At 39.1% G+C, this 144,179-nt stretch overlaps 1 protein-coding gene and 1 long non-coding RNA gene across 5 annotated transcripts; one reads left to right on the top strand and one right to left on the bottom strand.

Moving 5' to 3' along the window:
• The first annotated feature begins 31,769 nt into the window (after positions 1-31,769).
• LOC118496596 lies at positions 31,770-94,368 on the top strand. The gene is made up of 4 exons (XR_004899190.1): positions 31,770-31,944; positions 93,411-93,568; positions 93,767-93,843; positions 94,002-94,368. It is a non-coding gene; the product is annotated as an uncharacterized LOC118496596 (long non-coding RNA).
• On the bottom strand, positions 76,476-137,233 carry gabrg2 (gamma-aminobutyric acid type A receptor subunit gamma2). Of its 4 annotated transcripts, none has more exons than XM_031303568.2 (10): positions 136,718-137,231; positions 125,583-125,722; positions 117,651-117,718; positions 114,304-114,524; positions 112,417-112,499; positions 110,348-110,485; positions 88,796-88,948; positions 85,995-86,200; positions 84,319-84,342; positions 76,476-81,184 (listed from the first exon to the last, which is right to left on the bottom strand). In XM_031303568.2, exons 1-10 carry the CDS (start codon positions 136,831-136,833, stop codon positions 80,903-80,905), a joined length of 1,431 nt encoding a protein of 476 aa, XP_031159428.1. In that variant the 5' UTR covers positions 136,834-137,231; the 3' UTR covers positions 76,476-80,902. The 4 variants fall into 4 exon arrangements, with proteins under 4 accessions (XP_031159428.1, XP_031159429.1, XP_031159430.1 ...); XM_031303569.2 differs by having other exon boundaries at positions 76,476-81,181; XM_031303570.2 differs by lacking the exon at positions 84,319-84,342 and having other exon boundaries at positions 136,718-137,233.
• Positions 137,234-144,179: the final 6,946 nt, after the last annotated feature.

Below are 144,179 nucleotides of genomic sequence, written 5' to 3'. Positions count from 1 at the left end.
TTGTTACAGTCTGAATAGGGATTTGTGCAAACCTCTCGTCACACTATTGCACAACAACAGTAAATGTTCTCTGCCCTTTGCTAATGATGTGTGGAGCTATTTCTGAACTAATTAAGAGCTATAGTTTGTTGTCTGAACTTAGCAAAAGTTACTGGAGCTGATTAGATTATTTGTGAAGTTGTGAAGGATATTAGATAAACTATTTACACCGGGAGGGAGGTTGTTGGATTTCAGATGTATTTAAAAGCATCCTAGGTACGCTTCTTCTTTCTTTACTTCATCTGGCCTTTCTTTGGAGTTTCTCTCCCCTCACTTCTTCTCCTGGCCATTGCCTAAATCCTGGCACCTACTTAGCCAGCCATGTCTAGCTCTCCCACTTCCTCTCTTGAGTCGGGGTTGCCTGTGGTTTTATTACTCTGGCAGCTTCAGTATAATATCGACCTTCCTCCACCTCCAAGTAAGCCTCTGCTAATAGAGAGACAGAGCAGTGGAATGACCAGGACCAGGTGGACTGACCTCGGTCTCGGTGTAACAGCAGGGGGCACTCTTCAGCCTTCACTGCCATTTGTTGCTGTCGTTGCCAGCTTGTGTGTTAATAGAGTGGGCAGAAGGAGAACAACAATGCTGCAGTTTTGTAACGCTGTGTGTGTGTGTGTGTGTGTGTGTGTGTGTGTGTGTGTGTGTGTGTGCTCATGCATGGCAAGTCTCTGTCCTTTGCTCTACATGATAAAAGGGCAAAAGCTTAGTGGGGGAAAGCAGAAGATGATGTTGATCTCATTAATATTTATAGCCGTGTGTGTGTGTGTGTGTGTGTGTGTGTGTGCGTGTGCGCATGACTAGGTGTGTATGTCTTCTGTGTGTTCTTCAGCACATGTGTCTCTGGTTCTGTGATGAAATCTAAGGTCATGTTAGAAACTGCAGTGAAGTCAAGTGTGTGTAAATTGAATAAGGAAATATTCGCTTAAAGGCCATATTACACATTGGGGGGTGTAAATGCACAGTATCTGTGTGAATAGTTTAAGGCATATCTCACACATCTAATTAAGAGAAGGACTGGGCTTTTAAGTGTATGTTTTAAGCATGTGTGTGAAGACAAAAATTAAACCAGAACAGAATAGTTTAAATCTCAAACCAGCAGCATATAGTAGTAGTTTAATGCAGTCTGTTTTTGTGTTACCTAAGCCTCTTACGTAATTATAAATAGAAGAGCAGCCACCTGCTAAAAGGGGAAAACAATGTCATTGTGAGATCTAAGTGGGATTTAGGAATGAGATCTGCATTTTGAATACACACTAAACAAATTTGTTCAGTAATCTTTTTTACCTCCTTCCTATTCTTGTATTAACTGACTTGAACAGATCCATCTACGTAGGCTCCCTCTTCAACTCAAATAAATAAATACAGTACCTTCATATTTGGTATTCTTATGTTCTGAAGTGTTTGACAGATTACACTAAACCATCAGACAGTTGAGATCACATTTCTTGTTGAAGTGATTTTCTAGAGGAAGACCATATCCCTTCTCACTGGATTGAAATTTTATACACATCACACTGACTGGGTGGATTTATCTCACGGTGATTGTATATTATGCGGTTGCTTTATTCTGGGAATGAATTAGGTGGCACATTAGGACTGAATTTAAAAAAGCCTAAACTCTAGGCCAATGGACAAGATGGTAATCAAAGTAAGTTGTGTCGTGCCTAACAAGCTACTATTTTGCCGTACTTCCTCGTAACACATCCTGCTGCTGCAGGAATAGCAACGCGGATTTCTCTCTGCACTTCTCTCTGATGCTCTGAAAATGGACGTTACAGGAAACAGAAACATCGCTGCACATGACGCTAGTTAACACTATACTCGACAGCAGCTAACGTTAGCCTACCGCTAGCTAGTAGCTGGATTAAACACGGTTGAAAAATGCTGACAGCTAACGCTAAACGGTGTAAAGTGTGTCTGTATTTCACTGTAGAGGATTCCGACACCGGGATGTAACAATCTGCAGCTGCTGTTGTCGGAAAAACACAGACGATGGGTTCAATGAAACTGGTAATTTACAGCCTTGTGGTGCATTCAAAGTTGTTGTTAAATTCAAATGTTTGACTAGATGAAATATATAATAAACAAGATTGATTGAGGAGAACATTTTTTAACTCCTGTATACACCTTTTCCTGTTGCAAACATTTTCTGTGAGGTGAAAAGTTCCTGATGATGAGAAAAAATAGACGAACAAATTCAAAATGTCATGATGGGATTCTGTACCTTGACATTAAAGACCTGCTTCCCCTCTGCTTTCTCCGGCATGAAACTAGATACGAAATAAAGTGAAACTCAATAGCGTGCCTTCCAGCTATGGCACAAAAAAATAATAATATCACAAAGGCACTCCTCTTTTTCTTTTTCCTTATCAAGATACCGCCTTATCACAGTACTTTAGACTTTTGTGATTACACTTTCATTTTCGTGTCCGCCTCTTTTGTTGCTTAGGCTGCATCTCTTCACTCCATTAATTTAGGAAACAAATTAGACTAATCGTTATCAGGTTCATCACTTTTTATGACCTCATCATTATAATGGAAGAGGCTCTAATTGTGGCGGGATCAAGGTGTTTCCTTTCTATTACAGTTTAATGGCTGTTATATATAGCTGGATTTCTGATGGGTGCCAAATACATGCTGTATAAGTCAGTGCTGACGCACAAAAAAGTTACATGAACCCTCAGTGCTTATTATGCATTATATTGCTTTTGCAAATACTCAAATCTATGGTCACATGTTATGGTGATGTCAGTGAGAAAAGGGCAAATACTAGCTATATCAGAAAACTCCAGTCCCGATTGTTAGACATTCATGCACAGTAGGATTTGTGTGACTGTGTGCATGTTTATGGCTGTATGGTATGAACACATACTGTACATACTGGTGTGGTCGAGCGTCAGTTTAGTCGGGCAACTTGATGCTTCAGTGACCCATGTGCACCTTTCTACTTGAGCTGCAACATGGTTTCTCACAAAGTGACTCCATGCCACTTCCGTGCGAGTGCTTTAAAGAGGAGCTTAGCACGAGGGAATCGGTCATCCTGTGACAGATCCGCCTTTCTTTAGTTGTTTGCATAATTTCCTGCACTGAAAATTTTAGAATACGCCACTTGCAGTATGCTGATTTCACAAAAAACTAAATGTCTTATTTTTTTCCTTTAAAAAAATCTTATTTATGACTCTTCACAGTAACATTAAATGCCCCGTTTTTACAGCACATAAGGGTCAAATGAAACCCTGCTATTGGAGCCACACAAGTGGGACTGAAAAGTAGAGACTTGTTCAGCCAGTGCAATGCTGGGGAATTTATATATTTATGTAAGAAAAATGGATACAAATACTCACTCCTTATAGTCATCTGTCAGCTCACCGAATGGATGCTATATTGTTTTCTGATGGATATTTGCTATTTAGCTGTTGTGACAAAAAATAGTATTAGATGCTTTTTCAAGCCACATCTTTCATCTGCTTTTAGCTCAGGTACTTTTTTTTTTTTTCCATTTTGGCCATCAAAGGTCTTTTTTTCTTCTTCCGTTTTTGTTTTGCTATTAAAGCTATCTGGATGATATAAACTATTAAGCAGTTTCTTCTTAAAATTAAACATAACCAATATGCATTTGAAAATGACTGTTAACATACAAAACGAGGCACAGAATTGTATTGATCATAGTTAGTCCGCTCAATACTGTTGGCTGAGCATATGAGCCAGTAACGAATATCCCCACCATTGGTGACAGGGAGGCCGTTAAGTTAGACACACAATTCTATACTGGAAAGGTCATCGACTCAATAATTAGAAATAACAGTGGGACCATGAACAAGCCTGACCTGACAAAGTATCCTGTAGCAAAACATCCTTAATCAGTGTCTTTCTTAGATTGTATAATAAATGGGTGAATTCGTAAGTTCAGTAAATGTTGTGTACTAGTTAAAAACTTTCTTTTCTTCTGTATTCATTTTTTCTACCCCTTCGGTCCCTCTTTAAAGTTTTGTTTAACTAGTGAACAGCCCAGTGTAACCACAGTCCTGCCGGCCACTGAGCAGCTCTACTGAAATTAGTAGGGTGAAGTGCTTTGTGCAAGGTCACCTTGACAACAATGGTTGAGTGAAGTAGTTAGTTATTCACTTTCCAGACATAACTTTCCCCACCCGGTCCAAGGATGTGAACATAATGTTAAAACTTTTGTCTCTCTAAACTCTATAATACCATCAGTCTTATTTGTGCACTCATCTTTCATAATCATAGAATGTATCACATTAAAAACTGCCATAAATAACATGAATAGAAGTTCTGTGAACCGCTCTGCTCACTCCAATAATACAATCTAAGTGCAGTTTAATTCCCATTTGTGTGTATAGAGATGTCTAAGGCATTGGCAATTGATTGGTCACAGAGAAATGACTTGCTGGTCACTGAGCCATGTTTTGTTAAAATGCATTTCAACCAGAGTTCTCACCTACCTTCAGCAACCTTTACTAGCCCCGAGGTAGCTGTCATCCTCTACCCATCTTTGCACCTGAACTACTCAGCAGACAGTGTGGTTAAATGCCAGGCACTGCTGTGGGCCATTGTATGTGTACATGTGTGCGTGTGCACATTCAGGGCCCCTGTGCTCGGCAGGTAGGGAAGGAAAATGCATTATTGATAGTGTTTGAGGTATGCAAAGCAAAGCAAGGAACCTCTTTGATCTCTCAGAGACGCTGTGTCGCCTGCAATCTCCCTCAGATTCAGGTGTGTGCACACATCACTGGGAGGCAAGAGCCACAAATTTCTCCTTGATCACTTCTCCCTTTTATCTTTTTTTTTTTGTTTCTTCCTCTTCTTTTTCTATTTAGGAGATACTGCCCAAGGAACAATTGTTTTGGCATTTGTTTTGCTCTGTCGTTGAGAAATAGAGAGAAGGAGGTTGAGAAGAGAAGAAAAAAGCCATTATGATTCCTCCTGTAATTGCGGAATGATTGAAAATTGAACTGGGGAATTTGCTGCCAATTAACTGTATATTCATAAGGTACTCTTATCATCCAAATAGAATTTACATGCAGACCGATGCAGCATGTGTCGGAACAGGGGGCATAATTGCAAAGCACGGCCAAGTGAGTTATGCAAATGGTGCTCATTTCCCCACAAATTTGAAGTGACTTAGCCGTTACCCATATTCATACAATGCCTTAATAACTTAAACATAAGGTAACCTAACGGTAATTGCTGTGTTGGATTAAAGTTTCTAGTGTTTAGGTGAAAAAAATGAAATGTCCCTGAAAGCAAAAGAAGAAAAGGAAGTGAAAATAATGAACAAAAAACACTCAAAACTACTGGATTGGATTTTTCTAAACCTATTTTGAAGGACTAATGTTGTTGTTGGTTTTCCAGAGAGTAGGTTCAACACAGCACACATGGTATTTCAGAGACTTAACACCACATGAACCTTATGGAGGATAATTGCAGTTACAGACACATACATGTCTCTAAAGTGAGATTAGGAAGATAGATATCATGAGCAACACCTGCGGCCCATTGTGGCCGCTGTGTATGTGCAAGTGCAGATGCACATCTGTGTGTTTTACCCACAGGTATGCGGCAGTGAAGAGATCAAGCTTATTCTTTGTGACAGTCACTTTTAAGTCCTTTTTGTAACTGGGTGGTTCAATTTACCACCGTCGCCTCCCTCCACCCCACTTCAATCGCATGTACTGACACACACACACACACACACACACACACACACACACACACACACACACACACACAAACACGCACACACTTCTCTGATAGGCTGTTGGACAAACCATTGACCTTCACTTTGCAATCTCTGAGGTCGATCAGTAGGCCATTCTTCGATGTAATGTTTACATCTCTCTAGGCTATTTGGCCACAATGGGGAGATTGCCTTTGGTCAAAAACCTGTGTCCACAATGGTCATTTTCCTCAGCTTGGCCCAAGGCGGGAGGCCATCAAAGCAGCACAGCACCACTTTTTCTACTTATTGAAAGGAGTGAGACATTAGGGTAGAGGGAACACATCAAAATCAGATTCTTTCTGGTAAACTTAGTTTTGCTCTTGGTTTTCACGGCTCCTACACAGCATGCTCAACATGACATCTTCTGAGTGTCGGATTGTGAACTCATCCTTGGGAAAGCTGTGACTAGAGAACAATACATGACATTATCATGAACATTATCATTAAAGCGTGGGTTCCCTATAGGGATTTGGTGCATTGTGCATATGTTTACATATCAATGAGGAAATATCCATGTTAAAACAGCCATAATAAAATGAAGTTAATTCAACTAAATCCCAAATGCTATTTCAAGTGGTTTATTTGGAATAAAAATATGTATTAATGAGTGTTTTAATTAGCCTAATTCATAATGATTAACATTACCATTGTACATGTTTAGTAATAGCACTGTCTCTCAGCATGGGCGTACTTTTTTGTATATAATTCTCTAGAATATTATTATTATATTAATATATTTGATATCTCACGAGATGTCTAAGACTAATGTCTTACACTGGAGGTTTTCAAATGCTATTAGAAATGTCGGCTCCAGCTGAGAACTAGTGAGTAACTGAGCACTGACAATAGAGTTTAATTTAGTGTTTTACAGTTTTGTGAATTGTTATTTCTCAACTGGGGTGAGAGGGGTCAACTTTTAACTGTGTTTTATCATTAGAGTAAGGGGAATGTGATCAGACAACTGGCTATTGGCTGCCTTTAAAACATTATAAGGGAATTAAAGAATGCTTTGAACAAAGTGTTTAGGAGCAGAAATGAAAGGGAACAGGATCAGAGTATGCTTGAATAAAGGATTCACTAATCATTTAAATCTGTAATACTTAGATGATTAGAAGCTTAGAAAATTATACATGGGCTCTTAGTTCCATTCAGAGAACAGTCTTCATTACAACCTGGTTTATATCTGCTTGATGACTGTGAATATTTTCAAATTAATACATTTAAAATAATGTGTTAATGATTAGGTGCGAATCCTTCTGAAATCTGTGGCCTAATCAATGCAAACCCAAAATATTGTGTAACAGACCGCTAATGCCGTTGTTTGAGGCTACAATGTATCTCTGTAAGTGTGAACAAATTTGTCCACACTCACAGTATGGGAACAGATGTAATGTAGCTAAACAATGGATCTGCCTGAATGTATAGTTGTAGTGTTTCCTACGGAATTAGATTCTGTTTGTGGCAGTAGCTGCTGGACAGACAGATTAAATAATATCATATATAAGATGTATTCTACTAGCTAGGATTCTTACATGTTAGCTAATACCTTACTTTAATAAACACTTTCACAAAAGGCAACTTTCCACTATAAAACTACAAAAAACGTGCATTAGGAGGAGCATTACAATTAGTTTCAAGTCACATACTCAACAACGGTGTAGCAACACCGACACACAGACCTTGTCTTATAAACAGTCTCCCTCTGTTGCTGTTGTAGTTGACCGGGAACCCACAGGCGGGTCTTCCAGTTCTGGCATTTCATTTGTGCTCACCATAGTGTGACTAGCACATTGATCCACTTGTCGTGCTAACCTCAGTACATGTTGCTAACAGTGTATGGCTAATTTAAGTATCCTGGCAGAACTCACATTTGTGAACTTTGGTTTCACATTACGCGCATCAATCTACGTACGTGCAAAATAAAAAAATGCTATAATGGGCCGCCAATCTTGGCGGCCGTTAATATACCCGGGCACTCCATCCGTGTAAAGTCTGTGTGTAGGAAACACTGATCTGCTGTCTGTAAATGCATGTGTGGTATTATATATTTATTATAAATTAGGATTTAAGCTGCTGTTGTCACTAATAAGTGCAACATTAGATGTTGTATAACCAAAAAGTACAAGACAAGCAACAGCCTCAGGTAAACAAACAACTGTGGCCTTAAAGGACTCATGGATGCAAAATCAAAAATATATGCATGATGGCATCTGTGTTATACTGTATATGATTAGTGAATGTGTGTTTGAGCGTGACAGATGACAGTCTGCCTGTGGATCCACAGGGACTGGACTGAGAGCAGGTGTACTGCTCCGTCCTGCAGCCGTGCCAGGACACACAGCCACACTGTGCCAGCGATGTCCGCCTTTCAACCTACCTCTCCCACTCCCTCCACCTCACCTTATGTCTCGCTCTTTCTCTCCCCATTTGCTTCCAACCTTCATTCCTCCTTACTTCCCAATTTACCTCCCACCTCTCTCTTGTTGTTTTCCTCTTCCACTCCCTTCCTGCTTCCCCTCACCTCTCTTCCCCCTGCTCCCAAATGAACTAAATCTCACGATACCCTTCATATCCTTCCCTATTTGCATTTCCTGCCTGTGCTCAAACCTCACCAAATGTCTTGGGGGCATTCTTTGGGCTCTAACTCCCACCCATATGGAATCCTAGTCTTATAATTATTATTGTTCCATTATTTATCATTAATATCACAGTCTTGATGCTCTAAAAGTCTTTTTATACTTTTCCTCCACCGGTAGGCAGCCAGAGAGCAGGCAGACAGAACTGTGACCCCACTTTGAACCTGGCTCATTTGCTTTATAGTTGATCTACCTGCACACTATCCTTCTGCTAGAATAAGGCATCAGTTAGACTATTAATTTACCATTTACTGTAAACATGATTATGTTATCTATCTATTAAAACAATTGTCAGGATTACAGCCAGTGTAGTGCAGTTGACACAACCATATGTCTGATTGTTTGATTTCCACCTGGCATACATAATACCTTAACCAGATATTATTTGGCTTTTTTAAAACTATACATATGCATTTTGATTTATTTAAACAAGTGTCAGCTGATGCAGTGACCTGGATGCATTAAGCAAATTATGGGTCATCAAGGCATGAGCTTCTATGAAAACACAAATTTTAATAGGGCTCCAAAAGATTATCTTGGTCATGTTTATTCTAATTCCTTTGGCTATTTGCATTTCATTTAGTTAGTTAAGTTATACATATTCATAAAATATATATAAAAACACCATTCCCTAATGTGAGTGGCTTGGCCACACACATTTGTTTTTCCCCTGCCAGATCTGAATTCTTTCCTCTCTTTTTTCCATGTTACACAACAAAAGTGATAATTTTTACCAAGAGTATCAGCATCAATGCATGAGAACACTAAGCCCTCACTGAGACACACCCAACTTTAATGTTTTCTCTCTAACTTCTTCCTGCCATCAAAGCCCCACCCTTTTAATACCACCTTCCTAAGCTCCCTGTTGTCTTCCAAGCTCCCCCACATATATTAAAACCCCCCAACTGTCACAGCCACCTGGTTTATAGCCTCACTCCATCTTCACCACATGCCATCACACTCGCACGCACGCGCACGCACGCGCACGCGCGCGCACACACGCACGCACGCACGCACGCACGCACGCGCACACACACACACACACACACACACACACACACACACACACACACACACCAATTTAGCCTCACAAGCCAGACCCCAGAATCTAATCAAACCTTCCCACCACATTCAACCTCTGCTCTGCTCGTCTGCAACCTGCTTTCACTCCAGCAGCCAATCACACACTACACACACACACACACACACACACACACACACACACATTCACATTCACATTCACATTCAGAGTCTCCACAGATGCATAGCCACTTATCATCACCCATCTCTGCTACCTTCCACCCATCAAGCCTTCACTTGCAGTTCTTCCACCTGTTTTTACTGCATCTTCATGTTATCCTCCATTTTCTTTACTCTTACTCATCCAGTTCCTCTGTTCTCATACTTGGCTGATCCATCTGAATGGTGTGCTACCTATTCACAGTATAGAGTATTGTTTAATTAACACTCTGGCATCGTTCTGTTGTTGTAATGCAAGTTGCACAATTCAACTCTTACTATTGCTCACCCTGGACAATGTTTCCAGGAGTGTGATTCATTCAATTATTTGTGAAATTTCAGACATACATGCATAATTAGCTCTTCATGCAGCATACGTCGCCACTTAGTTCAAGTGAACATCTTTGTTGAATCATATATCATTAGAGTCTTTCTCATTAGATGTATTTTTGTTCACCCAAAGACTGTTACCATCCAACCATCACTAATAAATGCTATAATTGATGTTATTTTAACAGTTTATTGTTGCACAAACTGTATCATAACTATATATTATTTGTTAATGATTGACATAGTATTTGTAAACCTTTAGGAAATCATTTGTAAACCGCCAACCATTATTTGCATGTTTTTTATAAAGTTGCAAATTATTATAATACTTAATGGTGAATAAATGGAAAGCATTTATAAACATTATTTATATAGCTTTTATCAATGCACAAATAATCGTCCCTTTCATAGATCACCAGAAAAGGGGAAAAGTTATGTTACTTGATGCTTTATAAACCACTTATTAGTCATTAACTAATCAATTAAAAGCAACTTTATAATAGCCATCCAATTAATGTTTATAGATGGTTTACAAAACAATTATTAACAACTGACAAAGTATTATGTATTTAAATTGATAAACTAACTGTTTTGTATTATACTAAAGTAATGATAAAATAACATAAATTATAACATTACTTATAATTAGTAAACAAACATAAATCATAATGTCATTGTTTGTTAACAGTGAAATAACAATTTATACCATACCATCTATAGCATTTATCAATGATGGTTATGATAAATTTGACCTGATCTTTTTTTTATTTTTAGCCCAATACTCATGATACTGTCAAAAAAACCTACACAACAGCAAATGTATCCTGCACTCTGAACACACGTTAAACCACTTCACACCACAGTGGCATTGGTTTGAGTGAAAAATAACAACAAAGACTAGTCACTTTTTTTATTTTCCGTCATAAACTTGTTAGTGTTCTTCTGCTAACTGGATGGCTACCTTCACTGCTGTTGTGCTGCACATTTGGAGGGGCCTGGATTTTGAAAAAAAGCAACGCACACTACACAGTGAAACAAGAGGGAGTGAGCCCAACGGGAGGATTAATCAAGTGGCTGACATCTGTGAAGCCTGACTACAGTAGTCGTGGCCACAAGAGGCAGAAATCAAAGCTTACTATCTTTACGCCTGTCCCTGACTCTGCCTCAGTGCAGCCCATGCATGTGTGTAATTGGTCAAATGCAAGAGATTATATGAATTCATAGAAATTGTCCTTTTAATGTTGGTTCGGATGACCTGTTTGTCTCCTTTGAACACGGCCTGTGAAATGTGGCTTGTGCCCAAGGCATTATACAACGTGGGTGTTCATGTGTGCATGCACTGTGTCTCTGAAAAAGTGAGCATGTATAAGTAGTGGTTAAACTGTGCATGTGTCCCTGTCTCTGGCATACAGGTGCTTTTTCGATCTGTGTTTGTGTGTCCATCTTTTCATACTTGCTTGTGCTGTTGTGGTTTCAGAGATGAATAAATGTATGAACACAGTCCTGTGGGCACTGCTTGATTACTTTTGGTTCATTGTGCAGCATAAACAGTTTGACAGCTTCCAACAGATTCCATTTCACTTGGCGTCCTTATCTGATCTTCAATTGAAAGAAAACTTCATTTGTTGTCCACACTTGGTCGACATTTTTACTTGCAAAATAAGACGGCTCCGAGAGCTTGTTCTAATATATATATACCTGTGTGGCTGTGGGTCAAAATCATACTGTATTAATCACCTTCAAGTATATGATTCCCTTCCCTCCCATCTACTGAAAAAAAAGTAAATAATTAACAAATGATTATGATGGCATTATTACTGTATGATACCACTCACATGCCAAATAATGGCATATCTTTGTAGCCTAACTTGTCCTTAAAAAATACAAGTCCTCCAAATCATACAAGGATATAGGTAATTTATTCATACCCTCTAATACGACCCATAGGGGTGTTTCCTAAATTAACGACCCTAGGGGTGGCAGGAAATACGACCCATTTTTCATCCTCATAACTAAACGTAACGATCGCTGCCTAACAATAAAACGTAAATATGAGTCATAATTGATTATTGTGCAAATGACTTATGAAGTCATTTTTCGGGGGACAGTCTTAAGTAATATATGGCATGTTTGACACATGAGGTGAAAATGCCATAGACTGAAAAATAAAGGGAGTAAGAGTTGACTACATTTTTTTTAAATGCAAACAATTTTAAAATAAGTTGGACCATATTAAAAATGAGTTGTTTGAAACAATTTGCAAACTAAATGTGATCCAATAAAATGTATTATTGTATTTGTAATGTGATGACTACTTAATGAGTAACAGTTTTGAGTTTTATAACACACAACACAATGAGTGATAAGCATAGATTTACTGCTGTGTCATAAAAAAACATCTCCCCTAAACATGGACATGAGGATCCACATTTAAACTTCTAATGGACATTAACAGTCTGTTTGTGTTTCAAAACATTGAGCGATTAATTACAGAAGCGGGTCCTTCAGGGTCAAGGTGACTGAATCCCATTTAGAGTGGCATCATCAGCGCAGGGTCCCCAGGTGTTCAGATGATGGGAATGAACGGAGGAGGCAATGTTGAAGGTAATAACATCATCATAACTGATTAAAACATTATAGTGTGTTAGAACTGCAATTGATAGGGGGAACTGATCTGTGTCTATATGTAAACAGATTTTGTTGTTCTTCAGCGCATTATAAACTGGTCAGAATGTAAAAGAGAGCGAGACAGAAAGAGCTGCGTTTATTCCCAGGCTCAGGCAGAATATCAATTGACCTGAAAAGATATTACAATGCAAAGCACCGTACCAGAGTTCCTCCTCAGAGCAGCTCGACACACAATAAGGAAATGAGATAAGTTACTGTAGAGTGAGAGGTAACACCAATATCTTGCTGTGATATTCCTCCCCATTGGTATTTGGATATTAATTACATGATGCTGCTTTAGTTATATCAGCCATAGAAAGCATGCAATGCTATGAACATAAATTACAATGTATTATTAAGAACTGTTAAATCACTTAAGAACAAGTGCTGTTGTTTACCCGTTTACTGCATTGTTTGCAGTGCAGAGAATACAAATCATGGTTTCATGATTTTCTTTTGAGCTCGGACGTTCAAGGTTTACATTGTCATGATACTCAATGGTAAACTAATAACCCTTAATTTCCTTAAAGACTTCCAACCCCAAAATACAATCACTGTGCTTGTATGGATCATGAGGCATTATTTGAAATTAACCACTGTCAGATTTATCTTTCAGTGGTGCTTTAGCAGAAGATCATTCTAGGATTAGACCTTTAGGGGGGCTCAGCCCCTAATGAGAATGTGAAAGGGATACTGTGCCATGCAATAAAAACCCCTGCTAAATCTGTAATTTCATTTGATAATCTCTGAGCTAGCTACTGAACAACAACATCAGCTAACATTTTTTGACACTATTAACACTATGATGGAACTAAACCTGACACTTCATAAGTCACAGTAATAACGACCAATTTGAATGTTCTAACATTCAGCAATTTTACTTTCTTACGTTTTAATTTGGGTTCTAATCTGCGCCATGAAATAACCAACTTCTTCTCTGGTGACTACCAACGTTAAACTTCACAACCGCACTCCTGCTCTCCCTCTGACAGATTAGATAGAGACTCAGCCAAAGGCGAGAGTCTGGCACAACCACCTCCGATTAGCCAAAACTAAGTTTCTGTTAACCCTTTCCTTGTGTGGGTAACAGGTGCATAGCTTTGGTGACGACACAGGATATTAAACATGTTTCAAGCCCTTTGAACCTGTAATTGTTTGTCCTCTGTCACTAACAGACAAGTTAGCAAACTACCTTGAAGTACTAGTTTTTTTTATTATTATAATTTTTAGGGGGGCTGAGATGACATTTAGGGGCTTGAGCCCCCCTAAAAAAGGTCTAAATGGGTTATGGGCAGGTAACACATTAAAGGAAAAACATGCATAAATTACTGGAGAAACATAACAAATGTAGATACCACCATACAGGGCATAATGGGTCACTGAATGGTTTGATGAAAATTATGTGAATCATATTCTGTAGCCCCAAGACAGTCAACCCCCAATTAAAGCGTAACTCTCCCCAAAATGCAACCTAGGGTCTTTTTGTGAGTCAAACTTTCGTTTAAAAGCATATTTAGGACGGAATCGCCACTTTTAAGATTTACCGTATTTTCGTTTTTCGGTCAAATGGCCTTTTGAATGGGAGTGCTAGGGGCACTTTTATGCTAGCCTCAAAATAGCTATTTTTAAAACACTAAGAAGGCTCAACACAACATGAAACTTTGCTCGAAGTATCACCAGGGGCTCTACACCTTAACGAAAGCATTGACAACATTGTCTGTGTACCCAGAGTTTACTAAAAAGAAAGGTTTTGAACAACTCACCGTAGGGCTTGTTGTTTCTGGCTGCTACCACCTCGGCATTCAAAAGGAATCGATATCTGTATATATATATATATGAGGCTCCTTTTTCAACTACAAGGTCAATATTGTTTTTCAATAACGACAAAACAAGAAATAATCTGTGCATTTATATGGAACTAAGCTTTAGGAGCTTTCCATCTTTACTCTCCTCCCTGTTAATGTTGCATTCGGAAATCGATTGGTTTTTTTTGAAACCTTTCTTTTTAGTAAACTCTGGGTAGCTATTTTGAGGCTAGCATAAAAGTGCCCCTAGCACTCCCATTCAAAAGGCCATTAGACCGAAAAACAAAAATACGGCAAATCTTAAAAGTGGCGATTCCGTCCTAAATATGCTTTTAAACGAAAGTTTGACTCGGGTACATTCACAAAAAGACCCTAGGTTGCATTTTGGCGAGAGTTACGCTTTAAACACGTATGAGATAAGTAATAAATAATTTAGTTTATAGATCTCATATGGAAACAGACACCATGAGAAGAACATAAAAGGAAAAATCTGTATTCAGAATCAGTAATTAATCAAAATTAAGTTTAGAAATGTGTCTCTGATGGGAATTTTACAGATCGCTATGTAGACTGCAAATAAAAAAAATTATATGTTTCAGTCCCTTACCTTTTTTCCTTATTTATTGACCTCACGTCTGATTAAAATAAAGTGTACATCTGCTCTGAAGTATGTGTGAAGTGTGCAAAGTCCCCAAACATGGGAATATCTTTTGAAAGAATGGTGTTCATCCCTCCAGTATAGAGTTCAGAGACTTGTGGAATTTATGCAGAGGAGCACTGAATCTGTTCTTGTATCTCTGAGGTGGACTAACGCCTTGCCTTAGTTTTTTCTTTGATTTTTCACCCATGTGGGATGGTATCACTGTCAAGAAGAAGTCCCCTTAAAATAAGATACGACCAGGAGAAAAAAATATTCAAGACAAACATGTTATGTGTCTCTTTTAGTTGTTGAGATACCTATTCCTTTACCAGTTTAACACTTTGGGGTCTTACCAAGCCCCCTGACCTGAAATGAGAGATTTAAATAATGCTCTACTGCTAATTTTAGGATTCACTACCTCTCCCTCATGTGTTCGTCCTGCAGTTATTTTTGTGCTGGTGCTCTTTTGGCGTTTTTATTTTTGTATAATTCTTGCACTCGCTCTTCTCTCCTTCTCTCTCTCCCTTTCCTGCTCTGCTTTAGTCTTAAAAAAGTTTTCTGAGGAGTGAGTGGGTTGCAGGTGTTAATACTAAAGGAGGAAAATACATCTCTGCATTAGTGCTTACCTCAAACTGGGTTTATTAAAACTGTAAAATGAGTAGTGAATAAAACAATAAAGTCATACATTTAATTTAGCAGATGGGAAGATGGAGAGGGATGAGCTGCTGCTTAATTTCCTCACAGAAAATATTTAGTTTGATCATCATATGAGGAGTATCTTATAAAGGATTGGCTCTTGCAATAGCTGAAATTAAAAATCCACTTTTTTCCCCCGCAAATATAATACTGTTATTTCTATTTCATGGTTGTCTTTAATCACTCTGTGGAACGGACCACAATTCACAATGAAAAGTAGCGGTAAGATGCATTTCTAATGAAGATTTTCCACTGATGCGTTAGTTATGTCATGAATTAAAGGCTGGATTTTAACAGCAAAAACTGAAAGCGTGTGAAATTAAAATGTCCAGAGATGAAAATAGGCATGATCACGCACACATGATGATGAGCTGTAATAAACTGGAGACCAGAGAGTCCGGCTTGCCTCATGTTGTCCAGACAGTTTAATTGAGGTTGTATTAGGGACCTCTAGGGAGGAATTTAACTTGTCAGGCTAATCATCATAATGTCGGCCTTGGGTCAAGGCCTATTTGCATCCATTCCATCAAATAGCCAGGGTCACTTTAGTCAGCTGAGGACTCCACTGAAGTCACCAACCAGGCCACAGAGAGATGCAAATGGTTATGTTGATTCACCTTTAATTAACTATAATCTGCTGGGTTGCCATATTGTCCCAACAATATTGCTTTGGGTCTGGGGAGAAATCATTCAAAGGGTCATTGAAAGTGCTATTAAAGTTTTCACACTTTGTTATGCACAATCAGACGTATGAAATCATGTTGAGAAAAGTGCATTGTTTTAATTGAAATTCAACACAAATGTTGTCTTTTCTGTTTTAGTTTCGTTCTGTGGGAAATGGCCAAGTAAATCATCCTTTTGAAGTCTGTGTATATCCTAAGGGTGTGAATAACTTAGTTGTGCTTCTTTGCCTAAAACATGCATATGTGAGGGAAGAGAAGTCAGTGAATCAGCTTGTTTGCATATAATTGTCACACACCAGCATGTATTCATAAATAATCTTGCAAGCATATTAAGTAATTCCATGAGGGTGTAAACTGTACAATATGCATACGTGGTATACTGTTAGACTATTGCCCTACATATGCTTATAGTAAAGCAGGTACTTGCATGCAGTGACACAGTGACTCACTAAAAAACGCCATCGCTTGAATTTTATATCACATCACAATCACTTGTGTTGTTGTCATGTCTCCCTGAATGAAAATAAACCTGCAAGACATTCCCTGTCTGTCACATTTTACTCAGACGTCATGACCCTGACCATGATTAGTACATGTAGTATAAATAGGGATCCTGAATATGTTTATGATGTGAGAATGGCAGCAGGGATTCAGTCAGCAAATCCCATTGACACTGCAGTAGAGAGGGTCGGGAATTATCACCTACTGACACATTTAGATGGAACCAGAAAAGCATGAAATTGAAAATAAACCATTGGATATATATTGACCCATCATGCGGTGGTGCACAAATGTTTCTGTTGAAAACAAAGGCAGATTTCACATTAACTGTATTCAGAATATGTGCATAGGAATGTGTTGGGAATGGCATCAACACAAGTTAACAAACTAGTAAAATATTACAAAATAGTTTTGCTTTCACCCAAAAGAGATTCACCCAAAATGCAAGGTGTTAGCGTCGTCTCATCTTTTAATGCTTCACTAGCTGACAACTACTAAGGTAGAGCATTAGAACTATAGCTGTAACCTCACACTCGCTGTAGTTATTATTTAAAGGGTAACTACACCCTCAAATTCTGCTAGGACCCTCCAAGCATAATTAATAAATGCAGCGCCTGCAGGGTGGTGACCTTGTGGCTATATGTGTGTGTGATGCAAGGGTCAGGGGACATGGGGGAGACTGACAGTGTATCCTTGACAGCAGCGACATAGAGCTGGTAGTCACAGTTGACAGCCATGAGCAGCTATAGTCTGACTCTCTGTGTCTCTGCTGGAAAAAGGTGGTGCTTTGACAGTCACTAGAAGCACGTTTATGGCCCTTTTGAGAGAATCACACTATGGGTACCTGTGTTGTAGCAGAGCTAACTGCTCTTTGAGAGGCTCTCCCTCTGTGTGTGTCTGTGGGGGAGTGTCAGTACATTAGAATAGATTAGATTAGATTTAACTTCATTGTCATGGCACAAAGTAAAGGTACTTAGACAATGAAATGCAGTTTAGCATCTAACCAGAAGTGCAAAAAGCAGTAAAGTGCAGAGCATTGTACAGAATAAAATACTGACTAATTAAAATTTGTGGAATAAACAGGAAGGGTCTAAATATGATAGATATATACAATATGAGCAGTATGAACAGTATTAACAATAAGTATGAATACGTTGACATATATACAGTATGAACATTTTAGGCAGTGCAGGTAGCCTATAGTATAAAATACATAGTGAAGAGTAATTACAAGTAATGCTAGCAGTAGACATTACAGAATAAACAGCTGGGGTTATGATTATGAATACAGTGTATACAATATTGATCTGATATGTACATTGTAGTATACAGTACACAGTATACAATGGTATAAATATGAATACTCTATAGCTTAGTATACATTATGTAAGTAAGTGTATGTGCAGTAGTTTGGCTGTTTGGTGTAGAGGTGGGTGTGTGTACATAGCCATAGCCCTGCTGTGCACGCAGTTAACACAGCTGGGTTAACAATAGTGTTCATCAGCCCTAAATATCTTTTTAAGCTCTGAACATAGCATAGTTATCGGGCCCATGTTATGCGTTAACTGCCACTGTTCATGCATCATGTCATTTGCCCGCCGACGCTGATAAGGCTTGCTAACGACGCTACCAGCAGCTGTGTGTGAAAGGACTGGGGCCACGGTCAGCCACTATTTGGCACAGGGTCAATATATGACATAGACCCCAGTGTCTTGCCTATTACTTCGCAGTTTGGGAGGTACCATAGAATTTGGCTGCACTGACTTTTCAATTTTGTATTGTTGGAAAATTCACCTGTATTGACATCACATCACATCTCGTCAGAAGAAACCGGTGAGTTAAGTCTGTGAACAAAAACATTACGAAAACTTAAATTATTGCTGTTGCCAGAGGGAGAGAATCCGGAAATAAGAAGAGCGAGATAGAGAGACTATCAACCAACTCAGCCAAGGGCATCTTTTTTCAATCTAGATGACTGTCCCTGATCCCTGCAATTATGTGTGCATCCCGACATATCACATAGATCTTAAACTGGAGGCAAATTAAACAGCCTTTTTATTGCTGTCGTGGCCCTCTGTGTCACTGGGCTGGGTTAGAGTTAGTTAGTTAGTTACAGAGGGAAACAGAGATGCAGTATGAGGTCATGACAGATAAACAGCAGTTTAGTTGTGGGGAAGTGAAAGTTCACAAAGCAGGTGCGGGTTGGCTCAAGGAATGATAAACTATCCTTCAATGATACTATCCTTATATCTGCTGAAGCTCCCTTGAGCAAGATATTAAATCTATAAAGGTAGGTAGATAAAGGTAAAATACATGATCAAATAAATTATATTTTAAAATGATTCATTAAATATTGGGTCCATTGTGTTCTATATATATATGTGTTATCACAAAGTACTGCTTGTCTACACAAAAAACACATCAGAAATGTACCATATACTGTAACAAAAGAGATACAAATTGTGAAATGAAGGTGATGGAATACAAAATGTGGTTAAAAACACTGTGACCACGATGTGCAAATTATGCACTTGGTTTAGGTGAATGTCATCTATAGTAAGTTACAAACCTCTCCTGCAGAGACTGTTAAGTGATTTTTTTGTGCTAATGATATGCAAGATGCAAAATAGCAGAGCTACCAAGGACAGAGATAGGACACAATAGCAGCAGTGGAGATAATTGGAATGGATTTCAGCCATTCTTGGTTCATTGTAGAAAAAGCATGCATGCCATGAATCGAGCTTTTCAGTACAGCTATTAAAATGGGGTTATGAGAGGAATATTGTAATTCATCTCTTGTATTACTGAGCGTGAAGGATCAGCTTTACTTTTATTGACCTGACTTCATAATTCATAGTGGCTTTAAACAAGGTTCTACAAGAAATAAGACAGATGATAGTCCAATAACTTGAATTCCATTTGGATTATTTGAATATAATTAGAAGTTTTCCTTTCATCCATACTGGTAGAATTATGTTATTAGTTAGCCAGCAACCGGCAGATAAAGAGAGAGTACTATGTGTAATTCGGTTGTCTGTATCTATACTGTAATTTATACTGCATACGTATTTATATGTGTCAGTAAAATAATAGTATCTTAAAATACCTGACACATCAGAAAAGTGTCCTGGAAAACAATTTATGTTAATTCTGGTTGCATTTTGTTTTTTGAGAAAAGCAACATTTTGTTTTGTAATCCTGAGGCATATTTTTGCCAACAGGAACCAAACTTGCCAAAGGCGCAGCATAATTGATCCATGAGAGCCTGAACCAATGTTCAGGTTGGCAGCACTTTCTCAAAACAGGGGAAAATGTCCTTTTTTTTCGTAAAAAATGTCAGTGGAATAGATATCTGTATTCAAAACATTGCACGACCAGTGGTCTGTTCAGTTGTAAAAGGTCATAGGGACTCTAATTAGGTGCCTGCTGGGAAAATAAGCTGCCCATCATGCCTCGATAGATACCTCCCCATGTCAGAACAGGTCAGCTGTAGCAGGATGGAAATGCTTCACCCCGGAGATGATGGCAACATTTTTAAGAATGGGACTTTTTTTGTTTTGGACCAAATGTGTTTTGTCATTTCAAGTAAATATAACATTTGAAAGCTCCACATCACCCTAAACATTGAGCAGCATTATGAATGATACATTATTCATTACTGCAACTGCAACATTATTCATCAACATTGGATCATATTAATGTTTGTGAGAGTATTTCCCCTAGTGCCCTTCTCCATCCAATCGATAATAAATACCACAATTACATTTTTTTTCCCAATACAAAAGTCACAAGTGGAGCAGACCACCTCCATCATGTTAAATGAGGCTGGTTGAGCTTTTACGGATTTAATTAACAGAAACATTATCCCTCTGTGTCCTTGGTTACTTAACTCTCTTCGCAGTAACTGTTAAATATTATTTAACAATTACTGCGAAGAGAGTTATAAACCTTGATATAGAGGTGCAACGATGAATCGCTTAATCGATTAGTTGTCAACTATTAAATTAATCGGCAACTATTTTGATAATCGATTAATCGTTTGAGTCATTTTTTTATTAAAAAAAATAAGATTTCTCTGATTCCCAGCTTGTTAAATGTGAATATCTTCTAGTTTCTTCTCTCCTTTGTGACAGTAAACTGAATATCTTTGAGTTTTGGACAAAACAAGACATTTGAGGACACCCTCTTATGCTTTGGGAAACACTGATCCACATTTTTCACCATGTTTTGACATTTTTATAGATCAAACTATTGATTAATCGAGAAAATAATCGACAGATTAATCGACTATGAAAATAATCGTTAGTTGCAGCCCTACCTTGATATATGTTGTACTGTGCCTTGAGCTGGCCTTTGTCCTTGCAGTTCATTTCCAAGTACTTTAATAAAGCCTCTTTAAAACACTGGGGACGATAATGCCTTAAATACTTTTTAACATTTGTACTAATTCTAATTTTCAAAACAGTTTGTTGTTTTGAAGCACTTATTACAGTAGACCAATACAAATATGCCAACCTGAAACAATTCTTCATAGTGAAATAAAACATGTAAATGCAAGATCGGGTCCCGCAATCACGCAACAATGGCCCATGCAACATAGAGTATGGTGTCTCTAAAGCTCTTGAGATTAAATGTCGTTTTTTTCCACCCATGGGTTCTTAACTCACTGTTACAGAGCCACATTCCTTTTGACATTTGAAAGAGTACTCATACAATAGCACACAATGGCTGCTGTCGTGTGTAGGAACAGACACTGCACACATGGGATGATGTGAGTATTCTGTGCCTGCGCATGATATTGTAACTGGCAGGGACATGTTGAAACGGAGCGTTGCTGTCAACATACTCGCATGTACATATGCATGCTTACTTATACATGTATACACGTGATTACGAATGTGGTGACAAACGAGAAACTACACAGACTGAATACATGTGAGAGCACATTAGTAGGTCGAAGAGAGGTGGACTAAAGCAGTCGTCGCAGGTTTTTGTGATGAATGTGGTATCCGCTGTGCTATTTGACACGGTTGATGGATTGTGGGCGTCTTGAGCTTTCTGTGTTGTTGACACCGCGCAACAGCACAGTGGATTTGATGTCTGCTGACAGTTTTTCAAACTGCTGTTACAATAAACCTTGGGTGGTGAGAGGGGGAATAAAGGTCTTGAAAGAGTCGAAATATAGGGTCTTGCATTCGGTTGCATTATGCGCACCACTGTCTGTGGGGTATTTGAAGTGTCATTTAAGTATGGAGCACATGCAGATCAAAGCTGTTTTTACAAAATAAAGCTACAACACAGCCAATTTAATGTCATGCTTCACAAAAACTTGTCAGTCCTTGTAATAAAAACATGTGAACCTATTCTGCCCTGCAAGATGAGACCAAACATAATGAACACAATAAAAACACTGCAAGGCAAAAGATTTTCCGGTTCCTATTGCAGCACAGCCATGCGATGCTCTGGTTCCGTAGTTCCTAGAACTTTTTGGTTGGAACAGGGCTACAAGTAAGCAACAGGTGGGGCAGAAAGTTAATAACAGACAAATGAATTATGGGATATTCATATTCAGAAAGAGAGGCCAGCTCAAGCCAAGTCCCCACTACTCAAATGTTTCAATTAGCACATTATTTGCTCTCACTTACCTAATGAAGCAATGATGATGTGTTAGAAAAACTGTGCTCAGGGTTTAGTTGAATTACCCACTTCCTCGTAAAAGGCATTCATTCAGAGTTCAACTTGGGCTGAACACTGACCTCAACCAAATTAATACTGAGCCATAATCTCTTAGGATTATGCTGCCTTTCTCTTTTACTCTGTAGGGATTTCCTCAAGGCAGTGCCATTTCCCTTTTACTCTATAGGCATCAACACCAAAATAGTTTTTATGCCAGAAGTAGAATAAGACTGGTCACTGAGCCATTACTTACTTGGTAGGATTTGATTCTTACTTGGTATCGGATTGATAGGGTTTTAAAGTGATTCTGATAAATTGGTGATATTTTTTATTAGTGAGACACACAGCTCACATGCTCGTATATACATTGAAAGAGTTCCCAGTCCTCATTTTGTGTAAAAAATGATTTTGAATTTGAATTAAGCTAATGTGGGGCTTTAGCAGTTTGAGTTAACCCAAATTAAATATGTATTTCCCATAGTTAGTCTTTTTCGGGCAAACTTCCCTTTGTGGTTCCCCAGACTGTTTCCTTGCTGAGCTTCAGTGGAGAGATATGTTCTGGTAGTCACTTGTAAGTTTGCAGGCAATCACGCTTACTAATGCTCAAACTAAAATATGAAAGTGAACTTTCACCCTGCTTTAGTCGCAAAAATTTGACTATTGAGTGTTTTTGTGGTCTGGGTTTATTTGCCACAGATGGCTAATGCAGCTAACGCAGCAGATTCTCTTGTTTATGTTAAGACCCTCTCATTTTAGCTCCAGTCTCTGTGCATAGTAGGGACAGACATGGTTTGTATCTGTGTTTTGTCAGGATGTTCTCAAAGCACACTGTGCTAAAATACCCACTTGGTTTGGCAAATATTAGTCTACAGTATATCCACGACCTTTCATTTCCGGGATTGTTGCCGGAAGTGCCGCCGGAAATTCCGCCAGATGTCCCCCATATTCGTCCGGATGTCCGTCACTTTCCGCTTTCTTTGTGTTGGCATTCTAAACTCAGGTCGATTTTTGAGGACTATGGTTAACTGTTCCTCAGATCTTTGCAGAGTGAATCCAGACAGCTAGCTAGACTATGTGTCCAATCTGAGTTTTCTGTTGCACAAGTGAAACAACTTTTGAGTGTACACGTTCCACAAAACAAGTTCCTTCCCGAGGCTATTTTGCAGATGCACCATTGCGCTGTCCGGCGCTTAGTGCTTCCCAAGACGATTGTGATTAGTTTAAAGAAATGCCAATAAACCAGAGCATGTTTTCTCCAATCAAGCAATGTTGTGTGGACTAGCCAGACCCTCCTCCACAGCGATGTGGAGGAAGGTCTGGCAATGCAAGACTAGGCAATACAGGCTGCACATATTAGCTTGCTAGCGACGGCTGCGGATTTTGCCCCTCATCTTTTATTGTGTGGTCACGCAAGAAAAGGATCACTTCTTTACAATAGGAAGAATGATCACAGTGACTATTAACTCAATATACCGTGTGGTAGATTTGAATAAATCTGAAGCAGCTCTTTTTCTAAAAGTTGAGTATTATTGCATTTTAACACAATGTCCAACACAATGCCTTGGCAACTAATACTAAGGTAAACAAAACAGATGAGAGAATTTGCGTTCAGTATTCTCTTATGTTAGCTAATATCTCTTAACTGGTGTCATGTGATTCGCAGCAAACTTTGTAACGTTTTACTCATTGATTATTAATGGTGTGATGGCTGCTGGGATAATAATCAAAAGATAAACCAATATATATGCAAATTCCTCACAGCATAAGGATGATGCTTCGAGATGCATTATTAATACCGTGCCATACCCACCAAAGCAAAAGTCAGAATCAAATGATCACAGTAAACTTTAAGAACTTTAACTCCTTAACACTCATCAAAGTAAAAGCCTCATTTGAAGTAGATCAAGGAAAATGTAAATGAGATTTGGACTTGTACAAAGAAAAGTTCTCACACCTTCATAAAAAGTTTAATCATATCAGACAATCTGCTGCAGCCTTCAAGTAAAAGTGTACCTTTAAATGTTAAGATTGTTAAACAATTGGTTTAATGGAAAATCCCACATACATCTGCATTTAAATACATTGAAACAATGCTTTTTGACACTCCTTTCTTTGAGAGGACTCTGTAATAGAAACATATTTAAATGGACACTCTACTGTTTTGATCAAATATTCATTGCAGAGAGAATTGACCAAGCATCCCCACAGAGCCTAGAGAAGGAAAACAAAGACGGGGAGGGCTTTTTTCCGAACTTCACCTTAACTTTGTACAACTGGGTAATAGAAAAAGTCAAGGGAAATGATTGAGGTCAAGCTTGTTTAGACTACACCAGCATGTCTTGGAGTGCAAGCTAAGAGAGATTTTTTTTTTTACGGTTCTATCCTTTTGCTCCCCTCACGGTGGACATTTTGAAACAGTTTGATAGCTGTTTCATGCCTGTCTGAGGCATTGGCATTGCAAAATAATTGATTTCCTCTACGGGCACACTAACCTTCTAGCCCTATATCGCTGTTTTATTCTCACAGCCATGCTGCTCATTTTACAGTTTCCTCCCTCTGTATCTTTTTCCAAGTGCTGCCAACAGTTTATTTATAACCAAACACATACGAGCCCTGTACAGTTAAATAAGAACTATTCCTAAAGGTACATCATATTAGTGTTTAATTTAAATCACAACCTCACTCAAACATGATGGTAATTACACATTTAATCTGTAAAACAGCAATTAAGGATGTATGGCTTGCCATCAGTTATTATAACAGCATGGTGAAAATAGTGAGGTCATAGAGGAAATGGACATTATGACCACTGACTGAAGCCAGTGAGAATCATGGAAGGGTCTGAATGATGGAAGCTCTTCCTGCATAACAAATACTAACAATGATTCTCTACCTTTTTAATGCGATGCCGACAATTCTAATCTAAGGATTGAATATAAGGATTTGGTCACTAGGCTTAATTGGCTCTCACCTCCATATTTATGCTTCTGGTTTTTGCGGATGCGTTTGCTTGACATGAAAGTGTAAGCTTTGGTTTAATGAGAGCAGCATTTTAGGTCTGCAAGCTGCTCGACAAAAGATCAAGTTTGATCATGTCAACCTGACCATGAGCAGGAGAGGGACTCCTACTACTACCCGCTAAGTCAATCTGCAGTTTCACTTAATAAGTGCTTTAGCAAAATGTACAGGATCACAACCTGAATTCACTCCTTTGTAGACCATTTGCCCTGCACACTTGAAACTATAAATAAGTCAAAATCATGCCATGCCCTCATAAACTCGTATAGAATTGCTTCACTATACACTCATGCTTTATCTAGTATTTTAACCAAGAAAGTCTTTGAATCTGAGCATGTGGTTTGGCACTGCACCAAACCCATTGTCAAGCAGAAAAGATCAGAACTTTATGACACCCAATATCGATTTCCTTTATGAACAGTGTTCTACTAATGCATGCAATGCTTTGACATTTGAAAAAGGGACTTTGAAAGTTCTTGGAGAGGTGTTAAATGTGATCGATGTGTCGTTCAGGATATTGCCAACGCTAAGATGAGGGACAGTTTCAAGAGTGATTAGTTTGATGGGCCTCTGCCTGACAACAATGTTTGATGGATTGCCAAGTCTGTATCATTACCAAAACCGCTATCCTTTAATGTTGATTCACAGCGATTACATCAAACTCTCCCACGACCCCTTCACCATATCAAATATGGTTATTACACAACCAAGCTGATTTTGAAGGAGGATATGCAGGGCTGCCTTTAGAGACCAGATGCAGCGTTAGAAGGACAGTCATTCTGTGGGTGCATCCAGTCAACATGTTATCTGTTCTCCACCTCCCAGCCCGATCAAACACAACAGGCACTCCAAAACAAATATCCATCTATCCTGTGGGACAGCAAGCCCTTCTGGGTCATGGCTCGAATGAAAACGACCTTGACACACAGTGGGCCTGCAGAAGCAAACGTTCAACATGAATTATACAAGGGCTAGAGGGATCTAATGAGGCCTTCATAGAGTGTTTGAGTAACGTAATGAACCGTGCATGCAGTGGACAAGTAAGGTATGACTAAATCAATAATATCTTTCATTGGATGGTGTGACAGTATACTTCCTCATCATCAAGGCTCATTTGGCAGACCAAATAGGCCACAGGATTGTATTTAGTTTTTTTTCCTTCATTTTTTTGCTGTTTACCTGTGCTGAGACTGTGTGTGTGGGTTTTAGTGTCTGTACCCTTGCCTCATCTTATGGTGTTGGGAGGCAAGTGGGATGTCCTCAATCCTGGCCACATAATAGACCGACAATCATCCCTCGCTATGAGCCAAGTGTAGCAGAGAGCCCACAGACGTACTATGTACTGTATGTGGCTGCCTGTCATCATCATATGTCTTGAGGGGGTCTGATAAATCAAACATGCTCGCATGATGAATTGGCAAAGGGAAGCCTCACAAAGCACTTAATTATTACTGCTAATTGCTCCATTCATTATCGTCTGATTGGGGAGCCACAAAAGGGTCTTTGCTACATAGAAGCAGTGGTGAAGACTATCACATGAACCAAATCTGTGTCACTCTACTGCTACAGAGACTATTTCTACTAAAAATAAATAAGAATTTATAAGGAAGATAAGACAATTTACAAACTTTCTGTAAGGAGGAGGAATATCATGATGGGTTCAAATGCCACCAATATTACCACCATTATCAGTGTTCTCGTAATGATGTAATAATTGCAAGGCTCTGTAGACAGAGGTTGCCACCAAATGTCATTTTTCATGAACATACCTAACCATGATGAGCAGGCCACAAAGCTTTTTCAAGCACTGGAAAAGAAAAGCTTAAAGTGACTTGCTACTCCATACTTTCCAGACGCCCCGGAAAGATGGAAAGAATATAATGAATTTTAGATCACTAGTGTCAGTTAGTAGTGTGTTCATCAATAGAATAAACCAAATGCAAGTCCATCATCTACAAAACATCTTTCATTCAATGTCTGACATCTAAGCCAGTATTCATCTCCAGTCCTTTTGTCTTTATTTTTTAGTGAGCTGTCACAGGAACAAAGACGTCAGCCCCTTTGTCTATGTTAAAAAAACTCTAATTAAATTACAAAATAAAAAAAAGGTCACAAGGAGGTAAGCTAATTCGTCATCTTCATTACTGGCAGCCTTGATGTCCCTGACATTAATGGTGTACAGTACAAGTAAAGGACTAAGTTTTCAATCACACTAGTTAAGTTGTGAACCAAAAAATTCTTTAAAAAACAAAACAAAGAAAGTAGCTTTTACACTTTCAGAAAGGAAGTTGAGGGTCCTAACTTAAAATATGTTGCGCCTTTGCATGCATTTACAAAGAAAAAAAGAGTATATTTTCTTTCACTTGCTGCAAATAGATTACACACAGAAAGATGGGAGAAGCACAATTATAACTTAAAAGTGCAGGAAATAATCACAATGTTCACAAAGGGAACACTTTGTCTTTACCAGTAATAACTGAAGAGAAAATGTCTGCATATTCTGCTTATTTATCTGTGCAAACTGACAATTTAGCTACTGTATCATAATGCAAAGCAGTCTGCACACTAGTCATTTTGCACCTCATTTACTGTAGCTGTAATACAAACACTGTAATATTTAGTGTTGTGTGCCTCACTTTTCAGAATTGAACGAAATATAAAAAAGTTTCCAATTTATCAGTTTTTTTTACTCAGCTTCATCATATTTGAGACCAGAGATGTTCACCTTAACACCTTTCCATTGTGAAAATTAGAACTTTCCACAAAATCGCTGAAAATAAAAAAGACAATTGTATTTAAAATATTGACCCATTCCACAGTGCTTACTGTATGAGCCCAATTGAGGATAAGCACAATTTTTCACAACATGAATTATTTATCCTGCCCTTTCTGCTGCACTCATCACTTGCAGAGAAGACCAGAGGTTTAGAGGAATATGCATAGATAGGGTTTACAGTAGGGCAGCACATTTATTAACTGCTGTTTAATATTAAGGTTAGTAAATGTGTTGTTGACTTATCTCCGCAGCGCTGCAGAGAAATGTCTGGCCCTTTCACACAACATTCTGCAATAGGAGAAAAATGTGCTCTGGTGTATTGGCATTTTTTTTAAACCAATCACAATCATCTTGGGCGGCTCTAAGCGCTCGATGGAGCAACGGTGCCTAAAAAATAAAGCCTCAGGAAGGAATTTGTTTTTGTGGAACACGTTTAAAAGTTGTTTTAGTCGTGCAAGAGAAAACTCAGATTTGACAGATAGTCTAGCTAGCTGTTTGGATTTACCCTGCAGAGATCTGAGGAGCAGTGCACCGTAGTCCTCATAAATGGACAGGAGTTTAGAATGCCAACACAAAGAAAGTGGAAGGTGAGGGACATCTGGCCGAAAATGAGGGCCATCCGGCGGAACCTCCGGCAGCAACGGAGCAATCCCGGAAATGAAACGTCATTGATATAGAGTAGTACATGATTTGCATTTTGTAAAGTGAAGATTGACAGCATAACTAATAACATAATAGCATATTTTTTATACATACACAAATATATATGGGAATCATACCCTGACAATAAATAGAAAGCATGCAATCTCATATCCTTAGTTTTATCGTATACAGGCATTCACACAGCATAAACCAACATCCCTTAACTTGAGATTTTCTCCATGAGAAGCATCCATTTTCTTGTTCATTAAGTGCTTGCTTTCTCAGTCATTTCTCAACTATAAACAAACTCTTCCCCACAGCAATTCTTAACACACAGAGGGGAAAAGGAGCTCTTCCCTTTTTTTTTTTTTTTTAGCTGACTCCGTTATAACTTCAATTTCAGAATTAACTTTTTATACCAACAATGGAATAACAAACATCTCTGAAGTCATAAGAGGGGCTCTCGTGCATATTTCGGGTGACTGACACACATCATCCTGAAGCGAGTTTAATCCATCTGAAGAGAAGTGAGGATAATCTTTCCAGAGCTTTGGCTTGGAAAAGCTTCCTGCCATGGCCTGTGTACAATCCTTTGTTTCTTTCGTTCTTGCTGCCTCACGTAAACATTGATAGACCGATGGCAGGAAGCTGTCATGCAAGGTGGTGACCTGCTCATCTGGAGCTTGAGGGTTTAGTGTCTTGCTCTCACTCGGGTTTCGTGACAGTTTTTCAATTCAAGCGATTATTAATTTGTGCTTAACCCTTTTTTAGTGGGCCCACTCCTGCAAAGAGTCTCTCTGATTAACTGTACATGCAGATTTATTCACCAGCCACCTGTTTACTTCAGCTCACTGACATTTTTCAGCGGTCGGGTACATTTCACAATTCTCTCTGAATAATTATAAAGAAGGGATATTTATTTACACCTTTGGTAGTTGTGACATTATTGCTACATGGACAATAATATTATTCCTACAACATGTTGAAAAAGTCAGGGGATCATCACAGTCATTAGTTCCGTTCCTTTATTCAATAATAGTGCAGAATCATCATCCTCATTTATATTATTAGCATTCAATGGGCTTATGAGTTTCATAAGCATCTAAAAGTCCAGTGCATGCAGTGCAGGCATATACCTGCTGCCGGTTTTCATGCTCTCATCTCTGTCTTATCTCACTGATTGACATTTGGTTGCGGTAAACATGCAAAAAAGAGGCAGAATGCAATATGCCTGCAAAAGGCAGGGAATAAGGTACCAAAGCTACCAATCATGGATGTAAACAATGCACGATTTCAAATATTTCAAACACCAGCGTTGCAAGTGTTTTAGGCATCACGGACACACTTGTTTTGTTGAGGAACAGTAAATGTAAAGATAACTTTATTTAAACGAAAACTCAATAGGGTCCCATTAAGTGTTCTGAACTTAAAGGACATTTTAGTTGCCTTAGCAAAACCGTTATAATATTTAATTTGGTTACGGATTTATTATAATATTTGTCTGACTGTTAAGTTATACATCTACTTGTAAGTGGGAAAGCTTTTTGTCCATTTATCTCTCCAGCAAACAATGTATGTTTTGCTATTAGATAACTTGTGTAATCATAAATTAGTTCAAATTATAAAAGTGCCCTCCTATTCCATCGAGGCTAAGCTCTCAAATTCAGACCTGTATGTCAAGCAAGCACACAGCTTAAGGCTCTATTTTTAAAACAATACACATACCCTCTCTCTTCAGTGAATCCCCATGTCATCAGAAATCCCTTCCTTTCCTCTATCATCTTCATCTTTTCAAAACACCAAATTAGCTCAAATCATATGCCCAATGCTTGTCTGTCATTGAAAATGTTGTAAAAATGCTGTAAGACATTTAAACAGTAAGACTTACACACCTTACAGACACATACACACATGTCATTTATCTTCCTCTGTTTTGACGATTTGCATTAAAGTAATTGCCTTGATGAAGAATTATTTACAAAACAAAAGTGGTACAAAAATAGATCATGTCTCACTGTATGCTCCAGCGACATGCTTTTTAAAGTGTTTTTAAGCAGATTATCATCTGGAAATGCTTTGTGTCACATACATATATCTACATTCTGGTGAAGAGAGTGGGTTTGGAGACAGAAATTCTATAAACTAATAAAAACATGCTTTTTGTTAAATTGGGCTTTCAATGACTTTAGTGCACTTTACTCAGGAGTTTGGATGGGGGTACGTCCTCCCCTGTGTAACTAATCTTCAATCAGTGTTTATTTGAAAGACAAATGATTTAATCTTCACTAAGAATCTATGCACGCCAGTAAAATTTGTCTTTGGAAGTTTTTGCTTTGACATTGAAGTAACCTTGAACCAGCCAAACACCAGATCCCTGCTAGCTACATTTTCTTTTTCTTATTAATCACTACTCATACATTTCTGTTATTCTCATTTCTAATACTAGTGATGTCTGGGCATGAGTGTAGGAGGGGTGGGGTGGGGGGTGGGTTGGGTTTAGGGGGAGCTTGTATGTGAGTGAATGTGTATGTTGTACTGCAGTGTCTTGTCTTCTGTACTGTCCAGTCCTACCGAGGACCCTCTTGAAAATGAGATGACACATCTCAAGAGGTATGCATGCATCACCTTTAGGACAACAGTTTTTACTCTTCTTCTTGTTCCTTTTTTCCCCCCATATGCAGGTCACCTCAGGCTAATAAGGACAGAATCAAAGTTAAGGAGAGACGGCCGTTACTCTTTCTCTCCAGGTGACACATGAAGCTGTCTCCAACGGACTGTAATAGCTCCCTCACCACCTGGCCAGAACAGTCACCAGCAGGGGGTGGTGTTTATCCTCACAATGTCAAGTGAATCAATCTGGTAAGTCAAAATGAGCAGATGAGGGAAGTGTGATCCTGATTAATCCTCTGTGTCTGTCAGTCTGTCTGTCTGGCTGTCTGTCCATCTGCAATACTGTATCTCTCAATCAATATGTCTAGTTTTTTTTATCACTCTTACAACCTACATTCTTCTGTTTGATTTAATCATTTATCTGATTTATAGCAAGACACATATTTTAGAGTGGTTTAGTTTTTACTGACTTACCATAGTATTCACTCAATTTGAAATACCACTTAGTTAGACTACAGATAATTCCTGCAGTTTTCACAAAATGACGCTTCCTTCTGAGGTCAACACTTCATTATAAAGTCTGTCTGGGTTTGAGGATTTGCAAGGCCAGTAAGCTTGTTACCCCAAATTGTAACTTGTGGGTGATGCTTGGCTGTCCTTCTATTTTGTCAAAAGGCTTATTTTCTCTCTCAGTGATGGTGGCAAGAATCAGATAAGGCTTTGAAGTGGAGGGTGCCACAAAACACACAACTGAGCTGTTAATGAACAGCCTCTGTGAGAAGCGCAATGTTTTTGTTCCATTGGTTGGTTGTTGGGTTATGTGGTGGGTTGGTGACGAGTCAGCAGGGATATGGAAGATGTGAGGGGTTTTGAAGTTGAATCATTTATTCTAGGCTCTGCTCCCAAGGCACTCGGGCAGCAGCATTTATTTAGCTGTTGTTTAGCTGTTGTGTGGCTGTCTGCTCTGTCGTGTATTGTGTTTTTGAGTGGATGCTTTTCCCATATGCAAATGCTTTTAAAGACTGTGTGTGTGTGTGTGTGTGTGTGTGTGGGGGGGGGGGTACTCTGCACTTCAACTTCAACTTCAAAGGCAGGCTTTAAGAAAGCTTCTCTGTGCTGTCTCATGCAACTCTTGTCCCTTTAATGAGGTTTCATCCTTCCCAAGACTGTGGATAACAAGACACAGTTTGTGGAAAGAGGAGATATGTATATATATTCTTGTTTGTAGTGTTTGTATTACAGATCATGCAATTTCATAGTGGGGTAATGTATAAATATCTCTATTACCTCATATATTATAAGCCTCCGTGCTGCAATACTTTGAGAAAATTGAGTTATCCTTAACTTTATAGGCAGTGTGCTTTATCCCTGAGTCAGTGGAGTATTTCTGAATAAATTTAAAAGTGAGAAAAAGGCCATGCAGTTACACAGTCAAGCTTCATTTAGAGTTGAATGCATCCATCTAAAATCACTAGATTAAAAAGTTGTTCATGAGTTTTGTAACTTGCTCCCAATAATTCACTGATATGTCAAGTTCCAACCGTGAGCTAGATTGATTCAGTAGTTATTTTCCAGACTTAAATCTGGTAGCTTGTTGATCACTGAAGCAGCCTTATGTTTTACAAAGTAAACACATAATTTTTATTTACATTTATTTAGGCCTTAGGTAAACACAAGAAGTGTGCAATCATGTGACGTAAATCTTTTTTGTAAACATCATTTTCTTTTTGAAATTTGCATCTGATGAAGTATATCCAAGACTGGGTATCTGTGGCTCACACCTAAACCCGCTTCAATGAAAATCAAGTTTTTTATTCTTGTTAACATGTCCTGTGTATATGACTTGTATATGCTACAAAACATATCATGAGCAAAATGAGCAGTTCACGCCATGGGTGAGCATCTTTGCCTTGAAACTGCACTGTACCAATGACAGTCTCTAAATTCTGGATTCAGGCAGTCATGGTTTCATACATCACATACCTAAGGAATCAATCCCATCAACTTGTGGCTGGGGCATTCCATAGCATACTATGGCAGTGGTGGTGGGTGGGGCCTCAGGAAAAGAGTTGCTGCACTTCCAACCCCTTTTCAGATTTTCTTTTTAACTTTTTTGAGGGAAAACCATGTTAAACAAAATATTAATCATAGCAGATTATTTGTATATACTTTAGAATGTGTCTAGAGGAGGACTTAAAGTAGGTTATTGGGTATCTGTTTGCTGTGAATAAAATCCAGCAAATGGGAAATACCTAATACAATTAAAGATATTGTAGATGGCAGCATATTTTGTTTTGTCTGTTGAAGCTTATCTATTCCACCTCCCCTTTGACCGACTTAGAGAGAGGTCTGTTGAGCTGTGGGGGAATACGTACAGAATCCATAGTAAGTGCTGTCTCCTGGTAAAGTGCTGCTTTTACAGGAACAGCATGTAATAGCATGTTTAAGTATAAATTGCCTAAGTGAGCCTCCATTAGATTCCCATCAAGGGCCTATTTCCATTACTTAGGGTGCATTGATCAGATTCTGGCAAGTGTGTCCGATCAGCATTTCCACTAAGTCAGCTAGGATTGTGTGTGTGTGTGTGTGTGTGTGTGTGTGTGTGTGTGTGTGTGTGTGTGTGTGTGTGTGTCATGCAGAGTGTGTAGGGCTGTTGTGTGACTTTTGTCAGGTTACTGCAGCTTAGATAAACATGTCTGAGTAATTGATTGAAGTTTACTAGTCACATACTTTTGTGCATGTGCTTAACCTAATTTTTTTCACCCACCTTATAAAAGCTATGGCTTTCATTGAATGGGATTTTCAATAAAAGCCATAGCTTTTATAAGGTGGATGTTGGCCTGAAGACAACAGGAGTTTCATTCATATATTCTTAGAAAAATGTGCAGTATTTTACTCATCTTGTCTTCTTTTATCTTTTTATTTTCTGTAATATTTTGGAACACTGTGCTTGATTTTCATTGTTTCAAAGACTTTCCTAAACACAAACAAAACTAATCCGTTCTGTGCACAAAGTTCTCAGGTTAAGCTCAGGTTGGTGCCCATCCGGGTAAGGAATATTTGGCTTCCCCAAGTGAGATAGTTTAAGTATTTTGGGGTCTTGTTCACAAGTGAGGGTATGATGGAGTATGAGATAGATGGATGGAACACTCTCAACAGATGTGTTCAGATGGATAAAATCCTCTGAATAATGATAGATATATAGAAGTATGCATTTCTCATAATTAGTAGAGGCACATTTCCCTGTGCTATGTTGCCCAGTGATCACAGTTTGGAAAAGAGTACCTACCGCTGCTGATTGACATTTGAGGTCAGATTATGCTAGGAAGGACTGGGTGTGCATGTTGTCAAAGATGTGTTTCTTTAATGTAATAGTGGGTGTGATAATATATCATGACAATAAAAAGCATTTGAATTTAAAACAATCTTATGTTATTAAAATACAGAATTTTTAATCTTAGTGTTGCATGTAAGAGCCTCTTACACTTTTTGCATTATAGCATCTGTGCTTTGGCCTAGATCCGTGTGTGCGAGTGTTTGCTTGTGTGTGTTTCTCTTATCCATCATTCTTTGATGGATTACACACAATGAGTAGTAGCAGTCAACTAGGCCATTAGAAAAGCTTTATTAACATTGTAAACAATGATAACAGGCAGTCCTAAGAAAGATTCAGATGACATGCTTTAGCTAGGACTGAGACTCTACTGTCACACAATACTGAAATGTTTTCCAGCTGATAAAGTATAATATGGTATGACGGCTATATCAGTTTTTGAAATGTTGGGGTGTTTTTCACTTTTCTTACAGAGACAGATGAGTGCCACTGCTTTTTATTTACCCAGATGCAGGATTTTTTTTTTAACATTATGCGCAGATAAAAAACATTTTCCTTCTCCAAGTTTTTCAGCCCCCCTAAAATCTGAATTCACATGCTCTTTGTAGTAGTGACCTATTTTTGTCATAGACAGTTAGTTTCACTCATTCACAAATGAGAGCTTCTCCCTTGTCTGGCCACAGTGACTGGCTGCAGTACATTTACTGGAGCTGTGCAGAAGTGCTTGCTCAAGGACATCTCAAGAGAGGAAGAGGATAACATAAAAACAAAACACAACAAAGTAAAAAAACACTGACTTTGTATGCCACCAGTTTATTTCTGCAAGCTTTAGGACCCCATTACTCTTACAGTCAGCAGCCTGTATACCTGAAATTAATACATAATTCGCTATTTATTCCATATAGTGAATAATTATTATTTTCATGATTATTATTATTACTACTACATTGCACCTTATAATTAGGGCTGTCAGTATTAACGCGTTAATTGCGATATGATTAAGGGCCGAGCATAATGCGTTCATTTTTTTTAATTGTATTAATCGCATGCCGCCATTTATTAATTTATTTTCACTTCACTCGGCTTTGCGTCGTGCCTAACAGGCTACTATTTTGCCGTACTTCCTTGTAACACATCCTGCTGCTGCAGGAATAGCAACGCGGATTTCAGTGCCTCATTCTGGTGCCACTGATATGTCTGCACTTCTCTCTGATGCTCTGAAACAGAAACATCGCTGCACGTGACGCTAGTTAACACTATACTCGACACCAGCTAACGTTAGCCAACCGCTAGCTAGTAGCTGGATTAAACACAGTTACAATGCTGACAGCTAACGCTAAACGGTGTAAAGTTTGTCTGTATTTCACTGTAGAGGATTCTGACACCCCGGGATGTAACAATCTGCAGCTGCTGTTGTCGGAAAAACACAGACGGTGCGTTCAATGAAACTGGTAATGTACAGCCTCGTGGTGCATTCAGTTGTTGTTAAATGCCCTTTTCCCATCTGGTGGTTGTTTTTGTCATTCAACAGCTATTTACTAGTGAAATAAGTTATTGTTATAGTGATTACATTATTATTAAACATTTAATTTTGACGATATGGCCTTAGCAATAAACAAGCCATTCTTTAATGTCGCCAACTGTTTAGTACCCTTCTTTTTTTAACTTTCTTAAAAAGTATTGGTTCAGGCACTGTTAAGGCACCGGTACCGTTTTAAAAGTACCACTTTAGCACCGGTATCCAAACCAAACAATACCCAACCCTAATATTGACTCTAGATTCAAATGTGTGACTAGATTAAATATATAATAAACAAATACAAATCTTAAAATCAAGTTCATAAAGTCATTTTCTTTGCATTAGTACTTAAAGTACTTAAAAACAGTTCTGAAATGCAAAATAATAGAATTTTAATCATGTGATAAAACATGTGATTAATCGCGATTAACTATAAAAATTCAGCGATTAATTGCGATTGAGAAAATGTAATTGTTTGACAGCCCTACTTATAATATATCTTTTATCCATACTATACTATGCTATATCATACTATACTATATGTATACAATATGGTATACAATACGTATACAGTACAGTTCTTATTTTTACTTCTATTCTTATTCTAGTTGTGTACAGTATACACCTCTTATTATTAGGGCTGTACCGAAATCATATTTTTTCGATTCAAATTGGTTTTGTCTGTTCAATACAAAGATTGTATTTTTTTAAATATAGACTACTGTATCTGACAATCAGAAAATCCATTGGCATGAGTTCCAGTGATAATTCCAACAGCTCTCCGAATTTACGGACGGTGTGCCAGAGTGTGCTCCTGGGTCTGGAGTGACAATGTACTAACGCAACCTTAGTATGAATACTTTACTATGACGAAAAAATGTCTTACATGGATAATGCTTTCAAAAAGAATACAGGGTTTAGTTTTTCTTCATGTAGTTGTCATCCCTTAAGACATACCATTGTTCAAAACAACAACGTCATATTTGTTGTTGTGCTTGAGGATGAAACATTGTGATGAGATTTAATGTGAGGGGTGCAAGTCTATTGTTTTGAGCTGCCCATTTGCTGCCATGACAGTCAGACACCTGAGGGAAAGTTTGTCCTTCCCAACTACCCCTTGCTCCTCTTCAGCCATGACTCATTCCAGGTGTACTTGTGTGTGTATGTGCACGTGGGAGAGAGAGAGAGAGAGAGAGAGAGAGACACACACACACAGACAGACAGACAGAGAGAGAGAGATATTGGGGGGGGGGGGGGGGTGTCGGCGTTCGTGCATGGGTCCTTATGCAGCTGCTTACGTGTCAGCAGACAGACACCCTCTGACCAGAGCCGAATAAAGTCTCCTCACCTGTTTGTGGCCTTTGAGAAAGACTGTGTGTGTCACCTCCCAGAGGCCAATGCCATGCTGACTTAAAGCCGCTGGAACAATCAGCAGAATCTACACGGCTGGGTCAGATAGAATAGCCTCAGCCCCTCTGAGTCCAGGATCAGGAGCTGTTTTGTCTCTCTATATACGCCAAATGACGTAAGCCCAAAGTGGATGTTTTTAGAGGATAAGTGTAGTGCATGAGCTGAATGAGCTTAGTCCAAGACTTGAACCTTGCTTGTATTACAATGTAAATAGTTTAAAGGGTGTTCATTGATGGAATTTAGGGATTAGGGGCATACCATAATATATAATATAATATAGTCCAAACCACATGTTTTCAATTCAATTTCATCTTTAGTTTGGTAGATGTTTACCTGGTGTGTATTTGACTTACATGAGTTTGTGAGGTCTAGGGTTGGACGATTGTTTCTATTTTTGTGTCGTCCAATCATGGTTACTCTAGATCGGCGGAGTAGTAGGAGGGGGTAGGGGGAGTTACGTAACACACCACGCCAGTGAAATGCCAGCATGTACGTATGGTGTCAGAGAAGAATTTTTAAAGTATGTTTTGGATTTATGGAAGAGTAGGTAATACAGTTACTTGTTACTTGTTACCTGTATTTGATTATTGTGAACTGTTTATGGCTGAATAAACACATGCCTACTGTTGGGTAACATTCTTAGTAGTAGTATGACGGTTTTATCAAAGAGTTTATTTACAGTTTACTGTATTGAGTACAAAGCAAAGTTTTGGTGAGTGGGGAACCGAAGCGGAGAATCGATGGAAAAGAGACCGAAAATTCACTTGTCACTTATACTGATTAATGAGGCTCAGCGGGAGGTTATTTTTTTTCATAACATCTTAGTTCTGATTAGAAGATAATTTAAACCACCTAATGTTGGCGTAGAAAAAAAACCAATAGTCGATCATCCTTTCAATCGTCAAATGATCAGATCATCAATTGGCACATGCCTAGTGAGGTCACAAGCTAAGTAGATTTTATTTGGGGGCCTTGGTGAGGGATTATCTGTCTAAATTAAAACTATTTTATTTTTCATAATTTTTTGCCCGTCAGAACCTTGTGTTGAAGACATCAATATTTTTCCATATAGACAAACTGAATCATTTTTAATGGTCTGTTGGGATCTAATGTTTCTGAAGAAGAACATCTCTTCTCTTGAAATTGAGCCAATATTGTGATCACAACTGAACACTGATATACTTCATTAACTTAGTAGTTCAGCACATCACAGGCATACCTGGAAATGCGTGTGGGCTACCCCCACCGCCATCTCTCACTTGCACACACATGCAGTATACTGTATATGGCGAGTACCATTGGGGTCTCGCTGCCCCTATAGATAGATTACTGTGCGGCCCATATCATTTTTATTCAAGCAGGTGGGAATGGATTTCATAAATATTTTATTATGTTTTCAAAATGCTCGGACAATAAAATTTCCTACAACATTCAGCTCAGAGTATAAGATTGAAAAACAGCAGCCTTATAAAAAGCTTTCCTGACCTTCACAGTAACCTTTCAAAAGCCCAGTTTCCACCCCTATGAACTAATTTCTTTTTCGGAAATCTGCAGTCAAATTTTTGAATAAAGGTCAGATTAAACCAGGAGATACGACAACATTAATCGGATGTCACTTTCATTTTACAGTATTTTAATGTCCTCTGTGGCCACAGTTGACTTTGCCCAACTCGTCTTATTATAATAACATCTCAGTCATGTTATAGGTAGGTATAATCTGTGATGTAAACCCTTCAACAATTCTACTTACTAGCTGTCAATTTACACAGTCTAGATTTCAGGGAAGCAAGCTTTTTTGATTAGTTTGTATCAGGAGATTATCTATATTAAGCTTTTCAAAATGTAATAAGCTGCATTGTATTTAATATTGAAATACATGTTACTCATAAGTAGGCTGGGAGACATGACTTGAAATGTATTTACCTCCATAAAGACAAATGAAAGAATATCATTGAAAAAAAACATTTTTTCTCCTGTGATTCTCCGTTTTCTTCTTAATAATTGTATATACTCAACAATAAACAGAAAATCATTGACTATGACTCTGAGTAAGATTTAATTAACATTAAAAATGCATTTGGCTGCTAAAAATATGAAATGGACAATCATCTATGGGAAGTTTAAGCCTTTGGAGTGATATGTGTGCACTCAGTACATTGTACGACATGGGTGTACTTTGGGTGAACACATTTCTCATGTTTCCTTTAGGGATGCACCGATCCATTCCAACGACTCGTTGATATTGACCTTATTAAGTATATTTGATATCAGCCAGATGTTTGAGAAGGTGGTAGCAGAGCAGCTAGTGGAGCATCTTGACCGCATTGAAGCATTACATCCTTGCCAGTTTGGGTTCAGGAAAAGATACTCCACAGAGTCTGCGTGCTGCTACCTACTAGAAGACATCAAATCCAGTCTTGATGGTGGAGGTGTGGTAGGGGCGATCTTTCTTGATTTGACAAAGGCCTTCGACACAGTTAATCACCAGCTTCTCATCAGCAAGCTATCTGATTTTTCTCTTGACATAAACACAATAGCATGGATTCAATCATACCTTAATGACAGACAACAATGTGTTGCAGTCAACAATATAAAATCACCCTTAAGACCTTGCAGTATGGGGGTGCCACAAGGTTCCATTCTGGGCCCCCTGCTGTTTACACTATACATAAATGACCTGCCAACTGTGTGTAAGAGCAAAATTATTATGTATGCTGATGATACGGTACTATATGCGCATGGTAAAACTGCGGAAGAAGTCGCTCAGAAACTGACCAGAGAGATGAAGAAAGTCTCTTTGTGGCTGAAAAACTCATGCCTCACCTTAAATCTAGATAAGACTGTTTCGATGTTTTTTACAAATCGTTATAAAATACAAAATTGCCCTAAGATCTTAATTGATGGACAAATAATTTCAAATCCAGAACAGGTAAAATATTTAGGTGTCATATTGGAACCAAATTTAGGTTTTAAAAAACACATAAAAAAGTTATCAAATACAATTATATTTAATATGGCACAGTTTAGATACATTCGAAATTCCCTTACAATTGAGGCCTCAAGGGCCTATCTAAATGCAATGATTGTTTCACATTTTCGTTACTGTATGACAAGTTGGTCACAGGCTACTAAAACTGCCCTCAGGCCACTTGAGTCATTATATAAAAGCTCTCTAAAGATTCATGATAAGAAAGGCAGACAATTCCATCACTGTCATATTCTTGTAAAATACAAATTTCTTAGCTTTGAAAATCTGATAATCCACACAAATCTGTGTTTGATGTATAAAATCCTCCATGACACCGCTGCTCCCCCACTAAAAGAATTCATATCTTTGGGCTCTGAAATAACGACTCGAGCAACTAGATCTACAGTACGAGGTGAATGTAGGATCTCTAAATGCAGGACAACATTTGGAATAAATGCTTTTTCTTGTGTGGCAGCTCTCAGTGGAATATGTTGCCTACAGAGCTGATAAGAAGCACAAACTTTTACACGTTTGCAAGACAGGTAAAGATATGGCTTTTGTCAAATCAAATTTGTACCCACATGTGACCGGATATATGTATGTGTGTGTGTGTGTGTGAGTGTGTGTTCTGAGGTCTAAAAGAGTAGATTTGAGTGCATGAAAGGTTTAAATACGACCTTTTTTATATTATTTATTTGGTCAATGTAAATCTCACTATTCATGTATGTATGATGTATTATGTATTTTAGCTACAATCAGCCTGCCCAGGGACTACGGGTGAAAATTAGCTCTTGAGCTAAAACCTGGTACTATGCATCTCTCCTCTTGAGGTTAATGTTTATTGTACGCTGTCCCTGTTTCTCTAAATAAATAAAATAAATAAATGTGACCGATACACATTTTGCACAGTGTTTTGCTCTACTTTGGTAATTTGCCTTCCCTCTATGGCACTGTTTATCTAAACACACTGCCCACACTGCCATGACACAGCTGGATTTAAATCAGCAAAATCTCTCTTTAAGAGAAGTTAAAATATGATAAACCTGTATTAATCCCTGGAGGGAAATTGAGCCTCACATTACCATACACACACAGTGGAAAAGTGATGTTGCCCATCTATATTGTGTTGACTAAAGTCAACGTGTGACCGACGTGGCATCTTTCTGTAACAGCTGCAGTTTCTCTAGTGTCATGGATTTTATTTCTTGGTTACTGTACATGATTGATGATGTATGATAAGGTCTTCAAGCAATGTGCCTTACCACTTTTATTACATCTAATTTGCATCTGATTTGAACCAAAAGAGCTGTAGTAGCAGGAAGTCAACACTGTTTGTATGTCTGGTGTACTGTAGCTTTATCAGTGTCAAAACTCTCAGTCGTGCATGTGCCTGTATGACCATTATGTTGTAAATATTAGTTCCTCTCACATCCTTACTGGTCATGCTCTGTCGATGGATGGTGTTGTTGTGTTGCAGCATGAGATAAGAGGATCAAGAAGATACACCGCTGTCCTGGATGTGTGCTGGTGTGTTAACTCTTTATTTTTATTTTTTAGAGATTTTTGAGAGAGCAAGCTTGCAATCTTTGCCTCTAGGGGCCTTCTCAATATTTCATGACTGTGCAGTGTATCTTTTCACGTTGAAATATGCTTTGAATTAAACATGACTGACTGCATAATCAAAAGCTTTTAATGCAAGTAGAAGGGCAAGCCTCTTTGGGTTCGCCTTTTAATTAAAGAATAAATGGCTACAGATTTTGGTGAATTTAACGAGGCATATTTCAGTTTGATATAACAGGAACAGTTTGTGCACTTCTTAGAACGGAACCCTCTCTGCTCTCGATGCCCCCTCTAACATTTATAGCCATTTCAATCACTTGTGAAGCAGGTCCACTATTTCATAGAGGCATAAAGGACCAATGAAAAAGTTGTTTGTAGAGCATTAAATGCGGAGGCAGCCTCAATGCCTTTATTTTTCTGCAAAAGCTCCATGAAAGAAGGCGGTCATGGTGTTCAGTGCTTTAGAATAGACATTGAAGTATAATGCTAAAATTGTAAAGTAATTAGCTCAATATCAGTGAAGTCTGGCACTTGGGACTTTCAAATTAAATGAGCAGACCTTTTGCTTGTTGTAATCATAGTGGAGGTAGTTAGAAATCAACATACAGTATCGTACATCAACTTTTTAGAATCTAATTACTAAATTTTCAGTAAGGCTAAGCAAGACCAACCATCTGCGTGGATCTTGGTGTTATAGGCCTACAAAAATATTCCTAATAATATTTCTAATTCACTAGATATATACATTCTCAAGGCACTTTGGCAGTGATAAAATAAAAAAGCCCTTATACATAATTACTTTTATGTATACTTTCGGTGAATAGCTTGTTTGAAATGCATCACATGCTTTAAAGTTATAGATGCCACTTTCACAGTAAATTAAAATATATATTCAAAGTCGATCTGCAAAATCTATGTAAAATATAAGGGTCACTCTCCACATTGTGTAAAGAGTTATTTGATTATAAAGATGTCATCTTTAACTCATCTCAAACTAAACTCATGCTTCCATGTCATAAATAAATGATCATATGCAGAACACCAAGAAGCAAAAGCATAGCATAACACAGATCTATTATGAATGGATTTTATAATTCAACATGCCACATATCCACAACAGTATGACGCATCACTTATCACATTTCAGCTGGGATGTCATAATACTCATAATAAATCTATAACATAATAATAGATATGCAAAGTCAAATGTTCATTTTTAGATACAACAGTTTAGAAGATGTTGCCATTTGTATGACATTATGATTTAAGAAAAGATGATTGAAATTGATCCATTAATTCTGACTACACCATTGCCTTCTAGATGCCATAAGTAGACTTCAGTTTGGAATCAGTCTGTTGTACTACGTCTGAAGACACTATGTTCATGTTAATGCTATGGTTAATTAAATTTACTAGAACATATTTCTCTATATTGCTTGATGCTATTCTCTTCTAAAATGTCACTTCACAGATACAGCTATACTGTAGTAGCATAGTGGCCTGACCACTTAAAATTATGTTTTTCTTCTTTATTGCACCCTTTGGTTGAGTGAATGAACTTAACAGAACTACAGGCCCCTTCTACCAAACTATCCTCTCAAACCAAGTGTATTGCCTTTTTAAATGTCCAGGAAACGCCCCATATTTTTCTTACAATATTTCCATGCTACATTAAGTCTTGTTTCATTTAACTGAATGTCTGGTGAGGAGAACAAATCAGATTGTTAGAACTTTTAAATTATGGCGATCACACATGCTCCAATTGGCACCACCCTTTAAACTATAATTACTCCTGAACGTATCATAATTAAGGTGCAGTTGCAAAATCTGTTCTGCTGCATTAAAGCAGAGAGTTTATTAGTGTTACACATCTGCTCTCTTTAGTCAGCATAGTATACTATGGCCATATTCTCAAGGCGTAGAGCTGTTTCTTTGCACAGTCCTCCTACGGTAGAAGTAGCAGCAGCAGCAGCAGCATGACAAAAATAGCCTGAGGCATCAAAGTCAGAGGTGATAGCAGTTCAACCAGTTTCATGGCCTTGCTTAAGCTAATTATTGTTTTATTCATACAAATTATAATGTGATATATTATACTTAAAGCCTATTTGCAGCACAGAAGTAGTGAGCGGCGAACAAAGTTTTAGATTTATCATCTTTTTGAAAGGAAAAAGGAGCTCCTCTCAGATCTATACACTCAGAACATTTGTCATGACGCAAAGGGCTGAAAGGACCAGTTGGTCAGGGTTTTTCACATTTTAATGACCCTCTCTGGGACTTGTTCCCCATCTCTCTCTCTCTCTCTCTCTCTCTCTCTCTCTCTCTCTCTCTCTCTCTGTCTCTCTCTCTGTCTCTCACTCCCTCTGAGAAGAAATTTCAAAAATATGGATAAGGATTGCCCCACGGAGAGTACATGACCTCATTTCCATGTGTCACAGTGATCTAATAGGCTTGGACACTGCGAGCTTGGATCTAAAGGGTTTAAAAATGTTCTTCACTCTGTCAGTTTGGCTGTTATAGGTGGGGATAATGAAGCCCTGGCTACAGAAAGGGTAGAAGCACTTTTAAGTAAAACCACCTCAACTTCCCTCCAAAGAGGTCAGATTAAGTCACAGTTTAGACAAACTGGAAAAATTAAACATAGCAGATGTGTCATGGCAGTCCTTAGTTATAGGTAACTTGCACATAGGAAAACACCATGGATTATTTGTTCAGCTCACTTAATGCTTCTGGGTACTTTATTTGGAAAGAGAAAAAAACACTGTAATTTAATTATTCTAAAGAGCTTTAAATAATTTAACAAATTTGGCAAAACACAAAAGAAAAGAAACAGTAGAGAAAATAAATCCTGACATTGCAGCACTGGGATTTTTTATACAGAACCCGTTCTTACAACCACTGACAGTCGAACTGTAGCCAGGAACTGTATGTAACTAGCAACCATCAGCACTATAAACCAATTAGAAGGTGACAGGAACCTAGCAGACATTAACACAAAGCAATTGAGCATTCTCCTTCACAGCTTTTTACGAGGCCACAAAGGAGATGTCACTTAGTTTCTTTGGTAATTACTAGTCTTTCAATTATCCTTGATGAAGGGAAATTATTTAATTTAATAAATTACTGTAAATTAAGTCATAAATGTATGCAAGCTTGTGAATTTGACATGCCTAATAAGTGGATTCATTTATTCTGCAGCTAATTGTTCAGTACATATCAATGCCGTTGTTTATTTACCTTTTGCTCTTTTTGTGAAACAGTGTTATTTTCAATCATGTACGTAAAAAAGCATAATAAAAACCAACATGTTCAGTATGGTTCTGCAGAATCATTTTACCGTGCTTGGTAATTTAAGTAATTCTGAACCTGATAGATATATTTCGTAATCATCTGAGGTTAAAAGCAGCTGAATATTTACTTCAATTTTGTTTTTTAATAGAAGCTGGTGTCCATCTGCACATTGTCCTAATCCTGCTCTTGAAACTCCACAGTTGTCTGCCCATCATAGTGCCATCACCGTCTACATGTCAACCTACTTTTCTTGAACAAAGCTGACATCTTACAGCAAAAGACTTAGACACTTCTCCCACAGCTGTTTATACTCACACAGAGGGGATGTCATCAGTTGAAAGTTTTCAGTTAGCACCAATCCCATGGGATTCTTTTTCAAAAAACTGATACAATGCAGACTACCCAAACATTTTTCACATCAAGGACCCACAAATAGATCTCTGCCCATGTCTTGTGATAACATCTTATAGCAGTGACCCCTATATGAGAAACCTTTTGTTGTTAGATGTGATTTAATACGTAATTATATGTCTGTCTAGTCCTTAAGAGCAGAGATGATATTGAGACAACTTAAATGTTGAATCAGAATAGCAATTTCAGTTCAGTCTTCCATAGTGCAGTTGAATGGACCTATATCAAATTAAACATTAAAATGTGGCTCTATTAGTGGCCAGATTATTCCATTTAACGTAGAATTAAGAATTGAAAACCACAACATTCAACAAGACAAGGTCTAATCCCAACACTTTTTTGCCCATCAAAGTTTGAGTAAATGTCATATCACTTAATTTACATTGAGTCACAGCTCAGAGCTGAGAAGGATAAATACCTATTCCACCAGTTGTCATACTATGTTTCTCAGTGTCACAGTAAAGTGAATATACAGTATACTCTGTGTTCTGGGGTAAAAGCTGAATTACTTTGATACACAATAACAAACTGATATACAGTATATGTTACTGGGCTAGTCAGAGAATGAAAAAACAAGTTTCACTGGGTATCCATGGGAAACTGGCAGTTTGTTGTAAAAACATGAAGCTAAACCTCTGAATGTATAGATTGTATATCTAATGTTCGCTGATGCACATAATCAATTTTCTTATTAAACCATTGTCCAAATATAGCTGATAAAGAACAGCTGAGGGATAGACGCACAATGGTGGAAGAGGACGTCCTGGGCAGATGTTGCATCAATTATGCACTGAATGACAAGGGGATGCTGGCTGGAGTGTAATTACTCATTAATGGGTATGTCAAAAGTCCACAGTCAAACAACAATACATCTTTGCTTCCTGTTTGCATTTGCAGAGAGGCACACATTCCCTAATCTATTTAATATACTATATATCACAGAGTATATCCCAGAATAGAATTAAATATAATATAAATTAATTAATATAAATAAAATTGTAGTAGGTTGTAAACAAAATGAAACAACCAGCAGATGAAAAACATGCCAACCATAAGCCGAGTTATCTATCCACCCTGTAATCTTTAACCTAGTACACTCTGACAGAGATAAACATGTTTTCTTGGAGCAGACCGCGTGCAGCGTGAGGCCTTCATTAGGCCCTGTGTAGCTGTGTCCATCGAAGCACTGGGATCTTTCTAAGATTGATTGTGGCAGAGCCAGATCAGTTAGGAGACCTCCCCCACATTCTGCTGCTGGTCCAAACCCAATAGCTCTTGCTAGGGAGGAGCTTAGGGACCCCCACTCTACACAGAGGCAATATCATCTGATAAATTGCCTTTCCTGGCACGATTATACACTGGGGTGTTCCCTACGGTCTTTGGGAGCAATGTTTTAGAGTTTCAGCACAGTGGGAAGGTTGTAAAAGAGGGGCAATCTGTAATAAGAATGACAAGCAATGATAGGCTTAAATCATGTGGTGTAGGCATTAAATCAAATGTAGGCAATTTAAAAGTAAATACCACACTACCTGTAGTTTATTATGTGAACATCATACATCTGTATTCAATGAGCTACTGGTTTGTATTTTTTCTTATTTGATATAAAGACTGTTGAAAGCCCAGTAGGGCTCTCACTATTTTCTCAGATGGAGTAGAATACCTAGCAATGTGAACTGGAAGTAAATTCAGCATGTGTGGAGGTGGAAATGTGTTTTCCTAGATACAAATAAAGAAAAGGCAGATTGTTATGGTCTTTCTTGTAACATACCATCTCATGTGGCCATCCAGATAGCATTGCTTCAAAACATTTGACATATTGTGCAACTATCATTCAGTCTGCCATTACTCCCTCTCAGTCACTGTTGCACTTTTCGTTGGCTGGCATAGAGTAAAAGAGAATACCCTTGTTTAATCCCCAACTTCCTGCTCCAATGTTTTTTTGCCGTCAGGGCGCTTCAGAAGGGGCCGCGTTGTATTTCCAAACCTTGCATAACTCAAGCCTGGAGCATGTGAAAGCTAGATGACATTCAGACCCTGGAGTATCTCAAAGGTTTTCCAAAGAGTTGGCCTGTACACTCGTTCACTGAAACAATGCAAAGTGATGTGGCTATGAGGGGAATGTCTGCCAAATCGTTGGGTGCACTTTAATTATGGAGAGGGATTGTGCAACCCGCCTGACTGGCTTGACATTATTCAAAAGTAATTAGTTGCTTGTTATTTTAATTATGGATGAAAGGACACAAGAACAGAATTAAATCTGAAATGGGATTGCTGCATTGCCAGAGAGAGAGAGAGAGAGAGAGAGAGAGAGAGAGAGAGAGAACCGAGAGAGAGGGGGGGATGGATTTTGTACTCACTACAGTATTTTCATATTTTGGTCACAACCTGCACAAAACAAAATGTTTATGATATGAAAGTCCTCTCCCTTGCTATTTTGTTGCTATTTATTATGGAATGACTCAAGTAAAACATGTCTCAATCACGCCAACCTTTTAAATAAATAGCCAGCGTTTGACAGGAGAGGGAACCTGGTACAGCAAGCACAGAAAACCAGGATAAACAATTTACAGGGTTAAAATGACAGTCAATGACCGAAACAACTGTCTCTAGGCTTTATTTTTTTTAAACCTGTGAGCTTGTTTCGGTTGATTTCCTAATTGTGAAAATGTTGTAGCATCACATACAAATGATGCTCTCTTACATGTTACTGGAATCCCACTTTGAAATCTCAATTCAATTTTCAATTCACTTGTATTTATAATATCAAATCATAACAAGAGTTATCTCAAGACACTTTACAGAAGGTCTAGACCACACTCTATAATTTACAAAGACCCAGCAATTCCAGTAATTCCCCCCAAGAGCAAGCAGTTAAGAGAGGCTGTGATTAGGAATACATGAACAGACCGTGATTAGGAATACATAAACACACATAATTGCAGTGCATACAGAACCTACATTTATCTAGAATTGTAAATGTGGTTCAGGAAAGTTTGTCCTAACTGGCAGTAAGCTGTTGAAAAATGTAGGGCACTTCTTACAAACCGGGCACATTTTGTGCCTTATGTTCTTGTATGTGCTTTATTGTTCTGTATTGTATATGCACATCACAATATTAATTAAATAATATAAAGATTTGACTGGAAACAAAAGAATACTGTAAGGGAATCCCATTATGTATTGTAATGTAGTATTCTCTCCTGTTTACCCTGAGGGGACTGCAGTGATACAGGCTTCCTACAGCTTCTTCATCCACTAATCTTTGAAACAGCATCTTGGTTCCACTCTGGAGCTCAAGATATATAGCTTTAATTAATCACCAACATACTCAATGCACACATAACAAGTGCTAAGTACTGGCCAGGTCAACCGTTAAATGCTCCAGAGGGATATATCTGGTGAAATCTGGGAACCACTGAGGTAGTCTTTACACAAGGGAAAGCTGATAGTTAATGTGATAAGTAAGCTTTAGTGATGTGCATTTTAGAAGGCAACAGGAGCGATTAAGGCGTGACAGTTGACCCTCAGTGCAATGCAGCAGAGAGCTCTTTATGACTACAGATCACCTCCTATTGCATTTCCGGTGACCGAGGGCCCCTTCCTTGTCTTCTTTCAGCCCTTCCTTGTCTCGTTTCCATCATCCTTTCCTCTTACCTTTCATTCTCTTTCCATCTATCTAGCCATCTCTCCATAACCACACAATTCTTAGTCACCCTGTGGGAACTTATCAGTCCAAACATTTCTCCTCAAGCTGCTGCCAACGTTTGGCATGGAGGCACATGGAGTCAATCCCCTCAGAAACCTGCAGTGTCAATTCCTGATGCTTTGTCTGAAATAATTAGGACTTCCATTAGCATCGGGGAGCATGGCTCAATTCGTTACCTGCTTAGGCAGGGTTTCCCATAATTGGTGTCTAGAGCTTGAAAGGCTCACCTCCCCTGACACCAGTCTCGGAAAACTAGGTGTCTTAGATGCCATGTTTTCCCAGGCCCTATCAAGCTTACACAGGAGAGCTGCTTCCTTCCCTTGTCTCTTTTTCAGCTAGCATTTAAAAGTTTGATACTACTCCCTCCTCTCCCCTCTCCACCCTGTCGCTCAGTGCCATTTCCAGCAGCAACTCAGAATGAAGGCCTCCTGATCTGTCTTTCAGTATTTCATTCTCCAGACATCGATGTGAAAAAAGAAGGTACGCCAAGTCTCTTTTTGACATGCTGCCAGTGAAGAACTTTTTTAAAACTTTGTAGGTGTTAAAAATAGCAGCAGCGCCTTTCCCCACACATCCCTGTATATAGTATAGTGAGTATCTAACAAACTCATATGTATTTACTTAGTCGTGATAGAATAAACTGATAAACAAAAGGTTTTTCACCTAGTTGAAAATAGAGATGTTTCAGTGCATTGTTGATGAAAGCATTCTAAAATGAGATGAGATGATTGACTTATTGAAATGTGTTTTTTACAGTGCTTGTCTTAATGCACGTCCACGGATCAGCTCCCAGCCTATGGACCTTTGTTGCAAGTCATACCCCTCTCGATGTTTTGTGTATATTTTCACTGTGACCATAAGCAAGTAAAAAGCCTATTTGCATAGCATGGCTTGACGCGGTCATACACATAATATATGTTGGGAAAGCTTTCAATCTGTTAAAACAAGTGACAGTTATCAACATACTGTAATGAGCAACATCATCTCCTTAAACTTCCATAACTGACAAATATATAATTTAACAAAAGACATATATATAAATATTTGCCTCACTCATTCTGATGCAATGTGATGTATCACCCCTGCTCATATTCTCTGAAGCTCAATAATCTTTATATTAGACTTAATACATATGTAATAATTTATTCTGCTGTTAAAAGAGGCCCTCCTTATTTTCACTATAAAATGGAACCCTGAAAGATGCTGGGTTGTATATAACATATAATAACATTGTTATTCACTTTAAACTTGTGTCTCTCACAGTGTTGGCCTTGGCATGGAGGTAGCTGGCTCTTGAACTCAACTCAGTGTCTGCTGCTCAATGTTTCACTGTCACTGTCACACCTCCAACACTAAACGCAGCCAAGTTTAGTATATCAAATTAAATAAAAAAAACAAACTACTACAAAAATCCAAATCCATGTCACTTATAGGTTAATTTAATTAAAAGAGGTTGCTGGTTCATTGCTGACCATCAGTCCCCTTCCTTTGGAATAACAACTCTGTGAAATCAATCAGTTACCTCCTAATTCAGTCCAACACATTTCATTTGCATTTTGTCATGACCTGCTCCCCATCCTAGGTCATGTTTTCAGTTTTCTTTCACATCCACTTACTTTGCTCACTTCCTGTTTTATTTTGAAAGTCACAGTGTGTTTGTGTTGCAGGTAACTTTCCTTCCGGTCTTTGTCTGCCTTCCCGCCTTGTGTGATCACCTTCCCAGCCCTAATGTCTGGGACCTGTGTCTAATTGTCTCCCCTCACACTAACAATATTACATTGCGTTAAACAGAATGTAATACCGCATTAAAAACTGTTGTAAAACACTTAGTTGTAGGATCAATGTATAACACATAAATGACATTAAGAACAGCTTTTAAATCAGTTTCTTGGTGGGTTTCTGAATGCTAATCAGCCCAGACCACTAATCAAACAGCTATCATTCATTAGAAATGAAGGAGTGGGTGATGAATGAAAAGAGAAAACAGCAGGAAATGGAATTGCACTATCGTGGAGCCTATGATATGAACATTACAGCCTCTTATAATGTTCTAGCATGGGAAATTTCAACTTGGGTTGTTTCTATTACATAGAATAGCCGGGCTCCCTCATCTGTTCTCCTTAAATCAGCTACTGTCTATGTTACTGCAGCTGAGGATCAAGATTTTAGAATCGGACTTTCCAGTTAGTCCCTCTTAAATACTATATTGTGACTATGAATATACATCAACGTGTGAACTGATGTTATGTACCAACTATAATTTCACATTCAGTCATATTGAGTGTCATCATGCAATGATTTGTTGAGATTCATTCCCACATTAATTCTATCATGTGGCCATATGTTCCACTGTGATTTCTTGTTTGTGTGTTTGTGTTCATAGGCACTCTTTTGCATAGATCTTAATGTAAGGTTATGCTTTTGCAAGTACTGCATTTCTGTTTATAAACTACTACTTGATACTTGGCTTGACAGTCCAGTAGGGAAATGGGATTGTCTGAGTGGTATCACTTTCTTATTAAAGCATATTTTATTTGCAAGTTCTAACTAATAGCTGTATAAATAGTTACTAAAAAGTATTTAATTGGCCCGTAATTAGCTATTTGTAAGAACAACTTTAGGGTTGCCTGGTGAAAAATCCCTATGCTAATTCACTGAATATCTTCCTCCAGCACAACTAGCTTGGTCTTTCTCTCTAGCTCTTTAAGTCATCAGAAAGACCCTTCAAATGGACACTTTGATTACTTACCTTCTGAAAAAGTGCTGCAGGGCATTCACATAAATAACCATTCATCAATTAACATTAACACCTTCAAAAAACATGTTTTCTCGTGTGTAATGAGCTCTACATTCTCACAGCAGTGTTAACATGACTTCAGACATTTTTCTTGTTTCATTGTTAAAAAAGAAACTGTTGAAAAAGGTCTTTGTATGTAAATGCCACTTGGAATAACAACCTTGCACCTCTCCATCACACCTAGAGTGTCATATGATAGCTCAAGGATATGTTGTTATAGTAAATAATTCATGGTTAACTGTCTGATGGCATTATACTTAAAGCCAGTAGTCTCCATTTTACATCTTTTGTCTGCAATCTCAAACACCTATCTGTACTGTAACTCCAATGCTAACCAGGCAATCAGTGATCGTTAATCATACACAGACAATTAAACTAAGACACAAAGCTTAAATCTCAAAAGTGTTGTTATAAGAATATGGACATTGTATGTCCAAAACATAATATTAGGCTAAACCTTTGCTTTGGCTTATTGTTTTTCTTCTAAATAAGTGATTCATATGATATAAGTTTAACTTGCTCAAAACATGTCTGATTGGCCTTCTTTCCAATGACCTGTGAACTGCATTGTAAAGTTGTGTTTAGCACACAACATATGATTAATAGAGCCACCATTCTATATTTGCACATCTGTGCGTCATTACCAGGTCCTAAATCGTGTTAATTTGGATCATGTAACACTTCTAATTTTAGAGCTAAAATATTGCTGGCCACTGCCAAATGGCCCTAATTCATTTCAGGGCACTTTCAATTCTCACCTCAAAAAAATCTGTCATTTTTGGGACACCAGGGCAATAAAGGGCTGACGACCGTGCATTTGCAATAAGAACGTAAAGTGAATTTCTATTTCACAAGATTTCTGTTACAATAAAAGCAACATGAACCACAAATTAGGGCACAGTCGTTTAGGAGCCTGACACAAGCCAGATGTGTTAAACAGGAAGTCAATGTTACGTTGGTTACCTGATTGAGCCAAAAAACACCTAAAGCAACTGACTTAGTCACCATAATATGTTTAACTATCATACAAATTATGAAAAGTCAATTACTTTTTGCACAATATTTTGAATAACATTAGTAACTTTCAGGTATTTTCTTAATTTACAAATGTGTACTTTAGGTTAGAAGCTGGTGCTTGTGCATTTGTGGAAAAATATATACTAAATGGTAATGAAACCAACCTAACCGTGGCTTTAATGTTCAATGATTAGGGATTTTCATTTTGAAAACAACTAATGGAAATCATTAACACCTCTTAAATGTCTCAAGAAGACACTCCTTGTGTCCTCTGGGAGTTAATAATTGTGCTTCAAAAACAGCAACAAAAAAAAAGATTCCTCCCACAGTTGAAAGGGATGAGTCAGAATGCCAATGCAGTTTTCATTTATATGTACCTTTGTTGCAACCACATACATTGCCCTTCAGTGCATCAGTGTTCTTATTAATAATTCAGTGATGAGGTTCTTATTCGGTGGAAGAAAATCAATGAACACGTGTGTTACATGAAAGAGCATTCAATGACATGGCTTTGGGGAAGAGACTAGAACACAATTGCATGTCACAACTACATGTACATGAACACAACATTAAACATGATTTCTAAATCTGAAATGTGTTTTCTATCATATTAGGACCATCTCTCAAGTATTTATATATTTCAGATTTATCGGGATTGGAGGTTAGATGAATAATGTGTGGCTATGAATATGCAAGATGAAGTAACCGTGAGTGCATATACTGTGAGAAACTATGTTTGTGTGCTAGCTTTCCATCATCAATTTAGCTTTTCTTACCATAAGAGAGTGCTAGAGTTACCCCTCATGGTTATTAATTCTCCCCTGGAGTGTTGTCTGGTCTTGGGGCTTTTGAAAGCCGATGCAGTGGTGGTACATATCCAGCACTTACTAAGTGGAGTTAGAATTTGGTTTCTTGCTCGATGCTTGTTTTTTTTCATCGTTGGGACACTATAGGTGGGCCTGTATTGCTCCAACATGGGTTTCATGAGGCTTTAGATTACCTGTGTAAAGTTGACCTGTTCAGCTGTCAATGATGCTCTTTCAAAAGATTTGTGTAAATGTGGGTGTAGTCTCACAACAAGAGAGCGGATATATAGTGGACAGCTCACTGCCATAGAAAATACAAAAGTGGTTGAAATCAAGCACTTCTCTTATGACCAGGATAGGATAGCTCATGACCACTATGAGGAGGCCTTTTAAAGAGTCTGGTCATGTGCCACATATAACAATCCACTTTGTCAAACATCAGGATATCTAAAAAAAAAAAAAAAGACATTAAGACATTTTAATACTGTCACCTTTTGCAACAGTCTGGCAATATTATCTTATTAATTTAATGCTGACATTACAATGTACCGGTTTGCAATAATAGGGTGCATGCTCTAAATTATGTGCAATTTATTTCCAATGATAAGAGTTACTAATGTAAAACACCACTCAATAAAGAAAAATAAGTAGTCCCTCTTGACCTTACACATACTGATACTTATTCATGTAATTAGGAAATACAGAATCATTTGGAGACGTGGTGATTATGGGGTCTTGATTTTACTGCTGCACAACTGGTCGTGGCATATACTTACCTTTGTAAATTAAGATGTTTGTATATAATGTCTGTCCTTCCTCGCACTGGTAGTGGGACTCAGGCCACAGCTTACTGCACTGTTTGCCACTCCATTGATGTCCTGTTTGCTAACATGCCTGCCTTCTACCAGAGAACAGCCAAATAAGGCCATCTTTCTTAGTCCAAGTGAAAACTTTGAGCCAGGTCAGTGGTAGCAGTGGCTACCAGCCAGCTGCTCACATCAGTGTTAGCAGCATGAGCTCGACTTTGATCTCCGTGAAATGATTGAACTTACAGCTTCCCTGTTCCGGCACAGCGGGCCCCTGCAGCTCCCTCACCCAAACACAGACCCACCGTCACATCTGTAGGGCGGAGCAAAGCTTCTGACAGCTTCTCTGAACAGGCAGTTTCCCTGTGCTAGTTGGCTCTCACTTTAGGCCAAGACAGGTGGTGTTTGAATGGGTGTGTGTGTCTGTATGTTAACGTTTAGGGGCTCTCTCTTCTCTGATGTATGGTCTTTCCACTTTAATATATCTCATTCTGTATAACCTAAGGTCTAATAGCATAGCACTCAAAGTTCAGGTAAAAATTTAGCTCGCTAAATGGAGCAAGCTAGACCACTGACAGGAAGAAGCAAAACTAGTTAACTGCGGTCATTCTTAAGCACATTTTTCAGCCCATCTCTAACATTTGTCCACTATAGTCTGAAATATTAGGAGAAATGTTCAGGAGCATGTGTCAAGTTTTTCCTGTTTATGTGAGAGAGCTATGTAAGTACAGTGTGTGGAATTTCGAGTCAGTATGGTACACAGCAGTTATTTTCAGTGTAAAAGCAGGTTGTTTTAGTAAAAGGTGCTAAAGAATTCAGAAAAATGGTACTTCTAGTGTCTATGGCAGGGCTCCACATTAAGGCAATTTTTTTGTAGAGAGAAATTTACCCCACTGGACAAGTTATTTTACCAATTTTATTTTACCAATTTGAAACGAATACATTTTTTTTCTCCACAATCCGTCGAACCAGCGTCCAACTCAGAATGCTTTGATTGGCCAATCAGGAGTCGGTCCAAGTAATAATCGCCCACAGTTTAAACATACATTTTTACCTGCCTCAGAAGAACAGTGGTGGAGACTGGAGTGGAGAGTAATGTTTCTTCAGGCTCCACAGCCCGGCCAAGTGCCAGGGAAAGCACCAAGAACAATTAACCTTACAACAACAGCACCATGTGAGTTAAAAAGGGAAAGAAAATGTGTGAACAGCTGGAGAAATGAATTCGACTGGGTGCGTTATGAAGAAGGAGTAATGTTCTGCAGCGTCTGCCGGGGGCAACCCACCTTAGCTGACAAGTAAGTGACGTTAGCTAGTAGGGGTGTCACGATTCTCCAAATCCTCGATTCGATTACATTTTCGATTCTCATGTCATGGTTCGATTCGATTCTCATTTTCGACCACACTACATTGTCAAATTTAAAACATTTATTAACAATATAATGTAACAATAACTTACTATGCATATCTTCAGTCAATTGGAAACTTGACAATTTGTCAATAAAGTAAAAAGAAAAAAAAAGTTTGCCGACAATACTGAGGTGTTTCGTGGCAGGTGTTTGGTGTTTTAAGCCCCCAACATTGTCTTCCAGGCAGCGCTGCCTGGAAGGCACTAGGATTAGGCAATGGTTAGGGTTAGGTGCCTTGAAGACGACGGTCGCAGCGCTGCCTTGAAAGCTTGGTTGGGGGCTTAAAACACCATCGAGCCAGCAAAGCAGTCTTAGCAGACAGAGAGAAGAGAGGGCGACTCGGCAGTCCGCTAACTAGTTGCTCTCTCTAATATTATGTAAAGCACTTTGAATTGCCCTGTTGCTGAAATGTGCTATACAAATAAAGCTGCTTTGCCTTGCCTATAACCAATATAAGCTGCTCTGTTTAGGCTACAAAACGTGCATGCATGCTGAAATTCAACCGTGCGGTTTTGTCGGGATTAAGCTATAAACAGAGGAAAACTCCGCTAGCTGCTAGGCTAATGTGCAATGGTAAACACACAGAATATGGTACACGCACATAGCAGAGTTTGCAAACTGTGGCTTTTTTGTCAACGCGAACATTGTCAACATAACTCACTGGAAATCCAAAGTACTTCCACACCGGCGACTTCAGTGAAAGAGGAGGGGGTTCAAGTTCTGTCGAGGAGGTAGACTTGCAGCACTTCAACACGTGCGTTTTTTTCCGCTTGACAAGCTGACCGGACGTGACATGGGGGCGTGGCAACATCGACGATTCAATTTTTTTTATTTGAAATTCGAGATTGTGACTTAATTTCAGTGACACCCTTATTAGCTAGCTAGCGTCGGCAGCTGTATACCTAGCAAGCATTAGCAGCATTTGTATCGGTTATATGTACGTAGTTAAATATCAGCTAATATTCAACTGTAAAGTAGCTACACCTTTTAAAGGATGCCTTGGTAAATCAGCCTCTGCCGGGTAGAAAGTGAAATTGTAGAGAAAAAAAAAGTTAACACCAACAGACTTTGATGCTGGATTGGTGGTGGAGAGGTGGTGGACCTGCAGCCAAAGGCAGCGCCGCCCAGGATTCAACCCCTGGGAATCAAGGCGTCGGTCCGAAGATTCAGAAGATGAAGAGTGTTCCAGTTATGTTGCCAATATGATTTACCCACCTGGACAGACACACAGTCCATACTGAAGCCTGCATCAAGATCAGACAGTTTTATTTTTTACACCAAGTCACCACTACCTCTGGTACACTGCACACTGGCGTGCAAAGTATTACTTTATATTATGGAGTCTGGAGATTCTTTTTTCTTGTTGAAGGGGAAATCTATTCTTGGCACACGTTTATTTCTACTGTTTCAACTGAATTTTATTAATGTTGATAGTGTTTGGATGCTTTCAACGGTTTGTTCGAATTCTGCATTAGCAAAAAAAAAAAAAAAATAAAATTGTAAGGAATAGAAGTGGAGTTAATTCATATTTGAAAGGTGTAAGGCTCAGAATTTAATATAATTTATATTTGAGTTAATTTACTAGAAATGTATTTACAATGTTTAGTCAGTTAGTCATTTACATATTTATGTTACACAATTATTAGTTACATATTTACATGTTTACATATTTAACACAGTCAGGATATTCTGTTGAATCTGCCTCTCTGATTCCCTCACGTTTACCTCAGTCTAAGTTCTCGCTTCTGATTGGTTAGTTCAGTCACGTGGAAGGTCCGAACAAGGAAGTGTTGTTGTTGTGAGTGGTGTTCAGTAAAGTACCGCTTGAGAAAGTCATCCGTCTCCATCCTGCTGTTTGTTCTCATAAAGAGTGATCCACCACCATATACCTAACCTTCACATTACAAAATGATAAATCTTTACCCAGACAAGTGACTTTTGTGCATAGACAAGTAAAACGTAAATGTACTTGTCCAAAGGACAAGTGCCTCAAAAAGTTAATGTCAAGCCCTGTATGGCATTATCTCTGTTCAGTTATGTGTTGCATGGATGTTTTTGTTTGTTGTTCTGAACAATGCTTGGCCTTTTAATGACCCCCAATATGTGAGGTGGGGTTTAACGAGGTTGAAAGGCCATAGATTATACAGTTTTCTCACACGTTGTCATGGGAACAGGAAAATGTAAGGACAACTTCAAGACAACTGTTGACTTGGGCTAATTATCATGTCTCTTCCAAATGCCTTTGCCTCCAGCAATAACATAGGCAGTGATATGATTCACTCCGCTACCTACCAGGAGCTGTAGCAAAGGTGGTTTAAGAGCCAAAGTAGCAGCAGGGATCTAAGAGGTGTATTGGTATTCAGATACGAGCCATCGCCTGCCTTCTGGATATGCTGAATGTTGTTCCCAGAGGGGCGGCTGTGAATGCTGGAGGCAAATGCCCCTTCACATCCCCAACCTTTGCTGCCAGCAAATTCATGAAACCATGATAACAAAGCGTTGGTGGCTTTCTAGGGGATTCGGTGACAAGGGTATATGGGGGGTAGGGACTACAATATTGCTGTTTGTGATTACTTTCATTTTGTAGGAAACCCCAGAGAGTGGGGTGAAATTGAACCTAACAAGAAAAACAGCCTGTGACAAGGAAGTGAATCAGGTTTAAGAGGTTAGTAGCCATATAAGATGCCACGTTTAGCCATGTTTCAGTCTTGTGTTTGTAGGTTTTTTAAATCATACACAGTATTAGAATAATAGAGACAGCCTTGGATACAATAACTTGTGGTTAATGATCTTCATTTTAGTAAAGATGAGAAAGCTGTTAGGCATCTTTTTATAAGTGGATTTTCCTTTTAAAATATTGGTGAGCAAGTACTTGTTTATATTTGAGAGTTTATGTTTCAGACTCAGACACTAAGCTGGCAAGAAGCTAAATACCTACTTCCATGATTCGCAGCAACAACAAAGCAATGTCTAATAAATTACAGGTAGCCGTATTGCTATTCAGTGTAGGGAGAGACAGTGTCCTGGTATAAACAGACTAATGGAGCCACCAGTGGTGATTATTTTTCTTACAGAGGAGGAAAACATCTTTTAGCAGTCTCCTTTTTAATTTCAGTGTTAGTATTTGCATATGTGGAAGCGTTTGTAGAGTTACAGAAGAAACACACAGAGAGGGGTGCTGTGAGGATAAACAGATGCAATAGTGTTTAATCACTGGCTTTAAAAAAAAAAAAAAAAAAAAACATTAATCACACTTCCTCCATCGGTAGAGTCAGCAGAATTGTTCTGTGAGAAATAAAAGTCCAGCCCCTTCATCTTCCCACTTCACTGTCCTACTCCTCAACATCAGAGATGAATCAGGCAAATAGAGAGAAGTAAAGTGGAGCTTTGACAGACATCTGGACAACAAACAGCAATGTAATACACGCTAGCATGGAAAGGCGTTCAAGGTAATTAAATGGCAGCCTCTCTAATTCACATGGTCTTCTTTGCTATGTTGCTTTTGATTTTCACCTTGGCTAACAAACCATATAAGAGGCTTCACTTTATTTCAAGTGACTAAAATATTTTGCTACCTTTTTTATTCTATTACCATACAGTACAGTTTTCTAGCTGTAACTGTACAATTGCAAGAGCCATTTCATTTAGAAGGTGGTACAGCTCATAAAGGTCTGCAAACAGGAAATTAAGACGGTTGCTTCTCCCATGCTGATGTATTCCATATTTAGTGGGAAGGAAAGGGTTATTGTTTGATGGCCCAGTTTTATTTAACGTGTAAATAAAAGCTATTAAGCTCAAAATTATGTAAATGGTAAAAATGTCCCAAAATTCATTGGTAAAACAGAGGCAGTTTGCAGTATTTTCTGGACAGAAGCTGTTTTGGTAGGCCAAATGGTAGCTTTGCAAAGGGGATCAGGCCAGCTTGAGTAAAACATGTTAAAAGGAAAAGTATATCTTTCTTAAGACTCCCCAAGAGAGTTTAAGTAGATGTGACAAAAGAGAATACAATGCAGGGAAGATTAAAATGTGGTTTCTGTCAGCCTGCACCTAAGGGTCCAAAGCACACCATTACCACAAAGTCTCATGGGGGGAAAAGGAAAGGCGAAGAGATAAAAGGGAGAGTAGTGTAACATTTCAATGAGTTTTGCATAATTCCCCTTGCTCTGGGGAAGGCAGTAAGCTTGCAGTAGATATGATAAAGAACCAATGCAATATTACAAATTCTTGATTCCACAGTGATGCCTTACTTATGTCTGAAACGGGGCAGTTTGGCGTCAGGTATAATGTGTGTGATGTTCACTTACAAGCTTACAGTCAAATGATCAAGTCATTACTTAGTGTAGCAGTGTTTATGGCATGGTGCTGTTTTCACATGCAGTCAATACTCTGTATATGTTCTTTGTTTTAGTCTGGCTGCTGTTCAATTTAATTTGTCCTCTCTCTCTGAACGCAGCTCAACCCTAGCCACAGTGAGAAGTTGGACTGCAGATTCACTAAGTTTAATGGGGGGCTAATAGCCAGCCAAAAAAGTGGCTTGATTTGTTGCTACTGTAGGTTTCCTTTTTTTCATTAAATTAAGTTTTTAAAAGGGTCATTAATTTAGTAAATCTATTGACACAATTGCTACTGTAAGTTGGCAAAATGTACCTGCAAACTGCAAAGCATGCACTTTTCAATTGCGCGTGTCAACCAGTCAGTTTGGAAGGGACATTTATTCTGAGGCTGTACCACCTCCAGTGTCGAGCAAAATTATATACGTGAATTTTATCTTTAAATGGTTGTGCCTTTGAGCAAGGGATTTAACCAGACACTGTAGAGGTGCAACAGCAAACACTTGGTGGTTGTACTTCACAGCTCCCAGGAAGGAAATTTGAAATAACAGTACAAATATGAGGCTTTATTGCTATAAACACAAAGCAAACCTTCAGTCCTAAGCCTTCCCCACATGGAAAAGAAAAGCTAAACAACAAATATAATGCAGTATGTTTCTTCCTAACATATGGGGAGTTACTTCCTTTGTTATCACTCTTAATTGCTGCTGCTGCTGGACAGTTTAACATTTGGTTATGTTATTAGCTTGGAGTATCTACTGTTTACAAGTTGTTTTGTGAAGTCAGTGTTTCACGTGAAGTCAGAGAATTGAGTTTGTGAATGTTATATTTGCCATTGCAAAATGATGGATTGCCTGATAAAATATGGTTTGCTAAAATGAAACTCTCCCCTCTACTGTTTGCCCTTGAGTAAAGCACAAAACTCCTAACTGCTCCAGCTGAGCTGTTCATCAATGATAGAACTATCTGGCTTTACTGGCAGCTTCCAGGTGTGGATGTGGACTTAGATGAATGTAAACAGAGTTGGTGGAAGAGCAAGCACGCTCAGTCAACTCTCTATGACTTTCAGCAGAATTATGTTATCCTCTCTTATATAATGTTGCCTGTTTTATTCATTTCAGTTGATTTAAGCAATGCAAATATGAGCTGAAGTGTAATGCTTGTTGGTTGTGCATGACAAAACATGCTTTAACAGCTGGCTCATTCAGTTTTCATCAAACTTTTTTTAGTTTAGTTGTCTTCTCTTCTGTTTTTTCATTTTAATGCTTGCCTCCAGGCTGTATTTTGTCATCACTCAGAATTTGTTTTTGTTATTCTTGTTGATTGGAGGAGGAGAATGTGCTTGATAGAGATGGGTTAAACGGTTTTGTTTCATTTATTGTTTAACTGACTTTATTGTCTATCTCAGTGGGTTGGACTATTAAATCAGTCTAATCTAATCCAACCTCATACAAAGTTAATTATAGTCCAGGGCGAGGGGGAGCAGCCATTTGAAAAAGTTTAAAGTACAAAACCCAAACCCTTTTTGCACACTTCTCTGCCTTTTTCAGTCTGTACTCTATTTCACATCAGAAACAAACAGCATATGGCAAACTGTAGAGCACTGATACTATTCAATTAAAAGTCATGCTTGAGTCATAGCTGATTGTTTTTAGAGTTGTGTAATGTTTGTTATGTTACGCTGTTTAAATAGCCTCAATATAACAGTTGGCATTTCCATCTGGCAGGCAATCTACAGGCTCATTTTAAAAGGTTGACCAGGTGCAAAGCAGCTCAGGTCTACCTATAAATTGTAGTTTTTTTCAGTCATAATTTTCCATTTCTATATTTCTTCCCACTTGGATCTTCTAAACATTCAAGAGAACGTCATGCGTTTTGACACTATTAGGGCCACTATGTCGGCCATACAGTATAACAAGAGAGAGAAAAAATCAAGAAAGAAAGCACATCTGATTAAACTCACATTTGCATCTGGAGGAATCTCATCAATCAATGCCGCTTTCCTGAGCATGCTCCTAAAGGCCATCCAATGCCCAAGGACTGTGGATTTATTTTTAGGTTGAGGATAAATAATTAAATAAAAAACACCTTAAACCCCTGACCTTTTGTCAGTGCCTGTGATTTATCCTCTGACTTGACACAGACATTTCACAGTCATTTGAATCCAATAGCTGTGCTCATTCCAACATCCACTGTGGAATTTATATTTATAAATGATTATATCAGACAGCTGACAACGTTTTTTCACTCATGACTGTGACAGTGGCTTCAAGATAATGCTACTTGAATGAGAGGAGCATCGCAAGTGACTTGTTGACCTTGGTGGTGTTGTTGAGAGAAAACCAAAGCATATACCGGGATGCAAACCTTCTTGCTGTGAGGTGGCAAGGCTACCACTGAGCCACTGTTCCACCCATAAACATTTTATTTGTGCGGAATTTAATGACATCAAAACTGTGGATACTAGGGGTGGTACAGTTCACAAACTCCATGGTTCGGTTCGTATCACGGTTTTAGGGTCACGGTTTTCGGTTCTGTACGGTTCTTGTTATTTTTTCTTTTAATCTTTAACACTCCAGAAATATACTTGATAATATATAATACATAATATGATATATATTACGTTAGTTTTATTGTTTTATTTCCGCTGTCATCATAGGTAACATGAAATCCAAAATGTTCCCACACACCAGACTATATACGACGCTAGCACATCCTCCAACTCCGGGCAGCCTTCCTTATCTCTCCCACTTACCATTTTTGCATGTGACATGACCTACAGCACTCCACACTCCACCTGAAGAGCGGTCGGCTCGGCGCCTCTCAAAATCTAACAAATATCTTTTAAACTGACCTTTGTCAATCAACAAAACAGACAGATTCAGCAACTGTATGGCCTATTTCTCGCTTAAAATGTTTTCAGAAACACTTTTCGGTGAAATATTTTTGTAAAGAGAAGTCAGAACGAGACGGCATTAGAGTCTGTTTTGAAATTCGGGAGCAGCAAGAACCACGTGACGCGTTCGTCCAATCAGCTGCAACATGAGCGTGTTGCGTGGGTCACGCATATCCCCCTCGTCATTTATATACTGTCTATGGTCGTTTCCAGTAAGTGTTTTAACATAGGTGTCGAAAGTGGGCACTACGGCAGTAAGTGGTTAGTGCACATTAACAGTGTACTGACAAACCGTGCGATGCACACATGCTCCGAACCGACACATGCGAACCGAGACATGCGAACCGAGACATGCGAACCGAGCGGTTCGGATGTTTTTTCATGAACCGTACCACCCCTAGTGGATACCCTTAATTTTCTTAGGTTAGGCAAGTTATAATCATCTGGTTTATAAAAAAAAAAAAAATAAATGTCCCCATGTGGCATACTTCAGAATCAAACACAAGCACATACACATATAACAAATACTAACACTTATACAACAAAGCAGGCTTGATAGGGAATAGACTATCACGCTGTTATATAAGCAGCTAATGTTCCAGATGCCTTCCCCTTCATCTCTCTCTCCGCCAGGCCAAATTGCAGGACAGGAAAATCCCGGAAGATGCCAGTCTACATTTAAACATCACGTTGATGATACTTCTTGTTACGCATCAGTGCTTCGCAAACCGTACTGTATGCGTGTCATTTATCCATGGTATATGGACTGTGCAGGCATAGATGATGTCCCTAATGGAACAGAAAAGCAGAGGGTTGATCATTCACTATGTGATGCTCATTAGCAAATCCACGAATTGTCATATGTTAGTGTGTGCATGTTTGTCTAAGCTAATGTACTGTATGAATTGAATATATATCAATATGTGCAGAATTGCCGGCAGTGGTAGTTGTCCAATCAATTTCCCTCATGAAAGGGTTAGGAGCTGCACTCTCTCCATTTCTCGTGTTGGTTATGCCCCTGGCTGAGCACTGTTGGGTTGGTAATGGAACAGATCCTTGTTCTTGCAAGGACATTGTGTGTGCGTGTGCGTGTGCGTGTGTGCGTGCGTGTGTGGGTGGAGCCAAGGTGCTAACGAAGTAACTGGGAACAACTGGCCAGTGTTTCCAAGCTACTGACCCCCGCCTACCCAGAGGCCAATGTTGTCGGTCCCTTTACCAACCTGAGTTTACCTTTGTTGCGTTGCTTCTTTTGTTAACATTGACAACATGCACATCACATTATTCATTGCATTCATACACCACTGATCTTTGCTTTAACACCCCATTGTCATAACACCTGGTACCAGCAAAAGACTGATTGAAATTAGTTTCCTCCATAGGGTAAGAGGCTTGGGCATCTGTAAGGAGCTTGGAGTAGTAACTGCTGCTCCATTGGATTGAAAGGAGGCAGTTGAGGTGGTTCAGGCATCTGATCGGGATGCCTCCTGGATGGGTCCCTGTGGAGGTAGTCTCGGAACATCCAACTGGGACCAAACCCTGAGGGCAGACCCACAACAGGCTGGAGGGATTCTTTATCTCACCTGGGAATGTCTCAGGAATTTCCAGGAGGCCCTAGAGAAAGTTTCTGGGGAGGGAACTGGCTTACCCACTGACCCATACCTATAGAAGCAGTTTTTGTGCCTGGTGAAACATTCTCCCAGTGTCCTGTTAATATTTCAACCTCTCAGAAATGTAATTTGAAGTGATTGTCATCTATATCTATACATTTCTGTCCAAACCCTACATTCAAAATCTATCAAATATATTTAAAACGTTTGCAGTATGTTTGTTCCTGTGTCTTGTTTCTGATTCCCCTATGGGAATGACTCAGCTGTTTGCTTGGGTGAGTCACTGGAACCTGGGGGGGAGTGGACAGCCAGTGGAGGAGATATCTAAGGCACGCAACCGTGGGCCTTCAGCCCTGTGGGGAGAGAGAGATCCAGTTTTCTCGACTAGACAGGTCTGACGTTGGAGAGACATCGCCTCAGGAAGCCTGGGCAGGGGCGCATAAAGAGAGGTAGTGTCAAGGGCAGTGTGGTCGAAAAGTGTGCTCCACCAGCCGTCTAATGCATGTACACAAATTTAGAAGTACAGCCGTGGATTTGCATAAACACAAGCAACAACAATTATGTAGATACACACTGCACATCAACAAAATAATTTGTCTCACTGAAGGGTAAGTTTGCTTTAATAATTAAAATGTATAGCAACTTGAATGTGTCAGGGGCATAATCAAATGTAATGTTTTAAAAAAAAATTAATATAAATGTTCAGTGTATATATCTATATCATATACAGGAAAAAGCACATTTAAATCGTCCTCCATGTCACACTGGATGGCTCCCCAATGATAGTGTTTTGAGGCTATGTGGGGTTGTTGCTCTTACTGCACTGACTTCCTATTAGTTGGAACCAAGACTAGCCTACAGTCGATGCAGTCCTCATTGATTCATATTTTGGGAGGTTAAACAATGTAAACAAGTGTTGTTGGTTTTTAACTTTAGTGCCATAACATAGTTTTTCCCCACCATTTGACAGATTCCTGATGAAGTGAAACTGTAGACACCAAAACTTCGAGTATTGTGATAGTGCTTTGAAAAACCTGACAGCCCTTTGTGTGACCATCGCCTAAGCCAAGCGTAGACCTGACATTTACTCAGTTGATAGATTAGAAAAGACAGCTGCTGAAGGTACTGTAAAACAAGCTGTGTGTGTGTGTGTGGGTGGGTGGGTGTTTCGTTGATGTGTATGCAGTGGGATATAAACATATCTTTCATGCCCCTCCCGTCACATCACGTTTCTTTTACAACATGTCAGTGTTTATATTCACATATGCTCAAAGGCTTATTTAGCATTTGTGCGTTTTGGAAGGTCTCCATATGATTTTGTCACTGCATTTGCAGATAGTATGAGTATGTGCAGAATGAATCAAACTCAGTCTGAATTAGGGCTCATATGTTTGCCACTGGATTGTAGCGACTTAAAAATAAAAAAATAAATGAAATAATAAATCTGTTGTCAAGATGGCTGAAAACTCATCTGATGAAATGTGAACCTTAAGGGCTAGATTGTGTGTCATGTCAATACATGTGTCCACCGCTCTGATACACCACTGCTTCTGCAAAGCTTTGGAAAGAATATCAAGTCTTTGGCAGTCTGGATCAACGGAAGCACAATTCCAGGATAATTGCCTGACGCGCCGGATGCCCCTCACTTTCTGCTCTCTTTGTGTTGCAGTTCTCAAAGTCTGTTCGCTTAGGGAAACCACAACTACATTCGAGCTAGCAAGCTACATGCTTAAAATGGCAAGTTTTGAAGAAAATTTGGATTGTGCAATAAGACAGGGCTCCTTGGTTCTTTCGGGGAATGATTGTAAGGATTTAGAAATAATGTGTTTACGTCATTTACTCTCTAACTGGGATATTTTGGGACTGATTTGTGGGGATTGCAATGGACGAAGTACACACAGCAATACATTGCTAAGAGCAAACTATGTTTAACCATGTATCCAGCTAATTTAAAGCTCTCGTTACTGTATTGGGTGAACAGTTAACTTCATTTAATATTGTATGTGGTGTTTTCTTTTGCGGGGTTCAAATGTTCTACCAAAACAAGTTCCTTCTCAAGACCATGTTGCATAGCCACCATCCGTAGCTTAGTGCCGTCCAAGACGATTGTGATTGGTTTACAGAAATGCAAACAACCCAGAGTTTTTTTTCTCCTATCCCAAATGTGAGTGTTGAGTGGCCAGACATCTCCACAGCGCTGTGGAGATATGTCTGGCAATGCAAGAGTAAGTCTTTGGTAGAACTTTATCAGTAAGAGTCGAATACTAAATGCGTTACCTTCATCTTATTTTAAAGTTGCAGCAGGAAACTTTGCACATGTTGGTTGTGGATTTCACACATCAGGTTTTATGTTTACCATCTCAGCAAGTGTGTGTGAAAAACAAAGAATAAGAACTAATCCTATCACCCGACAAGAACATCAATACGATTCAATAAAACCCTGGATTACATTTATTACATTATTTTTTTATGTACAATTGCAAACATTTTTTAAATTCTCGTCAACACAATATCTGTGCGAGGCAAACTTGGTTACGGCATTGGTAATTGGTGCATGGTAAATAAACTATGGTTAGGGTCAGGGAACTAGAACACTTCATTAAGATTAGGGAAAGATTGAGGTTTCAACGTTGGCATTGGATGCAAATTGTAAGGTATGGGATTTTTCCAATATGGACATTATTTTAAGGATAGTGGGCTATAAAAGAAAAACATAATTGGAGTGTAACATTGGTCAGTCCTACTTTCTATACAGAACACTTGCTTGCTATGCATCATTTTACAGTTATCTATATTTCAACCCTGCTTGGTGATTTTGATTGTTAAATTGGGTGAAAGTTGAGATGTTTCTAAGAATTCACAACATTCATGGACAAGCCATCCAAGCATTACATTTTCTATAGACTGGCTGTTAAGCTATACATCCTAGAGGATGAAAATGGAAAGGAACAGTGCACCTTGTTCCTTATTGTATCTGTGAACAAAACTCTTATCACCATTATCTGTGTGTGTTTTTTAATCTGTGTGTGTGTGTGTGTGTGTGTGTGTGTGTGTGTGTGTGTGTGTGTGTGTGTGTGTGTGTGTGGTAGGATATATACTGTAAACAGCTCTCAAATGTCTTACTGTCACAGCACAGCACATTTGACTTTCTCCAACAATTTTTATCCTACTTACAAAGTGTTATGGTTTTGTTGCAGGGGTGTGTGTGTGTGTGTGTGTGTGTGTGTGTGTGTGTGTGTGTGTGTGTGTGTGTGTGTGTGTGTGTGTGTGTGTGTGTGTGTGTGTGTGTGTGTGTGTGTGTGTGTGTGTGTATAACATTATGTCACTCCTGTCTGCAAGCTCCAGCAATACTGTCAAAGCTCATTGCCACAGTTCATCTCAAAACCAAACTGTGAAACGGGCCTGGTAATGGTATTGTCTTTACTTATCCGGCTTTGATTATGTCTGATAGTCGCTCAATGCTGAACAAACATTGGTGCGATGGTCCTGGGCCTTATGTTTCACTCAAGTCTTATTTTATCACTCATAAATATCAATAAGACATAAATAGTAATGACACAAAACCATGATGCAGCGGCACAGGAAAAGGAGACCTGCAAGACCAGAGAGTCTACAGTAGGTTGAAATGAAACATTAGAACAGGTGGCTGCCCCACATGTGTCTGCGCTGCAAGTAAAGCATAGATAATTTGAAATCACAGCGACAACTCTTAAATCTTTTATCATAGCCATACAACTTTTTTATATATATACAGGGAATGCAAAGTAGTTTCTAAATAAGGAATGTCTCTAAACTTTTCTTGGCTTGTTTTAATCAACATCAGCCAGACTGTACTCTTATCTGCAGAGTAACCCAAAGCAACAAAGTGTTCTAATTTCACAGATTTAGTCACAGTGAAGAAGTCAGTTACTGTGAGAGATTAAATTTTTTTTAACATCTTTACACCTGCAGCTTTCTCCCCCTGCAGGGCCAGCATGCTAAAAAGGAACAGAGTCGATGCACAGGGTCCATGTGGCTGCGAGGGCTCGTAGCAAAGTGGGATTATTCACTACAAAATAACTTGAATGACTTTTAGTTTCCAAGTACAAGGCTACTAATCTTTTGAAATGAGTAAAGGCATAAATGACTTCTGACAGGACTGTTGTAGGTCATAATGCCACTGTATAACTTATTTAATGTCTAACGCATTTTCAATGTATTTTCTAATGAATCTTGCTACTTGTTCTGATTAGATCTGATGTGCATACAAGTCACCTTGTTGATATCACAATATTTAGACATAAGTCTTGTACTGTCAATGAACTCAACACAGAACCCTCTTGTGCCAAATTAAATGCTAGCTCAAATGCTAACTAATACTGACGGAAATTGCAACTTAAAGGAGTGCACTTTTCAAATCTTAAGCCACAATTTTACTCAGGCAATTATGTCTTAAGCAGCTGAAAAAAAGTGAAAGATTTTTTAGGCAACTGTCAATTCAGCTGGCTATGCTGACAACTGTCGCTGAGAAACATAGTCAAATAATACATTATAATTGTCCATAACTACAAAATGAAACTCTTCATGGTGTCTTTAATATTCAGCCAAAGGTGGTTTTGCTGAAACACCGCTCTGTATCATTTTGATTGTTTGCATTGTATAATACTTTTTAATGACTGACAGCTGATGGATAGTGAGTATGAGTCTGAATATCTGACTGTTAAGCTTTTAAGCACATTTTATGCCCAACACCCTAAAAGCAATTAATTGGGTTTTGGTTCTGTTCAGTCAATCATCCTGTTAGTCTGCTAAGCTAACAGCACCCACAGTACAGCTGCTATTAATAAATATAACACAACTTTTGAATAGCATGATTATATTTGAAAATCATTAATTAATGTAATATCTTACTAAATGTGAGCTAAATTGGTAATGTATTCTATTGAAAACAAGTTAAGGTTACTAAGGAGGACAACAACAAGAAGCACTTGCATTTGTATCTCTCAATTTAATTAATGTTAATCACAATTGAAATTGCAATTGGTTTCGAATATCACAATCAGATATTTTCCTCAAATCCTGCAGCCTTAGTCACTTGCCATCAAAATTAAACTTGCCTTCTGTTTTGCAGTTAGGGTTAGGACATGAATTGACTGCATGTAAGAAACCCAAACCAACCTGCACATGCCACTGAGCTGCTGCTATCACTGTGATATAAATAAACATTTATGAATACCGGGAAATCCCATTTGAAGTTGGTCAGCGCCAGCCAACAATTCATCTATATGGTATAATCTGAATAAAAAGTTTCCCTGCCTCCCGGTCCCCAGTGTTTTCCTGTGTCGAGACAACACCTGAGGCTTCCTTGACAGAGAGGAGACCTTATACGACCTTATTTCATACTGTATGTGAGATGGTGAAGACTTCAGCCCAAGTAACAACTTAACAACTTCCCCGCCACCTCATACTTCAGATATGACAAATCATCAGGGTACAGCAAATAAAGGTTGAGTAAAAATGGATAGAGAGACGATACATATACGGATATATGTCTGCTGTAGGGAAGGCTTTTACATTTAGGAGAACAGCACTAATGGGCCATACTGTGTGTTGAAGAAAATATCTAATGCATTCCAACTTTGATAAGTCTGTTTGGGAAGAGGTAAAGTCTTATGACTGCTGGCAAACGTGTGATGCTGAAAGTTGCGCTTTGGAGGGATGAGAAGAGCGATAACTTTAGAGGGTGTGTGATTTGGGTAGATTTCTGCTCAGGATGCAGTACAGTCCTTGTTCTCACCTCTGTTTCTGCCTGCGGGGTGCCAAGTTCAGCTCGACAACAGATCCAGAGTTTTAAAAAGAAGTTTAAAAAATGTTTGCTGTAAGCAGATGTCGTTTCTGCTGAGCCTGTCAAATTTGCTAAGAAAGATCTGCTTACGTTTGACCAAGTGCTAGGCATGTTTCGGCCAAGATTTATCCTGTGGGCTGTACATGACCTAGCTGTTGGGTGTTTTTCACTAGCGCCTAAAGTGTAAATGTTCTGCTTAAAAATTAGACACTTGCTGATGCCATTTCTGGACCTGAGAGAACATATGACTTGTCTTTCATGTCAATGTTTTTATATACTAGTGTTACATTTAACGGATGTAGTACAAACATGTATGGAGTTGAGTTTAGTAAAATGTAATTGAATTTTCTCTCTCTTAAAATATACACCAACATCAGTGTAAAAGGAAACAACACAGGATAAGAAAAGTAATCTCTAAGATTTAATGTCCATCTTCTGCAAACCCACATGTGATATTTTACAGTTTATCCCTGGACTTCACAATGGAACTTTATATAATATTATTTTTTTCCCCTTGATCTAAATTAACATAAATCTTGAAATCACATCCAGACATGTACCACATTTCCAAAGCTCCAGAAAGGTCAAATTAAAATCAAGGGTTAACTTTACTGAAGGACTACGGGAAGCCTAGAGTGCGCAGCTCTAAGCATCAAGGGTCATTGAATTTCATTTGCCCATAAAGCCTGTGCTTTATGGTGCTTTCACTTCCTGGTAAATGTACCTTGTCTACAAAAATACATTGTTCAAGAATGTCAAATTGTGTTAGATCTAAGATTTCACTTTGAAAAGAAGAGCGTATAAGACTTTTTAGGTCGGTCAGATTTGTGTTTAGCAAATGGGGGGAAAAAACCTCGAGTGCCTATGGTAATTCTTACTCTCAAATGCATTTACATTTTTTTCTTTACTCTAAGTCACCAGAGGCTCAATTAGCAGCTAAAAATAAAGGGCTTTTCAAACCTTGAACCACAACAGTGATTATCTTTGAACTTAGAACACCTAGATGACATTATAACAATAACAATTTCTACAAAAACAATGCTTTACCACCTTTGCTATTATTGAAATGGTCAGAAAGTTATGGATTGAGGGTTTTACTTTACCTGAACCATATGTTTATAAACCAAAGTAATTGCATACATTGCAATGTAATTTATAGTAAATATAGTTCATCTTAGAATATGCCCAAAATGGTAAATTCCTCTTCCATTACTGCAGAAAACTGTTAGAAATCCCATCCAAATATGTGCTGTTATGGAGGAGACTGCAGGCAGTTGCAGTTGTAAGAAGTAAAGCTGGGGGGGAATTTAGAAAGCATGAATGTCAGAGGTCTCTACAGGCATTACAGTCTCTATTAATTACCGAAGTGAAAAAACAAACAAAAAAAAAAAAAAAACTTTTCTTATTTGTCTTTTCTTTAACCTCAATCCACCAGTTTGTCCTCTTTGGTCTTTTGAAGTTGGAGATATTAAACACCAATATTATGATGTGGAACTTTACAGTGGCACAGTTAATCTACAGTGGTTGGTTAAATTCCATGTATTCAAGGAGAAACTTTTACATACGAGACTTTAGAAGTAAATAAATAAAATTGTTTTATTTCTTTCATTAGTCTCAGAAATTGTCTGTGTGTGTGTGTGTGTGTGTGTGTATGCAATAGTACTGGTGCATTTAGGATCCTATTCATCTGCATTAGGATCTGCCTGTGATGATTTGCGGATTGGAATATCTTGACAGCAAACCCTGGTAATGAATCCCTGTTTGTACACTGTCTTGCCTGAAGGAAGAAGTTATGAAACCATCCCTCCATTACCCCGCTCACACTGTTACTGAGCCCAAGCATATTACATTTAAGTTGTTAATGAGGGGTGCAGAAAACCAGGCAAAAACATGCATGCACAGTTAAATACATGATGCAAACATGGGCGGAAACATCACCTGGAATTGCATACACAGACATTGATGCATACTCCTACCAGCCTCAGTGTTAACACGGGGGCATAGTCTAAATTAATGTGAAAGGTCAAACTATTTTATGGCTGACATTTTAGAATATGAATAATTGATCGAACTTGTTCAAAAGTCACTAAATGTCATCCCTTATGAAGTCCGTGGTTTATTGATGTAACAGTGGTATCTTCAGTATCATGACTTTGATATTGAGAAGTCAGTATCATAGGCATTACAGAAATCAAATTTTCTATACTGTTTATTTGATGAGGTGTCAAGGAATCAATGGTGAAGACCGGGATTCTGTAGAATGCACTTTAAAGGGGCTCTACATTTTTCAATGGAACGTCGTACAGCTAAACCATATTATGTTAATTGACAGTTGGTCCACTGAGCTGTATTTGTCCCTTTACTTGAACTCCTCTTTTAATTTCCCATATGCCTCTTGAGTCAGTGTTCCATTCATCCATGTTTTGTCAGATGGCTGAGATGCCTCTCTGATCTCCTTATGGAGCCTTGTGTATATCCACTGCAGGTTAATAACACGTCACCCTTACTTGTCATGTATGTGCTCATATAGTTTATTACTTGCTTTGCTATAATCTGTTTGACATGCTGTGTGAGAGAATGCTTCTTTAAATACATGTACTGTCAGAAACGGCAATTAAGTGCCTACAGTAATTGGCAGGATCACAGCGTTGCTGGGTTCAAGCTATGTGCCTCTGTAATTTGGAAATTGAAGTTGGAAATCATAAAAACAGTGTTTGCAAGTTATTAATTGATGTTATATAATTCATTTATGTTATATAATGCTTTATAGTGGACTATGGCACAGACGAAAAAGCTATGTCAGGCATACTTGTTAGAAGAATCAATTCATTGTTAGTTTTGTTCTTTTCATGGACTGGTGATGTTGTTGAAATATAGAATATTGCCGGACTACAACATATTGTCACCATGCTCACTTTTCAGTATTTTCAGAAAAACTTTGATCTTACTGTTTACTGTTTTGTAAGCGGAACATCTTGAGAATTTTCAACAATATGTAGACAGTATTACTGTTGACTGTTATTTTATTTAAACAAATATAAGTCAGTATATTCATATTCTGGATATCTCATTGCACACAGTGATTAAAGCATAAGGGTGAAGTCCTAAAAAGTGAGCCATGTGCAGAGTGCATTATTCATGCAGGACTCTCTGCACTCCCAGCTCTGTACTCGCTGAAGAGCCTGTACCTCAGCTGATGAAAGGGCTAGCTGTGACGGTACTGCTGTGGTACATTGCAGATGGTTGTGTAATAATCAGAGGGATTCACTGGCTGTCCTTTGCAGCTGCCACACTGCCCAGTGGAGGGAGAGGTGCCAGCACAGGGGTCCATCAGCCAACTGCTGCTCTGTTTCAAGTGCACTTTCCTGGAAGGAAGAGAGTCACAGGACAGGACTAGAACAGGCAGTGCTATTCATACAGAAAAACTGTCAGATTAAATGAAAACATGCTTCTGGTAGAGTTAAGTCATGCCTAAACGAATGTCCTTAGCTGTTTCCCTAAAATCAGGGTAGTACTAAAATGACCTTTGTGTATTTGTATATCAAATTGCTCAGTGACACATGGTTTACAAATATGCTTCAAAAGTTGCAAACAAAAATATAAACGTCTGATTATTACATTGTAGGTGCAATACACATTGTCATTCCAACACATATAACATCCACCATCTGCATCCTCAAAACCAATGGTGGCTGTATGGATACTGGTTACCTCAGCCTCAGAAAACATGCAGTTTCAATGTTTGACAGCTCATCAAGAAAAGCGGCAAATGCTGAAGTGTAAATTTGGCCAAATTACACAGAGAAGGGCGGGACTATTAAATGTGTTTTGCTTCCACCATGATTTCCATCAACGCTTACTATTTAATTTGCAGACGTAGCTATTAAAATGTCCTAACATGTCAGTTGTAATTTGTAACATGGAATTAGAGTGACCCCTCGGCAGTTTATCAAATGACAATGAAATTGGATAAATGTTTTTATCGTAGTCTACTTTAATTACAGCTTGGTCAACCACTCTTTCCCTGGGAATAAGATCAAATATGAAGTCTGCAAGGGGTCATGTAGCTAATGTGGGTGTAAACTCTCTATTCTGCTATTTTTGTAAATCTTAGTATCCATGCCAGGACTTCTAATTGCTTCATATTTAGTTTTACCTGACTGGATAAAATTAACAGTAAAATGCTGCCTACATATTAATGCATCAGTAATCTTATAATGTCATATACAGTAATAAATCACTGATACTTTAAAGGAACACGCCGACTTATTGGGACTTATTCACCGTAACCCCCAGAGTTAGACAAGTCCATACATACCCTTCTCATCTCCGTGCGTGTTGTAACTCTGTCCGACGGTTCCACTGGTAGCTTAGCCTAGCACAGATCCTGAAGGTAATCGGTTCCAACTAGCCTACTGCTCCCAATAAGTGACAACATAACACCAACATGTTCCTATTTACATGTTGTGATTTGTATAGTCACAGCGTGTACAAATAACAAGGTCACATGAGACACAGCCATCTTCTAACCGTATATAAACTGGGAACTATATTCTCAGAAAGGCGAAGGAGTGCTACTTCTGCTACTTGGGCGGAGTGATATGCTTTAAAGCACCTGAGAAGCCCCAAGCAGATCAGCAATTTAACTATTTGTACACGCTGTGACTATACAAATCACAACATGTAAATAGGAACATGTTGGTGTTATGTTGTCACTTATTCGGAGCAGTAGGCTAGTTGGAACCGATTACCTTCAGGATCTGTGCTAGGCTAAGCTACCGGTGGAACTGTCGGACAGAGTTACAACACGCACGGAGATGAGAAGGGTATGTATGGACTTATCTAACTCTGGGGGTTACGGTGAATAAGCTAAAGTCCCAATAAGTCGGCGTGTTCCTTTAAGGAGATTTTGCTGCTAATACTCCTGTACTCCTGTACCCTTTTTTGGTACTTTCTTGTCTGTGCATGATGTCACATATCTGTAACAATATACTGTAGAGTACCACTGGAATATTACAACAACAACAACAACTACTACTACTACTACTACAATGGTAACATAATACATAATAATGATGAACCTATGCACATTGATAAATGCAACCATTTTATTGTAAAATTCCACAGCTATGTGCAATTCCCTTATGAAAAGGATTTTTTCCAGTACATGTATAGTATATTATGCAGACCCTAACATCATTGATCAGTGTCCCTTTTATACAATACTCAAATATACATAGATGGCAAACAACTAACAATGTATGTATGAGGACAATATGAAATTGATTTTGTTCTTGGAAACCTTTGAGCTCTGTAATTCCAATGTGTATTATTTTGTTTTCTGCAGTTTGACAAAATACATAACAATAGAAAAAATCTACATGTGCTGTTCACATAAATGCCTCATTTGTGGGTCCCAAAATAAATAAAATCACTTTGTCAAAAATAAGTACAGTGTAATAAAAAGTCCATGTCCGTGCAACCAAAGGACTGAGACTAGATGAAACAATGCTTGAATTAGTCCCAATTCTGAAAACATATCCAACATGCACACTACTGAATATTAACAGTATCTCTCATACACCTTTATATCTCTGCATTTACAGTAGAGTGCACAAAAAAATTATATACAAATAATAAACAAGCTTTTGCCATCATGGAAAAAAGAAAATTGTTTTTTTGCACCATTGTTCAAGCACAAGACATGCTCGGTTATTTACAAACCCAGTCTACTGATAAAGTCAGATATAGTCTGAATCAGAAATGTCTTGCTGTTTACCCTGATACAGTAATTTGTTTGTATTGGTCTGCTGTACAATCGAACAATTGTCCTTATGCTTTTGGTTCTGAAAAAACCAAAAAAACCAAAAAAACCAAAAAAACAATAACAATGTCTGAGGGAATATCAGTGTATCCAACCTTCGCTGTATAGAATTTCCTTCAAGTAAACACCCATTTTTAGCATACTGTATGTTTTTTTTCTTCAAGGCAGTAAAAGTGGATTCACAAATGATATCATCGTTTGATATTCTCTATTGCATGTGTGTTTGGCACTTTTTTAAGATGTAATCACTCTTTTACACTTCTTTAAACTACAGAACACTGATGATTACCAGTCTACATTGCTATTGACACACTATGTTCCTAAAGATGTGAAAGATAGAGTATGTGCACACTGAAGCTTCGCAACACAACAGGAACACCATTAAATACAAAAGGGAAAGAACTTCAGGAAGTATGAGATAATATGATAAATGCATATGTTAGTATCATCACTGATGCTTTATTAAATATGGCAAATATCAAGACCAATGAAGACCCTTGTAGAGGTGGAAAATGTGGAAATAATCAATAGTTACTTAGACAAGCAAATGTTCTTCTTCTGGTGGCTTGGGAACTGTTTTTTTGGTGTTCCCCCCCCCTGAAAATATTCATGTCTATTACTCAGAAGCTGCACAACAGGTAATGTTGTAACTTATTAATTCAACAGATATAACACTTTGACAGGCCTTTGTGAGAGTAGTGTACATTGATCACAACATAGAGAACACAAGATAAATAAGCTCAAGCTCCATTGACACATTGAACAAAAATGTATCTTTGATATAAATGACAGCAATCTGTGTTTCTTTTCGGGGCTACATGGACATAAAATTATATTTTTTCTCTTAATAAATAAATAAATACCATTGATGATTAAATAAATAAATACCCCATTACCCCCAAGTATTCTACATGGTCAGTCCAGCATAATACAATAAGTCTAATATACTGTATGGTGATATACTGTAACAATGCTGAAATTACAAAATATATACCCTTTTACAAAAATCCCAAGGGCTTGACTAGTGTTTTTTCCCCTTCATAATTGATGTACATAAACAATGTGATTTACACCCATTGTGAGTTTACAAATCATACTGAAGCACTGTCTCCATTTGTTGCATACTGGTGTCTATCAAAATTGTACTCTGTAAAGGGTTGTAAATCATGTGTTACATGTTGTCATACCCAGCATTTACAATTCAGTGTTCTCAGCTCTCTTCACACAACATCAAGGCATTCAAAGCTAATTTTAATGGGAAACAAAAGTCAAAAAGTAATGAAATTAGGCCCAGCCAGTGAATCAGCTCCCTCACTATGTAATAATTTACATGTACATTCTCAATGTGTTTCTTCTCAAAGAGACAGAAAGCGAGATGCTTGATAATAAGGCTTAAACATCTCTTTTCGACACAAGCAGATGCTTCTTTTTAATTCAATGAAACTCTTAAGTTTATTTGATATCAATTCATATTTCTTTAGTTTCAGTTTAGTTTTTTTTATTGCTCATCTTAGAAGGATGACACATTAAATGAACCCTGTCCCACTGCAGGGATGTCTAAATTCCCAACAGCTGTCTGTATTGACATTCACATTAAAGTGTAGATTAGTTTGAATTTGAAACTCACCCGCTGGTTACGCAGTTGCATTTATACTTAAGGGCAAAACGTTATTCATTTTAATAAGAAAACCTAAATAGTTTTAGTACAGTTTCTCTTGTAAAAGCTTACATAACCAAAATACAACAGCAGTGTGTCATTATGTTAATGCATGCTTTTAACAGTAAATGTAGGAGAGGATGAGAGGTCAGTGTTGTCTATACTGTAAGCTAATAGCTGAGAGAATAATTATTAAACCAGTTGTCTGGCCTGAAATTCTGGTCTGATCCTCCAACCTGTATGCACAGACGATTTCTCAACTTACAGCAACATGCCACTTTTAACCATAAAATAACAGTTTCAAATGCTATGTCATTCCCACTCTGCACCCCAAACGCCTGTTCTAGCATGTAACTTTGCTGGGCGGGTACCATCTCCCAGGAAAATTGCTGTAACGCTTTACGGCGCTACCACTAGTATAGTTAAAACTAGATAATATTTTAGGGAGAAAATGTTTTCTGGTTTGCCCTTTGATGTCCTCCGGCTGCTCTGCCTCGACTCAATGATCTACGGAATTTCCTGATGGACAAAAAGCTTTACTTGTTGCTAAAGTAAGGCTAAATGCTAACTGCTGCTAACTGTATAGCTGCCATCTACTAGTTAGCTCAGTTAGCCGTGCTGGACTGGGAGCTAGGAGCACTGAGGGGTTGTTGATGTTTACACCGCTAGCACAGGAGCTATGGACCACAGGGAGGAGAAAGTTAGCAGGGCCAGGGCGGGGGCGAAATGAATGCTGGTGGTGACGGCGGCGGTGTTGTGCCAGAACTGGAGCTGGACATCATAGCAGGCTAGGCGCTGAAGAGGACACAGAGGAAGCTAAGAAGAGAAAAGGAGAGAGTGACAGAGCTGCCGGTGGACAACTCAGATGGGCTTTAAGTCGTTGGCGAGAGCTTTGCAAAATAAAAGGCTGCAAGACAGACCGCGAGCTGGCCATCTTGCTGTTGGACTAGTAAGTCATTTTAGCTGGCTTACTATGTCTTGTGTTGTTGCACTTGCTTGATGTTTGGATGTGGTAGCAAAGTTGTCCACTCGCTAGTTTTTGATCATAAGTAATCATAACAAATGCACTTGTACAGCTGTCCATATTTACAACAGTGGTGTATAAATGAATTACACTCTGAAACTGTAGGGGCGCCAAATCACAATGATATCAAAAGTTCTGCAGTGCTGCTTTAAAAGGATAAACCGGGCACATTTTTATTTATTAATTTTACCAATTTTCCTAGAAAACAGTATAATTAAATCTTGAACGATAATCAACAGTGCTCATTTTTTTATTTTTCCATAGCCAACAATAGAAGACCATAAAAGATGTTGATTTTTGGCCTGAAAGGTGCATGCAATAAATGTAAACCACTATGTAATAGTAAAATATATACAGTGTCTGTACAGTTAAGCATTGTCCATAAACAGCATCATCTCTCTCTGACCACACATGAAAAATGCAATATTTAATTGTGCCAACACTAAAGCTAAATAAATTAAAAATAAATTAGCGTCACTGTCTAACATAGCTCTATTAAAGTGCTTTAGATTGTGTGTTTTAGTATGTTAAGTGAAAAATAAAATTAAAAGATAAGACATACTGTAATGTTATTTAGATTTCTCTGATAGGTGTTTGCTGTGATCTGAATTGGTATTTATTTAAATTGCAGTCTATGCAATTAATGCATTAGTCTGAAAATACAGCAATTAAATTAAAAATTCCATTAAGAAGACATAAAGAAGAAATTCCAAATAAAAAGTACAAAATCGAATCATGAAAACAAAACTTTCTCACACAATCAATGTTTTCACAACACATCTACAAATCTCCTCATACCAGTTCAATGTAATGCTACAACATTTGCAATGTCTGTCAAAGTTATCAAATAAATTGACTCAAATTCAAAGAGATTAAAATGAAGGAATTAAAGGAAATGTATTAAATCAAATCAGTGGGTATTTCAGTGGGTCGCCTCCTTTAAAATGTCCCTTGCTGGCACAGAGCATATGTAGAATGTAATGAACTGTATGATAAGGCTGGGTACACACCCAGGCCTAGAGATAGAGATAGGAGACCCAGTAGACCAGGTTGAAAAGACCAAATGCAGTGGGGAAGAAGATGCGTGCATACGAGTCTATCTTGGCAACGCGAATGTGCAACCTGCCGTGCCGCCAGGCACCGGAGCGGCAGTCTTCGAAACAGCAGAAGAAGCTGGTGCAGTCCTTCCCGTCCAGACACTCATAGCCGTACTCTTCGTCTCGCTCCTGCATGTGCGTGGCGTTGTTCATCTGAATGGCTGTGGCCGAGCGTGGACGGATGTCTACCGTGGGTGTCTGCTTTTAACAGGACAAAATGACACAGTTAGCCATCAGAGCCTCAGAGTGCCATAATAAAGACCTCACTGACATAACAGGGGACCTAATTTGAGCTGCCATTTCCTGTCTCCCACTTCTTTCTGTCATTAGTCAACAAAATGTAGTTTGCACCTTCGACTTGCCAATGGTCCCTTTAATGTCAGAAGAAGATACAAATTTAACTATAACTACCACCCGTGGTTGTAATTAGTGAGGCTTATAGTGACAAAGGGTCTGTTCCCGTGGAACCCATGATGCAAATTACACCTTTGCGGTTGAATCAGTCATAATATTTTTAGTACAGTAGTCCATTTTTATTTACAGCTATATAAGAGCTAGTGCTGGGCAATGACTCTGCATTTTTTATTCTGATTAGGCTACTGGTGCTGCACAACATTAAAAAATGCAGTTAAAACACAATAGCAAACAGATGACTGTGTGTCGTTTTTTTTTCTGAGCAGTTTTTTAAAATGTTTTTAGTTCCAGTTCCATTATTTGGACCTGTATCGATGTTTTAAGCAGTTCTTCTGAAATGCATGTATAAGATACGTTGTGTATAAAATATGTAACTGGCTTAGCTTTTTGATGCATCATAAGCATCATAAAGCTAAGCTTAGGGAGGAGCATGTGCACACAGCTCAATATTTCTCCAGACCACTCTTTTGGTCACTAAATGGGTTAAAATAATCCTCCTTTTCAAACTGTGCTCACCACTGAAGGGCACATGCCTTTTTATGATAAATGATTGCTAAAATAGGACAGTGACATCAGTGAGTTTTGTGGTGCTCTCATTCTAAAGGGAGACAATTACAGTTTTCATCAGGTTTTATCTTGAAATACCATGCCACCTTTGCACAAATTGGAATTCCAGCTGTTTGGCAGATTAAATGTTTCCCCCCCTTTGGCAGAGATTCCTTGACCTTGCTGATAAACTAGGGCAGTGGTTCTCAAACTTTTTTCAATAATGTACCCCCCTTTGAAATATGTTTTCATCCAAGTACCCCCTGACCAGCACAAAACATTTTGGGTAGGAAAAAAAGCTTTTTCGGATTTACTACAACAACAATATTTTAACTGAAAAACTGTTGAAAGCTACAGTACATTTAAAATATTAAGAATCACTAAATTAATTCATTACTATAGTGTATAATTATTTTAGGAATTAAGCATCACTAGTACTTTTTAAATTAACATTTAAAAAAAATCTTAGTACCTACTCCAAAGTAACTCTAGGGATACGCATACCCCCATTTGAGAAACACTGAACTAGGTTGTCAAACTCATCATTTAAAAAAGACAGAGTAAGTCGAGCATACTTCTAAGAATTTCCCATCACCACTTTCCCTCAAGAAAGTGCCAGTAACTGTCATTTAGCTTATTCTTTATGTGTTGTCTGTGTTTATGTGTACTGTCTTTTTAACATTAAACAGTATTCTATAAATGACTGTACTAGCACTGCAAATTGTGTTTTACAGCATATATTTATGTTCTGTGTTAATCTGTTGTTTTTTAATTGCAACAAACATCACAAAACATTAAATACTTTTTTGATGGTTGTTTTAGGCCCCATTTAGGCATGCTTGCTGCGAGGTGAAAGTACTGTGTTGTTTGACCCATGTACCACGCCAACCAGCCTCCCTACATGGAATTTCGGCCTTTCATACTACTCGCTACTGCTACTCTTAATACTATGTCATCTTAAAGCGATGCGGAGCTGCTGCCCTGCCCGGTGCGTTCCATACACATGCTGAAGGGTGCTTTTTGTGTTGCTGAGAGACACTGCCCAAGCGTCCGTATTTTACGAGTTGGGAGTGAGAACGGGTTGGAACACACAGTACTATTATCTGCTGTAAGCATGCATTCTCAAACAAGCTTAAAATACTTAAACTTGATTGAACTGTTCATTCCCTACAACTACTCATCTTGCCCAGCACTAGTGCACAAACCTGCAGTCCCTTTGATAACGATACATAACCACAAACAAAACAACATACTGGTTAGTTTCAGGATTTTTGTCCTTAACGGACAGCATGTTGATGTAATGAGGGGATTAGCAGAAGAGGTTATGACTCAGTTCTCAAAGGGGATCGGTTGCACTGGAGGAAGCGCAGTGGAAGCTCAAGCAGAAGGAGCATTAACAGCATCCTGCCGCATGGCCTGGTCAAGCTGGGCTGTGCTGTGTCAGTGTTAGCAAAAATAAATAAAAAAACAACAAAGAAACAACACAGTGGCATTGGCAACTTTAACTGGCTGAAAGTAGACAACCTCTCAGAGAAGACAAAAGGTGGAAACATTTCTGGAGGATCCCTTGGCTATCTGTCTTAAGTTGAATAGGAGTGTTAAAATAAAGGTGAATTTTTCAGCAGTACATTTAGACTCACGTCTTACCTGAAAATCTAACAGATCTGACCCTAAAAATAGTCCTCCCAGTTAAATATTGATGTGGACCACTATATGGAAAAGCAGATTATCATGTCTTGACTTGTGTGTTAGTTTAAATTTAGACCTTTGCTAGCTCCCACCCACTCTGGATGCTTTTTGGGTGTTTAAAGATTAACATGTGTTAATCTTCTGATTGGACCTCCAACTCTAATTATACTCATCACAGTGCAGGGGTTGTCTGTTTCAGTCTGTTAAGGCTCTGCTGACTCTGTAGGAAGCGTCAGGTTGAGAAGCCCAGCAAACACGCAGGTATAGATTTACTGGCAGGAGAAGGGAAAGAACAGGAAGCTGTTGCAGCGGCTGCTAATTCACTGTGGTTACAACAACAACAAAGAGTGAAACAGGACAGAGGGAGCCAGAATGAGTCCACGCTGGGCCTGGACTATTACATTCCTCTGGACACGGGATGTGTGGGATGCTTATTTTAATTTTAGAAAACTGCATAAATACGTCTGGCTGGCTGCCTTCGCACTGTGCACTGCAGAGCGCCCCTTTTAATATTATCTCTGATACCTATTTAGTAACTGATGGGGAGTACAGTAAGAATGCAGGTAGATAAAGAGGGGATAGAGAGAAGCGTATCTGCTTGAGAACAGACAGAAAAGCAGTGAGGTGCTGAGGGCTCAAAGAGCCAAAATGCAGCAGACACATGCAGTCAGACACAGGCAATATACCTTTGAGGAAAAGAGCCGGAGGAGCTTTTGTCCAGACAGGAAACAAAGAATATGTGGAATTGAAAGAGAGTAACAAAAAAAAAACATAGAACACATGTAAACAGAGAACAAAAAACATCAATAGAAAAAATAAATAAACACAAGATAATTTGTGAAATTTACAATTACTCTATTTTGTAACTCAAAATGGAAAGAGAATAAATATACTGTAGAGAGACATACATGTTACAAACAGACACAGGGAAGATGCATGTTGGGATATATGTATCTCACATGATTCTTACACCAGCATCACCTTAGAAAATATTACAAATGCAAAACTGGAGAGATTAAGTAAACACTATCCATAATGCAGAGTTCAAATACTCCCTGTGAGTGTGACATCATTACATTTTCACATTAAGATGGAAGCATTTGTCTTACACAGCACTTCATTAAGCATTGTTATCAGTTCCAGTATGTGGCAATCAACAAACGTTGTAATGTATGTCGTTAAACTTAAAAGAAACAAAATCAACTGATAGGACATCTGATAATCATAAATCCCTCTGCATTTTAAGAAGATCACGTGTACCCAATAATCTTACAGATAGTAAGAGAAACTTTCGAAGTTCTTGATTTATATTTCCTCGATTTCCAATTTTTTTCATCCTTTTAACAATTCAGGAACATCAAAAGAACTTCATCAAATATCTCCTTTTCTTGCCCACTTTCTCCTTCCCACATCTCGGGAATTCATGCAGAGAACCTAGAAAAGCCCCTCTGAGATGGCAAACTGGCATTACACCTTCCACTTCATCAGTCATTTATTCGTCCACGAGACAGCTAGACCATGTGCAAAACCTTAGTTACAGAGGCTGAAACTAGAGCGCCCCACGTTCCAGTTCAATACTCCTGTTCACCCAAGCACAGTATAGTTAAAGGTTTAAGATTTAATATCCTTCAAGTCCAATTCCCTAAAAAATGCCATGACTTCAAAGATGGATTTCAGTTACCTACAACCCTTTCAAAAGTATTGCAACTTTGTCCAGTTATAAAAAAGCAAAAAAACTAACTTTTTTTTTTACCAAGCAGACTTCAAGTAGTAGATTTGAACAAATTGCCATGCAAAATCTTCATTTCTAGAACCATAAGCCAAATTTAGCTGATTATGGAGATGTGCTTGTCTTGCTGTCAAGGGTAAACGTTCTCAGCTCTTTAAGTGCTCATATATATATGGTGAGAGTAGCCCTTTAACCGAGCTGCCATGATCTCTTGAGGGATTTAAGGCCCACATGACTCCAACTTTCCTGTTATGTGACAATTACAACTGTAACAGATATGTGACGGATTATGAAAACGTTTGAGCTGCATGCCTCGCTCATTGAGTAATTTGTGTGGTGGCCCCTGGGAAGATGCTCCCTTAGGAAGCAGTGTATAGCTTTTTTCTAAGACTTAATCCCTGTACCGTAATACAGTGGGGGAGGGACAGAGAGCTTGACATTTCACCTAAATAAAGGATACTGTAAACACTGTAAATATATTACATCAAGATATTACACAAAGATATAGTACATCAATTAAAATAATGTTTGTAGCTACTAGGTACAATTGGGCAACCTTTCTTGGTCAGACTCTGAAACCCCAAGAAAACGTAATCTAAACACAAACATCACTTCAGTTAGAGAGATGCTCACCGGGTTTTTCTTCTTCTTGTCCTTTTTGGCGCTAGGCTTCCTGTTGCTGACAAAGTAGTGCAGCGTGCCATACTCTATGAGTGCGGCGAAGACGAAGATAAAGCAGACAGACACAAACAGGTCCATGGCGGTCACATAGGAAACTTTTGGAAGGGATTTTCTAGCAATAGTACTCAGCGTGGTCATGGTCAGCACAGTGGTGATGCCTGGTGCGAGATGGGAAAGAAAAGAGAAAATTAGATCGGCTCGAAATCAAGACAACTGCCACACTGCCAGACTCACTTCCGCATAGAGCTCAATTGTAGGTGCCATTTTCACATTCTGCATTACTATGTCAGCTAAACAAAATGCTCTGAAATATTTTTTTTTTTTATATTGTAGTAGTAATCTCCAACATCAAAATGTTGCGTTGCCTTTCTTACATCTGTTGTTAACAGTAACTTGCCATATTGTACATAATGTTAAAAAAGGCAACACAATGTTAGGTATAACAATAATACGAGCATCTGTCTGTACTTAATGTGTTCCTAAATCTGTCATGAAGTGGAATGTGATGTGCATGATTCTCACGGCTTATAGGTGCTTAAAGAAGAATGAATACAAAATTATTGCATTTGTAACTAATATGATAATTTTCCCCAAAATAGTTTCACAGTTGGAGGAACGCTGAAACAAGCTGACGTCCTAATGGAGATTTAAACTTGGAGTGGATGTTTTAGTAATTTTTTACAGATTGTTCACCAGTTTTTCAGTGTGTTAAATAGATATATTTTTTTAAATTCATATGTGCTCATACATTTTTCAACTAAGGAACACGTGCTCCAAAATGTGTCAGTGTAGGATGTCAATTTTTTATTTAACAATATACAGTATGCCAGTATTACCTAGAAGAAGAAAAAAAATCAGTGGAGTATTAGTGTAATTATTATTCATATCTGAAGCTCCATATGATGGAAGGTGTGACAGATGTTTTTTATGTTTTTATATTTTTAATCGTTTTATTTTATAAATGTCCCAGTTAATTTAGTTCAACAATAACTTACAAAACTGTGACAACAGAAATTTAGGTTTTAACAACAAAACAGAAATTATGAATTTTATATATATATATATATATATATAGAGAGAGAGAGAGAGAGAGAGAGAGAGAGAGAGAGAGAGAGAGAGAGAGAGAGAGAGAGGGGATTAAGAGGATTAATGTTGGCTGTTTAATTGCATGCTCTTGCAGTTAGATGCTCATGAGGATGGAGTGAGCAGCTGCTTTACTGTCCCTTTAAACCACATACTTTACTGGTTCACAAGTTTAGCTGCCATTGACCACCACACTGACATTAAACATGTCTTTATCCACCATCTGGTAACCTTCTCCCCTGTTACTTGCTCTGTCTGTCTCCAATGATAATGTAGATTGAGGCGGGGTGATGCCACATGATGAAGAAATGTGTTTATAAGTACACTACATATTAAGTACACTGCTACAACAGATTACCAACAGCATCATGACAACCACTTAACACCAACAAACAAGCAAGTACCAAGACCGCCTCCTTCCTTTAAATAGACCATACTTAAGAGGACTTGTCTATATTGTGCATGGAAGATGATTTATGTCTAAATTTAAAATGAACTGAAAGGCATCAGTCTGCGTCAAGATTAACATTGCAGTATAGCGAGTGAATTGATATATTTCTGGATGGCATTGAAGGATTAAGAATGATGTCATCTACATTAATCCGCATCCTAACCACCTGGCTTCCTGTACCTCCCGCATCATCTTTCAAAGGAAATTAAGATGTTTGACTCTTAGTACAATTTTAGCAGGGAATTTATAGTGTTATTATTTCGACTGAAATTCATGTCTGGAGCTGCATAAGCAGGAGAAAAACAAAACTACCTGTTTTTAGAGAGATTAATGATGGACACATTAACGATGATAGTGAGGTAGAATGAGGGTTTCTGCCTGCAGGGATTGTTTTACATTCATTTATGCTCGTTAATGATCACATCACATTGACTTGAGGTCAGGATTTAGAGCCTTAAGGGGCCAAAAGTAAAGCTGACTAAGCAATGTGTACAAAACTGCAACTTCTGAGGATGTCCACTGGACGCCAAGGGCAGGTTCAAAAGCTGACAAATTCCCTTGAAATCTTTACTCTTGCCCTCTTTTCCTTCTGTGTCCACTCATTGCATTCAGTGAAGAGGCCACCTGCATTATTATCGTGCTGAGGCTGCATCTCTGCATCTTCCCTGCTGTATTGCATAATTAATGCCTCATTAAGGCATGCATGAAAACATATGTGCCAGCATAGGCTCTTCTAATCAAGATGGACTAGATTCCTAAGCAGCTGCCCTGTATAAGAGGGGAAAAGAGGAGGAAGAATGGTGAAGGAGAAGACAAAAGGAAAGGAGAGAACGGCAGGAAAGAGGAAGCTTAAGCCGACTGCTTTTCAGTTTGCGGTGGTGTGTCACCACCACAGGGTTCTTGATGTGTTTCACAGCAGAGAGTAATTAAGGCCAGGATGGCTAATGAACCTCACTGGTGTAATGGTATGTAATATGTGTGTTTGGACTAGGTCGACTGATTATAAAATGAACTAGAGAAAAGGCTCTGTCAAGGCTTTAAGAGCAGTCACAGAGATGGAGAAGGGGTCTAAAAGAAATTAAATGTAAAATATATGTTTTAATTTTTCTTATTATTTGTGCAAACTGACCTTACTTTTTTAAACTGATTTCAGCATATACATCATATGGTCAAAATCTAGCGGCAGAAATAACTTTAACTTTTCTTTTTTCCTTCTTACCTAATGATGTCCTGGCAGGTACTGCATCCTTGTTGATCCAGAATGAGACCCAGGAGAGGACAACAATAAGGGTGCATGGGATGTAGGTCTGAATGGTGAAGTAGCCCATTCTCCTGCTCAGGTCAAAAAAGACGGTCAGCACCACATAGTCTCCTGGAGAGAGAAAAATAACACGAGAAAAGAAAGAGAGTGAGGGCATTGTAGAATGTATGACAAAACATACGGGATGTAAAGTTCATATGCAGGATATAATTTTCTTTATTACATAAGTGTAACAAATACTAAGTGATTCATCTTGAGTATTACTGTTCACAGTCCATACAATGCAAGGACAAGCTAATCTAACAAGTAGTGCACTGAGAAAGTTCAAAAGAATGACAGCACATTATCATACTGTGATCAAAGAAGGCTGTCAACACAGAAACCCCAATTGTGGATAAAAAAAACCTGTTAAGTCATGGGCTGATCAATACATAATGTTGTGGAACCAAAATCTTCACAGCATGTCTGCCCAAGGCAACTCGAGATCTTAAAGGAAATGGAGTGTTTCAGAGAGCTAGCGCTGGACTTGCTTGGATACACACACAAACCCTTGTCTCCTGCCAGTAGTTAGCTAGACCATGAACACTAGCATTCAGGCTGGCAGTCTGACCCAAGCAGATGTTGGGTGTTAAGAGGTTGAGGTTAGCCAAGTCCAGATAGCCCTGACCCTGACAATATGGATCATCCGGCCTGCTTGTTTAAAATGCATGCTTAGCACGAATGCACGTTCACCCTCTTGCACCACACGCACATGCAAGGAGGGTGAATTCAAACAGGACCAAACAGAAAGACAGGCATGTACAAGAACAAACTCAATACACACACAATCCAATAGTATTCCTGCCACCTTGACAATGCAGCAATGCTTGCCAATAGTTACTGCCCTCTTTAGCGGTCTACCAATGTACCTGTCTGTCTGTTTCCCTGGGTTTAATGGCAGTTCACTCCTGGCCTCCAGCTCAGTCAGTTGTCTGCTAATTGATTAACTTTAGACTGTTAACGGTGTCAGAAACCTCCCCTGGCCTCTCGCTGTGGCTTGTAATCTGCAGGGCACAAACCTACAATTCTCAGCTATGTATCTACTCTTAGTGTGTGTGTGTGTGTGTGTGTGTGTGTGTGTTTAAGCATCCACAGCACATGGAGTAGTCTCTGCAGCTGGGAATTGAACAGCTGGCTAATAAATTGCACACAACACATATGCAGTTTATTGAAAAACAGCCAACAGCTGTGTATTTGTGTGTTAATGAGAGACAGAGAGGAAAAGAGATGAGACTGTCAGTGTTTATTATGTCTGCGAACATGTGCACTCGGTGTGTGAGTGAGTCTTCGTAGTGTCTGGACAGGGACCAAGTCTTTGTGATCCATCCCACTATGCACCTCTGTTCACCCATCCATTGATAGCATCATTAAATAAACCAAGTGCAATAACCCCAGCAGCACAACCATAACTGTTCATTTTACCATGTGCTTTCTGCTGATGCAGGCAGGTGCACCATATATTACAGTGTGCCACCTTGGTTTGTAGGAGTACGGGAGACACATGAAGGCTGCTCTCAGGGGTCCCACAGCCCACTATTTTGTTTTTATTAACATTACATTAACAGGGGCCCAAAACCGAGACCCCTGACAGCTGAGAAACTGCCGGTTAATACACTTATTCCAGCTTGGTCAGCAGCACAAAGCCTCCTTCACATTTCCTCGGACTCTTAATGATAATGGGATTTCCACCACAGGGGTGAGGTCGGCTGGTGTTACACCCTCCTGCTGTATGCCTCTCTCCGTCTGTTCGCAAGTTTCATTATAGGCCACAGCACTTTCCAGGAAGACACTTTGAGGAGGTGTTATCGACCAATGGCCTCCATTCTGGCAGGCTGATGTATCTGTATCAGCATGCCTGCCATTATGACTTTATAGTAATACATATATTTGTTAATGACTTCCTGATTCCACTCAAAACAAAATAGCTTCCAGTTCCCGGGATTTCACAACATTACCGTACACGGAGCAAATAGTTTAGTGCTCCAGATAAACAGTCCCAACACAATCAATGGACTGTGTGAACATGTGACATTTTTCACAAGTTGTTTATTTGTACTTGATTGCCTGAGTGGATTTTAAAGTGTCAAATTCTTATCTGATTCTCCCATCTTTCAAATTATTATGATGGCACATGTTTATGTTTGTAAAAAAAAGTATACAATCCTGGTGATAACTGTGTGGGTGTAGCGCTAGTGGTGCATTGTCACCACTAGGAGTCGCCAATGTTATAGATATTTTGGAATCCTAAACACAGGTGTTTAAATATTAATATTACCCCAATGAAAGCAGTTTATGGAGCCGTCCCTATGTCTCCACTCTTGATCACATCAGCTGGTCGGCTTGTCAAGCGGAAGAAAACACGTGTTGAAGTGCTGCGAGTCAGTCAACCTTCTGATGCTGGAGACCCATCGACAGAACTTGAGCCCCCTCCTCTTTCACTGAAGTGAGTTATGTTGACGTTCTCGTTGTCGACAAAAAAGCCAGAGTTTGCAAGCTCTGCTATGTGCGTGTACTATATTCTGTGTGTTTACCATTGCACATTAGCCTAGCAGCTAGCGGATATTCCTTCTGCTTATAGCTTTATCCCAACAAAACCGCACGGTTGAATTTCAGCCTGCATGCACGTTTTGTAGCCTAAACACAGCAGGTTATATTGGTTATATTAGAGAGAGCAACAAGTTAGCGGACTGCCGAGTCGCCCTCTTTGCTATTGGTCTGCTCAGCTGCTGTGCTGGCTCAATGGTGTTTTAAGCCCCCAACTAAGCCTTCAACCATAACCATTGCCTAATCCTAGTGCCTTCCAGGCAGCGCTGCCTGGAAGACAACGTTGGGGTCTTCAAACACCAAACTCCGTGTGGTGCAAAGCGTCTGCCCTCAGGATTGTCGGTAAACTTTTTTTTCTTTTTACTTTATTGACAAATTGTCAAGTTTCCAATTGACTGAAGATATGTTATTGTTACATTATGTTGTTAATAAATGTTTTAAATTTGACAATGTAATGTGGTACATTGCAAAGAAAGGTCAGATATTATATTACGTACAAGTCTAATCTAAAAATGGCATAGCAACCTGTGCTTTTAAAAAAAAAGTAAAAATTGAGAATCGAATCGAACCGTGACCTTAGAATCGAAATTGTAATTGAATCGAGGATTTGGAGAATCGTGACACCCCTATTGGTTATATAGTGTTTCCTCCGCCCCACATAATGCATTGTTGTCGCATCAGCTTAAAACTCCCGAACATACAAGCAAACTGATTTTGTTTTGTTTGTTTAATTTAAACATTGTACATTTTATTCAAGTTGGAAGAATTCCGTTGGGTTTTTCAGTGCATTATTGTACACTTCAATGTGCGGTATAGGCAAGGAAGATGGTGTTTCACACATGTACGAATGCATGCCTGTGTGTGGGATCAAAAGGTCCCTGTTTATTACTCATAAAACTGCAGCTGGGATATGAAAGCATTCAAGCCTTTGTGACTGCGTTCCTCCTAATGGGAGCCCTCAAATTAACCTGAGCTAGAACTCCCTATCTGTCAACTTCAGCAGATGAAGGCGTGTTCATACTCTATCTTCACAGGGTCTCTAGAAAGCTCTTTTCTTCAAGGCTATTACCACTAAGGTCAAATTTTCCTTCTGTGAATCACCAATGAATATAAAGAAGCTGCCATACATGGGATGATATGATCTCACAGCCTTTCGCATGTATCCAACAACACCCACATCTCCTGTGATCCTACAGGCAAATTTAGTCCTAAGTCTTTCATAATCATCAACTAAACTTCATGTACTTATTTCTCCAGTAGCAACAACACACTAAGAGTTCAGATCTCTGTAAAGGCCTTCCGTTGGGCCTTTTTTCTTTGTTACTTCGTTATCAAAATTCCTAAAAATTTAAATTTCTCAAATCCTATCATATTATCACTTTCATTACATTGCTCTCACCTCAATCCTGTCCTTTCGGTTTATACTTTATGAATAAAAAATGCTGACGACAGCTGTGTGAAAAATCAACTATGCACACAACAGCAAACATAACTATTGTTTGCATTAAGATATGGTTTGAAGCATTTCTATTAGGATCACACATTTCCTTGGCAAAAGCGATTTACTACAATCTGATGTAATCTACAAAAAAGCAATAAAAACTTGGCGGGGATGATCATTCATCAGAAAACCGTGTATCTTTGGTGTTAAAAGCCGTAGAGACAACACACTAACTAACTAACTGAATTTAGACACACACAGCAGAGCGGGAAAAAAAACAAAAACATAATTCGTCCAGTATAAGCCTTCTACTGTGGTGGAAATACACAAACACATGGATGTTTTATTATTATTAGAATTCAGAAATTGCAACAATATTCTATATTTGAAGGGAGAGAATGGAACCTGTGAGAAGGAATGTTACTCCCAATGTGGCTGTACATTATTGCAAAATAGCCAAAGGGGATTTTATGGGAATGAAACATGGTAATTCAGGATTGCTGACCAGAAAGAAAAAAAAAACTGTCACATGTGAATATCATTCTGCAGGCAGCCATGCTGTAAATTGGTGTGGATATGAATGGGCAGGAGAGACCCGAGGCACATGCTGGCCATCCAATGAAGGGAGACGAGCCAGACACATTGCAGAGCCGCTGACAGGCTGTCTTACTGAGGTCCTCTCCTGTCAAAGATCATCTATATCAGAGGTGACAGCAGATGCAATTGTGCATGTGTGTGTTGGTGAGAAACAGGAGCTTTGCTAATGACCAGGGTTATGCCATGGCTGCTTGCCAGAGTCAACAATACTTACAAAGAATGTTAACTCACCACTTTCTTTGACTATGACAAGGGGCTATATGCCAGTGATTAACTAGTAACTATGGCTTTGCATTTTGCCTCCACAGACTACTGCAGCTATTCCTGCCTGACAGCGAGTGGCAAGATGGTGTCACGGCAAAAAAGGCACAGCAGCATTGTCATGGTGAGTAACTGCGGGAACACAGAAGCATGATTAAACACTAGACAGGAGTCTGCAGAGTTTGATTGCTTTGTTGTTAACTTTGTGTTGAATGTGACAGGGACAGATGATAGCTCTCAAATTACTGAGAGCAAGGATGTTTACAGGATTTTTTTTTTTAGAAGACAATGTCACATGCTATCATGTGGGGGCCCCGACACACACACACACACACACACACACACACACACACACACACACACACACACACACACACACACACACACACACACACGCACACATTTTGTCACACAGAAACCAACAAGTATTTCTATGCTGGAGTAATACCCGCCCAAGTTAGCTGTATGGATCTCTCTATAATACAGGGTCCCAAGTTTGGTAAACATTGTAACAGTTGCCAACGTATGCCCCAGTTCTAACTGGGATTTAGTGGTGCATATTACCAAACAAATTTGGAATCAATCTAATCACCACAAAGCACCACACAGACCATGGGACAGTTCCATTACAGTTTTCCTCAGCTACCATCCTAAAAAACAACACACTTTCTGGTGTTACATCTTATTTCAGGCCACACACATCATTTATTTCTTGTCCTCACCTAAACTGTTGTACTTCTCTAGCGAAAATATAAGACAACTCCATTAGTGAGTTTACTTTCATAACACCATATAATTAAAAACAAGCCAACACATTCACAAGTCACTTCTCTCGCAGTCTGTTATCCGTGTTCCAGCTTACCTCATCTAAAAATGGCTTCATTATTTCTTATTTACAAACTGAGGAGAGATGCTATTCACACTCATTACATAAGTTCCAAGTTCTAAAATTCAACTCTCACTTTCCTTTCTCGCCATTTTTAATACATCAACTATTTTTATTTTTTGGTCTTTTTTCTGTTCTAACTATTTTGGCCAGGTGACAGGACTTATCCTCACTCAACAGTCACGACACTAATGGCTAGACTTATTTGTCTCTCTTGTGCTTCTATTAAAAGGACAGATTAAAATGCTAATTCAATTAAACGGCTAATTTCTGGAAAAGGAAATGCAAGGAGAGGAGAAGAGAGAATGCGACGCTGTGTGATGCCGTGACAAAAGAAAAAAACTACAGATAAGCACATAAGACAAAAAGCTTTCCAGAGGTCTCTGGGTATGGGATCTATTCAGCTTGGATTTGTGTTTATATGCTTGAAAAGGAAAATATAATGAACAACTGAAAAAATACAGATGGGTGGAGAGATGACTTGATATGTTAAGATAAGCAGTCAGAAGGAGATGTGGACAATATTTGCAATTTTTCAGTAATATTTTGCAACGTATGATTTTTTTCCCCTCAGTGATATAACACAAGACTACACCCAATTTACATTTTAGCTTTGATTATTCTGCTCAACAACAGCTGGTGCAAGATACTGGCCAGAAAAAAAGCCCTCAGCAAAAAGGGAGTGTTACAGCCAAAACAGTAATTTGTTTGCAATAAATAGAAGAAGCACTGAGTAGTTAGCTTTAGTTGTAATAACCACTGTGGCTGAAATAGAAAAAGAGGCAATCATGTCCCAGCGCTGGCCAAAGCTATTTTTTAATTTATTTTTTTAACAACTGAGTAACAATCTTTTGCAAAAACAACACTCCCCTCCCCAGTACTTCCCACATGCCACTTTTAAGAGTTACAACAGAATATAAACTTTGTAATTTTATGATGTCATGTTCTAGAATACTTGAATTGTTAATGACATGGTCACTTACCAAGTCATTGAGCTGTGCAGATTAAAGCCACATCAACTTATTGCAATGTAATGTAATGTTCATAAATACTGTTGCATAACAAAAAAGAAAAACTCACTATTACAACATATCTTTATGTTTTTTTCATTTCGAATGGCACAATGTACTGGTCTTTACAAAAGCAACAATGTTATTTAAATCTAAATTCGATGGATGAGCTCAGACAAACACTTTATAAGCTAAGACAATCAGTCCCCAATTCTTTGCCAATGGCTTAGTGCTATTACAGATTAGAGATTTGGATCCCTGGTTTAATGCTTTGAAATCTAATTAATCATATTCAACACACTGAATGAATTGCCCAAAACTACAGCACTGATATATGCCTGTGCATACTCAGACTAAGTAGCATTTTCTTTTAAGTAGCTCAATAATCACAAAGCTTTGCCAAAACTGCACTCCCAGAAAGTCACACGTACACTTAAAGAAATTGATATTTTCAGTGCAGTAAGCCTTATAAGCAAATGTGCTCCTTGTGCTTAACTTCACGTATGATCCAGCATTAATATGAACCATGCATCCCCTAATACAGATTCATGGACAGTTTCCTTTCATCATTTCAATTTCACTATAGCCTTTGCCAGACTTACAGGTATCTCTGACATCTATTAGCATAATGCACAGATTCACTACGCTCTTTCCAAGCTTAGCAAGGTAATATCAAATGCCACATATGACATATAAATAATGATTCTGCATAGTTACCACAATAACAGAAAAAGCACTTATGTGCTTGAAGTGCTTCCCTAGAATTCAGGTGATGTGCTGAACAGTGTCATTTCGATTAATGGGAAACTGCTCGTTCTGTTTTTATTACGATTCTGAGATTTATCCTCTTGATGCCATGTATTAACCTACCAGACACACAATGTTCCACATCTACTCTCTCCTTATTTCTTATGGATAATTACTTTGAAACCTTGGGTTGCAGAATATTAAACAAGGCCAATATGCTGAGTGAGAATATTATCTAGGACCAAACTTTATAACAGTTTATTGAGCAATTTAGGACTTGGCCCAGGAACAATAACTCCACAGAGTGGCATCAACTTTGAATGTTTTTAGCCTCTAAACCAGCTCTGTCTCAACAAAAAGACTGTTCATTTTGTGTGTGCATGCAGATGTGAGCATGTACAGTACACATACAAACTCTATTTAGGCTGCAGAAATATCTGTAAAATAAGGAGCCATCTTGTTCCACTTTACAAGAAACAGTAATACTGTGTACTTTAAGGGCTACACACTAGCTACTTGCTATTCATGTACTTGTGTATTGCAGCGATCTTACGGTATGGGAAGTGCTTCTATGCTTTTACTTTGTTTGTTTCAGTATTGGAATGTAACTGAGTACATTAAATACTGTACTTAAGTAAAATTTTGAGGCACCTGTACTTTATTTGAATCTTTATTTTTATGCTACTTTATACACCACTAACTTTTACAAAAAGATATTGTAATTTTTACTTAACTACATTTATTTGACAGCTAGTATATGAAGTAGTTAAATCAGCTCCAGCTCCACCTGCCACAACATGAAAATATTGTTTAAACATTATGCCACCAGTAACAATAAAGCAATGATATACCATACATGATAATATAATCATAGGAAAGGAGTAATTTTGCATAATGAATATTTTTATTTATTTAGGTACACTTATCTGATAATACTTCCATATTTTTACTTAGAGTACTTAAATAAAAATGTTTAATGCAGGACTTTTCAAAGAATATATTTTACATTGTGGCATTTCAACTTCTTCCACAACTGATCTGTTTTTAGTACACAGTACGGGCAAATAGTATTCAAGTGATGCTCTTAATGTTGTTTAAAAATGAGTCCATCTTAAATCAGACATATGCAAATTATACACAATAGGTGCACAATAGGTTACCCATGACTTTATGCTGTATATGAAAACTCAGTTAGTTATTTATAATAATTTTTTGTCTTTATTAAGTTATTTAATCACAATAAGAATACGTTGCAGTTTTTTTTATCAGATGATGATCACGCGATCTTTGCTGAAGTAAAAAAGGTGAAGAAGCGCTGAAACAATCCATTAGCCGCGGTGCGACTGTGTATCTATAATAGCTCCTCTCTCTAATCTCTCCATCCCTTCATCCCCCTCTCTCTGTGCATTCTCCCTCTTGCTTCTGGGTGATAGTTGTGATGGGCAGGAGTGGGAGGAAAAATGCTCTGACTCAGCCAGAATCCTCCTTTTGTGAAGTTAAATACCAATTTACACTCCTCCATCCCCTCTCCCATCCTCCACACACACATCCTAACCCGCCCAATACACTGACAGCATTCACATTTACAAGTGTCTGCTCTATACAACCCCCAACCCCCCACCCCGTCTTCCCTGTTCACTCTTGCAAAAGAGATGATTTTTTTTTATTTTGTGCCCTGTGTATTCCTGTGTCCTACATTTTACAACCCCCCCAACCCTTCCCCATTGCTTTCTCTGTTTCTCTCTCTCTCTCTCTCTCTCTCTCGCTCTCTCTCTCTCTCTCTCTCTCTCTCTGTCATTCACATCTGACACTCTAATAAGCTAGTAATTAAAACCTGCAACAGATAATGTTGATAGGCCATACAAGAAGCTTTGGGAAAATAACGCTCTTGTTTTCCTCCCTATCGACCACCACCTGCATATAAAAGAGTGCCTGTGGTGCACAGCAGAGGAGAGCAGATTTAGAGAACTAGATTTTACTTGATTGCATGTTAGATTGTCAGTGCTCTTTGTTCTGTATAGATGCTTGTTCTGTTTTGGAGGCCATACTATGAAGCACACAGGAATATGGATTGAAGACAGTGAGTGAAGGTCGAGAAATAGAATAATATTCAGCCCACTGATCCTCTCCTGTAACCTCTTCCACCTTAATATGTGAATAAAAATGTCCTCATGATGTATATTTTTTTCATCCACTTCAATGACATCAAACCTTTCCACAGCACAAATGTAGTTGCAATATGAGCTTCTGCAAAACTAGGACACTGGAATACATTGACTACACAATTAAAGTCATGTAATTTGCAAAAGAGAGAAAGAAGGCATAGCAAGTGGACGTAAATAAGGGAGGTTGTTGTTGGTTCCTGTTTTTCAGTTGAGATGACGGTAGGCAAAGATGGAGGTCATAAGGCGGAGAAATGCAAGGATAAAAAAAAAAGGGAAGTGAGAAAAAAAGAAGAAGAGGATGTTCAGCCAATACCAAACCATGTCAAAGCTGTTTAAGATGCTGTTTCTGGAGGTTTGCGTCATTCTTGACTTCTTGGTGCAGCTGTCATTCTGAAACATCATTCTCACCATCAAGGGCTTTTCACATGGGGAGCTACAATTCGCCTGCATAGTCGCATGGATCCGCGGGGTCTACTACACTCCTCATGTGAAGGACAATGCTCCGCGATTCTGGGCACTACTATATCCCTGCCGTACAACTAAATGACATTAGCTGACTGTGGTATCATATATCTCTAATCACAGGTCGATTTATCACAAATGGTGGTAATCCTAGTCTTTCCTAACCATGGTTTTTGTTGATAGCTAAAGTTAGCTAAATAAACCAGATAAATCCAGTCTTATGCCGATGCTCTGACAAGCAAAAGCCCCGCTGTCTATGTTATAACTATTTAGAAAACATTTTTATATTTTAAGGAACTCACAAACAAGCAAGAATCCATCTCTCGCTCATTGATTTGCACTGCGTTTCGCACGCGTAGGGAAAAGTTCAACACAATTCAACTCTTGCATCGGGCGGGCGTGTGACGAGCACGAACGCGACCGTTTCGCAGGATTGCGCCCGCTTGTTGGGTTGCCTGTCAAACTGCCCGCACCCCCCTACCTGCCTGCTCACCTCTCATTGAAAATGAATTAAGAGGTGCGACAATCGCTCCCCGTGTGAAAAGCCCTTTACAGTGTGAAGCACTGGAAGGTGTTGATGGGGTTGGTCTTTGACAAATGAGAAACTTTGTATGCCTGAGGGTGCAGAAAGGAAGATAGTCACACATATACTGTAATTTATGATGAAATGTTCTATTGAATGCTTGGACCAATATTACTTCTCCCGCTGGTACTACAAATAACTTGACTGCAACGGTTATTGCTCTTACTACTGCTTTTACTACTTCTACTTCTGTTAATAATGTTTACACTACTACTTCCAGTATTACTACATCTGTGGTGAAGTACCTGTATGTGAATTCAACAGCATTGTTTCTCTTTATGTACCTATTTTTATTAGGATATGTAACTTTACACCAGTATAATAAATAGTGAAATTTTATAATACATCTATGAGTAGCTTAGTTCATTTTTGGTCAAATATTTAAAACTTTTTTAGGTCAGACAAGACGAGCAATGCACATTTGTGACATTGGGCTCTGGGAAATTGGGAAAATAGTTTTCACTAGTTTCTTAAATTATACAAACAAAACAATTCATTGAGAAAATGAATGTGGTATGGTTAACGTTAGACTTCCTCTGTGGCAGGCATGCACCAAAGGGTTCACTATGCCCTATTGACAACCATAAAGTAATATTTGACTATTTTTTTGCTCTGTATGCATCGGCATATTCTTCAATCTCATATTGATTGAATCTCCTTTTTACATTTATTGTGAATTATTCTGAGAAAGAAGTGTTACTCATCAAGACAATGTATAAATTGGAAACTGGAATAATGTTGCACAATATGCTTGAGCTTCCACAGGTGTTTTATTTGATCAGGGATGCAATGTCTCAGTAACAATAAAAAAAAGATTGGCATTTTGGCTTTATTGCTTTTTGTCTCCCTCGATCTTTCTTGATTAAACCAGGCATCTGTCTTGGTGGCATAATTTTGTTTCGAGGAATTTGATAACATATTCCCTTTAATTTGCTTTGGATTTCTGCTATTGAACTCGTATGTGGTGTGCCTGTTAACACACCACCACCGGGTGATTTCACAAACCTCCTGATGCCAAGACAATATTGTCACATGTCTGTCCCACCTCTTTTTTTAAGTGGATTTCCTTAAAGGAACAGCTTTTTTGTTTAGCAGTGCAATGATAATGCGGCACAACCTCAATGAAACCCAACTAATCATTAAATAGTCCTGACACAAAACTAACATGTTATCCAGGGACCCAATGACAATGACTTTTGTTCTACAAAGACCCCTTTATAAGATATATGGACCCAAATGTGATATCAGAAAGAAGGATGGAGAAAATGTTGTTGCAGCTGAATGGTATCTATTCTAGTTGTGTGTGAAGTGTGTTTGAGGATTAAATTATGGTCTAGCTCCCCATTTGCAGCACAGAGGGCCTAAAGATAGAGCAACGTTGCACTCTGCCATAATATAAGGGGAATCCTTTGGAATGTCAGAGAGTGTGCTTACATGAGTGTGTTTATATATACCGTGTGCATGGGCGTTGTTTGGCTGTCTGTTTTCCTCTCGCCGGGCCACTTCCTTTCAACCACAATGCCTCCAGATTCACCCCATCAAAGAATCATCTGCAAACTGTGGAGCTTTGTAATCGGGAGAGGGCCACTGATGTGTCCCTGGGCTTTCTCCACTCTAACTGAATCACACAGGCCGGCACACACAGAGAACAGCGCTGCACGGCATGGCTTTTGGAAGGTCACTCTAAGAATAGCTTTCAATATGTAAAAAAAGACCTGTATCCAATGGAGAGCACACACTTAAATGTGCATGCAGGCAAATGGACACATAGGAACATGCATCAATTCATGGACACAGGCACAGACCAAAGCACTCTGAATACTGTCAAACACACAGATATGCACCACTGGCTGATGCACATAGCATACAGTTATGCTCAGATGAAGCACCTCATGTCCTGCTAAAACAATCCCATGATTCACTGCTGAAAAACGAGAGGCTAGTAGCAAAACAGGAAAGAAAGACAGCAAATGGCATTGATTCCCTTTATGCTCGAATGAAACAGCTTCTTGGCAATCTAAGCAATGCTGTTCTAAGCTCATTTGTTCCACTAATGTGCTGGGAAGATGGTTAACGGCCTCACAGAGATCCCTGTGATAGTACACAGTACACTGGCTACATTAATCAGTGGCTTTAGACAAAATGACTAATCACCCATTTCTTGATAACACTAATCACTCATTCATCTTGGTTCTCCCCTCACAATATATCTTCTTTTACCTCTTCATCAATCACACACTTTCACCCATAATGTAATAATGCAACCATACAACTGTTTTTGGATGCAAATTAGTGGCCAGTGATGTTTTGTCAGGCTCTGAGATTGTGTTAGTAAATTTCCATTTCAGGTCACTCCATTTAACACAGTGCATATATTTCTTTCCAAGTCAAACTACATTTCAGATACTGCAGAGTCGAAGCTCGAAAAGCAAACCTGTTTCTAATGATCATTTGCTTGTAAAAAAAAAAAAACTACCAATAATCCAATGGGAGTACAAGTTTATAATGTTGCTTATACTGAGACATAAGTAACCAAAATATAGCCCCCAAAATATAGCCTCAGATGCAGCAAATCCACACATTTTGCTCAAAGCCTCACATCCTGACACACTTGACCTCTGTAAACTGCAAAATGGATTCTGTTGTTTCATTTTCCGTTGTAACACCAATAAAATGCCACAACTACCATTCCTTTCCATTTCATTGCTGTCACCCCTCCATGATTTGTCCGCTTCTCCTCTCCTTTTTTTTTCTTTCTTCTCTGTCCTTGTCTGCACTATGATGTTCATCCCTGAACTCCAGCCTGGCAGATGGGTGAGAAAACAGTTCCCAGCATCAAGCCTAACCCAGTCACTGAAGGGTTAACTTTGAGGCTAATTTAACAGCTACGTTAGCTGTGGACCTAGTGTCTTGGCTGTCCTACCTTCAAAATCGTCCTCTTTTAGTTTCTCTCTATTCTGTCCACTGGAGTCATTTTAAGGGTCCTTGCTTGTCATAAGCAGCAGTGAATGTTTTTTTCTTTCTCTTCATTGGGCTGAGATTGTGTGCATGCATGCAAATATGTGTGTGTGTGTGTGTGTGTGTGTCTCTGTGTCTGTGTGTCTGTGTCTGTGTTTGTAAATGCAGGTATAGGCTTCCAGGCAGTACAGGCGGCTCTGATGCGAAGTGACATGTTGAGAGACCAAGCCTTTGGACACTGGCTGAAGGAGGGAAGAGAAACAAAATAAAAACCGACATAGCCTTTATAAAAAAAACTACAATGCAACTGGATGAGAGCAGCAGATGGCATGTCACCGCCCCAGCCCCCATTTAATAACAATATCACTCAATCGTTATTTAATCATGTATCATTTTTTATTTAAAAAAAAAAGATACTCAGAGAATACGAGCACAGATACAGTAATGCGGTAGAGTAGTACTGTGACTATTTGAGCCAGGGAGAAACTGGCTTGTCTAATAGAATGAGAGGGAACCTTTTCCTCTGACTATTTGCTACAGTCTTCATTGTCTGGATCCGGCCAATTCACCTGCCTGCCTGTCTGCTCATCTTACCATTATGTGTCCCTCTGTTGCCTCACCTGACCCATTTTTAACTCAGTTTAACTTGAACCTTTTCACATTATTCCAGTTTAAGCACATGATTCAGCAGAGTGCTTTAACTGGAATACTGTGAAAAGGTTCATTTAAAAAAAATAAATAACTGAAACTAACTATAACCGTCCAGGTCAGACAAATACACAGAACCCTTTAGCTGGCAGGGATTCAGTGTCTTGCTTGTAGACAACGCAGTATCATATACACCAGCAGATGCTAGAATGAGTGTTTGCGCCCAGGGTCATCTGGTTGAAGGACAGTCTCCCTACTCACTACTCTATAGTCTACAGGCGGCCCCCACTACTAACACAAATTAAAAACATAGGTCTAAGAAGATTTGTTCTTGAATAAAACTAAAAACTAAACTAAACTAAATGCAATGGTGTTAATAAGTAGGTAGTTTGAAAACAGTAACTGTTTATTATTATAATATTTGTCTACACTTAAAATGCACAAAGGAAGCTGATAATGATATAGCACATTTAGGAATATTTCTACATTTCCAGCAAACCTTTCAGGAGCGCTACACACTTCATGGCGAGTACTTGAGATGACTGGGTAATTACAAGGCCCTAACTGACTGCTTTTTGAGACAGATGTTGTGTTCATGAATCTTGAAGCAGGTCAGATACCCAAACTGACTGAAAAATGAGACAAGAGGTCTCTCAGCCACACCCAAGGTTCTCTGCTCTGACAAGAGAGCAGATGGCCGTTTGTGGAAAAAAACAAACCAGATCAGAGCGAGAAAGTCAAAGGACCCTGCAAATTCTCCACTACAGCGTACCCTCCTACACAGATTGCCTTTTCATGTTGTCACTTGAAAAATGTTTTAATTTAAACAGAAGGAAATTTACAAGCAGTTTTAGTTTCCTCTTTTTTAATCAACTTGCACAACTGCATTTGATCTAGCAATGCACATGTGCTGTACACAGCGCAACCCTCTCTCTGCCTCCCTGTGTGTGTAAGGGTGTGTGTTGGCATTACATTGCAGTGACACTCTGTTGAACTGTGGCGAATTACAGAACGATTGGGTAAATTCAGTTATTCCCAGGGCTACTTTGTGTGAGAGTGCATACGAGCGTATTTCTGTGTATGTCTGATAGAGCTTGGTCGGTCGGCCAATGAAAAGTGAGCATTTTAATCTGACAGAAATCTGATACTATGTATCTGATATGACTATTTATATTTAAATATTTGAAATAATAAACAACATCACAGAGGCCATTGCATTTACTTTGTTTCTTTACGTATGTATCAAACTTGTATTGCAATCAAACATTTCTAAAATGTGTTTTCTGTGAAAGCTAATGGTTCATGGTGTTTTGTCACCTTTTTGTCTGTCACCATTACAGAGCACTGGGTCACCTAATGGGGATAGCAGCTATTAAACCCATGGAAAACACTCCAAACACAATATTATCTTCAACTTAACTGTTCATCATAAGAGAGTACCACAGCTACCACATTTTAAGTAAGATGAACATCCATGCACATACACACAGTGCAGCGTCACTATAAACTATACCTGTCCCCCCCCCCCCCCCTTTTTTTTTTAAAGCATTCAAAAATGTGTATACTAGTTCTTTCACGTTACTAATTGCTTGCTTAGCTGCAGTATGTGCTTCTCGCAATACAGCCTGGGCTTTTATTATGAAAGGGAAGCAGTATACTATATGACTAGACATTCAAATTATAGCAAGAATAATGACCCTACTGCCACATGTCTGAAACAATGACTTTACTTTCTTCCAACCATTAGTATATTCTAAAACAGATGGAGTATAGCCAAAAAAACATATATTGCCCCTGATCAATACTGGCATAGCAAAAAGACTAGGATGAATTGAATATCTCATAAAAAAGATAATTGAGTTGAAGCTGTAACGTAATATGGAAACATGACTTTTCAAGTTTCGTAATAGAAGTTAGGAGAATAAATGCTGAAATGGCTATTTCTTTCTAAGCAATTAAACAATAGGATTCATGAGGGACTATTTTACTTGTACATATATAATACACCCTTTTTTAAATTGTAATTATTATTTCCTCTGGATAATGCAGCTGATCTAATGAGAATGAACTCTCCTCAGGCCAAAGCTAATCTCTGCAGGCAGGCTTCTTTGATTCACACCATAGACACGTGTAAAGAATATATATAAAGTCTTGCAGAACATTACATACATTACTTACTGCCATCTCATGAATATAAACAAACAAGCATATGCATGCAAACACGGTGGCCCTCCTCTAAAACATCAACACCATCAGGGGAAAACAGCTGTTTTTCCTCAAGCACACATTCATATTCCTGCATCATTCTGAGTGGAATCAAGCCACTAAACCATAAATATATTGGACAGGACAGTTGACTTTAATAGCAGAGAAGTGGGAAAAAAATTATTGAATTAGAAAGTCATAATTACAAAGTTTTACTGGCAAACACTATTTCTAGTGTGCAATTAAAGGCTTTTGTTATAATATATTACTGTATAACATTTATAGCTAATCCTTTTGTGCATTACTTTCTTGATAATGAGTATAATAATATAATATATTTTATCTGTAGAACAAAATAAGGAGCTGAATTAAAGATAGACATGTAACAGATTCATGACCATAGGTGAGGGTAGGAACGAAAACTGACCGGTAGATTGAGAGCTTTGCCTTCTGGCTCAGCTCTCTTTTCGTCACAACGGTGCGATAAATTGAGTGTAATACCGCACCCGCTGCGCCGATTCTCCGACCAATCTCCCGCTCCATTGTTCCCTCACTCGCGAACAAGACTCCAAGGTACTTGAACTCCTTCACTTGGGGTAAAGACTCATTCCCTACCTGGAGAAGGCACTCCATCGGTTTCCTGCTGAGAACCATGGCCTCAGATTTAGAGGTGCTGATCCTCATCCCAGCCGCTTCACACTCGGCTGCGAACTGATCCAGTGAGTGCTGAAGGTCACAGGCCGACGATGCCATCAGGACCACATCATCTGCAAAAAGCAGCGATGAGATCCCCAGCTCACCAAACTGCAACCCCTCTCCACCCCGACTACGCCTCGATATCCTGTCCATAAATACTACAAACAGGATTGGTGACAAAGCGCAGCCCTGGCGGAGGCCAACTCTCACCTGAAACGAGTCCGACTTACTGCCGAGAACCCGGACACAGCTCTCGCTTTGGTCGTACAGAGATTGGATGGCCCTGAGAAGGGACCCCCTCACCCCGTACTCCCGCAGCACCTCCCACAGTGTCTCCCGGGGGACCCGGTCATACGCCTTCTCCAGATCCACAAAGCACATGTAGACCGGTTGGGCATACTCCCAGGCTCCCTCCAGGATCCTTGCGAGAGTAAAGATCTGGTCCATTGTTCCACGACCAGGACGGAATCCGCATTGTTCCTCTTCAACCTGAGGTTCGACTATCGACCGAACCCTCCTTTCCAGCACCTTGGAGTAGACTTTACCGGGGAGGCTGAGAAGTGTGATACCCCTGTAATTGGCACACACCCTCTGGTCCCCCTTTTTGAAAAGGGGAACCACCACCCCGGTCTGCCACTCCTTAGGCACCGTCCCCGACTTCCACGCAATGTTGAAGAGGCGTGTCAACCAAGACAACCCCTCCACACCCAGAGCTTTAAGCATTTCTGGACGGATCTCATCAATCCCTGGGGCTTTGCCACTGTGGAGTTGTTTAACTACCTCAGCAACTTCCACCAGGGAAATTGATGACAATCCCCCATCATCCTCCAGCTCTGCCTCTACCATAGAGGGCGTATTAGTCAGATTTAGGAGTTCCTCAAAGTGCTCCTTCCACCGCCCTATTACCTCCTCAGTTGAGGTCAGCAGCGTCCCATCCTTACTGTACACAGCTTGGATGGTTCCCCGCTTCCCCCTCCTGAGGTGGCGAACGGTTTTCCAGAAGCACCTTGGTGCCGACCGAAAGTCCTTCTCCATGTCTTCTCCGAACTTTTCCCACACCCGCTGCTTTGCCTCTTTCACGGCATAGGCTGCAGCCCTTCGGGCCCTTCGGTACCTTGCAACTGCCTCCGGAGTCCCCTGGCATAACATATCCCAGAAAGACTCCTTCTTCAGTCGGACGGCTTCCCTGACCACCAGTGTCCACCACGGTGTTCGTGGGTTGCCGCCCCTTGAGGCACCTAAGACCACAGCTCCCCGCCGCAGCTTCAGCAATGGAAACTTTGAACATTGTCCACTCGGGTTCAATGCCCCCAGCCTCCACAGGGATGCACGAAAAGCTCCGCCGGAGGTGTGAGTTGAAAGTCTGTCGGACAGGGGCCTCCTCCAGACGTTCCCAGTTCACCCGCACTACCCGTTTGGGTTTACCAGGTCTGTCCAGAGTCTTCCCCCACCCTCTGACCCAACTCACCACCAGATGGTGATCAGTTGACAGCTCTGCCCCTCTCTTCACCCGAGTGTCCAAAACATACGGCCTCAGATCAGATGAAACAATTATAAAATCGATCATTGACCTTTGGCCTAGGGTGCTCTGGTACCAAGTACACTTATGAGCATCCCTATGTTCGAACATGGTGTTCGTTATAGACAATCCATGACTAGCACAGAAGTCCAACAACAAACAACCACTCTGGTTTAGATCAGGGAGGCCGTTCCTCCCAATCACGCCTCTCCATGTGTCTCCATCATTGCCCACGTGCGCGTTGAAGTCCCCCAGCAGAACTATGGAGTCCCCTACTGGAGCCCCATACAGGACTCCATTCAGGGTCTCCAAGAAGGCCGAATACTCCGAGCTCTTGTTTGGTGCATACGCACAAACAACAGTCAGAGTTTTCCCCCCCACAACCCGCAGGCATAGGGAGGCGACCCTCTCGTCCACCGGGGTAAACTCCAACGTAGCGGCGCTCAGCCGGGGACTTGTGAGTATCCCCACACCCGCCCGGCGCCTCACACCCTGGGCAGCTCCGGAGAAGAAAAGAGTCCAACCCCTATCCAGGAGTATGGTTCCAGAACCGAGACTGTGCGTAGAGGTAAGCCCCACCAGATCCAACTGGTAGCGCTCCACCTCCCGCACAAGTTCCGGCTCCTTCCCCCACAGAGAGGTGACGTTCCACGTCCCCAGAGCCAGCGTCTGCTGCCCGGGTCTGGTCCGTCGAGGCCCCTGACCTTCACTGCCACCCATGTGGCAGCGCACCCGACCCCAGCGGTTCCTCCCACAGGTGGTGGGCCCATGGGTTGGAGAGAGAGGTGCCACGTAGCTTTTTCGGGCTGTGCCCGGCCGGGCTCCGTGGCAAACCCGGCCACCAGGCGCTCGCTGACGGGCCCTCCATCTGGGCCTGGCTCCAGACGGGGGCCCCGGGCTTCCTCCGGGCAGGGTCACATCATCTCTACCTCGTTTTTTCATGGGGTTTTTGAACCATTCTTTGTCTGGCCCCTCACCTATGGTCATGAAGGCTGGGTCATGACCGAAAGAACGAGATCCAGGGTACAAGCGGCCGAAATGGGTTTCCTCAGGAGGGTGGCTGGCGTCTCCCTTAGAGATAGGGTGAGAAGCTCAGTCATCCGTGAGGAGCTCGGAGTAGAGCCGCTGCTCCTTCGCGTCGAAAGGAGCCAGTTGAGGTGGTTCGGGCATCTGGTAAGGATGCCCCCTGGGCGCCTCCCTAGGGAGGTTTTCCAGGCACGTCCAGCTGGGAGGAGGCCTCGGGGAAGACCCAGGACTAGGTGGAGGGATTATATCTCCAACCTGGCCTGGGAACGCCTCGGGATCCCCCAGTCGGAGCTGGTTAATGTGGCTCGGGAAAGGGAAGTTTGGGGTCCCCTGCTGGAGCTGCTACCCCCGCGACCCGTTACCGGATAAGCGGAAGAAGATGGATGGATGGATGTAACAGATTATAATAGTCATATATTATTGAATAAAATCATAATTGCAAGTCTTTGTTTTAAACTATTTAGGTAGAGTATCAGTGTGGAGTTATAATGCATATGCATCAAATCTCATCAAACATCAAAAGGTGACAGAAATGTACACTTAAATGTTTATTTTCAATTAATTTCATGTCAGTTAATTGTACAAAAGAAATGCATATTTTAAAATCACTTTGCTGTTATTTTCTTAACTTCCCAACAAGCATGGGTTGACTTTGGAGTAGCGGCCACAAACTGTACTGTAGGTCATAGTCCCCTCTGGCTCAGAAATAGTTAAATACACATACTTAACCCTTGTGTTGAGTTTTGTCGTTTTCAATTTTTGTTTTATATCAGAAAATATGGGACGCAGAAATAAGCGCTGAAAATGTGTAGAAGAAAAATTTAACAATTTAAAACGTTGGAAAAAGCAAAAACAAACTGTGAAAAAAAAGTTGTCAAAAATGTTGAAAAAAAAGTGTTTTTTTCAAGGTTGACGGGAAGACAACACAAGGATTAATGACAGAAGTGGCTGGGAAACTAAGAAGATTTCACAGTCGTCACACACATTCAAAATTGTTTTCTAAAGTAACAAAATTTGACCCATAAGGTCCAGTTTATAATTAAAAGCCACCAAACAAATTGCGGGAAAAGAAAAGTCAGGACAAGCCATAGAAAAACATGTTGTATAGCCCAAAAATGCACGAGACCATCCCACAGAGGAAGTGATATATGCAGGTAGGCCTTATGGATTTTACTTGAAGCAGTGTGACTTAAAAGTGGATAAAAACACAACGAATCATGTCTGTAACCCCTAGCAACAGACACAACACAAACCAGATCAGTCTACAGATCAGCAGTGATTGCTTACAGACTTGGAGGTGAAATGGCATTTTTAAGAGAGTCAAAGAGAGAATTTGACTATATTTTATCATGTGTTTAGAGTCACTGGCATGCATGGTTAAGCCTGATACTAATACTAATAATGCCTCTCATATTTTGATATATGAAATTCCACCATATCATCACATTAAGGTTATGTTGCCTGCACGCTCCTGCCTCCCATCAGATTAAATATATCATGCTCAACATGAATGCTGTGTCGTGCAGCATCCGTGGAATCCCTATTCCACTGCTGCATGTTCATGAAATTACCACTGTCACTCACACACTGTCCAATGACACAAGTAGGGCGTCACTCACTTAGAACGGGTATATTCAGTCAGTATTTACTGAATGTGTAAGACTTGTTTTTTGTTTTTTTAAGAAGAGTCTTGTCAGAAAAAATTAATAGATTGTTTTCTTACCTGAGACAGTCCTGACAACCTCAGTGGTGTTCCTCAGGCCCACGAAGGAGAACTGGTAGAGCCTCCACGAGCGAATGTCCCCAACCTCCACTGAGCTCCTTTTCCACTTGTACACAATCTCCTCCCTGGGGTAGCCATCTGGACAGACAATAACACAGTTACATGGAGCTCTGTTAAAACAAGGAGAGGAGAGAGTCTTGGTCCAAAAATAACACAATGTTTAACGAAAACTAACATTCATTCCTTTTAGGAAATATCCTAAGAAGTGACTCTTTAGATAAGCGCTCCGCTGTGTAAAACAATGTGTTGAAACACCATTAAAAATAAAGCAAGTCTGTTTTATTTCAGAGTAAGCCATACTCACAAAGTCAGCTAGCTTGCAAATAAACTGTTTCATGAAAGAGCCATTATTTAACTCCTATATAACTCCTGACAAAATATGCAGTCCATCTGTGGAGTGAAAACTTATTTTTCTGAAACACTCAACTGACTTAAAAGCAAAAATTACATGAAAATCCATGTCTGTCCATGAGTTGGATTCCAGTAATTTCATTACCTCAAGAGGATGCTCTCTGGTTGTGAGAATCACAACGATCTTACTTGTCTGATGCAAATTCACTTATAAGTGCAGATGCATTATCATAATCAAATCTGTCGGTATTGAATTTCTGTCTAGTATCCAAATTTGAAACAAAAAGGCAAAGTTAAGCTTCTTTAAAACTAATAGTAAGTTGAATTTGGAAATGGACTCCTTATTATGTGAATGGTCTAGTGTTGTCTTCAGTCTAGCGATGAGCTGTGTACAGCCGACGAGGGAGTGGTTCGAATAATGCAAATGAAACTTCCTCAGTGCAGACTTTAAATGGCTTTATTACTAAAGTGCTCTCAGACATCCAGTAATGCAGGCCCTCAGAGGAGCAGGAAATGGAAAGATCTACCCATTTGCCACATTACAGCCAGGCAGGCCGTCTGCTTCTTCTCTGGCAATACATCCAGGACAAATTATTGATTCATTGTCCTTTTGGGAAGCCAGAACAACAATGTTCCTGGAGCTCAATGTCGTGAAATCACTTTCCAACGAGTTGTGTTGTTGTTGTCGAAACAGTTGCTGCAATTAAGATATTAAAATGAATATGCAACTTTGAGCAAACTGAAATAATATATTGTATTATCTGTATCTGTAAAGCATTCTCCAAAACTGCTGCAAAAGCGGTTGCATTGGAAAATCTACAATGCTTTGTGGCACGTGTTGAGAAAATATGCCGCGTGATAAATTGCTACACGCTGCTCCGCCTGCTGCCTCTGAGATTGAGCTCATGTACTGTACATCAAGCAATGTTCAAAGTTCTGAAAACATCCATGGCTTTCATCAAATTAAAATGAATGCTTCTGTTCCATTTTTAGTTCTGTTACCCTCCTGCTTTTCCCTTCTTGTTGCTCTGGAGCTATTTAGGAAGCATCCTCTCTGGAGAATAACCCATGGTGCATCTCTCTGTAGATCCATAGCGGCCTCATTAGCATAACTTACCCTCATCTGCTCCTCACACAGAGGGACAGAATTATTTGGTCTTGTGTCACCATTTAAAATGTCTTTTAGAACAGTATTGACAAAGTGCAGAAAAACCAATCAGTACTTTGCCTTTGGATGAGTTGGCAAAAAGCTATCTATTATTGAATCCCTTTACTGAATGTCAGTATACTATACATTAATTAATTGTTTTACAGCAAATGTTTTTGTTGAAATATCTCATATTGTTACACATAACTACATATTGTCATATTTTTCCAACCTATTACATAGCTCTTTAAAGACTATGTTATGTAAATGCATACAACCTTTCACGAGACATACTTTCTAGAGCATCTGATTGGAGATTGGAGTGGTATGAAAGAAATCCTAAGACTACTGAAGCTTGAATTCCTTGATTTGGCCTGTTGCATAATTATTCCCTAAATAATGTATTTGTTAGGATCATATGTTGCTCGTTAATGGCCACAGCGTGTGTGTGTTTGAAATGAAACAGAGGAAGAGGTAAAACGGTAGGGGATCAGCATATGGCCAAACTTACAGCTTGAAAACTCCAGGGGACATGAGTGCTCATCCATTGGGAAGTTGTTCAGTTTAAGTTGGCACTCTGCATCAATGGTCAACCTGCAGAGACACAATATTTGGATCCACTGACTCAGTTACTGTAGACCATTTGTACACATAAACACTCTAAATGTGTCTCAGTTTATTCCCTGTTGCAGTGCAAGGAAACTTAAAAAAAGGTTAAAGTTGAGGTTCCTTGTTGTATGTATGTGAATGACACCAGCTGACAGGAAGTTAACAAGGACCCAGGCTGCTGTCCAGCAATGCAATCCTATTGAATAGGTCTATAGAAAAATGTAAATGTGTAAACATACATTTTAAATTGCATACCAGTCAATCACAAAACAATAGTGCACATTTAAAAGGGTGTTGGGAAAGGCAAAATTAAACTCCTAACCTTATCAGTATTAACACAAGGAATTATTAATGATTAGCATTTCACTAAACTAAATTGATGTTTTTCACAGCAACACACGCGTCTCTTCTTTTTCACACTTGAGGGAGTTTGAACGCTAAGTCATTAAACTTCCCCTTAATGAGAGAATGACCTCAAATGACTTTACCCATCCATGCTCTCGCTATTGTCATGTATCATTGTCCTCCCAATCACAGCGGTCATCCTAATTAACCAGTGGTTAAATTCTGAGTTGCTTAACAAATTAATGAAGTGGAGGGGTAGTGTTCTGCACAGCAGAACATCCATCACGGCTTGATTGAGTCCAGAATAGTTCACTTTGTCTCTTATTATCACTGATGATATATTGTGGTGTCAGTTTGAACGTCCGCTGTATTTATGATGGCATGGAAAACGTGATAATAAGTACAATTAATATTTCCCTTCAACCTATCCTCCTGTTTTACACCATTTAGTTCCATGGGTTTTACACTCATACAGTTTATAGTCATATTATTATTGAGTAGTCAACAATTTAAAAAGCTAGTATTTTCAACTTCTCGGCCGTTATATTTGTCCAATCTCAAGCTCTTTAGGAAAGAATGGGACATTAGATAATATAGCGATGAGTATAATATTTATATTAATAAAACAAATCATCCCAAAGATTTTTGAAACTCATACTCATGCAAAAATCCAATAAGGGAATTAGAAATGTTGCCTTTTAAGCCATATGCTACATGCAAGAGTGCCTAAAAACATCAGTTTAGGGCAATGCAGTTCTAGTGTTCCCTTGTCACTAACAACTTCCTGCCTCATTCAGGAGGACAGATTTCCTGCACGCTAATAAACGTCAAATTTAAAATGCTGAAATTCAAAATTGCCCAGGGCCTGCTCAGTATAATCAGTACCATGAATCATTTATGTAGAGAGGCCATAAATTGTTGGGTACTTCAGAATACTTTCCAAAGTACACACATTGCTTGTGGTAATAATAATAATAATAACCCAAATAAAAAATGAAATGCTGCGCAGTTGGTATTTGTCCAACTTTAATGCTCCAATTGTTAAGTCGAGACTAGTTACCATGTACTTTCAGGGTTATCTTGTTTTCTGCTTTATTCAGCTGGGAGTACTGACATTAGTTGTTTATGTAAAAAGATTTGAACTCCACATTATCTTGGCTATCATTTAAACATAGTAAAATAATGCTCCTTTTCCACTAAATCTAAAATTTAGAAGCACTTTTTTATCTTTTGGTTTAGATAAAATGGATGCAGAATGGCAGAGATAATGATAACTGACAATTTAAGCTGTGATAAAACGGGAATGATAACTGGTAAGATGGATAATTCTGCCACCCAGTCACACAATCAATCAATCAATCAATCTGTGGGTCACATATGAATGTGAAATATCAAAATCAGTTGTATTACTAATATCTCATCTCAGGCATCCCTGACGTTTTACCTGAGGGTGTAGAGTATTCGACCATCATTCCAAATTCGAAGCATGCGATTGGGTGTGGTGATCCAGTGGGCGTCAGCCTTCTTTGAGTTACGGAAAAAAGTGTCTGGGATCCAGATCTTCCCAACCATGTTGCTGTTGAGACGCAGAACCTTCATCGTACTGTTGAATTTTAACCTCCTGTCGTACCAGGTCTGAGCAAAAAAGATGTCGATGGTGTATTCCTGACGACAGATAGAACACAGTTTTACCCAAATTGTTATGTCTAACTTCAGTTTAAAAGTTGAACATCTTTATGTAACACACTACATAAATGTCATAGATGTCAGGAAAACTTTGCAAACAGTATTGTTTGCAACCAGTGCTGTCACCAATGAATGGCTGTGAGATGCAATGAGATCAAATCGAAATGTGAGCTGCAAAAGCGCTCCTGTTTCTTCTGGCTGAGGGGGACTTTTTTATGCCAGTGGAAAGGTTCACAGAAACACATTTGCAGGCAGTTTTTTTCTCCTCAGACAAGATGGTTTCTATTCAGTCCTTTTGTCCTAACTCAAGAGTTTTGTTGAAAAAGACCATCTTGACGCTCTCAACCTGAAAATTAAATGTTCAACGGGGCAATTAATAATACCCCTTGTTTGGCTCGAGTATTATCTAAACTCATAACCTGCTGCCTTGGCAGCACTTTGTCCTGAGCCTGACAAAACCTTCTGTCTCTTCTGTCTCCTATTCAGCACCTGTAAGAGCTATGTTAGAACATACATATGAGGGATGAAAAGTGGCTTGGGCAGTGTTGAATAGGCAGAGTTAAAGAGCTAAGAGCAAAGGTGTGATGTGGTCTAATGTGAGAGTGAAAAGAGAGACGGTGAGTGAGAGGGAGCTATCAGTCTTTCTTTCTTTTGTTATTTGGAAGGGTTGAGCACTGAGGTTCAAAGTGAAGTACAGCAGGAGAGAAAAATAAATAAAAATCTGGGGATTTGTGTGCAAGAGGGCATTAACTTCCTGACAAAGCTTAGCCCCACAATAAAGCCTAAATCCATGCCAACGAGTCCTAAATGAGATTTGAAAAACATTTTTACCAGGCAACATTCCCATCCTTTCAACATCTTTTTTTCCCACAAAGGACAGTAGACAGTTCAAATCCAATGATGAGGATATATTAAATGCCTTAGGATCTTCATCTAGGCCCCACTGAGAGGGATGGACATCTAACTTTTTTTCTTTAACCTATATATACTTTGGGATATTTAACAGAATCACACTACTTTAAATTCAAACCGTTGCACACATCTAAGAACTGCTCAGCTCAAGTGGCTACAAAGCATTGATTTATGATTCTTCTTCAAGTCACTCCCTCTCAATTTTAAATTTCAATTTTAATTTCAGTTTGCTTTATTGGCATGACAAAAAAAATACATCTGTGTTGCCAAAGCATAAGAACAAACATACATATAAAGAGCAACATCTCAACAATCTCTCTTTCTCTCTGTTTATCTGTCCCATCACTTCCCCCTCTGTTGCATGAGTTGCAACGTTATCATATTTCAAAGATTCCTGCATAATTAAAAAATTAAAAATTTGATTATGGTTTGATGGTCTTTATAAAATACACCGACTGCACCACATTTGTCATGTCACAGTGTGAACACACTGGCCTAACCACACTGATTACATATGAATGTGAAGCAATCAGTTGTTTCATGCCAGCATGATGCTCTCATCACACAGACACACAAACACTCTCTCCCTCTCTCACACACACACACACCCACACACCCACACACACACATGCATGCACGCAGACTCCCTAATGTGAACGCAAAGACACATTTTCTAACTGATCCCATCAATGCTTCTCTTCCAACATCTCTGTGACTGCAGTTATTGAGAGTGGGTGTTTTAGCTAAGACTAAGTGAAATGGAACGCCACCACCATGTAAAGCAGGCTGCTCTGCAGAATTACAATAGAAGTGGCATCTCAGCGGGGACGTGCCACAGAAAACAATGACACATAAAACAATGCTGATGTGAGATTTTCAAGAGACTCTCATTTTCTAATCCTGCTTTCTCTCCAACAAACAGTTTTCCTCTCCACCATCAGATGAACTGTTCTTTTGGTCATCACTGCAGAGTGACAGTATATATTATATTACTATTCCTCAGTTTTCTTCTGTCCTCAGTTACTGTGCATTGTAACATAATACCAATAATAATCAAAAAACAACATGGTGTAGGGTCTTCCTCTCTGAAACTGATAGCTGAAATTTAGCATTTCCAACACTTCCAACTCGTTAAATTGTTTTTTAATAATAGAAATGTACTGATACATATGGTATTTCGAAGCTGGAAGCCGGGAGTGTACAAATAAGCAGTTCTCCCACTCATATTGGCTGAAACCGAAGTGTATCGTTGTAAGAGTAATAAAATTGTATGCATACACGAGAAGAAGAATACTGACAGAAACTATTATTAGACCATTACCATAGAAACGATAGAGATTGTATGTACTTGTTCATAGTAAGGTTAAACTATATATCACCTGATTTGCAAGGTTTTTTAGCTGTTCCTATATTGATTACTGGAATATTATTCAAATCATTTTTTATTATATATATTTTACATATTTATTAAATAAATGCTAATAGAAAATAAACATCTTTGCAGTTGGTGAACACAAATGCATGTAGTGCAACCAGCACACAATTAAAATGTGGCATTCTAACCATAGCAACAGACAAACGTGATCAAAAGCCACCCAAAATCACAAGCTGGTAATATTTTAAGACCACAAAGAGCTTGAACAGGTTACACCTCAGATTGCTGCTGATGCAATTCGAATGCAAACTTCTTAGCATTTGCCAACTCACGCAGACATTTGCAAATATGCTGCTTTGAGATCTGACCTGTGTGTTAAGCAACACAATTGGTTAACTGTTAAACAGTATTTCTAACTCGAAATAAGAGGTGTTTAATGCAACACAGATGCATTAAATTGACTTTATTTATCCTCTGTGGGGCAAAGGCCAGAGCAGTAGTTAAGTAGCTGATTGACACATGTATTGTGTTGCTACACTACAAGGGCAGTGGGGCAGCATAGTGATTAGGTGGACCCACCAATCCACCATGACAGCAAGCATCTGCCCTGCTGAAGTGTGCTTGAGCCAGACACTGAATCCCTGCCAGGTCCAGAGAAGAGAGCTACAGTCTGGATCATTATACACCCATCCTGAGGATGGAGGCAGGCCAAACACACATTTGTTAAATTTATATTCTCCTTTAGTTATATATGCAGTTTTAGGCTGATTATTGATAACAAAGATGACACATTAACACCATATTCCAGTATTACTCACCATATTGATGGCATTTACTGGACCAATGCTGTTGACAAACATGTCTGTGTGGATCACTGTTGGTTTGACTGCAAAGAAGCACAAGACAATCCATTTTAGAGATGAGCAATGATTTATCATGCATATGCACAAGTTTCAGGAAGTTGTTTATCAGTTTTGTCTACATGTCATCAATGAGGAAAACGAGGGACATAATCTCCCTATTGTGAATGTGTGAATAAAAAGTTGCTGGAAAACATCACTGCTCTGCTTACATTTGATCTAATACACACCTAAGACACACAAGACGGGTGCATATGATAAATTCATGCAAAAGAAAGTTTTGAATTATTGCACTGTCTGCAATGAGTTCAGTGAAAATGCAATGTTTTGTTATGGACTTTCATCAGGCATTAAACTCAAAATATGAAACAACATCTTTATACTAAGGATAAAGATACTATGGACTAAGCCACAGACTAAAACAATCAATTGAAAAAGCATTGTTAATATGAGACAAACAACATATTTAAGACCCCTTAAACACAATATAAAAATGCAAATAGAAAAAGAAAAAAAATAGATGTTCAATGCAAAGAAACATTTTTGTATCACAATAAATCCACTAGGGGAGAGGAGGGGGGATGTTGGAAGTTGGAAAACATTGTTCACAAAAGTCAATGTGTCTTCTAATGAGGACAAGGATAATAGAATCAACTATTGTTAAAGACATACTGTATGAAGTAAATTATATAATATTGAAAATACAAATATCAAGCTAATATTTCAAGTACAAATTTTAAGCACATCTAATGTCTAATATTTTATAACATAGGCCAATATTTCAATGCACTACTAATGAATACAGGTGTAAAAAGCAGTCTTGAGAGTTTGAGATATATATTGTTTATCACCTTTCAGGAAGGTTTTTAATCAAATATTGATGTTGTAACTGTTTGTAATGCAGGTGTTTGTAATTTGGTGTTTGATTCTTCAATTTGTTGTTGCAAACTGGGGCTTCATTAAAAATATGTTGAAAAATTCATTTTTTTCCCCCTTCATTTTAGGTCCACTGTGAACGCTAATGACTTTACCTCAAGATTTTACCAGGTCTGAGATACATCAGATAGTGCTGATGAAATAGCAAGGAGAATACATCAGAGCCTATAGGGCCAACTTCATCTTTAAACAGGCTTCCTGCCAATGTCAGAGGACCACATGCTTTGTCTGTATTTACAGCCAAACTCCTGTACCATTTATACCACAATACCTGTGTTCACGCTGCAACATCCCATCCATCCATTCTTTACCATTCTACTGTATGCTTCAGGCCTGTGAGCTCCTCTTGATAGTCAATCAGTTACTCTTTTCTCACAGACCTGCTATTGCCTGGCATTCCCACAAAAATGCACTTTAAGGTTAGAAGTGCCTCGTAAATATTTTGACTTGACAAGATTTGAGGGAAGATTACAATTCTTAGACAAATAGAGACCACCAAATATGCCACATAGAACAGCAGTTACATTGGAAACTATTAAATATTGCATGTTCATCTTCCCATGTATTCATTTTTACCTCTGCTTGTGCACCTGCATGTGTACATCTGTCCCCCGCCATGCATAACACGTCTTGGTATCTGCTGCACACACCAAGTGATATGGATAGACAGACCTCAGACAAAGTATGACTGAGGACACTGGAAAGCTTGGTGTCACATCGACGCCCATTCTCTGTCAGAGCCTCTAAGTCAGCCTGGATCACTACACTTTGCTATGCAATGCGTATGTTTATGGATGACTGGACGTTACATCTGAGAGGACAGTCAGGTTAAGACTTGATGTGGGAGCTATAATGAGTGTAAGAGATAGATAGAGGGAGTAAGTCCAGGTTTGCATCCATTTTTCATGTCAGTCAAAGGCATAAACACACACACACACACACACACACACACACACACACACACACTCTTGCTCTTAATGGTTCATACTTGATTGCACATTGCACAGTGTTGCATTCGGACAGATATATCAGTGAGTGGCTAGGAATACTAGTGCATATTATTGCATTGGCATAATTAACATGTATGTAGACTGTAACTGTGATGCAGAGAATATGTAACCCTGGACTGGATTATTAGTAAAATCACATAAAATAACATGCATGGCATAAATAGAATATTAATAAATAAAAACAAATGTCTTATTTTATACAGCCAACTGGAGTGGCCAAGTAGATGGCTTTTATAAATGTGCCAGTGAACATAAAATGGCTGTGCTCAGATTTCTTTACTTGCTGTCTAAGAGGACATAATACATGCCAACACACCCACCACAGGCCTCATGCATCCTGGTACAAGGGTGATTGAATTAGTTAATAAACTCTGACCAAATTCATCACCATGCATTAGCAATAATTTAGACCAATTAGTTAAACTCACTGTACGGTAAATTTATGTCTCTCCATATTTGTGAATTCTCAAATATGTTTATTTTCTAGAATGCAATGATCTTGATCAAAGCCATGGATGTATTATGATTGATTTGAGCAATCTCTCTCTCTCTCTCTCTCTCTCTCTCTCTCTCTCTCTCTGTTCTACTAGCTTCAGTTTTCATACATACAGTAGACTCCAGGGGCATTAAAATGAAATGAGCATCACAATGGACTTCAAAGGGAGACTGTGGCACAATCAACGATGAATCTAAATCCATAGCTTTTTAGCGCTCTGAGGAGTGAAGGAGAATCTTCGCTTTGCCTTGGTATGGTTGGTTGGTAGATGATTGGTTGGTGGTTCAGATGACAGTATAGCCAGCTAATTATAACCCCTCTGTAGCTGTGTAACATGGCAGCAGCTGGAATACCACCATCGAGTGAGCGAGATCATAGCGTGTTTGAAGATGATGGTTAAGGCGGTGGCAGCCAGCCGCCAAGCTACACAGCGGCTCTCTGGGTTGAAGCTGCACCTCAAAGCAGATCTTAGCTGCTTTTCAATTTATAGCACAACCCATTTCTAAGTCTTAAAAATAAAGATCCTCCCCTTGATGAAATGTGTCACATTATATGCAGCATTGTACATATTGGACAGTGTGTGGAAAAACCATGAAAGCAGTGTAAAGGATTTACTATATACATCCACGTTATTCAGCTTTCATCTTGTGCCATGATTTCAGTCAATTCATTAGTCTTGCTTTAAAGCTGCATTAGGTCAATTCTCGGCAGTGGTACCTCTGGCTTGGTCATTTTTTCCCCACCTAAAATAACTGGCCATATTTGCGGTGGGGAAGCCAGTGAGGGATTGTACCCTTTTTGTTGCACTAGGGATGCCTATTTGTTGCGGTGCCTTCAAGGAAGGGGTTGGAATCTGGGGGAGATAGCAAGAACCTCTCAGTGGCAGGTTTGAAGAACCAGCTGATGAGGTAGCACATATACTCCCTCCTTACGTCAACAGTGGAGATGACAAATACCAATGACAAATACTACAGCGCAAATTAGAAGCCAACTTAGTAGTGGAATGGTTACGCCACATACCATAACCCTGCAACGTCCCTGGTTCGATTCCCCATTTCCAGTCTGCCTCTAGTCTACACGTTCATCAATTCAATAAAGGCGAAAATAACACCAAAAAAACTAGCTAAGTTTAAATGTTGGTGGCTCAATGTAGCATGAACACCTAATTGAAAACGTCGTATTTAATTTACAAAACCCATGTAATAAGTTAATCGGTTCATTGCAAATAATATAATTTAAAGCTGGCCCATCAGTTTGCGATAGGGCTGTGACAGTATTGATTTTTTTCTTACCGTGGTGAAGAAGCAATTTATCACCGCGATATGGCAGTTAACCGCAATCCCCCTGTTACAAGAGCGGCGTAAGTTAGAGCGAAAATAGCAGGTGCCTTCAGTAAGTGACGTCAGTGCCTGTGTGGTCACGCAAGGAGAGCGATCGGTGAGAGTAATGGATGAGTGTGGCTGTGATGAAAAGCGAAAGGAAAAAGAAATAGCAAAGATGTAAAGTGAGTTAAAAGTGAACAATAAAACAACAAGCTTGAGCTTCTTATCACACAGTGGGTTCAGCTGTTGTCAATGTTGCCAGTAAAGTGAAGGGCATCACCCCCAAAAAAACATGGGATTATCCCTTACAACATACTGTATGTTGCAGCACAGTGTTTCCATTTCAGCTCAATGTGAGTCATATGTTTTTCTGTCATTTACGGTTGCACTGCTTTCTCTCCTCTCCATTGATCTATTCCACAGACAGTTCAGAAAGCTCTATTGTCAATAAAGTTACAAAAGATTTTTTTTTTTTTGCTGTCAATGCCGAGCGCAGACTCTTTGCAACACAGCGGTCTAGCAGCTGAGCAGATAGAGAGCAGAGAGGGCGACTCGGCAGTCCGCTTACTTGTTGCTCTCTCTACCAATACAAGCTGCTCTGTTTTAAGCTACAAAACATGCATGCAGACTAAAATTGAACCGTGCTGTTTTGTTGGCATTAAGCTATACGCAGAAGGAAACTCCGCTAGCTGTTAGGCTAAAGTGCAATGGTAAAACACTGCAGCTGTAACGTTAATGTGTCCACCTCAGCTGAGAACGGAGAAATGTCTTTCCCTTCCCTATTGTGTATTATAATAAATGTTTCCTGTAGAAATGATTCGTAATAATCAGACACACAAAAGAAATCCCCCATATATGTAATGAACTGTCTATCCTCCTGTGCAAAGCTGAAGTGACGAGCAACTTAAGTTTTTTTACTCCATAATCTCTTGAATATATTGATAGAAGACAGTCGATGAGGATAACTAAACAATAGTTATTGTTTTCATTCACAAAAAGTTAAATAAAATAAGAAATGTGGTGATGGCCGGTGATGATGTCATCACCGTGGTAGTGTCACAGTGGTTATGGTCACAGCCCTAGTTTGCGATCACTTGTTTTGGTAGAGATACTAAAAAAGGGGTCAATATTTTCTTCTTTGGAAGGAGCACTTTGTTTCTTCTGTGTAGGGTGCAGGTTGCATATGTCAGTTGCTGTTTCCTTCTTCCTGTGTGTGTACACCACTACAAGACTCAACACTTAATTTAGGCAAACAAATGGTAAATGTCTCAGCTGTAACTTTGTGACACAGAATGATAAGACTGGGGCATTTTTCCAAACTATTATTTCCATTTGCTGCTTCAATACAGCACTACTCTGTGCCCCTACAGTGGATGTAGAAGCGATTCCCTGCTGGCATATAGAGTGGTAAATCTTTATCATTCTGTAAGAGTATGTGACAGATTCTGACTTAAACTAGTTTTCCCAGGAATACTGACCCATGAATCAAGTATTCAAGGGTACTGAATATCTCCCTATTCTGCTCTTGCAGATGGACGGGACAGGCTTTAGGATATATGTGCGCTTGTGCAGACAAAGAGGCCCTGCCCAACTGTCTGTCAAAGTGAAGGGAGTAAGCTACAGTACTTGTCAACAAGACAGGGCTTGTAGGAGCATGACGGACTGCTATCCCGACCATAATGCACGCATGTACATAAACACCAGCACACATTCTTTATAGTCAGTCCGCCTGCCTGTCAACACACAACACAAAACACACACACATAAAATGGACACAGGCAAACACACAAGGACACCTTGTACTACCCAGCATGTTAAACCCTGGATGTTCAATTTTTACAGCTAGTGAATAGGCCATCCAGTGCAGCTGGCCTTCCATTGTCATTTCATGTCATTACAAAGTAATTATTCCTTATCATTTTACATTTTGCAGCATGTATATTTAAATATGTATCAGGTGGAATGCCCAACATTATTATTTCCTACCATTAGAGGTGAGGCAAACTTTGTGTTTTGAGTCTTTGACAAGTCATGGGTCCCTTTAAATTGAATGGCATTTATAATGTAAAAGAGGTGGTTCAGTGGGTAGAGCAGGCGCACATATACTTGAAGGTTTATGCCTCGACACAGAGGTCCAGGATTCGAATCCGACCTGTGACGATTTCTCTCTCTCTCCTTTCTCACCTAGCTGTCCTGTCAAATAAAGGCGGAAAAGCCCAAAAAAATAATCTTAAAAAAAAAAAAAAAGAATGTAAAAGAGAAGTTGTAGAGTACACTTAAAGAATAATGCATGCTTTTAAAGTGTGTATTTACTAGGGGTGGAACGGTACACTGAAGTCACGGTTCGGTTCATACCTCGGTTCAGACATCACGGTTCGGTTCGGTACAACGGAGGGAAAAGCATAACAAAAATGCAGAAGACAATTTTTTTATCTTGCATGTCTCAGGCTGTACCACCTAGTGTGATCCAGTCTCTCCCCTGAGCTAGCTGCACCAGCCTGAAGCGTATAAAGTAAGATGTAAACAGTAGCCTAAACAATAAGTAGGCTACCCCACCTCATCTCCAGACTCCATCTGGAACTTGTAAACAAAATAAGACAATCAGCTAGCTAGTAGTGTGATATGGGAGACAAGCGCTGCTCTCATATGTGAATACACAGAGCAGTTGGCAAATTGTGGCGTTAGCTTCACACGCTAACAGCAGAGCTAGCAGCAAACAGCGAAGCGGAGCTAACGGCGGAGCTAACGAATAACGGTGGAGCTAAAAGCGGAGCTAACAGCGGCGCAAACAACGAAGCAAATGGGCCTGGAAGCCATTTGTGTTCGAGGCAAGAAGGGATACAGCTACAGTACATCCGTGTTTGGTTGTATATGGAAGGGACTAGTTTAATTTAAGGTCAAATGTTTTAAACTGCACTGCTGTTGTGTGAGAAGCCACTTGTTGAGGGAAATTGATGACCTCTTGGGCATATGGAATCCTTTGATAGCCCATTAACCTAACCACAAGGCTGTTTTCTCAGCTCCTGTTTTTCATTTAAAAAATGGAATCTGTAAGTATGTGCACATATAGTACAAGTGCCACTAGATTGGTTTTTATAGTATCAACGTGTCCTCTCAGTGTGCACAGCGCAGCGCAAAGCCCGACCCAAGTGTCTTTGCTAGTTTAAGACCGACGCAGTTGTCAATATCCCGTCCAGTGCCCGCGTCGTTTCAATAGCAAATGCGCCTGCGCCCATCTTTGCGCCCATGGGCGTGCTGGTCTAGGGAGGTGTGTTCAGGTGAATTCTTGACGTATTGCAAGCTTGAGGCAGCAGGAAGTGATTGCGCCATTGACCAACAAAAACCTGGTCTAAAGTCAATAGCGCAGCATTTCATTGTTATTTTAACAGCAAATTAGTAAAATGCGCCTAGGCTTATGCACAGCACACGCACATTATGCTTGTTACACACACACAGGGAAGCGCAGCAGCACACAAACATGCAAAAGATTACAAATAAAAATATTACGGTGCAAATCCGCCACTCTGATTTATTGCATGTTACGCCCAAAACACACCTATGAATTAATGAAGACACTAAGTACAACCCTTTTGAACCATGCGCCCGGCGCACAGACCCTTTTTTCCGCCGTCAAACTAGCAAAAGTGGATTTGGACACGCCCTAAACGCACCTGCTTCACGCCGTGCGATTAGATTGTTAAAATAGGGCCCTAAGTCTCCAAAAAAGGAGAAAGTCTCAGAGAAGTATTCCTAATTCTTAATATAATGCATTTCTTAGTGACAATTTTGAGAATATATCTCAATAAAGTTTAAAGAGGGGTGTGTGATGGGGGTTGGTTTACTTTCATTAACAAGTGTTACAGGCTTCACACCGCTGCACAATCATGGATTATCTTCAACAAGTGAGAATATGGCAGGCTCCAGGCTCCTTTTAGAAATCAGTCGGAACGTCACATATGCCACGTCCTTATTTTCTACAGTCAATGCATAAAGTGCTTGGGTAATAGCATGTTTGTCAGTTAATGAGTGCATAAACGTGTTCAGTTGCAAATGTGGCCATAAACGTGGGTGTATTTCTTTGTGATTCTGCAACAAAACAAATCAACTGTGAAAAATCAGCGCCCACCTCCAATGTCAGGCCTTAGTTTGTTGTCATATCCGTCTAGTAGGCTGTTTAGGATGTGTGTGACGTCACTCTCGTGCACTTTGGGAGTCAGCACCCACGTCTTGTTAGCCACCTCATCATCGTCATCAGTCTGGAAGGAGCTGCAGAGAGAAGAGAGAAAATAAATTCATGTTATCAGTAATTTATTTTAAAAAGAAGAGCAAGCAGTGTTGTTCCTAGTGTGCTCTGCTTTCTTTATGAACTTATTTTCAGGGCTTTTTATCACCACATCATTGTGACTATAGAGACCAGCGAAATATGTGTGATTAATCTTTCCTTTCCATTTTATTTCTGTGATTTCTCGTAAAACGTAGTTTCACCACTTTAAAATGCTAATATCAGAAATAAAGACTGAAATAAAGTGATAATTTGGTAGGATTAACATCAACTATTGTATACATTCAGTGCAACACTTGTAATGCAGAACATGCATTTTCTCAATTTTACCACACTGTAAGGTCCCACTGTAATAAGTACCAGTCTACAATATACTGTTTGTTCACTGTGAGATGTCTGAATTCCTACGGCCATGCCATCTTGTGCATATATCATAATTTGCAAAAGAAATGTCCCTTCAAACATACTTCTTTAGTTTGATTCAGATTGATACTCCTATCAAATGTGTTTACTTAATCTACAGCCCAGAGCATTTAGTGTTTTGGTGAAGAACCCACCAGTATTTCAAGACCAATCCCATAATGCATTTAGACCACATCAGATAAGAGTTATAATGTTATCTGATGTTTGATGTGAAAATTAGATGAAAGGGCTGGATTTATTTGCTTCATATCATTGAATTCCCTGCATGGAGATAATTAAAGTGCTCATATTATGCTCATTTTCAGGTTCATAATTGTATTTAGAGGTTGTACCAGAATAGGTTTATGTGGTTTAATTTTCAGAAAACACCATATTTTTGTTGTACTGCACATTGCTGCAGCTCCTCTTTTCACCCTGTGTGTTGAGCTGTCTGTTTTAGCTACAGAGTGAGACATCTCACTTCTGTACCATCTTTGTTGGGAGACGCACATGCACAGTAAGTACTGCTACCCAGTCAGAAGCAGAGCATGAGGGAGTGCCATGCTAGCAGCTAGGCTAGTAACGTGGGTTACAAAGTGACACACATTCGTCATGGAAGTAAAGGCTGGACTACAATAGAGCTGTTTGGAGCAGTTGGTGAACAGTGTTTTCTGTTGGAGATGGTAAGTCCCTTTGGGGTGGGCTTTGGGCTTTTTCACTTTGTAAACCTATAACATGCACAAAAAGATATATAACACAATAAAGGAAAGGGGAAAAGCCAAAAAGCATAATATGAGCACTTTAAGACATAATCCCTTGGTTCTGTTATTTTCATGCCATAGGACACTTGCAAGAAATGCACAAATTACAAAAGAACAAAGCAACCATAGCCTGAATATGGCACAAGGCTCATACATAGTATATGCTCATCTAAGAGGATATAAAATAGACATATAGATAGATTATGGCTGATAGGAATTATGCTTTTTCTGAGGCAACGTGCCATTATATGATTTAAAAAAAGAAAACTCATTGTTTGAGTTTTACACTTTTTTGTTTATTTTCAATGGAACCTAATCAATGCATATTAGTGTGCACCAACGTGCCAGCTGAGAGCCACTATCATCTATCTGACACATCTAATTAATTTTGTCCTCCTGGACATCTTGTACACACTTTTCCCCCATGGAGAGGTTATGCTAATGTTCAATTTAAGTAATGTGGTTAGATAGTCAGCAACTTTGTTAGCATCAGTCATGCAAACATACCCCAGTTTAGACAGCTGATCTTAGCATTAATGTCAAGTAAATTGGACGTAATGTTAAATGCTCACTTGCAGAGATTCATCATGAGGACTCACAAATTTATTTTTCTATTACATTTGAAACAAGTTCAATACTTGGTCACTCTTTCAAACTGAGATGCTTTGACTTTTGTTGGCTTCCATCCAGGTGGCCTGCTTTCCACCGAAAAGCTGTTTGACAAATCTTCTCAATGGAGGGAGCAATTTTAAGTGACAATTTTCACTTAATAGAAGTTGGAATTTGACAAAATTGCAAAGCCAACAAGGTTCATATCGTAAGAATAGACAGACCAGTTAATCTTTTTTTGATCTCATGTTAAAAAACTTTTGTGGATTTTTCTATTACCAATTACCAGATTTGTCAACGTTGTAGTACCACCTACAACCACATGCATTGTTAGTGATTTGGGGCCCTATCTTGCACCTGGCGCAGCGCAGCACAAAGCCCGATGCAAGTGGCTTTGCTAGTTTAAGACCGACGCAGTTTTCCCGTCCAGCGCCCGCATTGTTTAAATAGCAAATGCACCTGCCACCTTTGCGCCCATGGTCTTACAGGGAGGTGTGTTCAGGTGAATTCTTGACGTATTGCTAGCTTGAGGCAGCAGGAAGTGATTGCGCCATTGACCAACAAAAACCTGGTCTAAAGTCAAAAGCGCAGCATTTAATTGTTATTTTAACAGCAAATTAGTAAAATGTGCCTAGGCTCGTGTACAGCGCGCGCACACTATGTTTCACACACAGGGACGTGCAGCAGCACACAAACATGCAAAAGATTAAAAATATGATATAATAATTAGGGCTGTCAGCGTTAACGCGTTAATCGCCGATAGACCACCGGCCCTCGGGGGGGGGGGGGGAAGATGAATGTTCGGAAATAAGAGGTTGCTGTGGCCCGCCGTACAGGTTAGTTTAACCAGCGGGCAGTAGCGGTGGCCGGAGCGAGCAGCAGCAGCTGTGGCGGCCGGAGTGAGCAGCTGCAGCGCCCGTAGCGGGCAGTGGCCAGAGCGGGCGATCACGGGGGGACATCCTCAACGGTGAAACGCGAACGGGTGGAGTATAACCTAGCTACGTGGAAAGCTAACGCTAGCCGGCCACCTGTTCCATCAATCCTGCTTGCAAGTGTCCGCTCATTAGACAAAAACTGGACTACATCCAACTTCAACAAAACTCCCAATGCAAGTTCAGAGACTGCTGCGTTTTTGTTGTTGTGGAAACAACAGTGTACCGGACTATCCAGCCTGTTGCTCTGTCGCCGGGTAAGAGTGGAGATGGGCTGTGTTAACACAGACTTGTGCAGAAATGAGCTGCTCATTAACCGGTGATCACTGGACGTCAGTGAGTAATCAACATTATTTAGGAGTTACTAAACACTATATTGACTCTAGTAAGGATAGGGATTTGTAGTTTTTTAGTTAGGTACTTGGAGGAATTGTGCAATAATGACAGATTCACACATTTTTCTTTTGTTTACAGTAAATAAATAATTACAAATCTTAAAATCAAGTTCATAAAGTAACTTTCTTTGCATTCATTTGATTCCCAATCAAGATACACTGGTAAAAATTGCTTTCGATTGTTAATATGTACTTAAAAATTGTTCTGAAATGCAAAATAATAGAATTTGAATCATGTGATAAAATACGTGATTAATCGCGATTAACTATAGAACTTCAGCGATTAATCGCGATTAAAAAAAATAATAATCGTTTGACAGCCCTAATAGTAATATAATATTACAATGTGAAACAGTATTATGATATGATCTGCTCGCACACTTTCACCTCACGCACGAGCAGATCAGTTTCTTCTCCTGAAAATCTCTCCTTCCTGCTTAGCAAATCCGTGATCATAATAGCAACGCACCAAGGAACAAACGCACCTTGCTTTTGAAGGGAATGGGAGATGACACTCTGGTTTATTGCATGTTACGCCCAAAACACACCTATGATTAATTAAGACACTAAGTACAACCCTTTTGAACCATGCGCCTGGTGCACGGACCCTTTTTTCCGCCAATAAACTAGCAAAAGTGGATTTGTATATGCCCTAAACACACCTGCGCCAGGTGCTTCACGCCGTGCACTTAGATAATTAAAATAGGGCCCTAGGTGTTGATTGACCAATGGGACATGCCTTTAAACAAATGTGTAGCAGCCAGGTATAGTCATTGTTGAACACCTTTTTGGTCACTTACGGCAACTGGGACATGTGGTTGGCGGTGATAGCAATAGGGCTATCATCTATTTACTAATTTAGTTTTGTATATGGATGAAATGGTGGTGATGGGGGACATCTTATTTTTGCTGACAAATATGGATGACTATCTGAAACAAAAAATCTTTGTCTTTGAGAGGCTCAGTAGGAGAGACTTACCTGCCCGCCGTGCTGTTTATGGCTGTTGATACCTTTTGGACACTTTGCCCTTGAAACACTTGCATAACTTTGTTTTTCCTGCAAATAAGACTACAAAACAGCCACTCAGCTTCTCTGCGACTAATTTTTAGATAGTGGCCTAGAAAATGTAAGAATTGCATACAGTATATCCTACTGTTACTGTGAGGCCCAGAATTTGAATGACAACCTCCACAATCATCTTTAATAACAGCTAAAGCTCTTCTTTAGTTTTCAACTCTGTTAACAAATTGCATGATGATAAAGTTGAGGAACTTGACAGCAGAATTGTTTGTCGATTCGTAAATAGGGTTTTAAGGGCCCCGCAAGCTTCTGAGAGCTGGAAAAGACAAGCCAATTTTCCTGAGAATACTTCTCACCTCAACGTCTCAAACTGCAAGGACAATGATGTCTCAAGAGCCCCCGACCCCAAATACCACCACAACAATGCTGTAAATGTTTTTACTCCTCTCCCACAAACAAGTGTGATCTTTGAAAATGATATGTCTGGAATGAAGGTTAAGTGTCTGTCACAATAGATATTTGTCAGCTTTGAGACCTGAATAGAAGATGGAGGTATGACAATGCATTAGTGCGAATTAATATGCTGACAACAACATGCTGCCATCGTTAAGGACTATAGTATGTCAGGAGCACTACATAATGCTAAGAGGGAAGATGTGTACTGCCAGAGGGCAGTGGTGAAATGAAGGAGAAGAGTAGACAGAAAAGCATGAACGTGATGTTGGTGAAAGAGACTGTGGGCCAGATTTATGCACATAAAAGCACAGAGCAAATGTGCACTGGATCTTTTCATTCAATTTGTGCTAGCACTATCCAAATGTAATTAGTGTGTGATTTACTAAAGCAGCAGTTCATTATGCAATCAGTGCCTTCTAGACTTGTTTTGTGTATGAAGAGTTAAAAAAAAGTGCAGTTCGGTCGTGGGATTTTCATAAAATTAGCAACCTCAAAAGAACGTAAAAACAAGTCACAAGATAATGTCACATGAAGTAGTAACAGTATTCCAAAATACTCACTAAGGCTTCAATTAAACTAAGTGTGAAAATTATTTAGGCTTCTATTACCGATTACATTTTAATCTTGATATCAACTTTAAGAGGTTTGTAAAAGTACTGCAGTAGCTTCATACTACTGTCTAATGAACTGAAATAGCAATGGGCTGACAAAAAATTGTTCAAAAGCAAACATGTTTTGTTAAAAATAATAGACATATCTTATCTATAAATCTATCTTGACTAAACACGAAGGAGCAGTGCTTCTATGCACCATATATTAAAACTTCAGGTCTGCTCCAAATTTCAGTTCTTTCAAATCAGTACTTACAACCATTTGCCATTGCTTTTTATTAAATTAAATCTGGGACTATTTATTCATATCTTTCACTACACTGTTACTGCATTGTAATTTTGATGATGCTCTTAAATCTGTTTCACAACTTTATTGGACCCTTTTTGTATGCATCTTTTACAGTAATATACCATGTCATAGTGTTTTAAAAAAATATATTTTGTGTAAATAACTGATTTATAGAGCACCATTCAACAACAAGGCAGTTTAACTTGCCTTGCCATATCAAGAGTTCAATCGGTATCTCCGTACTGCAGCAGTTGAGTGAAAATCAACTTTTTGTTAATGATAAAAGCACAACTCCCAATCCCTTGTTTAGTTTTAGAAAATGGACAGATATTGTAATTTATTACTCTTTATTAAAAAAAATGTTCTTCTTGTTTTTAAGGAAATTGTTACGATTTTTATAGAATACAGGATAATTAAAATGTATTTTTCCTACTACAGTTTCCTCTTAATACACCAGTGTAAATGTGCACACACTCTTTGGAGGCAGCTTCCATGCAAACCAAGGGCCTGGGTAATATACGACTGAATGTGCAATCAACCACATATCTCATGCTATTTGTGTGAGCTTCCTTGTGTGCATATGCATAAAGAGAGGCCTACTTTACTAATTACATGAAAGTTGCGCCTCAGATGAAAGATGAAAGAAAGAAAGATGAAAGAAAACCTGCATTTGCAGGTATTTGATAAATAACACAAATTTGTTCAGGCACACAATGCATCAGAAACCAGATCGAGACAAAAGAGAGAAGTGGTAGATGGATAGATAGACAAAGATATAGAGAGAGATATTCTAAGAAAGAAGAGTTTGGAGAATCGGCCAAAAGCACAGAAGAGCAACAGTAAAACAGTTGGGAGCTTTCAGCCAAGCTTTAGAGCAATGAGAGAAAAATAGACTGCTAAATGAAATAATAAAGAATCAGTAATGGTAAGGGGGGAAAAGACACAGTTTCCATGGTAAAGCACAAGGATAGAGGCCCTGATAGCTTTCTCATGTTCTTAGGCTGAAATAATGTTTTGACCAGCACTCTTCCTTAGACTGCATAAAGTGCCATTACGTGTCATCCATCTCCACCACAACACTAATGCCTAAAACATTAAATCGTAATAGTTTTACTCAGGTGGATCCTTTTAGATATGCCTTACTGGATATTATAAAAAATATATTATGGGAGTATCTGTCATGTGTAGATAGATAGATAGATAGATAGATAGCTAGATAGATAGATAGATAGATAAGCAAGCCCGGCAGTGAAGGGTGTAAGAACTTGAAACTTGCTGAAAGGTTGCTGCAATTTCATCATCTGTATTCATCTTGCAGAGTATATCTCTGTGTATATGGAAATGCTCCAAAGACAAGCAGATCAAAGGAAGAGCCATGTGTTCACTGCAGGCAGATCTGAGGTTTTGCCTACTAATTCAGTACCTGAAGATCCACAGAGAGGTTTGTGCCAGTGTGTGTATGGGTGTTGTATGTGTACATGCTGATTCTACACCTTCACATGTATCACACTCTCATCTGCTCTATATGCAGCTGTCAAAGCCTGCCTCTACTATTAAACAGATGTCAATTAAAATCTCATCTCAGGTTTCATCTACAGCAGCAGAAAACTACCCCATCCTCTGCAGTTGTACACATTCATGAAATAGTCTAGGGTAATTATAGCAATACCAGCTACGGAAACAGCTATGTGCCTGCCATTAGCATCTACATCAAGTTCCCTTGAGCAATCATCTTCGCATGTTTTAAATTGTAGCTAATAAAGCAACCAAATCTAACGAATCCTCATGCTTATCATCAACCAACATGAAATCGGTCCTGCACATGGCAACAACACAACAAACCACTTTGCTGTAGCACATCACATTGTTGCTACAGCCCTCTCACAAGCTCTCTTAATAAAACAAAATAACACAATACATTGGCAACTTATTTTTTTAAATTAACAAACTGTAGTCATTTGTGGATGAATATTGTGTTTCTGCTTAATCAACCAGGCTACCAACTTACAATGGGCAGTTATGGTACTCACATGCAGGACTGTTAACAACTAATCACCTGGACTATGTCAGCCTGCTCTACTTAACTGACCTCTGGTAGTGAGAACCAGTGTATTTACAGGCGCCACTCAGTTCAATGTGAACCAGATCACAGTGATTAGCTGATATTGGCATACAAGGTTGACTTGTCAGCGATCAAGTACAATAAGGCAGGTTAGGCCAATTTGTAATGTTGCCAACGTTGTGTATCAAGTAAAAGGGCCAATCAGTAATATCTTGGACTATTTAAATGTGAGGTCTGACTTAAAGATGATGTGAACAAATTATCAATAACTGCAGCAGCAGCAACATAACATATAAATAAGTAATTAAGATGCTGCCTGATGTTGATGGATTAAAGAGCTTGTCAATCATTAAGGGGGCAGCGTCCAATTCTGGGTGGGGTGAGCTTTACCGTTTGCATTTAAATGGCAGTGCATTTGCCTTCATCGAGTTTTATATGAACAGTGATATTGCAGTGAGTCTACATTTAATGCAACATTGCGTGTTTAGTATTAACCTAAAAGCCAGCCATACATATTACCATAGAGGGAAACAAAACATCAGTGGACTAGTTTTAAAAGTATCCCCTCTTTACTCTAGTATCCTCATTTACCTGCTGTTTACCTATGTCCTTAAAAAAGAAATGCACAAACCCTTTTGGACTAAGGGTAGTAGCTCTATATTTATCCAGAGTATCTCCTAGAATAAAGACAGAACTAGTGAAAGCCATAGTGAAAAATGACATGGCATGTTATGTACCAATATTCATGCCCCTACTTCAGGTTTCTTGTGGTACTTACTGGTCTGAGTAAATGAGAGTAATCCCCATCACTACACAACTCTATCCCAGAAATCTGAAATCACTTAGACCTTAATACCTCCTGGGTGATGAATTTGACAGATTATCTAAACTGAGCGGCAGCTATGAGCTGTGACTGTCATCTTCTACTGTCCTGTCAAACTGTCTTAAATCGAAATAGGAAAAAAGAAGATTGACATCTGTGTGCTATCATAAACATTTTAGGAATTCTGAGACAAGAATACATATGATAGTCATTATGGGATACATGACATATTGACAGTTTGTACATCCCAGCCTTTTTCCAAGTGATGACAAGAGGCAGATAGTGATTGAGTCCAATATACTGTATGTTTCCCATTTCAATGGATGGAAGGAACTGCACTTACTAATAAACAAGTATAACTGGAATGCAATAAATGGCATGCTGGACTCAGGATTGAATTAATAAAATTGGCATCAAATTTGTTCTTTTCTGAAATTTGTCCCACGTCATGCACACTTATAGCAGCTCAAAAATAATTCTACAAATCTATATTATTTTCATGTATTATGTCCATAGCATGTTCTTGCTAGCAAGATGATTTTAGCCAGAAATCAACCCTTCAGATCCAGGAGTGTCATGTTAAACAACTTATGAAAAATTTAAAGTCACTTCATAACTATTTGTTTAATTTACAATTATGCCAACTGCTGTTAACTGTATGGGTGTATATGTTGTTCGCAAACTATCTCTTACTTGTTTAGCAAGACAACATTTTGTTAGGTTACTGTGGGATGTTTCTCTTAAGCCACAACTACGGTACAATGCAAAACTAAAAACAGTAATTGTAGTGGGTCCCAAATGGTGATAATGTAATGAATTTAATCTTCCACCTAAAATGCTGGAAGCGAGTTTGCTGAACAGTAAACAGCAATTGGCATAACAGAAAACCTGAGCTGAGCACTTCCTCACTCTGATATCACTACCTCCTGTCATGGCCATAATACCATGGTTTACAAACTCTCCTAGTGGATCCTGGGCCTACATCTGAAGTCTAATTATTGACTAATGGAACCATATGCCATAACATGTGTAACAGAATGTCTTCTACTTCTACTTGAGTATTGACAGCGCACTGGGGTTAATGTATGGTGAATAACACAATCACTACACATAGTAACTGCCAATGAGTCACAAAGTAGCATAGATTACTGAAAGCATGCCAGAGGCCTTGAGAGATTTCTTACGTAAGAGGTCTCATACATGAATCACAAATGACGTCCAATGCAACTTACCGAGCAATAGCAATCTTCTAATTGTTACATAATACACTTGTATATAAAATATTTGAAAATAAAACACATCTCCCTGTCATTGGGGGATAACTAGGATTGAGCCACAGATAGGTATATTACATTTTTCCAGCTATTAACATAAAGAGCTCACATTTGGCCTTGTAACGATTATTTTAGAAACACCCAAATGTCACATCTCAGTTCATTATGTTTCAACCACTCATGCACAATTTATACAATCCATAACTTGCCCATTAATCTCAATTCTGGATTGTATTCAGTGGGGCAAGGTGTAGTGTTTACTCAAGCATATTGTGAACACTACTTGTGCATACAATTAGAGACACACAGGCCTGACAATGAAGGCTGGGCAGGGAGCCCTGAGGTTGCGATCAGCATGACGGTGATTGAACGTCAACTGATTTATCTGCCTCCATTTTTCACCCTCCAGCAGCACAAGACAAAAGCGAAGCGAGAAGCCTAGCCATCCTTCCTCTTGACTTCTCTCATCTTAGTACACGAGAATGCCTTGACAGGGACAGCCAAACAGCTTCTCTCAACAAACTCAAATCTGCACCTCAGTTTAAGATGAAATGGCAGTCCTTTGCCTGTGTGTGTGCAAGACAAGGATGAGTCCATATGTGCTATCCTTGTCCTTATTGTGCCTTTACACTTGTATTATCTGTGTGATTGTCTGCCATTTTGAAATGCTTTTTTATTTCAAATACGTGGTATGTAACGTACCCTCATTCAGACTCATGTTATCTTTATTACAAGCGACGGTTTGCATAAAGCTATTCGAGTTCGGCCACATTCGACACCTGCGTTTAATAATGAGGCTTTGGCTCTTAGAATAGACTTGATCCTTAAAGACAGCTTAGCAGAGACTATAGAACCTTAGCTTCAAGCAAATTAGCCTGCCACTATGCTATTTCTAACGCTGGACAGATTGTATGAGATAGGCTACTGGGCTCTTCATAGACATGCTATCTACAAAACTGCCCGGGATTAAATCATCTGATTTCCACAACCGGATCTTTAAGACAGTCTGAAGCTGTTCGTCGCTTTTGTTTTCTGTCCAGAAAATACACTATGATGCACGAAATCTCACAGTAATGCGATGCATGTGTCGCTATGGCTATCTAAAAAAATGATATCGCACTTCCATGTCGAACCACAATTAAACGTGTGATACACTACATGCCTTGGTTTTCTAATAAAACTAGATTCCACAAATCGTCCAGGATCCCACTAAAAGCAGGGTTGTGTTGGCAATTAAGGGAGGCACCGCAAAATTATGTGTTGTTGGATTAAGACACACGCTACCCAACAAAGCCGACATAGAATCATGTTTTAGAGAGGACATATCACGCATTAATATCTTACCTTGTAGGGAGATTAACGACAACAAACACCCAGAGAAACAGCTTCAGGGAGAGGGAAGGCTTCGCCATTGCTGTCGAGCATTTGGAGGCTAAATTTGATGAAGCCATCATCACCATCTTCGTTACCTCTTTATTGCAGATGGACGTCTCTGTCTATTTACTGTGTTTCCTCTCTACGATACATTACGCACGTTAGCAGTAGCGGGTCTTTAAATCTAGACCCGAGGCGGACGTGCGGTGGAGTGAAATCATCCCAAACAAAATCGATGCGAGTCGAAAGCTTGATTTCGCGTCGCTTGTTTTTTATTTATTTATATATAATATAATTTTTTGTTGCGTGTCTGTTGCCGAATCGTCAGCCTAGCAGGGCCTTAAAAACTGCCACAGACGGCGAAGCCCCCCGGAATATGCTACTCTAATATCGAGCAGCTGAAAAAAAGAAAAAACAGTGCAGTCTCAGTCTGAATGCAGATTAACACTGGGGTCAGAGAGGAACTGATGCACGTTGCTGCAGCACGGATCAACACATGCGTGGTTTCACCAAGCGGAAGCAGAGATGCACTGAATAGTGGAAAAAGCCTTAGCTTGGTGCTACAGGAAAAATAGTGTTTTTATTATTTACTGCTAGCACACAATTTGTGTATGCCACGTGATGACTGTTAGGACATCTATTTTTTATATGATACAATATGATAACATTATACTATGTTAAGATAGTGACGATGTTAGTATTGGCTGCTGTCGTGAGTGTAAAACTTTCCCCATTTGGCAATTGCTGCCAAATAATGTGATGCAGCAGGTAACACAAATTAGTCAGAGGGCTCACAAAATGAAATCTAAGGTGACATCCTGGGTCCCTAACAGACTAATGAGGAGCAAGCACACGATTTTATGCAATATCAGTGACCACAATGAGGGTCTATAGAAGACTGAAAGTTGTAATCATGTTTCACTGGCACTTTTCCTATGTGCAGACAGAAAGAAGAAACTCTCCTATACGTAATTACACAAATCATTTCAAGAGAAGTGTGTGTGTGTGTGTGTGTGTGTGTGTGTGTGTGTGTGTGTGTGTGTGTGTGTGTGTGTGTGTGTGTGTGTTTGCGTGTGTGTGTGTGTGTGTGTGTGTGTGCGTGCGTGTGTGTGTGTGCTCTTTGATGCCATACAGATCTATTTAGAACCCTAAATGAGCTGCAGGCCTGACTTGAGTTCAGTCACGCTTTCAGCACCCTGGACAGCTATATTAGTTTCATCTGCATATCAAACCACCAATCAGCACCAAGGACAGCTTCCGTCAGTTTGTTGCTACTTAAATCAGAGGAATACGGGATCTCACAGCCCAGTTGTTTTAACAAAACAAACAAACAAACAAATAAATGCTGTCATCCCCAAAAAAGGGCTGATTAGTTTACTTGTTTATTTTGTACTTTTATTGATTGTTTGACTGAATGAGGTTAAGTAGCCTGTGCTAGAGGATACATTTATGTTTTGGCAGCATACACAATTCTTCTATCATATATGTGCTTTTCTAAGTCTTGTGACATTCATGAACCATTCACAAGGAGTAGAGGTTTGCATTGTCCTTTGTAAGGTGAGGTAGTACCCATTTCAATATCCTTATATAAGTATGCTAATGCTCCTGCTTTGGTGAGATGTAACTTTTTTTCCAAGGACTCCTTGAGGGGATGTTTGAGAAAATATGTGTTCATAATCTAAAATACAAAATGGTAGCCTACTCACATTGCCTCATACATTACTTTAATACTGCTGTTACACTTTGCAATCTCTCTCTCTCTCTCTCTCTCTCTCTCTCTCTCTCTCTCTCTCTCTCTCTCTCTCTCTCTCTCTCTCTCTCTACATCAATCTATTTAGACACACACATTGCTTGAATGCTTGAATGGCAAGTTTCCAATATCTTTAAATGCTACTTTAAAAGAGAGAAGGGAAATCAAGACAAATGCATTACACAAATAAACACAGTCTAATCGGTGCTTGTTAGGACTGTGTGCATGACCCGAATGGCAAGAGCAAAGTAGGTCATGTGTCCTCCGCAGCATTGCTCCAAATCTGTTTTAAATCACTAAAGGACACATCTGGCAAGTTTCCATTTACAAGTGTGTACAGTACACTATATGCTTAAGATATCTTTAATCTAAACTGCATTCTGATATATTGTCATCTTCACTGACAGATGGGAAGAACAATTTGTCTTGACAATATATTAACACAATGGGTAACACATTTACTAAAACAAGAACATGTTGGTGACATCTATAGTATTTTTCTCCTTCTTCTTCCTCAGTGAACATACTGGGTGTTTTTCTTATATTTTGTCCCTATCCAGTAAAAATGTTGTTGTCAAACAAACATAGAAAATACAGTTAATTGATCCCATTATAAATTAAAACCTACCAACGTGAAAGCTTAAGGGGGGGAACGAACACCAGGGAGAGTGGCAGGTGCAGTGAAACAAGCAGGTGCTTGCAGAGTCGTCATCTTGTCATGGTGCATTAGACCGAATTCCCCTCTGAACATATATTCCACGGGCATACAGGCAGTGAACATGCTGCATTATCACTTTTATGGTCCCATGAGGTGACAGCCATGGTTAACTGTTGCACTGTTTTCTTTTCATATATATATTTGTGGCCTTATGAAGTCATTCACACAGAATGACAACCAGCCGTTGTCTAGATCCTGTTTTTTTTAGACATTAGTTATTAAAATTTGACTGTGGCAATCAAAGTTGATTGTGCTACCTAAGTGTGACATGCATAGAAGATGATCTGGTTTAAAAAATACCATAATGTGTTTATTTGTGGCAAGAGAGGCTCAGCGTAGGTTAATCATCTTAAGGAAATTGACAGATGCTTCATCAGGCAGGCAGCACTCCTCAAAGCAGAGTAAACCAGCAATCGCTCCTGAATACACTTTAAATAAAGAGAGGAAGTCTCGTAATATTTAATTTATATTCTTATAACCAATTTGCAATGCATATTCCCTGACCATACTGTACCTACATCTTTCACTGTGGATATAGATTTCATAAGCTAACACATGTCTGCAATATAGGTCATGTTTTGACATCCTTTTTATGTTTAATAAATATGACTATAATACTCGCAAAAAAACACAATAGTATTGAACTGTATGAGTTTTGCTGTTTTATGTGCAGTTGAAACCCTGCTAGTATGAGCTGAGTTAATAGCAGAAAAGAATAATCTCTTGTCCCCACATGCTATTTTTCAATATACAGTAGAGCTATTGCACATATCTACAGCTTTGGAAATAGAAATGGAAATGTAGGCCTTGCTCCTCATATACTGTAAATTAAACTAAACAGAGGCCCACGCACAGCACACGCACCCACACACACACACACACACACACACACACACACACACACACACACACACACACACACACACACAGCCCATATCATTCGGTCCCCAGGGCCAGTTATCTCTCTCTGCCCTGCAGCCATGTCACCGCAGCAGCTGTCAGAGACTCTAGCCACGCCGGTCATGACCCAAAAGGTAGCATCAGAGATACTGGTTAGTAGTAGGACGTATTGATCTAGCTGAAATGGAAGAGGTAATTTAGATAAATGCTAACACATCCATTAGCTATTACAGTAACTGTAACAGTTAATTAACAGATTTGAATGTATTTTGTTAGTGGAGGACATTCATAATTGGGTGATAATTAGATACACAAGAGAAAGGATTGGTGCAAGCCGGAATAGAGGCTTTTTTTTACAGTACTTGTTTGCTATTACAACATGTTACTAGATGTTCACTTTTAATCTATATGGCTTAACAGGACATTTATTTTGATAATACAAGGCAGCCCATTATTACCCCAAGCAGAATCTGCCGCTATGTCTCTTGTTCATACTCACTTCTTCATTATCTCTCTCTCTCGCTCTCTCACTCTCTCTCTCTCTCTCTCTCTCTCTCGCTCTCTCTCTCTCTCTCTCTCTCTCTCTCTCTCTCTCTCTCTCTCTCTATATATATATATATATATATATATATTTTTTTTTTTTTCTTTCTTTTTTTTTTTCTCTCTCTCACTACACACTAGATGATGGATACCCGAACCGAGCCCACCGGGCCGGGTTCGGATATTTAGAAATTATGTTCGGGTTCGGGTTGGGCTCGGTCACATCAGCGCGATAAGGCATTGAACATTTTATATTTAGAAAAGCTTTTTCGTTAGGTGCGCGCCTGTGTTAACGTGCGCTTGTTGTCCCGTGTGAGCTGATGCGCTCATCTGTTGACATTTCCGAATGCCTTCCTACAAACGTACATGTGTCATAAGTATGAGAAAAAAAAGAGATTTTAACACACACACACACACACACACACACACACACACACACACACACACACACACACACACACACACACACACACTAACAGAGAGAGAGAGCAAGAAAGATAGATGTCAGGTTAGATCCACTTGGTTCAAAAGTCACAGCAGTAATTTTAGACCAAATTGGCGCATCCCCATATCACGGATGCACCTGGGCTCTCATGCATTGACCTACCTCCAGAAACCTATTTATCTGTGTGAGTTTACATTTAGTTACCTTTACTGGTATCAACTCGTAATTCTATAGGGCCCCTGGCTTACACATGGAAGTAGTGTCATCAAACAGATTGGGTGCATTGTAGGCAGTGACGTGTGAAGGCTTAGTTTAGTAACATGTCTGCTTAAAAAAAATTCTACAATGACCTCATCTCTAATGGTACCCATTCTCTCTGCAGACGGGTGGCATGTGTGACTCTGGCTGTGATGATATGTTGTGTCATCTTTAGATAAGAGCTGGAGGAGGTATAGTCTTCTATAATGGCATCATTGAACACACAGATGCCCAGTTCCACTATCATTCCAGTTTTACAACCCACACATATGCTGTCACAGCCCTACTCAGTTCGCATCAAGCTGTGGCAGCAGAATGATCTACTGTTAGCACTATTGGATATGAGAAACAGCCTGGCATTCAGACCACAGTGATGTAACATCAGAGCAAAAATCCCAAAACTATTGTTGAAGAAAAACATACACAACAAATGTTGAAACTTCATGAGAAGATTTGGCTATAGGGATGTCAAAAACAAAAATAGACAGTAAAGAGCACTGGAACTGGAAAAGATAGATGCAGTATAAGGCCAGGTGGTCTGTTTATTAAACATAGCAAATGTGCAAAAGCATCGCTCCTTACTGAGAGCTTTCAGACATGAACATGAATAAGCACTCTCTGTGGTCTGACATTACTAAAATTTTTAAGCACATCTGAAATGCCACCAGACTAGATTCCACCTTGTCCTTATTTGTCCTTAGTCCAACTGACTCTAGCTTTTTATTTCCCATGCCTGTTATATAGTGCTAGCCTAGAAATCTAGACGCACCCTAGCGGCAGCAAATGTAATTTTGAAAAATGTAAATTTCTCTCCGTTGGCTTGCGAGCTGGAAAAACCAAACTCTGGCCGGGCCAGTCACATCGTGTATAGAGTCGATGGGCGGGCTGACGGCTGCTGCTGCTGCTGGCAAACAGCGGCCTTTCGAATCGGCTTTGGCCGCGACTCTGGAAGACTTGGAGTTAAGCTTTTCTTTGAGAAAAGAACAAAGAACGGCACTGAAGTCATTCTTAAAAACGGAAGATGTGTTCGGAGTTTTGCCGACCAGATACGGCAAAAGTTTAATATATCAACTAGCTTCGCTACTTTCTTTGTTGCTCTGCTTGGTTATAGCGCTATCCTATTGCGTGCAGTGGGAATTTGAAAGACAACCGTTTATCCCGTTCCTCGGATTAAGCCCTGCCAATGGTGAGTTCCCAGACCCAACATCTTGATGTGGGTCTGGCTTGTCAGGCTAATATAGTGCAGCTTTCTTTTAAATCTTTGTCTTTATTAGACAACATTTAGAAATGTTATCCTTTATCTAACAACATGTCATGCTGAGTCATTTGGTGGTCTCTGCTGATTTAACGAGTGCCCAGATTAAGAGCAACATATCTGCATCTCTTGTTTTGCTGCAGTCTGTTTTTTTATTCAAGCTGATTCCACTTTCTGTCATACTTTATACATCATGTTAACTAGAAACACAATGTGATTATAGGAGTAGCCTAGTGGGCATTGTCATTAGGGAGTGATTTTGAAAATAAGCAACTTCTTTATCATTATTTAGTCTACAGCATTTAGGTTTTTATCACCTTAACCCAGGATTTTTACTGCATATGAGAGGAACATGTGTTCCATTCACTTGTCGTAGTAGTCACAAACATGTCTTTCTATGCTACTATTGCCCTCCCCCAAAAAACTACTGCTACTGCACCAAAGTATCTAAAGTACCTGGAGTACACATCATTATGTTCTTACTATTTCATTTTTACTGTTGCATCTTAAAGTGGCTATATATAACTTTCAGTCTGTGTTGATTCTAGCGGCCCCTTTGGACAAAAGCGGTAGTGTTTTTACCACACCTGCCGTCGTAAAGGTCTTATCTTTACAGCGTTTATTGCCCACTGTATATTACTGAGTTAGCATTACTGGGAGGTCATATAGTTGCGATGAATGTTTTGCTCAGAAAGAAAATCATTCATGTACAATAAGAAAATATGTTACATGTGCATCGTTGCATTTCAAGTGTTGCATACGGTAACTGGATGTATCGAGAGCTAAACCGGGTAACATAATCACTGTCAATGTGTCAAGGGCCAAAGCATTAAGAGATTGTTGTAGCAACCAATGTAGTAATAACATTTCATTTCCCCAGTACAGTGGGGCAAGAGGGAAATAAGATAGTAGGCCAACACAAACACGGACTAAAAGGAACAAAACATCTGTGCTAAATAGAAGGCAGATGTAATTTAATGTCAGCTACTGACGTACAACCACATTGCGCAGACTAAAGTTATTTTATGAATGAAATAGACATATTACATACCTGAGGGCCAATTTGGGGACGTTTTTGAATCATTTACAATCCTCTAATTCTAGAGTCTCCATCTGTTGAAAGCCCGACTGAGATTGACTTGGTTTCACCCATCCTCTTTTACTTTCCCTTTTAGCTTTTAGTTGTTCTTTGTTTATAAAGATATCTCCTGCTACCTTTTACCTGGCTGGGTGCTCAGCCGAAATCTGTGACCCATCAGAATGTGTTACTGTAGAGCCGTTCTACATGCCGTAAATCATTTAATGACTTTGCGGGAAAAATCGCACCCAGGCAAAGGCATTAATTAAAACTATATAAAAATTGTGTTTTTTTCACTGTTAGTCTCGTTTGCTGTTACAGGTCATTTATGATCATCAGATGAAAAATTACACAGTTTCAGAAACATTTAAAAGTTACATATAGTAACTTTAAATGGTATTTTTTCAAAATCTTATGTTGCAGCGTGAAAGTCTGGAGGTTGGCAGCTGAACATCCATGTTATCACTATGAAGGATAATACCGTTATA

This window comes from Sander lucioperca, chromosome 13 (assembly GCF_008315115.2).
Source record: "Sander lucioperca isolate FBNREF2018 chromosome 13, SLUC_FBN_1.2, whole genome shotgun sequence".
Classification (NCBI taxonomy): domain Eukaryota; kingdom Metazoa; phylum Chordata; class Actinopteri; order Perciformes; family Percidae; genus Sander; species Sander lucioperca.
Note: the sequence above shows the minus strand (reverse complement) of the source record. Positions and strands in the feature narration are given on the sequence as shown.

Coding starts and splice junctions, on each gene's coding strand:
- gabrg2 (XM_031303568.2), bottom strand. CDS start 136,833: ATGGTGATGATGGCTTCATCAAATTTAGCCTCCAAATGCTCGACAGCA. Junction 125,723..136,717: donor GTCGTTAATCTCCCTACAAG/GTAAGATATTAA, acceptor TTCTCTCTGCAG/CTCCTTCCAGACTGATGACG. Junction 114,525..117,650: donor CAGTAAATGCCATCAATATG/GTGAGTAATACT, acceptor ATCTGTCGTCAG/GAATACACCATCGACATCTT.